General features: G+C 42.8%; 4 protein-coding genes and 2 non-coding genes across 12 annotated transcripts in view; 5 read left to right on the forward strand and 1 right to left on the reverse strand.

The window, feature by feature from the left end:
• Positions 1-600: 600 nt before the first annotated feature.
• Positions 601-29,648, forward strand: LOC146357785 (tumor necrosis factor receptor superfamily member 10B-like). Its single transcript, XM_084855511.1, has 10 exons — positions 601-881; positions 5,319-5,400; positions 10,243-10,374; positions 11,508-11,616; positions 14,218-14,291; positions 20,766-20,882; positions 22,484-22,506; positions 24,049-24,255; positions 26,535-26,586; positions 28,670-29,648. Exons 1-10 carry the CDS (start codon positions 843-845, stop codon positions 28,966-28,968), a joined length of 1,134 nt encoding a protein of 377 aa, XP_084711637.1. The 5' UTR covers positions 601-842; the 3' UTR covers positions 28,969-29,648.
• Positions 29,649-31,598: 1,950 nt separating this feature from the next.
• CARS1 (cysteinyl-tRNA synthetase 1) lies at positions 31,599-92,819 on the forward strand. 2 transcript variants are annotated; one of them, XM_084855526.1, is made up of 23 exons: positions 31,599-31,691; positions 45,171-45,416; positions 52,843-52,934; positions 53,184-53,272; positions 55,012-55,108; positions 55,529-55,627; positions 57,714-57,863; positions 58,632-58,772; positions 59,424-59,512; positions 60,129-60,250; positions 60,351-60,463; positions 62,216-62,344; positions 65,567-65,696; positions 65,925-66,028; positions 69,540-69,637; positions 75,552-75,741; positions 78,525-78,593; positions 80,011-80,092; positions 84,785-84,865; positions 87,019-87,086; positions 87,491-87,550; positions 88,510-88,593; positions 89,993-92,819. In XM_084855526.1, exons 1-23 carry the CDS (start codon positions 31,679-31,681, stop codon positions 90,125-90,127), a joined length of 2,481 nt encoding a protein of 826 aa, XP_084711652.1. In that variant the 5' UTR covers positions 31,599-31,678; the 3' UTR covers positions 90,128-92,819. The 2 variants fall into 2 exon arrangements, with proteins under 2 accessions (XP_084711652.1, XP_084711659.1); XM_084855533.1 differs by lacking the exon at positions 45,171-45,416.
• Positions 51,329-71,799, reverse strand: LOC146357787 (uncharacterized). Its single transcript, XM_084855545.1, has 4 exons — positions 71,725-71,799; positions 63,555-63,680; positions 62,373-62,431; positions 51,329-52,641 (listed from the first exon to the last, which is right to left on the reverse strand). Exons 1-4 carry the CDS (start codon positions 71,744-71,746, stop codon positions 52,471-52,473), a joined length of 378 nt encoding a protein of 125 aa, XP_084711671.1. The 5' UTR covers positions 71,747-71,799; the 3' UTR covers positions 51,329-52,470.
• An 11,135-nt stretch (positions 92,820-103,954) lies between the features above and the next one.
• Positions 103,955-143,543, forward strand: part of NAP1L4 (nucleosome assembly protein 1 like 4) — a 49,621-nt gene continuing 10,032 nt past the window's right edge. Inside the window, exons 1-15 of one of the 6 annotated variants that reach the window (XM_084855588.1) lie at positions 103,955-104,021; positions 110,963-110,996; positions 113,806-113,867; positions 115,127-115,226; positions 116,881-117,022; positions 118,444-118,530; positions 120,241-120,372; positions 123,913-123,984; positions 127,563-127,702; positions 128,787-128,932; positions 133,722-133,744; positions 134,483-134,602; positions 136,667-136,696; positions 139,267-139,320; positions 140,478-140,515. In XM_084855588.1, coding sequence (XP_084711714.1) covers positions 110,983-110,996; positions 113,806-113,867; positions 115,127-115,226; positions 116,881-117,022; positions 118,444-118,530; positions 120,241-120,372; positions 123,913-123,984; positions 127,563-127,702; positions 128,787-128,932; positions 133,722-133,744; positions 134,483-134,602; positions 136,667-136,696; positions 139,267-139,320; positions 140,478-140,483 — 1,128 coding nt within the window. In that variant the 5' untranslated portion in view covers positions 103,955-104,021; positions 110,963-110,982 and the 3' untranslated portion in view covers positions 140,484-140,515. Of the gene's footprint in view, positions 104,027-110,962; positions 110,997-113,805; positions 113,868-115,126; positions 115,227-116,880; positions 117,023-118,443; positions 118,531-120,240; positions 120,373-123,912; positions 123,985-127,562; positions 127,703-128,786; positions 128,933-133,721; positions 133,745-134,482; positions 134,603-136,666; positions 136,697-139,266; positions 139,321-140,477; positions 140,516-143,543 lie in introns of all 6 variants that reach the window. The other 5 variants (XM_084855597.1, XM_084855559.1, XM_084855569.1 and 2 more) reach the window with 5 other exon arrangements.
• Positions 117,295-117,421, forward strand: LOC146357789 (small nucleolar RNA SNORA54). Its single transcript, XR_014787072.1, has one exon. It is a non-coding gene; the product is annotated as a small nucleolar RNA SNORA54 (small nucleolar RNA).
• On the forward strand, positions 118,899-119,025 carry LOC146357790 (small nucleolar RNA SNORA54). Its single transcript, XR_014787073.1, has one exon. It is a non-coding gene; the product is annotated as a small nucleolar RNA SNORA54 (small nucleolar RNA).

Genomic DNA, 143,543 nt, shown 5'->3' on the forward strand with positions numbered 1-143,543 from the left:
GTGCATTCTTGATAGTGATTCTTTTTTATATTTTTTGGTAATTGGTGGCAAGACCGGTAACAATTGTTGAACGTGCTTCGTGAAAATTTTCGAATGTATATTAATTGCAGCATGGCTGCAAAAATGAGGGTTAAATAAAAACAGGTCACAATTTTGCCTTAAAAGGCCAGCTGACTACATAAACCGCCCCTCCTACTTTTTTGGCACCCCTCCCAAAACAACTTTCGGGCCAGTGAGCCCTGCCTGGCAAAGCACGTATGTCAACAGACACCATGAACAGCCACCTTCCGCCTGCAGCCAGACCGAAAAAGAGCGAAGGCGCGGGGCACACAGGGCGCAGGCGCGCCAGCCAGCTGCCCCAGGCTGTTTTAGAAAGATCCACAGCAGCGAAACCTGCCACAGTATCAGCAAGGAGGCGTTCGCCCAGGGCTACCAAGGCGCGCTGAAAGCCAACCATTGGATGTCGGTGGCTGGTGCTTGGGAGAGGCCTCTCAGTTTAGGAAGGTGGGGTTTGGGTGGGGTGACGTATGTAGGGCGGTGCCGCTGTCTAAGGGTTGGGCTTGAGAAACAGAGAGAGATGTGCAGGACACGTAGGACAGCCCCCTTTTCCCCGAAACACGTCCCAGCGGCAGCCGCGCGTGCAGCGAGGAGCTCCTGCCTCGGCTCAGTCAGGTGGGCGAAAGAACTTTGGTCTCCCGAATAACTCTCCTCGGCAGCGCCGACTGCGACTCTTCGGGGCTGGGTAACCCCCCCCCCCCCTGCCCAGTCACACGACTCGGATGTTTTCGCCGAGAGGCGCGCCGTGATTTCGAACTCAAGTCCCGGAGAAGTTCGCTGTGGCGATGAAGCTCTGGCTGGCGTTGCTGGCGTTGCTGGCGAAGGTGAGTGGGGGGGGGGGTGCGAGGAAACCTGCTGCTTTTCCCGCGGCAGCCCCGACAGGACAAGGAGGCAGGGAACGCGGGGAATTCCACGCGGATGGGGCGGCGTGCGCGCGCCTTCCGGGCGGCCCTCCCTTCGGCCCCCAGCCATTGATTCCTTTCCGCGGTGACGCCTCCTTTTGCTCTCCGGGACGAGCTCCAGCGGCGCAAAGCGGCGGCGGACTCCGGGACGCTCTCCCGCAGAGCGGCACTCGGGCTTCCTGCGCAGCGGCGGCTGGGGACTGGGGTGCGGGACAAGGACCGTCGTGGACACATTTCGATACATTTTGCTCTGTGCAGTGTGGATCACTGACCGCCTCCTCGAAGAGCGAGGGGGAAGGCCGCCCTTTCTCACACAGTGTGAACTTTCTGCCTGGAGTTGGCGGCGCCTGTTTTCTGCAGGCTGGGAAGGGAGGAAGTTGGCTGGTGGGCCGGCCGAGAATTTCACTAACTGCGCTTGCTGCGGTCAGTTGCTACTCTTGAATGATAACCTGACAGCGTTTGGTTTAATTTTGTCGCTTAACAGTTGAAAAAGTCAAAGATCGTTGCAATAAATAAATGAGAAATCTATCCCGCCCATGAGCCGAAGCTTTCTGGGCGCTTTTAAGTTGGCGCTTCGAGAGAGGCTTCGCCAGACCTGGGGCCCTCCAGATGTGTTGCACTACAACTCCCATTGTCTCTGATGGCATGGGACGATGGGAGTTGTAGTCCGACACATCTGGAGAGCACTAGGTTGGGGAAGGCTGCCAGACACGTCTGCCGTTCTCTCTAGCCCCACATTTGCTCAAACAGCTTTTGCAGGGTTTTGAAAGAGTACAGAAACGCATTTGCTTGGGGTGGCAGTAGGATGAGTGCACGCACCATAACCCAGGCCTTTTCTAAACTGCCTTCGACTCGGTAAACAAAACTGTTCTTCTGCCCAGTTAAAGTCATGGAGGGCACAATCCTATGCATGTTTAGACAGGAAAAAAGTCGTACAACTCACAGCATTCAGCCAGCTGCCTGCGGGGCTGCTGGGAGTTGTAGGACTTCTTTCTGTCTAAACATGCATAGGATTGCACTCTAAAAAAATCAAAATCATTTAGGGCTAAATTAAAAAGGCAATTTTGTATTAATGCCTTTTGACTTCAGTTAAAGGGCTTCCAGGATTCAAGCGGGTTTTGCCTTTCCCATTGCACACAAAATCAAGACTCCCCCCCACCCCAGTCTGCAAGGTCTGATTTCGATGTGATCCTGTCTATTTCCTGATAGTAATGGCAGTTCTGGGCCTATCGCTGAACTGATAGAGAAGTGCTGCAGTTCAAGCCTGCAGAGTTGTACCTTCTGGTTTAAACCTTAATGTTTGTTTCCTGTGTGTGTGCGCACACATGTGTGGGATGGAGAGGACATCTGTAGCTACTTAAGTGCTAAAGGAAAGGCACTCTACAAATTTTTAAATATATTATTTTGGGAGTATTTTTAATGAAGTGCATTTATTTATATTTAAATCCATGATTAGGCCATATCTATAGAAAGACCAACAAAAACTCACAAAATTCTGAGCAAGTTTTTAAGGTCTGTAGAACTCTTCATCCAGCTGGATGTTGAGCAAAGCTGGGGGGGGGGCAATAGAGGGGGGGAAACCTGGCATGCTGTTAAAGTAGCAATGTCTTGTTGGTTCAGTCAGGAAGGTGTAATAGACTTGATTGGATTAGACTCTACTTGGTGTTATGTAGGTTTCAGGTTACACCTAGGATTTCTGAGACAAGGAAATACACAATGGCTGTCCACATTTTTGAAAATATAAAATACAGTGGTTACCCAGATCTGTTCAAGCCTTGAGTGAAACGGGCAGGTTCCTTGCTAGGCAGAGAACAGAAGTAAAAAGGAATGGTTCTTATACCTGCAAAATGGAGACTAGCCTTAGGTAGTGTGCTAGGTAAAGAAAACTCAGTAGAAGCCAGTAGATGGGCAGCATTATCTAGTGGTTGGTGGAAATGGAACCCTCAAAGATTAAAGTCCCATCTCTTGATGGTAAAGAATTGTCTTCCCTCAGGATCCTGCTCTTGAATGGCTAAATTAGATATTTTCCAAGTTTCACAAAAAACAAATAAACAAAAAGAGGATGCCATTTTGGTCCATAACAAAAAATGCTAAAAACCATGATCAGTCAATGCCTTTATTAGGACCAAGCAAAATGTATACAATTACATGCAAGTTTTTGAGTTTTTCACTCTTCTGTATGTTAAACAAAGGGTGTGTGTGTCTAGAGTAAAAAGGTAATTTGTGTGAAATTATATTTAATGTTGTGTTTTTTTAATGGCAACCTTGGGAGCCAGTTTTAGGACTGAAAGGCAGGTTAAATTTTTAAATCAGTAGTTTCTTGGGATGAGTGCTGGCCCAAGTTAGCCCCTCTTAACCCCCCTGTATCCCTAATGAACTCATAGCTATGAGCTATGGTCTCTTCTTTCTGAGATTTTTTTAAAGCATAGAATCTGCATATCTTTCTCCCGTTTACAGTATTTTTACTTCACTGTTCAGCCAAAGCCTCTAGATAATCTCATAGCATTAGTGAAGATATTCCAGACATTGAAACTTTAGCCTTGGATGGTAACATAAAGCACAGTTTTGAAAGTGATTGGAAGTGGCGTGGCTGATAAACTGGTAGAGTAGGTTGGTGTGGCTAGTTGGCAAGCTGTGGTTCCTCCAAAGTGCTCCACTAAAATTGAAAGTGTTTAGTATCCCAGATTTTATTTTATAACATTGCTACTTAGTTCTTGTGTTGCAGAAGTGAGCTTAAACATGTGATGACACAAGCGTCCAGTGAGGTTGTAGAGCCAAATAAATTGCACTTTCTTGGATAAGAGGTGTATGACCGATGAAGGGCTTTGGTCTTGTTGCTTGTTACTGTCTTGTAACATGGTTTAAGTTCTTGTTCAGTTACACTCACCCTACATAATTAAGACGGTAAGAGCCCTGCTGGATCAGACCACATGTCCTCTAGTCCAGCATTCTGTTCACACAATGTCCAACCAGTTGCCCATGGGAAACCCACAAGCAGGACATGAGTGCAACAGCACCCTTACATCCATGTTTCCCAGCAATTGGTGTGTGTAGATGTACTGCCTCTGATCTGGTGGTAGCATAGAGCCATCAGGACTAGTAGGCATTTGATAGCCTTATCCTTCATAAATTTGTCTAATCCTCTTTTAAAGCCATCCAAATTGGTGGCCATCGCTACATCTTGTGATAGCAGATTCCACAGTCTAACAATGATGATTATGATTATTTGAATTTCTTAGCTGCCTTTCTCTTTAAAAAGACCCAAGGCAACTTACAACAAAATAATTAAAACATACATAATATAAAACCGCTAAAAACAAGTATGTGCTGTGTGAAGGACTTATTTTTACATGTAACTTCTGTTACATTTTGTTGGTCTGCCTTAAGAGTGTTGGAGCAGAAGGCTAAAAATAACGGGTGCCTGTTTTGTGCTGTGAGACAGCAGGACTAGCTGTAAGTTTGATGGACTGCACATGTAGCCAGTAAAACCTCTCTTGTGAATACTGTGGATAGGCCTTGCTCAGGGCCAGACTAATTGCCATACTTCAAAAGAGATTCTTCCCCCTCCTCACTCATATCAGACTTGGTACTGGCCTTGATGTCTTTTTGCTTTGGTGTCTTGGTTCATTTGCCCAAGTCGTCTCTTCCACAGACAACTTCCTGGAACACACTTCCTTTTCATAGCACACTGTGATCTGGATTGCATAGACTGCTTATAGGGAGCTGCTGGAGCTTGACCTGGGCTGTCTTGCTTCTCAGTGGAATGGGAGTGTCTGGTATTTAGCTTCTGCCCATGCTGTCTATCCCTCAGTAGCCATTGCTTGTGTAGGCAATGCCAGTTTGCATATCCTGCGTCAGCCATGTCAGTGCAGGTCCTCTGTGCTTCATCTCGCTGCCTTTTATAAGGAATGTTACTTGCCAATTCTCCTTTAGAGCTGAAAGCAGGCAGCCCCTGTGTGCATGCTGGTCTAGAATAAATGTTAGTCCTTTAAAATCCCCTTTAAAAAAGGTCCATCTTGTAGCCTTAATAATCTTGTTTACTCACGTCAGAGAGGAATTTCATATTGCATGCAATTCTGAGCCCATAATGTCAATATGAGTATTGTATGTTGCACGTATTGACTTGGGAAAGATTGTACGATGCCCATCTCTTTAAGAGAGTGGGTGGGAGAATCATATTTAATATTAAAAGAAACTTTGCACTGAGCTCTACTCGTAAGCTTAGCAAAAGAGTGTCCTTCCTATGAACATGCTAAGTATCAGGAAGTGAGTTTCAAAATAACTCATAAATCTCATATTAAGATAGGATGAGTCACCCAGAGAGCCCATTCATCTCAAAGCTGTCTCTGAATCTCCTAGGTGGAATCACCAGCACTGAAATTCTACTGCGATAATGGAGAATATCACTATTCTGGACAGTGTTGCAAAAAATGCCCTGCAGGTAAGCAGTCACACATTCATTTAATATTTAAGCAAAGGGTGTTGAGCCTGTCTTTGTTGGTTAATGCGAAAGCTCATTCCAAAGCAATTACAAATAGCGTTTAGTATTTATTTAGTTTTTGTGAAGCAACTGGAGAAGTACGTAGTATCTGTAATCCCTAGAACAACCCTGGAGCATAAGTCAGTATTAGGCTATTATTAGGCTTGCCCACGTCCTGGTTTGCCTATACCGTGTGTGTGTGTGTGGGGGGGGGGGCATTCACTTTAAAGATAAAATGGGGGATGGGAGCAAAACCTGCCCCCTCCCTGCCTTACTTCCCCACACTATGCTGTTCTGAAGCAGTCCTGCCACCCCCAGCCTGTCTCATTTGGGATATGAGAGACAAGCTGAGGAGAAATTGCGTCAAACAGCCGAGTGTGGAGAGGTAAAGCTGGGTAGGGGGCAGATTTTGCACACATCCCCTTGCCCTCCTTTTTGTTGTTAAATAACCCCCACTTTCTAAGAAAACCAGCGTACACGTGCTTAATATATGCACACCCAAGACAAGAGGAGGCTAGGGGATGTTGACCTGGTGTTGAATGGGGTACGGCTACCCTTGAAAGACCAGGTCCGCAGCCTGGGGGTCATTTTGGACTCCCAGCTGTCCATGGAGGCTCAGGTGTCAGCTGTGAGCCGGACAGTGCTGTATCAACTCCATCTGATACGGCGGCTGCGCCCCTTCCTTCCCGACCATCTGCTCCCATCGGTAGTACATGCCCTGGTCTCCTCTCGTTTAGACTACTGTAATGCGCTCTACGTGGGGTTACCCTTGAAGACGGTTCGGAAGCTGCAGCTGGTACAGAACGCGGCGGCTCGCCTGATTAAAGGCAGCCGCCGGCGAGATCACATCATTCCAGTGCTGAAGGAGTTGCACTGGTTACCAGTTGTTTTCCGGGCCAAATTCAAGGTGTTGGTTTTGACCTTTAAAACCCTATATGGTTCCGGCCCAGCCTATCTTAAGGAGCGCCTCCAGCAACACCAGACAGGCCGCTTAACAAGATCAGCCTCAGATGGCCTTCTCTCTGTCCCATCAGCCAGGACAGCTAGACTGGTGGGGACGAGGGAGAGGGCCTTCTCTGTGGTGGCCCCCACTCTGTGGAACTCCCTCCCTAGGGAACTCCGTCATGCCCCCTCTTTAATGAGCTTCCGTCGTGCATTAAAAACGTGGTTGTTCAGGCAGGCATTTGGGGTGGGTTAGGGTATTTAAAAAAAAAAATTATGGTAAAATTTTATTGTTTTAAATTGTTTTATGGTGGGTTGTACATCGCCCAGAGTGGCTGGGTGGCCAGTCAGATGGGCGATTAATAAATTTAATAAATAAATAAATTTAATAAATAAATAAAACACCCCTACCTGATGGCCCTTATATTTCCCATATTCTAGATGTTTGACTGAGAGGTAAGGGCAAGCCTGAGATTTGAAGCAGGGTCTTCCTGGCTCATGCTCTTAACAAAAATGATATACCAGGTCTTGAAATGTAACCCATCTTATCAAATTATTTGTAGCATCTTTCCCCGAATCCCCTGATGGTGATTTCTGTTCCATGTGGAACAGGATGTGCCTTCTCTGTAAAATAACAATGACTTGGCAACTTGTCTAAACAATGATTTCCTTTTATATAAGTAGATCTAAATGAATCTATTAAGCAAAGATAGTGTGTGTGTGCGTTTAAACCATTTAAACCTGAATAGGCTTTTTGGAACTTCTTATTTATTTATTTCATTTTTATCCCACCTTTCCTCCAAGGAGAAAGTTCTTCCTCTGCTTAAGCGTGCAGCTACCCCGTAAGATACATTAGGCTGTGAGACTGTGACTGTCCCAACCAGATCACCAAGTAAGCTTCATGGCTGAGTAGGGATTGGAATCAGGGTCACCCCAATCTTACTTAGGCTCTCTAACCACTATGCTACACTACACTGGTTCAAAAATCTAGTGTTAGTTTAAACCTAAATACCCCTATCATGATGATAAAGAAATACATTAAATTCGAAAGCCTAACATTAAGACCCTTTTGAAATTTTCTGACTGCTTTTTTTGGTTGTATCTTGGAAAACTGTGAAAGCGTTTACTTTTAGCTTGTCTATGCTCTGAGTCTGTTTGCAGCTATGTCAGTCTTGCAAACAATTTTACAAATGTTACTAGCCCCCACAAATATGACTAGTCTACAGCCCACAACTATCATTTGTTGGAATAGAAGCAATTCTGTTCTAATTTACAATTGGAGGGGATTCTTATTTTCTTGGAGACAATTCCTACTTGCCTCAGGTGATCATACAAGTGATTGTTTTACATGTCTGAACTATGTTAACCACGCAAGTGTCTTAGTGCTGTTGCATTTGGAACTAACATTGGTAAGAGAGTGTACTGGGAGGCGTTAGGCTATTGCCAGTGAACAGTGATGTGGTGCTGATAATTTTCTGGAACATTTTCCGGTGCTTTATTTTTCCATAGAAAATGTTCTGTTTCTTAATTTCATTAGTAAAAATGAATGTATGCCAATTGCAAAAACAATATTACGCAAGTTTGGCAGTTTCAAAGTTGTAATTAATGTTTTCAGGTGATTATCCTTAACAAGTATGTGAGAGAATGCATTTATGTCTCAGAGCAAAATCAAATCAATAAATCGTGACAGCGAAACTGAAGTAGATGAGTTGTCAACATATCATGCACATTTCTTTAGGTCGCTAAAATTTATTAGGGCTTATGAGCATCTAATGCAGGGCGGGAAGAGCAGCAGAGGTGATCTTCACCTCCTCATCCTGCCACCCTACATTTTTTGCTAGACAGGCTTTGGAGGGGGAGGGAAGGAGGCTGGAGAGTCCTCAGGGTAACTCATATCTTGGTCTCTCCAGTCTCCTTCCCTCCCCGTCTACCAGAATGCCCTCTTCTCCCCTTCTCTGAGGTCGAGTTCCCAACCCCAGAGAGCAGCTGGCGCCGTTCTTTCTGCACCGGCTCTGAGGGGGAGGGGCATCAGAGCTCTGGTTCCCCCCTCTGAGGCTGGAGTGCTGTCTCCAGCTTCGGATCAGGGAATCTGAAATGTCCTGTGGCCCCTCAGATGCTGTGTAAGGGGCCATAGAATTGCTCCCTTAGTGTCTCAACCGTTTTCAGCACTTTTGTTATTTTCTTAAATTTAAACAACGTAAGGGAAGTATATGCTACAGTTTTATTAGAACACTTGTAAAAATTTAAAGACAATTCTATAAATTAACTTTTTTCCTTAAAAATATTGTGGGCTAAATACTTGTGGTGTATTGAGACAACATTACCATGGGGTACCTTTTTTTAGCTTTGTTTTCTAAATACAAGTAAAACATACATGCTAAATTATATCCATCGAGGGCAAGGGTGGGCAGCTTGTGGCCCACCAGATGTTTTGTCCTATGACTCCCATCAGCTCTAAACCAGCATATGGAATGATGAGAAATGATGGGAGTTGTAGGCCAAAACATCTGGAGGGCCACAAGTTTCCCATTCTTGCTCTAGGGCATCAGGACATTTTCCGATGCAAACTGATTTTTTTCTTATACAAATGACCCCGTGCAAAACAACCCAATTTGCATCGGAAAACTTTCCGGAAAAATTTCCAATTCAGAATTTTCTGGAAAGGCTACATCACTACCAGTGAACTTCACAAGGTTGACCAGTTAGCAGCATCCAGCATGGGCTGCATACAAATACAATGCCCCATGCTGGGCTCTGCTAATGAGTAGTCGCACGTTTGCATGGTTCAGGCACAGCACCTCCAGTGACGCCTTGTGATGCCCTTTGGTAAGGGCATCCATCCTGCTTAGTCACCTCTCAGTGGTGGCCGCTCAGTACTTTCACCACTGGTAACAGTCTGCCACAGAAGCAGTATGTTACCATGTTTCATTCAGTCTGTTTTAGCACACATCGTTGATACTTGCTTTTTGAACAGCAGACATTCGGAGCATAAGAAGCTGCCTTACGCTGAGTCATACCCTTGGTCCATCTAGCCTAGTGTGTTGATACTGACTGGCAGCAATGCCTCTCCAGGGGTTCAGGCAGGAGTTTTTCCTGTGCTAACTGGAGATGCTGGGGATTGAACCTGGGACCCTTTGAATGCAAAGCAGGTGCTCTGCCACTGAGCTGCCACCACTCTTTGGCCACCGTTACTTATGAAGTATGGCTATAGATTTGGTGTCTCTCCCTGTGCCTCCTCAGCGATCAGTGCTGATGCAATTTGTTGTAAGCATTTTTGTTTATAACTTGATTCAGACAATGCATTTTTGGGGGGGAGAAGAATTTGTAGTGATCAGTTATGGCAATCACATCTTAAATCACTTGTATTGAGACAGTGTGGCATTTTTAGATTGTAGGTCTGTGGTCAGACTGCTGTCTTTTAATTACTCTTGTGCATAGTAACTGAGTACTTTCTAAACCAAATATGAGATAATCTAGTTGGCCAGCATGCACTCTGCCGCTTAGCTGTGCTCCCTCAACTGTGCAAGATTTAAACACCAGATGGTTTATCAGTTAGTATCTTGTTCCTACGCATGTCTGTTCAGAAGTCCCACTGAGTTCTGTGGAATTTACTTTCTAGTAAATGTGCAGAGGATTGCAGCCAGTCTGTGCATGCTACTTGGGGTGTGAATCCTATCAGATGCCATGGGACTTTCTTTCGTGTGTTGGACTGGGCTGCATAAGTTCTTCATGGGTTGACACCTCTTGCAAAATGTAGCCTTGAGGCAGGTCATGAGATTCACATGGCAGTTAAAAGCAGATGCTAATAACACTTGAATTAGAGCACTCTAACTTTAAATCATTGGGTTTCCTATCTAACAGGTACCCACATTGGTGAACACTGCATCCATCCACATACTTTGGGAATTTGTATGTCCTGCACAGAAGGAGAGGACTACACTGAATATGAAAATGGTCTTGAACAGTGCTTAAGTTGTGTCGAATGCAAATTTGGTACAGTATGGATTTGGGAGCAATCCTTAAAAGTGATTCTTTCTGGCTTTAGGTTTTTAAAAGCTTAATCATTTTTTCCTGATTAATTATGTGGGCTCTTGGCAGGGGCCCAACCATGCATACCCTTGACACCGGCCCTGCACACGCAAGCAGGCACCCCATGTATCCATTATGCATGTGTGTGTAATCATGTACATGTATGTATGACCCACACCCCAGCAGGGACCCGCTGGCAAGAGCCCCCTGGGCTTGTCTGTCATAATGCACGCGCGCACACGCCCACACACATGTATGTCCCTCCCTTCTCCTCACTGCAAGCACAAGAAAATCACATCCAGTCTCTTTCAGGATCCCTCCAAAATCCCTTCTTGCTGGATCACCTCAAACCCTTCTCTTTCTCTCTTCCTCACACACATACAGCCCCCCTACAAATGCACAACCCTCCCCAACCCCCCAGGCTGTTCCCAGTTGGCTCCCCCAGTCCTTGGCTGGCCTCCTGCTGCTCCCCCTCACCACTGGATCCCTGCTGGCTCCCTGACCCCCCATCTGCAGCTGCTGGCTTATTGCTGCCCTTTCTAGCCCCCCCCCACTACTCTCCCTAGCCCCCTGCTTCTTTCTGTGGCTCCTCCCCAGCTTGCCAGACAGCAGTGACGGGGGTCCCTTTTTCTTAGGAAAAGAAGATGGCCACCCACCATCTTCATTTCCTAAGAATGTTTCTCAGCCCCATGTGTGGCAAAGAGGCATTCATGAGAAATGAAGATTTGCTTTGCTTTTAACCAGTCTCAGCTGCCCGGAAGAACAGTTGTTTGTTTGTTTTTTAGGTAAAAAGTGAGAGGGAGAGGACACCTTGGCTGACACTAAGAGAAGTGTCTGGGGGTGTATTGGTGCCTGTGGCCACTGCGTTGCCAACGCCTGAATTATGTCATGTTGTGTTTCTCTAACATTCTAAAAAAGGGACTTACCTGTCTACTTAAACCAGGGATGGGGAATGTTTTCTCTGCCCAGGACCACGTTCTCTCAGGGGTAATCTGTTTCAGGGGGTGGGGGTGGGGGTGGGGGTGGGGCAGCGGCAGTGGAGAAAACTGGCAGTGATGATGAGGTTAGAAAACCCTTGGCAATATTTCTTTTTTTAGGGTTCAGGAAGGTGAGGACCTGCACTGTGAAGAGCAACACTGAATGTCAGTGCGAGGAAGGCTATTACTGTCCTCCAGGCTGTGAGGAATGTGTGAGGTGCAAGACAAAGTATGTACATCAGTGGGCTTGTGTTGTTGTTTTTAACAATAGGTTTGGGTTGTGCAAATATGTTAGAATATCTTCGGGTAGATTGATCCACTTAAGTCAAGGTGATATGTCATGACATAAATCGTCAAGAAAAAAGGCCAACTTAAAATAATTGATTTAAGTCTCATTCCCTTTTGGGAATGCATATGAATTGGTTAACCTAATGATTAAGGCTTACTAGACAGCATTCGTACTATGTAGGAGGATATACATTTTTCCATTGTTCGGTGCTTTCTGTTTCACTTTTGCTCATTCTTTAGCATTGCAACACTATCCTGCCTTGTCTAACCCCACCCCACCCCACATAGCTAACGGCCCAAAATGTTTGCTCTCAGCAGCTGCCGGTGTGACTTTGCATGTGTATCTTTTAGCGGCAGCTAAGAGTCCAGAACATTTCAGAAACAAGGGCTGGTAGGAAACTGGGCCGAGCAGTTTTCTTTTCATGAAATGAAAAGGAAATTACTTGTTTGCTTTTAGAGATGACATGTTCATAACCTGAGAACTGAGGAAGTTGCAGAGATGCAAGTATTGAAGATAAAAAAAAATAGTCCTTTCCAAGGACATCCAGGTGGACACAGCGGATGCTTGTCCCTGTGATGTATAGGATGGCATCTCGTGGAGCAAAGGGCTGGATCCTAATGACCTGCCAATATATGGCCTATTGCGCCAAATAATAATAATGATCTCAACAAGATTATTCCTGTACCTTTTTCGTTACATAGAAAAGCAGCCTTTACATCGGAACAGCCTGGTTCAGATGTAACAGGAAACATGATTTTCCATTATAAGAATGATGTGGGGTGGGGGAGCCAGGGGTAAACGCAGGACGCCGAGGTTCCCCAGGGCTCATTTTTGTAGCAGGAAACCATGGTTTCCTCTTACCTCTGAACTGGGCAAATATGTTTGATAGAGAACCATAGACTCGGTTATAAAAGGTTAGAAGTATATATTTAACATCCCCGTATTTGGATATAATTTGAACCAGGCTATATTTGAGAAGTGAAATTAAGAATATTAATTTAAGAAAAAAGACTTAAAGATAAAACAATCCAATTTTTATACTTTATATAGAAATAATGAATTTATCAAGTGCTTCACTTTCGTGTAGGTGAGGTTTGTTCCTGTCAATTTCAGATGGACAAAGCATGATTATCAGTCATCCGTAATGTGAGAACATCTCATTAGTTGCTCTGTGTGCATTGTATAGGCATTTTTTTCATACTTAACTCCTGCTTGTTTCCTGTGTTCTGTAAGAGCCCCAGTTCTTTGACCTGGTCTGCACAACACACTGGGCTCACTGTGGGTTATTGAAACCACAATAAGCTGTGGTACGTGCCAGATGCCATTTGGAATGTGCAACCGCCAGTGGGGTTGCATCATGTTGTGCAAATCCACCCATTGGGGGTTACATGAGGTTTAAACAAACCAAGGGTAGGGATGTCCATTGCAGGGAAATCCAGCCCTTTGGGGGCTTGACAGATTTCCCTGGAGCCCCCGGCTTGGCTTGCATTCATGAGCCAAGCTGCAAGTCTTTCCCCAGAATCCAGGAAATTTCCGTTTTCCTGTAAAACCAGCGAGTTATGCAAATTGCAGGCACAATTTACATACCTTGTAAATTTCTGCTGTAATTTGCATAATTTGTGAAAATTGCGGCCCGAAAGTGCTTATTAATGCACAAATTGCAGCTGGAATTTGCAGAAATTGTGGCCGCCATTTGCGCATAATAAAGCACTTTACGGCTGCAGTTTGTGCAAATTATATGGCCAAAATTTGTGCAAGATGCCCAAACTGCACCTGCAGTGTGCTCAACTTGCCAATTTTACAGAGAAAAGTATAACGGAAATCTGTGAGCTGGTCTGACTCATGCAGATCAGGTTGGGCAGCTCGTGAGTTGGCGAGTCAGAGTCTTGGGGGCCGAGCTGCGGAACGCTCAGTGGATTCCCCTCCCCGACGGATTCCTCTGACATCCCTAACCAAGGGTTATGCGAGGGTTGTTTAGCCTTCACATAACCCACAATGGCTGGGTTGGCATGACACAGTGCAACCCTAGTGGGGGTTGCATATTCAAAATGGTACCCAGCATGCGCTGTGGCTCATCCAGGGTTAAATAAGGGTGAGCCCAGTGTGTTGTGCGAACCGCGCCATTGTCACTAGAGTCAAAATGAAATTTCAGAAAAATTCAAAATGTCTCAATTTGATCCGATAACTTGATATTCAGGTTTTGGAACTGGAATCTGATATTTAAACTGTCAGCTTAAAAAAATACTATTACTACAGAATTTACAGAATGCCCCTTTGCATCAGCTCTCAAATGATTTCAAGTTGACTGCTGCTGTACAACTATTTGATGTCAAATATCCACCCATCTGGAAAATATTTGCCATAATAATTCATAAGAATGTTCAGTAGCAAATTCATGTGCACACAATTCCCATTCATTTCTAAGAGGCTTCCACCATCTGTCTGAAGTGACGGATGTTTTTTTTACTTCCTCGGAGGGCACACATGCCCGCTGATTAGACAACTTGTCATCCTTATCATTATCTTTTTTTTTAAATCTAGGTGTCCTGAAGGGCAGGCGACTGTACATGGCTGCAATGCCACCACAGATATGGAATGCGGGTCACCACCTACAAGTATAGTATAAATAGTCTGATTTCCAGTATCTTGCCTCTCTTGTTTTTGGTAGTAGTAGTTGTAGGCAACATGGGGCCAACTTCAAATCCTGACTTAGAATTGCCATGACAGTATAGAAGAGACCTACTGCTTAATTTTATATAGTCTAGCTCGTGAGTCCTGGCTGCCCATTCTTGTAGGTTAATTTTTTATCTAATTTTGTAGATTTTAACATTGATTACAACTCCCTTCATTTCCTATGTTCAGGCATGAATACTGGTGCTTATGAAACCAAAACAACACCCTTCACAGGCATGAGAGAGGTATCAGCAGATTTGGAGGAACTCCAAGGTTTGCAGAAGCACAAAAAATATTAAGGAAAAACCCAAAGGTGCAGAGTGGGGTGAGGGGAGACAAAACAGTCCAGTGAAGACTGAGCATGCTCGGTGGCCATGGAAAACTGGCTGACTGCCTCTTCTTTTTTTTGGTGGTGGGGATGGAAAACCAGGTGAGAGGGGGAATGGAATGGAATATCATGGAAGAAGGTGCCATTGGTTGACCAGAAGAGTGAACAGCAGCACTCCATGTTGCAATATTTTGTTCCAGGTCCCACTTGTTTGTTTATTTATACATCTCTATACCGCCCAATAGCCAATGTCTACAATTACTAGTTGTGGTGAAAACATCAGAATTACACAGGTGCTGCCTCCACAGGCTTACAATCTAAAGGTAAAGTTTACCTATTAGGGAGGAAAGAGAAGAAGAATCAATTGGGGAAAAGTCAGGGTGCATAGCAGTCACTCTTGTGAAATGATCACTTTGCTGACTACTTCTGATGGTGGTTCAGGAATCCTGTCCTCTGTGTCCTCCAAGTCTTTGCACCTACCTCTTTTATTGGAGGGTGGGGGGTTGTTGGGATCTTGGGCTGTGTCAATACTGTCATTGGTTCTATAGTGGCTTAAGTTACTCAGGATATAGTTGTCAAGGGTCACCATGAGGAGTTTACATGGACGCTGCAGGAGCCAATTCTAGGAGAGGAGGAGCCAATTGGCAGTTAATCCAAGCCAGGCTGATGGAGGGGGCCTCACTGTCTCAGCCAGGTGAATTTTTTAAAAGTGAAATTCACATGAGTGGAGAGAACTTAATACACAAGGGCAAATAGCTCTGACAGTCTGAAACATACCCCTGGCTACAGTCCTGTACAATTTGCTCCAATTGGTGATACCTGTATGTGCTTACCTGCAGGACTGAAAATGCTAGGCATAGGCTTCATTCAGATGTAATGCTTAAGTATAGTTTAGCGTTACATGAACAAACCTCGAGCTTGCATGCGCCTCCCTTCCTCTTTCTTCCTCTGGCACAACTGGGGATTTTGCTTCTAGTTTTGACTAAAGATTGAAAAAAACTAATGGCAGTTTACCATTATGTCCAAACCCAAGCAAACTGTGTTTTGGCTTAACTATGATTTACTGAAACAAGCCAGCTTCAAACTGTGGAGGTCTTCTGCTGCTGTTCCTCCACCATGTTATTGCCACACCACCCCCTGGCTGATTTAAACTGGAGTTTATTGTGGAAGGGATGGAAGCGTCTGTCTGCACCCATCCATCCGACTGCAGTAAAACCCATCCCAGCCAGCCATAGTCTTCACTGTTGTATTTGGCAGCTTTTAAGTCTGCTGATTGAGAAAATCGCAGGGTTGCCTGTGCCTCTTGACACCTAAGTCCTGCCATATTGCTACGTCTGGGGCAAGGCTAGCCTGAAAGTGAAGGCCCTATGAGATACTTGGGATGGGGGAGCAGTCAGTGAATAATGTTGAGTCTCTCTAAATCACTTGGGAGTCCCAGAGCTATTGAGAGCTCCTAGCAGAACTCGAGAGAGAAAAAACATGTAGGGAGTTCATATGTAGAACTCTAATTGGGAGCCCTTCCTCTCTTTCTCCTTTTAAGCATTCCACGACATGGGAGGAGCATGAAACTCTTATCTTTTTTTTTTGCCGGTACATCACCCAAAAGGTAGCTGTGGCATTTTTGCTTGTGCACATGCATGCATGTGTGGCCTTTTTGCTTGTGTGCATACATACCTGCTTTGTCTTGCTCTGGCCTGAAGCAAAAGCCCAAGTTAGGAAACGCACATAGGAGATGGCCTCCTGTGTGTTGTCTGTCATCCGCCTCCCCAGAAAGGACCTCTTTGTTCTCCAGGTTGGTGTGAGCCATGGGTTAACTACAATGGGTTAACTCCCTCTATTGCCCAGGAAAAGAAGGGATCATGTGACAGAGTTTTGTGTAATCCGCCAGCCCTAGGCTCCTCCCTTCAAGTTTGTCCCTGCTTTTCGCCCAGGAGATAGATAGATAGATAGATAGATAGATAGATAGATAGATAGATAGATAGATAGATGAGTTACTTTTGTATTTGAGGTCTCCTTTTTTAGCTTCTGTGCTGTTTGTTCTACTATACCTTGTCTTCCTTATGGCTCCTTGGGGAAAGAAAGCTGCAAAGAAAGCAAACAGTCTCCTCAGGCTTCCTAGAAGCCCAGTGAAAGCTAAGTGGGCTCACGATCTTGGCCCCACATCGGAGCTCGATTCCATGAGACACCTGCAGTGGGAGAGGCTTAGGAAGACTCAGCCTGCCGGCTCTGGCTGCCTGCTCCGTCAAGCAACAGCTTGACTTTGAGGGAAGCAGTCACGGCTAAGGGAGTTGGGGTGTCTGCATTTTCAGACCAAACCACCTTCTCCCAAACTGATCTGGAGCCCCTCAGGAGCCTAGATTTGGGGTCAGAAGACTAAAGGATGAGGAGGCCACAAGTGTGAGCAACTGGCACCTTGGCAAAGGGAAGAATGAGAGTCATCTCCAATTCGCCCCCTCCGCCCCCTGGTGGATTCCTGCCCAAAGCAGCGGGTGGCCATTTTGAATGCTAGTTTCACATTCAATAGTGAGGATAAATCCACTCCTCTTCCCCCTGTACTACCCAGACAAATGGGGGCACAGACAGTGAGTCTGCACCCCCAAGCCCGATCAGTAACGTCTCTCAAATTGATAAGTCAGTCTTCTCTCAGCTTACAAAAACTGTCTTGGACAAACTAACCATCTTCTGGACAAACAGGCTCCAAAGCCAGCTCAGCCTGTTAAATGTACTTGTGAACCGTGCCCTTCTGATTCCTCCTCCCCCTGCCACCCGAAGATCTGAGAATACAACTAAGCCTCCTGGCCCTCTCCAGCCAAACACCCAGCCAGCATTCATTTGCATGCTCTCAAGAGGGTTTATCCCATCCCTGCTCTACTGCCAAGAGTGCCACTCCCGGAGCTCCTAATCCCGATTCCCAGCCACCTTAGGATAGTGACTCCGCTCTGCCCACCACTTGTGGGATGGGTGCTTCAGACTGGGAGGACGGGGGATGGTTGGTTATGGAAATAACAGCAGAGGATGTCTGTGGAAACGGATTCCTTAATAAAGAGGATTTTCTGCCCTTAAGTCTCTAAGGCAATGGCTACTTCAGTCATGAACTCAGCAGAACCAGAAACAAAACAGCCACTCTCATGAGGACAGGCTGTGTTTCCTGAACCCAAGCCAGCCACCAGAGAGGTTTCTTTCCCTAATTTCAAAAAACGATTGAAGGAAGAATGGACTTTTCTCCTCCAAGGCAAAAAGGGGCAAATACTGCTCAGGGCTTCTATACACCACCACAGAAGCTTAATACACCCCACATAGATGCTCCAGTGGCAGTACTTCTCTCAGGGGACATTATACCAAAAGATGTCGATGCATCCCTTAAGGACCAGGGCGAATGAAAATCTGACACAGCTCTAAAGAAAACCTGCGATGTCCTTACCCTCTGTGCCTCAGCTGTCTCCTCTTATTTTGCTAGAGCCTTAATCCTGCAGGTTGAAGATATTCTAAATAATAAAGATCTGAACCAAATGTCACTCTACAGAGGACTAATACAACCTTTACAGCAGGTGCCATGGAACAACTCAGAGAGGTGGAGCAACTTGGCTGCTAAAGAACCACAGACCTGATGGAACTAGCTCACTATTTCAGTCTGACAATATCTTGCCTAGGCTTTGTTCCATGGGCCTCAAAAGATTTCACTGATCACGGATGCCAGCCTAGAGGGCTGGGTCACACATTACAACAGTCAGGTCATCCAAGGCCCCTAGCAGGACTCAGAGAAAGAACAGAGAATCAGTTGGCTCAAACTCGGAGCAGTTCACCTAGCCCTGAAACACTTCTCTCCCCCCCCCCCAGCTGCAAAAGGACAGCTGCAATGCTCTCACATCCTTATAAGGATGGACAGTATCCCCACAAAAGCCCATATTAATTGCCAGGGAGGAACTAAATCCAACTCCCTCCACAAGAAAGCCTAATCTATGCTTTTCGAGTCTGAACAAAACCTGATCTCCATTTGAGCCCAGGACATCCAGGGCAAGCTAAACCACACAGTGGACTACCTGAGCAGGCAGCAACTAGATCTGGGGGAATGGATCCTACACCCCTTTCTTTTCCAAGAGATCCAGACACACTTCAGACCATTCACAATGGACTTGTTCGCCTAACAACCACGAGCTTACCCAGTAACTTTCAAGATACCACTGCTACAGAGCAGAGAACATGGATGCTTTAAACACGTCATAGCCCAGGGAAAGCCTCTATGCCTTCCTGCCAACTCCACTATTGGTCTGGGTGCTCAGAAAGATACAAACAGAGCAAGCAACAGTCATTCTAGTAGTGCTCTTCTGACCCAGAAGACCGTGGTTTTTGGAAATCCTACATCATGCTCAGGAAGAACCCTGTTTCCTCCCCACGGTGACCCGATCACCTCTCCCAGGAACTGGTTTTCCACCGAGACCCAGGAGAGCTTTGTCTGGCCACGTGGAAATTGAGCAGCCTATCAACACAACGTTAGGATACCTGGGCACAGTAATCAGCACCCACCTAGCATCATGTAACAATTCTACTACACACACATACGAGACCACCTGGAAGGTGCAGATGAAAAAGCATTGTCATCCACTCTGCAGGTATAAAAGATCTCCTGCTATTTCTCCCAGCAGGCCTCAACATGGGTTTCAAACTGGCCATGCTACACTGATAGACTTCTCTCCTCTGTCTTACCAAAACTAGGCCATCCACCTCTTGGCTCCCATCCTTACCTCAAGCGCTTCCTCAGGGAAGCTTCTATGTTATCTCTGCCTACCATTCACAGATTCCCAACTTGGAGTCTCCAGATCATTCTGTCTGCACTCCCAAAATCACCATTTGAGCCTCTAAGACTATTCCTCTCAGGCTCCTATCTGAAAAGATATGGTTTTAGTGGCCATTACATCAGCACGAAGCATGTTGGAGCTCTCAGCCCTTTCAGTACAGGAAGGCCTATCTTTTCAGAAGGACATGGTCACCCTCAGACTTGATTCTGCTTTCACTCCCAAAGTTGTTTTACAAGTCACAAGAGCTCATCTTGTCTTCCTTTTGCCCTCGGCCTTTTCAGCCCTTGGTGAAGGGCTGGCATAACCTGGATATGCACAGAGCAATCAAAGTCTGCCTAAAACACACACAGTCCCTTCTGCCAATCTGACTCCCTTTTTCTTTCACCCCACAGCCATGGGTAAGTCAGTTTTGAGATCCATGCTAGCCAGGTGGCTCAAAGCGTGTATTTTTTCTGTCCATGAGGCTTCACACCTTCCTAACCCTTCAAAGGTCATAGCACACTCCACCAGGTCAGCAGCTACCTCAGTGGCCCTTCCCACCAATGCCTCAGGAGCAGAAATATCTAACACTGCAACTTGGCCTAATCCAAGTTATTATATGCTTCCTTCAGTAGGAGTGTTCTCCAGCAGTTAGTTCACAACGGACTCTGTATTTACAAGTTGTCCCACCCAAATTGGCAGTTAGCTTTAGCATATCCCATTGTAGGGATGCCTTCCTCACACCAACCTGGAGAATGGAACATTGTTACTTACTGAGAAGTTCCTTCTGGATTAGCGTGTGGAAGGCATCCTGGCCACACCCTAACTTTTTTTGTTCCTATTGTATTATCCACCATTATTGTCTACCTCTGCATCTTTTGGGTCAGGCTGTCACCTTGAGATCTAATTTCCTTTTACTTTATGTATCCATCCTCCCTGGGAAGTTTTCTCCTCTCCTCTATGAACCTTATGGTTTTCCATTTATATTGGAGAATTTCTTTCCTGATCCCTATTACTGAGCTGTAGCCATGGATGGAACTGGCAGGGAGGAGTCTAGGACTGGCAAACTACACCAAACTTTCCTGGGTGATAGGAGTTAACCCATTGTAGAGATGCCTTCTGCACACCAACCCAGAAGTAACCTTCTTGGTGAGTACCAGTATTCTCTTTTGCAACTCCCTACATTTTTGTAAAGTACTAATTATGTGACCAAAAGCAAACTGTGTTTGCTTTTTATGCATGTTTCAACACAAGCTGAAGATTCTTGTGGTCTGGACCTATTTACAATGCTTATTTCTTTCTGTCCTTTTTAGAATCTATGGATCCTATACTCAAATGGGTTTTGATCAGCCTTCCTGCATTTGCTGGTCTTTTGTTGTTGTGGATTTTCATATGGAGAAAGACAAAATGTTTCACTAAAAAGGATGAAGGTAATTTCCTAGTGTGCAGATGTACTTTCTTGAAGTAACCAGCTATCCAAAGTTACATAAACTAAAGTGAAGTCAGAAACATCTCAGAGTACATGCTTTTTATGACAAAGATCCATTGTAAGATCCCTTGCTGAAGGGATCAGGTAACAGGTGATGTGCAAGACCTCTGCTTGAGACCCACTGCCAGTTGGAGTAGACAATACTGGGCTAGATGGGCAAATTGTTTGACCACAGGCAGCACCAGAAGGGTGGAGGAAGAGCCCCCCTGACAAGTAGCTCTCCTCTCCATTGCTGGACCCCAGTGGCTACTTGAAGGAAAGCCATTTTGACGTGAATCATAAGCTGTAAATTAAAATAAGGCTGCAGTCCTAAGCATGCTTATTTGAAAGTTAATGCTGTCAAACTCAATGACCTGGTTCGCACAACACAACCCACCATGACTGATTACCCATGGTGGGTTGTAGTGTTGTGCGAAACTGGTGCGGTTTCTGCAGAGCAGCTTATTTTTCATGAACAAGCCACCCTGAGAACCCATGGCTTGTTTTAGGGTTGTTGATACCCATGCTGGCTTGTTGTGTTGTCCGAACCTGGTAGGGCAACTTGGTTGTGCGTTGTTGGGAACAGCTACAGAGCTGGATGGCCCGAGTGACAAAAACTGAGGTAGGGACCGAGGAAACAAGGAGTTCTGCTGCAAAGGCACCTGAGGTACATGCTGGAACCAACAAGAAGACTGAGGGGGAAGGAATGTGTGTGGGGGGGAAACCAGCCATGTCAAGACCATCTGTCGGGTTAACAAGCAAACAACTAACTCATAGTGGCTTATTCTCAGGGTGGCTTAGTGTGATGTGTGAATCCTCCCAATGACTTATTTGAGAGATATGTTTAGGATAGGAGTGTTAATGTGAAATATACCCTTTTTTCTATCAGAAACCAAAACACATTATTACTTATTAAAAGTGTTTATTGTTTTTCTGTGTACAATAACATCACAACATACAAACAAAAATGGAACATCCTTTAAAACCTTACTCCCTTCTCCAAGAATCCTGCACTTTGCCCCTTTAGTGCCTAGTCCAATATTTTTTTCTGGTACACCACTGAGACTAACCTGGTTTAAGGCAGTTTCCTTTGTTTCTATCCTGTGAAATACCCACTGCAGAAAATATTAATTCCTGAATATTCTATAAATGAAAGGGCTCCCAAAGTTTTTTTTTAAATGCAACACCCAATAGAAATAAGCAACAAAAACTAGACAAGCGTTTCTGTTGTTGGGGTTTTAGAAATGGGGTTTGGACTGTATCCAAAAAGATAACTCCATGACACTACGCAAGGTTGCAATCCTGACATGATATACATTGTTGTTTCAGAATGCAGACAGAGGACTTTCAAAGGGAGAATCCAATATCATATAAATAGTATATGAACAAAGAGCTATACTTCTAAAGGGAAGAACAGTATTAACCATAACACTGTAGGAATGAAAAGAACCTGAAGGTCACCTATTCCCTTTTAAATCAAATGATCCTTTTACTATGTTTTGAAGTTCTATAGTTCCTGTATTATCTAATACATTAATGTCTTTTTCTCCATCCCCTCCTCAGAAAAAGAAGTCAAACATTATTTGGTAAGTGTCCACATATTTCCTTCCTTTATCCTTCTTATGAGCAAATGTAACTGATATGCTTGGCTTTGCAAGCTCACAAGCAGGCCGGCCACCATCAGCTTCGTTCTCCATTGTTAGTCTCCTATACCTGATAGCCTGCATTAATCATCTGTTGCCACTGCCTTCATTTCTGTCTCGATAGTTTTGGTAGTCCATACCTTACCATGTGTATCTCTGATGAGCACGGTCACTTTTGTTCCCATTTTCCGATAGGAACTGAGGTTGGGAAATAAGCAGCTTGCCCAAGACCATTCCATGGCTACTGTGGGATTTGAGGACAAGTCTGCCTCCCTAGCCACTGCACTAATGAGCTGCATACCTCTTCACACAATGCACAATTACCTTCTGGAATTCTCTACCCCAGGATGTGAGGGTTTAGATGCTTTTAAAAAGATGTTTAGATTTGGTAATGTTTTTTTAAAAATTCATGGAGGATGCTTTTTAACACACCTACTAGAAATGATAGCTTATTTAAGTGTTTTATACAGCACTTCAGTTAGATTCCCAAGGTGGTTTACAAAAAAGAAGAATAAAAGGTAATACCCAAAAAAAGTGAGATAGAACCTCAGTACCTTTACAGGTGTGGGGCAAACAGGAGTAGATTGTCATCATGGTCCAGGTTAAACACGACACCACACCATTTGGTTTTTTGTTTTTGTAACTTACCTGTACAAGTTTCCATGCATGTAGTGTTGTGTATAAACTAGATAATTGATGTCTGAGTGTATATGCCTGGGATCTATGACTCGGGAGCCTACAGTGGTGGTGTGCTAATGTTGAATGTGCAAGTATCAGTGACTCAGGGAGCAATCCTTTGGCCGCTAGACAGTGTCTAGATGGCCATAGGATGTTTCACTTTCTGGGAACCGAGCTCGGAGCCAGGGCTCCAAGCTTAGTTCCCAGAAATCTCAATCCCCACCCCCTCCCCTGCTGCCTCATAGGCAGCACGGTTTGTTCCCATCTCCACATTTGTAACTACAGTGTGGAGTGGGCAAAAGGGGGGCATTCCCATCGGAGAGGAGGAGACGACAGAAGCATCGTTACAACGCTTCCTGTGCACTGTCCAGCCTGCCCACCTTGCTCCAACACACCCCAGCTAGGCAGCCAAAATCGGCTGTCTAGCCGCAAATGCATGGGGAGAGGATCCCCTCCGTGCTCCGCTGGCCCTGCATTGGATAGTTGGCCACCTCCGAGTTCGAAGGTGGCCGATTATCCCCACAGGATTGTGCCCTCAGTTTATATATTGACCCAGTGCATGTGACCCTGCGTTGGGATGGATTTTTAAAAAAGCATACTTAATGTTGCATTTAAACACGGCCACACAAATGTTCGTATGTTTAGGTTGCAATCCTATACCTTACATGGGAGTAAATCTCATTTAACTCAGTGGGGATGTACATCTGAGTAGACATGCATAGGGTTGCACTGTTAATGTACTTTTCTACTTGGACTGATCTGAAGAATCAACAACTAATGCCAAAGGGGTTATTCTTTTATTTACAGATAACTGATAGCAATGAGATCCTGAACTCTAAGCCTAAAGCACCCACTTCTGAGACTTGTGTATTGAGAAATGAGTTGCCTGAGAATGCAGAGAGAAGCGACTTCCAGTTGGGCAGCGCAAATAAAGAACCTGCCTCTAGGAATGTCCCGCCTGATCCACCGCAGCCACTGCTAGGCAGGCCTGCCATTAGTGGTGTGCTGTCAAATGTAAGAAAATGTTGTGGAAGCTGTGTGAAAGAGTGTAAATGTTGGCGGGAGAAGCCACTACTCCAAGAAAAGAAGCACAGCATGACTTAATTCTGGAGGGGGAGAGAGGATGAGAACTGTCACTCCCCCTATAAGAGACCCTACTGTGAAGTAGGGTGAGGAGTGTGTGTTCATTCATACCCTGCGTCTTACAAAAAATATACAAAGCAGCTTATGTACAATCGGAATAATAGGAAGCAAGATAGAATGCAACCTAAAACCAAAGTAGCAAGCCAAACCAACAGCAGTTTAAAATAGCAGTAGAATACACACTGCAGTCAAGATTCTACAAGGACCTGCTTAAATAAGACTGCCCTCATCACCTACCTAAAAGCAAGTGGTGGGAGGGGGCTGGGGGGAGGCTCTAGGGAGGTCATTTCACAACTGTGAAGGCCCTCACCTGGGTATCTTAGATACCAGTGAGACCTGAAGGAGAGTATCTGAAGTGATACAAAGGTCCTGGGCAGACTCTTATTGGGATGTGTGGTTCCTGAGATATTCTGATCCTAAAATTGTCACCAGAAGTTTGCCTCTAGTGCAATTCCAAGTGAACTCTTGGATTCCTCTTCAGGAGAATTTGTATAAAACTGGAGAAATTGCTCAAGGGGGTTCTGCATATCCCTACTCTGAGGTAGCGCTCTCTGCTGCTGCCACTCCCACCCCATCCTTTCTGTCTACTAGAATGCTGGCTGGGAATGATGGGAGTTGCAGTGTAGAGGGCACCAGGCTGGGAAAGGCTGAGTTACAGAGTGCAGAAAAAGGTTTCCTGTGCCCTCGTGGCCTGCCTTTGCTGTGTCCTCTCTTTGCCTATAGTCTCTCTCTCTCCCTCCGCCTTCTCTCTCTCACACACTCAAACCTTTGCTCTGGACCAAGCTGTGTAGGACAGTTCTAGTCTCTGGAGATTTTTTTCCCCCTCTGGACATGACTGGTGATTGCCAGAGTGTATGAGCTTTTCAAGATCCTCGTGATGGGCATTGTCCCTCTGTCTCTTTGCTGCCGTCACATGTCAGGGGCTAGAGTTTGTGGCATTCCAGTTTGGAGTTTTCCTCTGGTATGCTGTGATGCTTTTGTTTAAAAAAGAGCAGGCTGAGTGATGGGGAAAACTTTATGCTTCCACAGAAAAACGTCCTGCTATATAGTGTCCGTAGAAAACATTAAAAAACGGTTTTGTTGTTGAATTACCATTGCTCTGATATCTTTTGGAACTACCACATAAGAGAGCAGTCCTATGGCCCCTAGGCAGCATCTGGGGGCCATAAGATAGTTTGGATTCCTGGATCCGAAGTTGGAGACAGTGCTCAGACCAAAGAGTCCAAGCTCCCCACCCTGTCTCCCTCACAGCTGGCATGGAGAGAACCAGCCCAGTGACCTCAGAGAGGAGGGAAAGGGGGCAGTTCTGTGGACGGGGAGGGGAGGGGACTGGGGAGGCCAGTTTAAGAAGAATCCTCTGGCTTCCTTCCCTCCTGCTCTGCAGACCTCCAGTTAGATGGGTGAAAAAGCCCGTCTAGAGAGCTTCGGCTGTTGGGTGGTGTAGAAATGAAACAAATAAATGCAGAGAGGGAGGATGTGGAGGCAAAGATCGCCTCCCTCCTGCTCTGCATGGGATGCCAGTCAGCCTTCGAGTTCAGAGGCTGATGGGTATCCCAATAGAATTGCACCCTTTGGTTATCCAGCAGGGTGGGAAACTAAGGTCCACATGATGTGATCTTGCCTTGCAAGAGATCATGTGTGAATAATGTATTTGAGTGGGACATCTTGAAAGGTTTATTCTTTTCTGATCAAGACCTTTTTCTGGGTTGAGTGCTGGTTACTTGGGAGAGATCAATATGGATGCATTTTTTACATGTGCTCCTTTGCAACTTGGGATTGGGTATTTCTTGAACATCAGTGTTCTAAAGTTCGCAGCTGGAGCATGAGCAAAGAACATACTTTGGGTAGATTTAGCCAAAGAAGTACATCTTGGCAGATGAATCTGAGATGGTCTGTAGAGTTCCCCCTCCCAGGCCTGTCTTTCATCTCAGCACCATGGAATTCTACCATGGGATGGGCCATTGGCCCTAAAGGGTTCTTTTCTTTCTGAAATAAATTCATAACCATACAATTAACATGACTGATTTAGTATTGCACCTAAATAATCAATATAAAATGTATCTGTGCTGCTTTGGTGGGTCAGGTGATATGCATTCTTTAGCACTTTGAATTACTATAGGGAGTTACGGCAGACTTTTTTTAAATTGCAGGTACCGAAATCTAATAAACCTCGAGTGATAGTTAAAAAGTCTTCGTCTGAAGGTGCGTAGTTCAAATATTTTTTCTAGATCTATCAACCAGCAGACAGTATTGAACAAAAATTGTTTTCTTGATTTTAACTTGGATAGACAAATATGCATGTCCTAATTTTCTTTTTGCAAAGGCTATGGTTCTTAAAAACTTTAGGAAGTAGTTTAAAAAAAATATATTGGACACCAGTAAGGCCTAACTATGACTGAAACAGCCCATGGTGAGTTAGTGTGTCTTCTGAACCCAGATTGTTTTTATTAGGGTGGATTGTTTTTCCCAAACAACCCACCCTGATAATTCATGGTCTGCAGTAGGAGTTGTTCTACCCACGATGGGTTGGCATGTTGTCCGAACCTGGACATGCCAATCCATCGTGGGTAAAGGGCATTGGGTAGTGAGCCTCTCGGCAAGAGCGGCAAAAAACCCTGCTGCTCTTCTTGAGCATTCACAGCCGCAACCAAGCTGCTGCCAGTGCCCCTTTCCCCTTCCCAGAAGCAGCCTCTGGCCCCTGCCAAACCCCCCGTTCCCTGCAATCACGGCCAAAGCCCCTTAAAGAATTTTGTTCTTTTTTTGGTGCAAAACCCCCCACGCAGCTGGGAAAAGGTTTTTTGCATTCTCCCAGCCTTGTTTTGTGTGCGCATATGGCCCCTTTATCAGTGTAGGCTGGTGACTCTGATTTTGGTGAGATTGTGAATCATTCTGGGTTTCAGTCAGAACCAGCCAGAACTCTAAAGAAGCTATCCATGCTGCTGTACCTTATCCCCGGCCACCACTACCACCCCATTGCACCTCTGATAAAGAAAAAATAATGGGCAAAATAGTGGGTTGGAGGCTTAGAGCGAACAAATTTATCTTGAAAACAAGCTAAATCTGTCCATTCTAACGCCATAGTGGCAAACTACCACTTCTCCTCCTTTTTTTGCCACCAAATAGCAGCAGTGGCAGGAGTCTGGTCAGTGGCAGGTCTGAGGAGGAATTGGTCCTGGACCACCTGAAGTTGCCCACTCCTGCACTAAGGGATTGCGGAGCATTTGGCTGTGATTGGCTAAATTGCCAAGGGCCAGGGCTAGCAGAAGAGCCTGTTGCTGTGGTTAATGCTGCTCAGATTCTAGAGAGAGTCAGAGCAGGCAGAAGGGCCTAAGAAAGGAAGGATAAAGCAGCATGGGTTTATGAAATTGGGATCCAGCAGTCTGAGAGAAAATCAGGCTAAGTGACAAAGGGGATTAGGAGATGGGTGTTGGGACTTGAGAGGGGGACTGGTCCAGAAAAATGAGAGGTGGAGGAAAATCCTAGAGGCAGGGCTGAAAGGAGAAGGAAAACTAGTTGTGTGTATTTTCAGTGTATTGTACACAAGTCCATAGATTAATAATAATAGTAATAATTCTAATAGGAAAATATTTAGTTTTATTTTAAACAGAAATATTTCACACCTCCTGGTGGAAGCACTGTTAGCTTTGACAGGAGTTAGGGCTTTCTGTGGCAACACTCAGACTGCTGGAATACCTTGTCCAGATATCTGAACTCCTAAAGAAGGGTTCAGATGCCCCCCTCTTTAACTATATTCTGCTGATTAGTAAATATTCTTTTATTGCTGTAGGCTTTTGCCCTGCCAGGCAAATGCTGTTTTACCTGAAATTTGTTTTGATCTGTTCTGTCACCTTTCATTATTTTTTTGTTTGATATTGTGGTTTTATGCCGATGATTGGGATGTTAGTTGTTGTAAGCAAGCTTGAGTGGTGTGCATGCATTAGAAGGGTTGGGTATAAATTATCTTAAATAATTAAGAGCACAATCCCAATAAATAATTAAGGGCACAATGATTAGACAAAAAAAGTCCTATAATTCCTCAGCCAGCCATACTGGCAGGGGAATGCTGGGCACTGTAGGACTTTTTACTGTTTAAACGTGCATAGCATTGCGCCCTAGGTCCTTTAAAACTTGATGCTGAGCAATAAAAAAATCTAGATATATCACCTTGAAAGAAAAATGTAAAGCTTGTCATGAATAGCAGTTGGCCTTAATATGTAAACAAACATTCTAAGCATGTGTAAAATTCATTTTTTAAAACTTAAAATGTATCTTTCTTGTATTGTAGAGCTAAAGAACATCTATTTTGAATCAACGAACACTGTGCCAATACAGGAGTGGAATATGCTTATGAGGAGGAGTGGCTTATCAGACAATGATATTCAGCAAATAATCTGTGATAATGCTAATAATACCGGTGAACAGCATTATCAAATGTTAAAAACTTTACAAGATAGATTTGGAATTGGTGATGCTTTATGTAAATTATTAGATGGTCTATGGCACAGGAAGCTTACCCTTATTTATGAAAATATAACAAATGAATTAATAAGCAAAGATATAATAGCAGTGGAGACCAAAGACTAATGTCTTATGTGTTTTTTTAACGTACAAGAACACGGTCTGCAAACTACAGACTGTGGTGGTGGTCTGGCTTTTACACGTTTTAGTGCAGGTTACCTTTTGATGAGGAGGTATAAACTTGAAACAGCTGTTCAAACAAATATGGAGACTGTTTGCATATTTGTATATGTACGTTTTGTAACATCTAAACTGCGATGAATATACTTGAACTTCTATGACTTGCTTATTTGAACATTTTGCCAAAGTGAACTTGGGGAGTGTTCAAAAATCTTTCTTTTGTCATCCTTGTTGAGAGAAGTCAGAAAAATGAATGTACATAGTGCAAGATGATAAAAGATAAAATATTTTCCTTATATCAATTAAAGGTGTTAGTGTTAAATGCTCAGCAGGCTGAAACTGGGCGTAATAGTTTTTGCTTGGAGCTAGAACCCCAAGTACATCTTCCTGTGCAAGTAGATTCCCATATGCAGGGGTGTTCCTGGAGAAGACGTTGGAGACTGGGCAGTTCTACCTCTGCACTGGCTATTTATGTTAAATTCCTTGCTTTTCAAATGAAATCCTGGAATCATTCAGTTTTTTGTTTTTTTTTTTACAATTTGAACCACTTTTTATTTTTTGTAAGTATTTTCTAATAAAACACTTCAGTATTAACCTGCCTTGGTCACATCAATAAATGGGAATACATATGAGGAAAAAATGTCAAATTAAACGGCAAGAAATATAATGCTTCCAATCTACAGAGCACTTAACTGTCCAAAGAGCTTCACATAAATTGTCTCGGTAAGCCTTATGACAACAGTGGGCCACAATTTTCTCAATACTGAAGATGGGATGGGGGCTGAGGCTCCGAGAGCAGCTTCTCTAAGGCCATCTAGTGAGTTCATGGCTAATGGCACAATCCTATGCATGTTTAGGCAGAAAAAAGTCCTACAACTCCCAGTATTCCCCAGCCAGTATGAACCCCAAGGCACATTTTGAAGGGGGGACTTTTCAATTCATGCTCTTAGGTATCTGCTCCAATGATCAATCTAATCTGCATGTTAAGGCCTCCATTTGGTGGGCAGGTGGTGGTGGTGTCCAGTTCTGGATACTGCAGTTAAAGGGATGTCAACAGAACAAAGAAGATGTAGATGAGCCAATTGCATTGGAAAAAGCTCAAAATGTAAGATTTCAGTCCTAAACACCTACAAATAACATGCTTCCATTTACTGGTGCTTAGGATCACAACCAAAGCAACGGATATTTCTCATGTTCTATTTTCATACACAATTCCATATCCATATATGGAGGTATCATGGCACAGTTCACCTGAGCAGATTTACATAGAGAACTAAGTAAGCCATACTAGTCCATAAGAATTCCAAAATCTATGGTCAGGCAATATCTTTTATTAGGACCAACCAAATATGCACAACATTGTGGCCAAGCTTTCAAGGTCTTCAGATATCTTCATCAAAGTAGTTACAAAAGGCGGAGGAGGGGTGGGGGGGGAGAAAAAACTGACTTTGACGTTGAAATCATGAAGTCTGCATGGTCAGTCATAAGTGGAGGGAGAGTAGTAGCTGACATACAAACCGCTTCCAAGATGTGTGTGAAGAGGAGGACAGTGCTCTTGGCCAAGGTAGCTGAACCCCACCCATTCCTCAAGGATAGGAACATGGCAGACTGTTTAGGCATATGGGACGGGTTTGAACTTAAATCTAACACACTGGAGTAGAGCACATGAATTCAGGAAGGTATTTTTAATAGTTAACAGACTGGAAAACAACGAAGAGAATGGGCAACTGATATACCCCTTTAAATTTAGAGCTCTATCCTGCCCTGCATTACTAAGCTAGTTCTAAAACTTGGGATTCGGACATAATCATTGGCAGTTCTTCAAGAACTATTTTTTTTCATAAAGAAGGCGCCTCCTTTGAGAAGGATCTTAGGGTAGGGGGATTTTCGCTTTTGAGCTACTGTCCCCGCTCAGCTCCTACGGGTCTGAACGAATTTAAGATGCTAATTTAGGATGAGGCCAGTTGAAGAGTCAGCTGCAGGCAATTGGGCCACGTGGCATCGCGGGAGTCATACCTTCCAACATTTCTCCGATACGGTACTTTGAACACACTCGCACCAAGCGCTGCCGGAGTGACTCCCTCGCCCGCCTCGGTACTGCACATTGATGAAAGCTTTTCTGTGCAGACTGATTAATGCATGCACGTATGCTGCATCAATTTACTCTGCAATAGCCTGTCATCTCCTGCATTCTGAGGACGGTATGTCAGAAAACTTTTCCTTTTAAAAAATATTTAATCTTACAATGTCTGGAACAGCAAGAAGTCCATAACATTCAACAATAGTTACTATCTGAATGGGCAGTTCCAGCTGGGTGAGAAGGGGAAGCTAGCATACTCTTGTGCACACACTAGCAAAATATGGCAACCCTGAAATTGCCCCACAAGGAGAAAAAAATGTTCCAAACATGAGGCTGGCGATTTATCAGCCCTCGTCAACACGTACAGCCGAAGCCAATGTGGGCCAGCATGGCGGCAGCCACGTGACCCCATTTAGCCTGTAGAGACGCTTCCTCGCGTTGCCAGGCTACCCCGCGCCTGCCGGAAGTGACGATTCGAGGAGGCGCTGCGCTTCCGGACTCGCCGTTGGTTGCATCAGCCTGTGAGGCAGGTCGGCGGCTGACAAGCGACTGCGGAGGAGGAAGGGAAGAGCCGGGATGGCAGCTGCCGGTGAGCTTGGCCTTCTTGGCTTGCCCTTTAAAAGATAGATCGGCGCTGGGCGTGAGGAGGGGCGTCGTGGCATTCCATTGTCATGTCATATAGAGCGATACCGCGATTTCCTAATGATCAAAGAGGACTAGTAGCCCATATAGTACGATTCCCCCACCCGATGCCTTATTCCTGGATCCTATGTTCAGCCGCCGTCAACTCAAGGCGCCTTCCCCGACCTGGTGCCGTCCAGATGTTTCGGACTACAGCTCCCAGCATCCGTGATGATGGGGTATGCTGGCTGGGCTTGATGGGAGTTGCAGCTGATAACATCTGGCGGGCACCCGGTGGGGGAAGGCTTGTCTGATCGTGTCCTATTGGACGCCCGTGGTACTTCAGTACGTGTTGCGATCTTACGGGAGATCTGGTGCTACACCAGTTTATTATGGTGATGCAGAAATATTAAGGCGATCCTGTCGTGCTGCAGTTTTTGTTGTCTCGAAGTAGTCTCTGTTGTGACTCACGGGCGTAGAGATGTAGGGTTGGGAATGCTCACTGGGTTTCGATCCCAGGGAAGCCTTGAGCTTTACTTTGCAGGTGGCAAGAAACTTCTCAGCATCTTTTCTTCCCTTTGAAAAAGGGCTTAGCAGTACGTAGAACCTATGTTATGTGGGCATGGTAAGACTGTGAGAAACTCAAAGTCCATTTACTCCAGCATCATGTTTCCCACAGTTGTGAACCAGATTGCCCCTGGGAAGCCCGCAGGAAGTTGTCTCCTCAGTTGCTGGAATTTAGAGGTATACTGCACCTGAATCTGGATATTCCATTTAGTTACTGTTATGGCTAATAAATGTTGGTAGCTTTCATGGAGGATTTTTGTTGTTGTTCAGTCGTGTCCGACTCTTCGTGACCCCATGGACCATAGCACGCCAGGCCTTCCTGTCCTGCGCTCTCTCCCGGAGCGTGCTCAAGTTCATATTCATTGCATCCGTGATGCTATCTAGCCATCTCATCCTCTGCCGTCCCCTTCTCCTTTTGCCTTCAGTCTTTCCCAGCATCAGGGTCTTTTCCAGGGAGTTTTCTCTTCGCATTAGTTGGCCAAAATATTTGAGCTTCAGCTTCAGGATCTGTCCTTCCAATGAGCACTCAGGGTTGATTTCCTTTAGGATCATGGAGGATAGGTCTATCTAAACCAGTGAGTATTACCACTTTCTATAGAGTAAACTCCAAGCATTGCATGACTATCTGTTGTGTGAAATGCTACTTCCCTTTGCCTGTTTTGGATCTGCTGACAGGATCTAGGTGACCCTGAGTTATACCACCATTCATTTTCTCCATACCATTCATAATGTTATAAACTCTATCATGCCCCCTTCATCTTTTTCCTAAACTAAACCACCTCAGATGCTTTAGCCTTTTGTTATAGGTGCTTCTCCCCCTTGATAATTTAAGTCATTTTGTACCTTTTCTAGTGCTGTGATATCCTTCTTGAGATAGGATGACCAGAACTGTACACAGTATTACAAATGTGACTTTTTATGATGATTTATTTTTATGATGATTTATTGCAAAACACTATCAATTAGAAAACGATGGGAGAACTTAAGGAGACACTTCATTATATCTTGTTCTCTGCCAGAAAAGGCTCAAAGTAAATACTTTAAGGACATATTGAGAATTTATGTTAAGCGAATCGGAGCTTGCTCAGTTGATTGTGCGATTGCTTCATCACATGTTTAACTAGAGACTCAACTAGTACTTACTACACTAGTGTAACACTGCTGAAAATGGGTTGAGTGGCGGCAAGATGATACAGCCTTTCCTCCATCTTGGAATGATGGGAATTGTAGTCCAGCACATCTGGAGAGCAACAGGTTGGGGAACGCTGTGGTAATACGAATTAACCTAGCAACTGGGCTTATGTCGAAGCCATCACATTACTCCTTCATGCACACCAGCTGTTGCATGGCTACTGTTAACCCAAATTCAAACATGCCAAAACTTGTGAAGTAGCTCTAAGCAATAATCTGTGTAGGACAGTTATTAGCATTTGACTGTATTGAGATGATAGTTTGAATGGAACCCACAGTATTGTTATTATTGTGTTGTGACAATAGTGCACTATTAAAATTAACACATCACAATCACAAAGCATTGCTAGCGTTAAGATGTGGTCTTGCTCAGGTCACCGGATGCCCTGTTAAAACCTGGGCTGTTACTGAATTCAAATGTTTACTTCTATGCAGGATACCAGGAAAAGTCCCTAGTGTTGTTTGCATTTTGGGATTAGTGGGACTTAGTTTAGTTCATATGAAGGTAAGCCAAATACCTTGATGTCAGCTTTATGGGGCAGGGGGAGAAAACCCAAACAACTCCACAAATAGTGGCATGTGAAAGCTTATCAGCAACTGGGCTTTAGGATTAAAAATTGCCAGTTTGGGAAAGTAAGGCCATGGTCATTTCCTAACAGACTAGACATGTTTATGTAATGAAGTCTGCTTTGCTCCCTTGGTGGAATCGCTCCTTCATGTCCACCAGGGCTGGATGTTTGTTTTAAAACAACAGTTGGCCTTATTTTAAAAAACAGGAATAGTCATCAGGCTAACTTGTGAGATGATCTTGTGGCCAGTTACCATACCATGTCAATGCCCTACCAGGCTCAGCTTGTAGACAGTACATTATGAAGGTGCAAATGCCTCAGCCTTTTTTGTCATCACGTAGCCCTGCCGCTGTACAGTTACAATGTTGTTTTGGAAATTTTAGCTTCTCAGGTGCACTTATGCTAATAAACTAGCAAAGGGATTGGGGAAACATATGGCCCTCCAGATGTTGTTGGACTACAACTCCATCATCCCTTATTACCTGCCATTGACTATACTGCCTAAAGCTGATGGGAGTTGCAGTCCAACAACATCTGGAGGGCTACAGCTTGTCCACCCGTGAACTAGCAGGTCAAATTCTCTGCAAAATGTAGTTGGTATAGATCCACACAGTTGAGTACAGGCAACTGCCACTCTTCAGGAGTGACCGCCAAAGCATACTATACACAAAGCCCACAGGACAATAGCTTTGTTATCCATCTCATACATTATGTGTTTTGCCCTCTTCCCTGTGTTATTTTCTCCATGTACAGCAGTTGGAAACTATCTTGCTACTCATGGGAATGATAGTGTCTGATTGCTGGCTAAACAATTATCTTTATACAGAAAGATGAAGAGTTCTAACGAGGGCTGAACAAGATCTAGTCATTTGGGAGCCTGTAATCCTATGCAGACTTACTTGGAAGTAAGACTCCTTGACTCAGTGGGACTGAATTCTGAAAAATAATACACATATGAATGGGCTGTAAGTGTTCAGTGCTGGTGCCTAAGGATCTGAAATATATTTCAAGCCCTGTTTACAAGAAAACATTTTGTTAAAATATTCATTGCTGTTTTCCTCTTGCATTCTTTGTCTGATAAAGTAAGCAATATAGAGCAGGTTCTTAAACCTAAACATTAGCATTTCAATGTAAACATATAATTAAGTCTTGGAGGTAAATGTGTAGAACCATTAATTAAAAAAAAGGATTATTATTTTGCATTCCATTTTGCATTGTATCTAAATATGGCTGTGCTACTTGGTGAACTTGGGTCACTTATGTTTCAGATGCCATGAGGGAGTTACTCTTGTGAATAACGCATTAATTATCATGTTTGTACTCCCAGGAGCTCAAGGTGGTATACATGGAGTCATCTCATTTTTAGCCTTACAACAACTCTGTGAGGTAGGCTAGCTTGAGAATTTGTGACATGGCCAAGCTTATTTTAAACTTCTTCACAGCAAAGCTTACAGAGCGATTCTTAATAAGATATAATGTCAGAACAATGCAAGCTTTAAAATCTGTGGCTGCAATACTGATTTCACTTCCATGAATAGAACAGAACAGGCCTTTCCCACCTCCCCCTTCCTTTTGCAGCCCCCTGTGCACCCTGAAACCCCACTTTTGAGGATGGGGGGGTGTTTGTATGAGATGAGGGGGCTGCAGATGGAGAGAGGGGTTGGTAGAAATCGCACACACGCACACTGTGTGAGGAAAAGAGCAACTTAAGATCCAAGACAATAAAATCAACATACAGTAATCAAGAACACAAGATCTCCAGCAAAACTTAGTTGAATGTTCTCTGAAAATGTGTTTCACCTACCACCTAAGGACAGCAGGAAAGATTCACTTGCCACCCTGGGCAGGGAGTTCCCACAACCAGGATGCCACTAGTGAGAAGGCTCTCCAAGTTATGGCCGCTCACTATATGTTGTCTGCAAAAACTGCAGAGTTGTCTAAATATTTATTTTATGTATGCTTATTTTCTGCAAGATTGGTTCCAAAAGCTGTGTACAACAATTTAAATCCATCACAAATTCCAGAGGGGGGGAGAGAGAGAGAGCATGAATACCTATCAGGAGTAGTAATTAATTTGACTTTGACACAACATAGAGAAAAAAAGAATTGAGGGAGCAGGACATAATAAAATGGGCTAAACCAATTTTCCCCACCAGACACCCTCCAGAAGTGTTTGACTACAACTCCCAATATCCCCAGGCAGCAAGTCTAAGTGATGTTGCTGGCTGGGAATTGTGGGAGCTGTAGTCCAAACACATCTGAAGGATGCCAGGTTGGAGGAGTGGCCATGTTGGCTGGGGAAGATGGGAAGTGTAGTCCAACACTTCTGAAGGGTGCCAGTTGGGGAAGGTTGATATGAACTACATTCACATCCAGTGGTGTGCATTTCTCCATCCTGCATTTTTATTGCATCTGTCATCAAAATATTATTTTATATATAAAAAAGCACTGATAGTTCTTCCACTGATTCATAAAGGGATTCTTGCATCCTCCCCCCCACCTTTTATATGAAAGTTTTAAACAATCCCTCAGTAAAGGTCTCCATTGAGATTGCATCACTCTTTCAGTGGCAGAGAACCTTGCACCTGGAAAGCTGAAACCAAAAGCAAAACTTGAATATTGTCTAAGTGGATTCTCATTTCAAAGAATATGTAACCTAGTTAAATTGTCCTTTTTTTCCTTTTTTTGTTTACCAACAAAAGTTCCCTTGAGTGGAAAGGGGAAGTGGCTTGTTTCTCTGAAAGGAAGAAAAATCAGAGTCAAACTACTCAGCCTATTGTTTGCTGTCCTAGCGAAGGGGGAAATGCTTAAACAATTCCCACCCTGCTGCAATTGAATTCTTAGTTCCCAGGGGCTACATTTGAGTTAGAAGGAAAGAAAAAAAAAACCCAGCCATCAGCAGATCCTGCTGTGTGTTGGCCCCAATAACTATTAATGCAGCTACCTCTACAGTGTTTCACCAGAATCAGTGCTAGTGACAAGGGGCTCTTCTGCACTTTCAGATTGCCATTTACAGGAATGAAAATTTCTTTCTCATTTTTGTGTACTGTCTTTCATTCATTTATGTTGAAAAGATTTCTAGACTGCCCTTCATCCTAATGTACACTCACCTGGAATCCAATAATTTAAAAAAGCACAATACAATAAAAACACTGCTTCCCTCATAGTTGCACTTTTATTGCAGGGACACTGTATTCCAGGGTTCCCAGCGCAATGCCCGCAGGTGCCATGGAACCTGCGGATTCCTGCAATGGTGCCTGCACAGCTCTTCACTCCCTGTCCCCTTCCAAAAAAACGTTTTTGATAAAACAATGTATTTATTAAAAACATGCCTATGATTCATTATTTCTCTCCCTTCCCCAACTCTTGACTAGCCAGGCCCTGACAACTAGCCACAGCCTCCATGGGGCCCATTTTGTGGTGGTGGCCACAGCAGTTTCTCAAATTCCCAAATGTGCCCACGGGTCCAAAAAGGTTGGGAGACTCCAGCTGTACTCTGTATTTCCATCCCATGATACCCAGTACTCCAAGCTGCAGTATTTGAGTACTTCCTCCAGATAGTCATTGCTATAAGGATTAATAATAGAATCATAGAATAGTAGGGTTGGAAGGGGCCTGTAAGACCATCGAGTCCACCCCCCTGCTCAGTGCAGGAATCCAAGTCAAAGCATCCCTGACAGATGGCTGTCCAGCTTCATCTCGAATGCCTCCAGTGTGGGAGAGCCCACCATCTCCCTAGGTCATTGGTTCCATTATCGTGTTGTTCTAACAGTCAGCAATTTTCTTCTGATGTTCAGCCGGAATCTGGCTTCCTGTAATTTGAGCCCAGCATTCCGTGCCCTGCACTCTGGAAGGATCGGGAAGAGATCCTGGCCTTCCTCTCTGTGACAACCTTTCAAGTACTTGAAGAGCGCTATCATATCTCCCCTCAGTCTTCTCTTTTCAGCGTGGCTTGTGCTTGCAAGAATGTCATGCAGAGCCTCCACTGAGTTTTCAGGGAGAGCGCAAGATTCCAGTGTAGCAGGGAATCTATTCGAGGTTAAATTGCAAACAAGCGGCGTATTTTAAAGATCATTTGTTGTAGGTATTTTAAATATCCCATAACTATAGCAATGTTACCATGTAGAGTTTTACTTTTATTTATTATTACATTTTATTCCCCCTTTTTTCCTCACACAAGGAACCCAAGGCAACTTACATAGTTTCCTTCTCTTTATTTTATCCTCAGAACAGCCCTGTGAGGTAGGTTAGGCTGAGAGCCAGTGACTGGCCTAAAATCAACCAGTGAGCTTCATGGCTGATTGGGGACTAGAACCTAGATCTCCCGAGTCCCAGTCCAATGCTCTAACCACTAGTTATCACACTGGCCCTGTTTTATTAAAGGGAAGAGATCTGTGCCTCTGGCATGCATGTAGTACACATATTTTAACTGTTTAACTTAATTATAACTTAAAAGTAGTTTATAGCAGGGGAACCAGTGAGTTGGCCAGAAATAGGTGTGCTCCTGGGGAATAAATCTGTGATCTGAAACCTAGGGATGGTTTCCTCCTTCTCCCTTCCTAAATGAGCACTTCCGTGTCATGAGCTCGCATTGGACATTATTTGCAATGTGATTACTAACAAATTACACAACTACGTTTCCTCCCTCCTCCCCTACGCTCAGTGCCTACACTATCTTGTGATCATAGTTTGAGTTTACGTTAGAAGCTTGCACTCCCCCATTGTACAGTTCCAGCATCAAAACTCTCATTTAATCACACATTTTTAAAAAGAGCAAAAACAGCTACAAAACTGTCACCTTCCCTTCTGTGATAGCTGTGCCAAGCTGTTTCGTTGGGTAGGCAGCCTGGTGCCTTCCAGATGTTTTGGACTACAGTTCCCATAATCCCTGATGCTGGCTGGGACTTTTGGGAGTTGTGGTCCAAAATATTTGGAGAGCACGAGGTTCCCATTTTTTTGTGAGGTAAACCTGCAAAATGTTACTATATCCTCCCTTTCTCTTTCACTGAAATGCACATCTAGCCAGATCCTTCCCCACAAAGAAAAAGAGTGAATAGCAGCCCATGTTTCTGTTTTCACTACTATCACTCCATGTAGTTGGTGCAAATCAGGTTATTTTGCTATCAACAGTGAAAAGCCACTTGCGAGGTTATTGTTCAAATGATAAGATGTAGTTAAGGCATACTTTGACTGTCCAATTGTGTGGAAAGGCCCAAAGAGGAATGCTTATATATTGTTTAGAGAAGCACAAGTTGAGTTTTGGGCATGCACAAGTGAGACTTCAGCCAGCAGTTCAGGGGTCATACATGTGTAGTATTATGCCAATGTGTATACATTATGCACACTTTCACTGGCCACTTCCCCCCCCCCCAAGCACCTGGGTAGCCCCTGGTCCAGATCAGGACCATGGGAAGGGGAGGAGGGAGTTAACCCTTTCTTTCCTGCCCTGTTTGCTTCTAGAGAGAGTGTTGAAGAAATTAGAAAGTGAGGCAGAGTATTTAAAGAAGAGCTTAATTTTATGCCTCTCTGGGTGAGTGTTGTCCACATGGGTTAGGTTAGAGGAAAATTGTGTTGCACTACAGTCTGGTGCATTGCCATGAGCTAATGTTATGAACCTGAGTGTGTTTTACCTGACTTCTGTTAAGTATTTTCTTCTGCAAAGAGGGGTGGGTGGGTCAGCTGGTTAGTGTGTGCTCATGTGTTTATTGATTACATAAATTTATATACCACTTTATAAACTGTAGTAGCTCTCAGAGTAATTAATAAAAACATAACATATAAGAACAGAAGCACAATAAAATAATTGGTGGTCGATTATAACCATACTGGCTGGGTCACCCCTCAGGGAAAGCCTGTGTGAAGAGGTAGGACTTGACTCCTAAAGACCAATGCTGAAGACATCTGCTTAATATCAATGGGAAGCACGTTTCAGAAGATGGGTGCTGCGTCTATTATAAACATCAGAGTGCTGCAGTAAAGTTTTGTATGGTACTAACCCAACTGGAAAGATATTTCAGATTTTGAGGATGCACTGAATGTTTTTGGTGCTAGCCTTGCTCTGATTCCTGTGTGTCGGCATCAAATTTTTAGTGTCGTATGTCTGGGTTCTTCAAGACTTTTCAGGTGATACCCTCGCATAAGAACTAATATCAGATGTGTTACATATATAGAACATAATGCTTTACATGTTGTACCATTACACTTCCTTGACAAATTGTTACTTGTAACATGTAACCTAGTTTCTTGTAACTGGTAGGTACAGAATTGCCTGACTTTCCTCTTTGTTGAGATGTATCTTTTGCATGTCTTGATCTGTAATTAATGCCTGTAAAGGAGTGGAGGTGGGGGGATGACACCCACCCACCCCTTTTGTGTATGATAATGCCACTAAAGCTGAGTCAGTTACATAGAGGAATGGACACGTAAACAGACTTGGCAGTTAAAAAATTGATTTCTTCACTATCCTTATTGCCATTTATGTAGCACGTTGTTTGAAGGAAGGGTGGGTAGAAAGTAGATCTCCAGATATTTTGGACTTCAACTCCCAGCATTCCTGACCATTGGCCATGCTGGTAGGGGCTTCTGGGAGTTGAAGTCCAAAACATGCGGAGGTCTACCTTCTGCTCATCCTTGATTTAAAGCAGAGAGTGCTTTAATGGCTTAACATTGTTTGTTCCATGAGAACTGTATTGGTAGGTTCCTATCATTCCCACTTGGAACATAGGCTGAAAGATCGTGATCTGCCAAATGTAATCCAATGTACAGAGACTGGATCCCAAGCACCATACTCTGTCATTGAGTACATCCTATATACTAATAGTGACCTCATTCTCAGAGTGTGGCTCCTTATGTAGTTAAGACCCTAAAAGGGGGGCATACACCCCAAAACAGTCCAGTGAGCACTGAGCATGCTCATTGGCCATGGGATACTGACTGACAGGGGGAGAGGTGGGAAATGGAATGAAGTATCCTGGAAGTCACCATGACTGGTTGGCTAGAATCCTGAGCAGAAGCACTCTACAGTGCTAGTACACTGCATTTATACTAGTTGTGAACTAGTGAATCTTGAAATATGCGCATTGGTCTTCCTTTCTAGGATATGTAGCATAACCCCTGCACCATTGGGCTTAAGGGACTTAACAAAAAGCTTAGCCAGGAATACATTGTGGTAGCACTGGTGTGAAATGACATGGCATGACATTAGGATACCTAAAAGGCCATATTTTTTATATGAACCTGTCTGTTCATTAAGATCAAGTGGAGAGACTCCTCTTCACCTCCCACCATCATCCGAGGTGCAATTGGTGGGGACTCAGGAGAGGGTCTTCTTTGTGGCTGCACCTAGGCTTTGGAACTCCGTGCCCAGTGAGGCCTGCCTTGTTCCCTCTATAATCCTTTTCTGGCAGGTGTTTGGCCTGCTGATTGACTCCCTGCAGACTGAGTTTTTATGTACTTTTAAAAATCTGTCTCTCTGTCCTTTTTAAATTGTTTATTCTTTTGTTGATGTTTGACTGTTTTAAAATTTGTTGTAAGCTGCCTTGAGCATTTTTTAAACAGAAAGGTGGGCTATAAATATTTTAATGCTTTTTAAAAAAAGGTTTGCATCCTATATTCCACCTGAGTTCACCAAGTTCTGTTTTTATTGTGCCTGTCTCGAGGAGCTGGGAATGCAGTGTTGTTAAATCTGAATTGCTGTAGATAAGCACCTGTACTGATTTCTATAGCTTGTCCAATGAAATGATGGTCTTGCGGCTTCTATAGATCCTGTGGTAAACAGTAAGTCGCCTTAGAATCTGTAAATGCTTTACCAGATAATTTCTTTATTCTTAGTTACATATTAAGCGTTCTTCATGATGCTCACAATAGTTTTTTGACTGATGAGTCAAATTGTAATCTCATATGCTCTGCACAGTATAATGTGAAAGAGTGGCAACGCAAGATGCAGCTCTGCCTGTGTCTGGTAGCAAGCCCAAAACACTGTGATCTCCTTGTGTCTCACAGCATAGAGCCACAGCTTCTGATATATCCCTGGCCACCTTTGAGGCAGGTCTCACCCGTGTTGTGTGATAGGATATGGGTGCTGCTATGTTTTTGTGGTCTCTGTGTAGCTTTAGCCAAGCCTCTTACTAGGTCTCTAGTCTTCAAGCAATGGGTCACACAGGTAGTACCACTATTTAATGTTGTTCTGGGTTTTTTTTTAAGACTGTGTGAGGATGAGTGTCCAGGTGCATAGGTAGGACTGCTTTACTCTTAATACTTGTGTAGAAGTGAGAATTTTGGCAGCTGTCTTGCAAGAGCAAGAAATGTTGCACTTATTGAAGTTCTCTGTTTGGTGCGACTATTAGAGGTATAATCCTGTCCTCCTTTGTATTTGCTCACCCTATACAGAGAAGGAATATATATATATATATATAGAGAGAGAGAGAGAGATACACACACGCACACACACACACACCATATATATATATAAAATGAAGTAACCGTGGGTCTCATGTTACTGGTTGGGGCAGTTGAGTCCTGGGTCCGAAAGGGTTGAAGACTGTGATAAGCTCTCTTCTTTTTCACACAGACACCACCCTTGAGCTCTTCCCTCTCTTGAAGCACTTAATGTACACCTTGTGCCTATTTATCCATAGGTTATGTATTTGAGGAAGAATGCATGCAGTAAAGGCAAGTTATAGTTATCCAGAGGAAATAGCTTAGTTGTAGACCTCAAACAGGTATTTTTATGAGTAATGTTGACATGCTTTAAGCACTGCAAATTAAAGTTATTTGAACTGGCCATCAGGTATGTGATTAAAGGGTGAGTAGGTGTCCTCAGGAAGAGTTTTGGTTATTTAGGAGATGAACATTAGCTGACATGGTGCCTGTGGGTGACCTAGAAAGCCACCGAATCCATTTCTGTGGCCTGCCACTCCATCAGATAGCAGCCATACTATAATTTCACAAACCTTGGGTTTAAAAAATCCAACAGATTCCATGCTATTGGCTGATCTCAGGTCGAGTGTGTGTTGAAGAGAGATTACAATCTCTTGTAAGCTTCATTTGCCTGCACATTCAAGGGCTAATACTGTGTAGGGGGTTGGGGGTGCATTCCAGCCCTGCTCCAAACTTCCCTATGCGCGCAGGCTCCTTAGCATTGAGCGTTGGGGGTTGAATGTGGTTTGTGAACATGCTTATACACCTCCCCACGATCAGGAACCCTGCTGAACGTGCTTACAACCCCGCTTTCGACCTTAGTGCTAAACACGCAAAAGTCTATAAGGAGGAGCCTGCACACAGTGGGACATTGAGGTTGGGGCTTGTGCACCCCCCCCCCCGCCCTTCTAACTCTCACATGAGCAGACTGGCCGCCTGCATAGGGCTGTAGTGCTTGTTGGATGCATGCCCCTGCCCCACCCCAACCTCTTCAGCTTGGTGTGGCCTATGTGCTTTCATTGGAATGCCAATAGCTTTCCTTTTCTGTGGGATTACGTTTCTTGTTCCTGTGGTGCCAGAGATGAGCCTGGAACTCCAATACCAGTTTTATCTAGAGGCCCAACAAACAGCAAACAAAGGGAATGTCCAAATTATTATCCACCCCTACTGATGTTTTTGAGGAGCTCATGCATTATCTCATTAGAACTTGAATAGGAGACCGCCTGGGAATGAGGCTTCCTGCATAGAGTTGGACTCGATGGTCTTGTAGGCCCCTTCCAACCCTATGATTCTATCCTGAATATTTTGTGACTTCCAGAGCTTGCTGTTGGGTTTACTGCTTAGGCCTGCTGTTGGTTTGGAAACACTTGTGATGTGATTAATTTTACCTTTGCATTCTGAGTGCTTTTCTCTGACAGCAAATGTTTTTGTCGCTGAATCTTTAGCTTTATTCACAACTGTGGCTCAGTGTTGCAATAAACACGTTTTATTCCTCTTCTGCATTATCTCGTGCATAATCTCTCTTGCTGCTATGCCACTGGCATTGACTTTTTCTTGATCATTTCAACCATTTTTGTTCTTTTTTCAGTCCTTATCCCCTCACCACCAGCCAAGCTAATTTAGCACACATTATCATGAGAAATAAGTCATGATTCTCTTATATAGCCTGCATTGTATTGTCAACTATACCTCGGTTACTTTCATTAGCCAAGGGTTGGATCTAATTTTAGGCATGTCCAATCAGGTTGGCAGAAGCAGATTTCTCTGCCCCTCCTCCCCACAGCAGCACCTCAGCTTCCCAAAAATGCTACACAGAGGGTATGGGATCTGGATCCATCCCAATATCTTTTAAAGTATGCAGATCCTTTGTACGCAAAAAACACCGGGCTTCATGCTGTGCTTAAAAAAAAAAAAAGACCTTGGGGACCAGGGCTGACAGTAGAAATTATTGCAACAGAGGCCACCCTCTTCTTTTCCACCTAGACAAAAGAGTGGCTAAATTAATTCCCATAACTTGAGAATAGGGTTTGCAGAGGTATTTTGCTGTTATTGGGTGTGGATGGGGAAGAAACCCCATCTCTGATATATATTCACATTTTAATATGGGAGCTACTACTCTGTGTTCCACTGGTAAATTTCACCAAAACATGTAGTGGGTTTCACCACCCTGCTTTGTAGTAGTGCTGTGTGTATGTATATCTGAGGGCTAAGTCCATGATTTCCTATAATCTGGCCGTAAGGAGGACTTTATAATGTCTTTTGAAACAAACCTTTATGAACAGCCACAGCTTTTTACATATGTATTCCAGCCTTGCAAACAGTCTACAAAGTTATTAGTTCACCTGGCCATACATAGCTGTGTTTCCTAAAAGGGAAAAACAGTGACTTTTGTCAGGTGCCCCATCTTGGTTGCCTGGAGGGTAGTGGACATGTCACATGCGAGCAGATTAGCAACTGTTCCCAAGACTGAAATCGTCCAGCCTTCTTTTCATATTCTGTTCTAGCACAGAATGCTTTTTGGCTTGTATTATTTCCCCATATAGACTACGCTGGTGTTTGTTTGAGGCACAGCTGCTCCTGCCATACCATAAAGACCTTAATGTGCGTATGGCCCGCCCCGCCTAGACTGAGGGGGTGCTTTGTTTCTGGGTGCTTTTATACAAGGGGTTCTGACCACTTCTCGTCTGCCTCTGTCTTTGCAGCTTCTGACTACAATTCTGTTCTGAGCATTAGTGAAGAGGAAGCCAAGTTGAAGGCTCTGAACGAGTACCTCAGCACTCGTAGTTATATCCAGGGGTTCACATTTTCACATGCAGATGTGGAAGCTTTCAGACAGCTTTCGGGCCCGCCTCTGGACGAGCATTTCCATGTGGTGCGTTGGTACAGGCACATAGAAGCAATCTATGATGGCAGCAGTCAAAAACATGACTCGGGTAAACAGCAAACAAGTGAGTAATGGCAAGGGCCAGTGGGTAGAAAGGTAAAGGCATGCTCTTTGTTTATAGATTTGATTTTTTATTCAAAAGCATTATTCTGTGACTTTTTCTTTGAGCTCTTACATTTGCTAGTCATAGGCTTCTGGATCATCACAGTGAATAATCAGCCTCCATTCCTTTCCGTATTAAAATTATTTTTATTTATTAATTTTTTATCTTACAAGAAGCACAGAGTGATGTACAAGATTCTCTCCTCTATTTTTTCTTCACAACAACCCTGTGGGGTAGGTTAGACTAGGGGAATGTGACTGGCCCCAAAGTCACCCAATAGCTTCATGGCTGAGTAGGGATTTGAACTTTGGTCTCTCCAGTCCTAGCCTGGCATAAAAAGAAAAGTCAGTGACTGGTCTTGTTTTATTGTGGCTGTCTTTTTCTCCTATCTTTAAAGGCCCCAGGCTCCTTAATGCTGGGTGGGAGAGGGGAGATGAGACACAAACAGGCACACATTTTGTCATCTAATATTTTAGAGAGTCAATAGCCTTTTAATGTTAGAAGGAAGAAGGTGAGGGTCCTATGTAACATCCCTATGATCAATCATTTACATAACTAGACTAAAAGTTACAGTCGTGCTGATGAGTGCAATGTGCACCATAAGTAAATAACAGATTATGGTACCTCAGCAGAAGGATGGGAGAATGAAATTTGAAATAAGCGTTTTGAGCTTTAGCCAAAACGTTGCATGGTGCCACTGTCACTCTTACCCATCGTTGGCCTGTTAGCTAGAAAAATTCCAGCCACCTTATTTTTATTTTATTATTTATTCAAAATGCATATTTTATATCACCTTTCAATTGTATTCCCAGGGCAGCTTACAAAAAATGTAAATATAAAAAATAAAATGAGTGAAAAGCCACAGAACTATAAAAACAGCATGAAACAGTCAATGGTGTTAACATTGCATCTGAAAAGCTAAAGAAAACAAAAAAGTATTTGCCTGACACCAAAAGGACAATAAAGTAGGTGCCAAGTGAACTCTCTAGGGAGAGCATTCCAGAACTAGGGAGTCACCACCAAGTAGACACTCTCTGTAGTAGCTGCCGGCTTCATCTTGGGTGGTGGGAGCACCCAAGGAGCCCTTCCTTTAAAGTTCTTAGTATATGGGTAGTACCTATGGAGACATGCTGTCCTACTACCCTGGTTCTGAGATGTCAAGGATTTTTAAAGCTCAAAACCAGCACTTTGAATTCAGCCCGAGAATGGGCTGGGAGCCAGTGCAGTTGGCATGGCACAGGCATAATAAGATCGTAACACCTAGTCCCAATTAGTAATCTAGCAGCCACATTCTGCTCTAACTGCAGTTTCCAAACTGTCTTCAAATGCAGTCCCATATATAGCACATTGCAGTAGTCTAACCTGGAGCATAGATAACTGAGACCAGGGGCCATTTCAGGCAAGAAATCTATTTGTCTCAGAGATGAAGCAGTTTTTACCAAGAGTTTCAACGAACTAGGTGTTGCAAATAAAGTCCAGGGACTCTAAATTATATCAGAATGGCCTCAATTTAACTGACACAGACAAAGGCAAGGATAGAGTTCATAGAATCGTAGGGTTAGAAGGGGCCTACAAGACCATCAAGTCCAACCCCCTGTTCAATGCAGGAAGCCTGATTCCCAGGCGGTCTCCCATCCAAGTACTAACCAGGGCTGACCCTGCTTAGCTTCTGAGATCAGACTTTTTGCAAACCAGAAAGGTGATGAGCCCTTTGTTCCAAATATGATTCGTTGATGGTGATTGCTAGGGCAAGGCTTGATGAGTCGTTTTCCTTCCCAGTGAAAAGAGTATACATCCAAGGTCTTAGACCAGTGGAATTTTATATTCACATCACATTATATTCACATCATCCTCTGAAGATGCCATACGTCAAAAATACTCCAGAGTTCCTCCCTTCACTTTGGCCAGTGGAAGAGATTTCTGGAAGACTTACTAGTTGTATTGGTGCCTTTTGACAATTATATAATTGTATTAAATCAGCCTCATTCTTCTGTATGTATGTAACTGTATTTGGGTTTCTAATCACCCTACTTTAGCCCCCTTTTCTGACACCATCATTTTATAAAATTATTGCACTTGTTCTTCAGGGCCAAATGATCTCTTAGCGTAGCTCTTCTCCAAAAACATTGTGTTAGTTCAGTTTCCAGAGCAACACAATCATGGCAGATTTTCACTGAAGCCTACATCAGGTTCAGCAGGTGCATATGCTTTATTTGTGGGGCATGTAGAGGGAAAGGGGGTATTGGCTTAAGCTGTTCTGTGCCCACCTAGTGTCAGCATTGAACTTGAGATTTTTCTGGTCTCCTGCAAACCCATGCTACAAATGGCAGCTCTCATCTTGTTTGAAGTGCTGGTGTGCTATTTGCTAGCTGACAACAGCTTTCACTCCTGGTGCCTTAGCTGAGCGAATGTTTCGCTTGAGATGCTGCACATTATGTGCTACCTGGGTTGGATTGCGTCAGTGTCATTATGGAAAATAAGGGAGAGAGACTTCTTGGTGGTGACCCCCCAATTATGGAATGATCTCCCCAATGAGGCCTGCCTGGTGCCAGCATTGTTATCTTTTTGGTGACAGGTTAAGCAAGCATTTGGCAGCATAAGATAAGTTTTAATCGGGTCCTGGATTTGTCTTATGGTTGATTGCTTAGGGTTGTTTTTAGATACATGTTGTCGCCGTGTGTACTGTCTGTTTGTGTGTTTTTATGCATATGGTTTTTAAACTTTGTACACTGTATTTTTAATGGTTTATCATCTTTGTAAACTGCCCAGAGAGCTTTGACTATGGAGCAGTATAGAGATGATGATGATACAAAAGGGATTCTTACAGCTCAGCCCATTGCTTATATAGCCCAAGTGAAAAAGAAGGGGGAAAGAGGCTGTATTACCTTCTTGCTCAGGACTGCCAAGCAAGACCTGACCTAAGTACTTATAATGAACATTGCCATACCTCCAGGTGGACTCTCACACACCCTAGCATTTATATCATCCTCAGATTACCTCAGGTGTTCAGATGAAGCCTATACTATGGGCCATCCTTCCCCAAACGGGTGCCCTCCAGATGTGTTGCACTGCAGCTCCCATCATTCTCAGCCAGCATAGCCATTGGAAATGCTGGGAGTTGCAATCCAACACATTTGGTGGGCACTAGGTTGGGGAAGCCTTGTATAGGAAGGATACATCCCAAATACCATTTCAGAAATATTTATTTCCTCAGCAAGACAGAATGTTAACCATTTTCTCTGAGGACACCAGGGGGCGATCTGGAAGAACTGTAAAAAAATTAGTTTCAGATTTCTGCTGATCGCACTTTTCAGGAAATGCAGCTGTCGATTCCATCCTCACTGAACTAGATTCTTTACAGTGTTTGTTTCTTTGTTTGTTAGTGTTCTGAACGTTGATAAAGGCACCCTGAAACATTTCCAGCTCTAGGATTATTATTTTTTTCAGACTGGGTGTATGTAAGACAAAATACAAAGTCCGAAACACAGAGATCAGCATGTTTTTTATAAGTGCAGATGTTCGTTGCACTTGAAAGATGAGCAGTTTTAAAGGGAGCCTTGGGTTTGTGTTTCTCAGACAGCAGCCCTCCATGCCACATAGCAAGCTGGTTTTAGAAGAGTGGGGACCTTCAAAAGTGGTTTGAGATGGCATGGGGATCTGCTGGTTGAAGAAAAAACAAGAAGTAAAAAATCCCACTGGGCTTGCCCACATCCTTGGGTGCACCTACAGTGATTCTTTGGAACCCGGATAGCACGTTTACGAAACAAAACCAAAAAAGCCCCTTTTGGTTATATCAACTGTGTATCCATAAAACTAGAAAATGCACTAGCTGGACTTTTCTTGTTTTTAGGGAAGAGGCTGTAGCTTAGCGTTAGAGCACACACTTTGCATGCCGGCTGTCCCAGGGTCAGTCCAAGCGTCTCCAGGTAGGACTGTGAAAGACTCTTGTCTGGAACCCTGGAGAGCTGCTGCCAGTCACAGTAAACAAGACTGACTAGATGGACCAATGGTCTGATAAAACAGCTTCCTAAGATTACAAGTTTATTTTGGATAAATTCTAATTTGAATCTGGTATATAATTTCTGGTGGGTAGTGGGAGAAAATATAACAGAAAGAACTCTGCTGTTGGTTTTTATGTATTTATTAAATGTGTATGCTCTTTTCAGCTGATCAAACTCCCGGGGTGGCTTACAACCATCATAAAAACTGAACAATTATTGAAAACTCAAGAAATGTAAGATGGCAGAAACAGTGACAAAAACCAGCATTCAAACCAGAAGAGACAGTAAAAACTAACAGTTACAACCAGCTAGTTGCCATCTGGGAGGACCTGAGTAAATAAAAAGGTCTGGTTGAAGGACATAATAGTTTGAGTGATCTGACTTGCATTTGGGTTGTAAATAGAAATAGCATTACAGATATCTCTTCAAACTGTAACGCTCCATTTTCATCCAGCCAAATTGAATGTAACGTTGGCATCAGAAAATCCTGATTGTGAGTTAGAACCCCACATGGTCTCCAGTACACACATGGAGATTCTATACATACAAGCTTCCCTCTGCACTTCATTCATGGGGGAACCTCTGAGGATGCAACAGGATGTGGGTGTGAAACAGATTCCGCCATTGAAATTTATAGAAAACTTGTTTTTGGTGGGGCAGCACTAAGTGGGAGACTGGTTGGCCACTGTGTAAACAGAATGCTGGACTAGGTGGACCCTTGGTCTGATCCAGCATGGCTGTTCCAATGCCTTCATGTCTGCAGCAAATCAGTGGAGGGATGTTCCACTGTATTGTGAAATTCAGTTTCTAATGCAGTTTTTTTCCATGGGCTCTTCCAGATGGAGGGCTTCTAACACCACCAGTCACTGGACTTCTGGTGTAAAGCACAAGCGAAATTTCTGTGTACTGCCCACACTCTTGGGGGAAATTGCCACTACATGCCCCAACATTCTGTCCATACCAATAAGCAGGGATGTAGCCGAAGCTCTTCCCTCCCTTTTCTGCTCCCTCCCACCACATCCTTTGTGCCAAGATGGTTTGTTTTTGCTTGTTTCTTCTTCTCCAGAATTGCGCAGTTTTAAAAAATCAAGAAATCAATAAAAAATACCTTTAAACAATTAACTAGAATATAAAAGACGCTTATTTAATAAAAAATAACCTGGGACATACTAGTTATATCTAGCGTTAATTTTAAGATATGTTTGACCTATTGGATAATACAGTGAACAAGTCTACACTGATTTTGTTGTTGTTCTTTCTGGCAGTAGTATTTGAAACGATTGCCTCCAGTGCTTCTTGATAGGCCTGCATGGATGGGTGGGATAGGAGGGGGTGAAGGATCTCTCAACAAGAGGTTTATGAGTTCTTCTCCGAGCCTCTTATTTGGAGTCTTCTAGAGTTCTTGTTGGATCTCCTTTGACAACTCTGTCTGGGCGTTTTCTGGACTGCTAGCATTGCCTGCTATTCCTGGTTATTTTGTGAATAACCAGGAGTACCTCCAGTATCAGTGTGCACAGTTACTGGGGAACATGGGCGGGAGGGTGCTGTTATAGCCATGTCCTGCTTGTGGGTTCCCAGTCGACAACTGGTTGGCCACTGTGTGAACAGAATGCTGGACTAGATGGACCCTTGGTCTGATCCAGGATGACCCTTCTTATATTCTTATGGTGATATATTTTATTGTAGTATGGATTGGTTTTATTGTATTATGTTATGATTTTATTTTGTGAGCCAGTTTGGGATTTTAAAAAAAATGCAGTGCAGTATATATTTTTTCTAAAATAAATGAATAAAATAAACATGCTTCACCTATGGGTTATTCAAGTGTTCTATTCTGAATAATCATTGAACTGTTGATGTTTTGCTAAACAGAAGTGCTGCCTATGTGGGATTCAGAAGACAAAAGTGCTGTGGCATCTTCAAAGCATGAATTTCATGGGTAGTGCTCCATCTTGTGGGTTGTTAACAGTGCAATCCTATGCATGTCTACTCAGAAGTGAGCCTTACTGTGTTGCAATGGGACTTACTCCCAGTCCTATACAGATTTAAGCTGTAGCTAGACGTGAGGCAGCAGTCCTGACTATGTAGTGGGACAGGGAGGGTTCTTCACACCTCTTTTGTTCTTTAAATGGGACTCCCATATCTCTCACTTTCAGTGTGACTCAGGTTGGGGTGAGGGGGTTGCATACAATATGCAGCCACGTAGGGGAATCATTAGAGCATAATGTGTCAAATCTTTCATTGCTCTAAATATGGGGTGAAATCCATTGGTGCCCATCTGTGAACTGGACAGTCACCACTGGCAGAACGGATTCCCCTTCACCCCTATAGCCCCCACAAGTATCTCAAATCTGCTTTGGAGGGCTGGGAGACTCTCCAGAGCAGATTTGGGGACATGCAACGGTGGGGGTGCAGGGGGAGAAGAGGGAGGGAAGTACCATTGTGCGAGTAGAAGTCCACTTACGCAATGTTGGATGTTGGATGTTGCCCAAATATATTGATGTAATTAGTTTTCTTCCTGAAATTGTCCTTTTGAAGTATAGTACTTTCCAGAGATGGTTTCATCTGATGAAGTGCATTGTAGTCCACAAAAGATTAGGACAGAATAAATTTGTTCGTCTTTAAGGCGCCACAAGGCTCTTCCTTATTTTTGCCACAACAGATTAACATGACTACCCCTCTGGAAATTGTTTCCAGAGATGGAAGGTCAAGAGACTTTCAAATAGTCAAAGTTCTGATTTGGGCAAACCTTAGGAAAGTGTTTCATTAAGTCTGGAATCCTGTGGACACTTGCATGGGCATAAGCCCCAATGAATACACTGGAACTTATTTCTGAGTAAACATGCATAGGATTGCGGATATACACTGATGTGGAAGAGGTCGTGTGGAACTGGTTTGCATTGTTCATGCAGTGTTCTTTTTCTGGGCACCTGCAGTTTGTGTCAACCAACTTCATGGCTTGTGACAAGAATCGGAAAGCTTTTCCCTCTGCCCAAATGCAGAGGAAATTGCTTTCAGTGAAGGTGATGAGATCTTTTCAAAGCCCCCAGAAGTTCCATGGGTAAGCCATTTTTGGGAAGAAAGTGTTTAATGTCTAGAAAGCTCTGTCTACTATTAACTGAAACTAGAGTTCTGGTTGGAGTGTCTGCTGCGCTGATCAGTGACCTCAGAGTTGCTGCCAGTCTCTGAAAAAAAAAATGACATCAACATCACTACTATGTACTCTGCATTCTTTAACAAGTGCTGTTTTGAAATGGGCTATATTCCAACATTCATTTTGAAATAACTAATGATGTAACAGGGGCTTCCTTAGCTTATTTGCTGTAACAGTGGTGATTTACTTTTTCATGGAAAATTCATATATTCATTTTTAAAATCCTTTCTAGGTAAAAGCAAGCGTACTCAACCTCACTGGTCTCCACCCCAAGGAACAACCCGACCCAAACTCTGCTTGTACAACAGTCTAACTCGCAATAAGGTAAATCTTTGCATTTGTTAATAACAAGCTCTCCCAACTGTTCTGGCCCCTCCAATTCTCTAGGCTTGGAAATAATTTTGAGACAGTGGTACCTGGAAAAGTCCTCTTTGTTATCTTTCTTTTGTGTAGTGAGTAGCATCGCTCTGATTAAAAATAAAAGCACCACACAGTTGCCATGGTGCTGTTCTCATGAAACCTGGCCTGTACATACTTGGCTTCTTGTAACTGCTGTCTTCTTTTCCTCCCAAGGATGTGTTTCAGCCCCAGAATGGCAACAGGGTGAAGTGGTATTGCTGTGGTCCAACAGTGTATGATGCCTCCCACATGGGACATGCAAGGTATAGTGTGGTGTGTGGCATCTGAATAGTAAGTGGCTTTAGTAGTTGAAGAGCAAAGCCAAAAATGAATTTATGTCAGATTTATATTGATATCTCTGTTAAACCTCTCAAGAACCCAAAGTGTAAGAAGAAGTATTCTTTTCCAGTAGGGTGAGGGATATTGGAACCACTTAATGCTGTACTGTGAATTGGAGAGCGGCTATTTTGTGTGTCCAGTGTGCAATCAGCATTATTGAATGCATCTTACACAAGCAGGATATTGGGCTGTAGCTAGTGGACATGAAGCTCTTCAATGATGATGTTATTTTTCTAACTTTGAGTATGCTAAACTGAGTCAATGCTGTGTTGCATAGTGTCTTTAAATTGGTAGTATCTTAGGGCACAACTAGGCATTATAGAAGACATTTATGAGCAGGATCTATCCCATTATACACATGTAGCAGTTGTGTGAGTACTATATATGTATAAGGCACCCCCTGATCAGGACCATGGTCCTGGGTTTGGGGGATTTTAGCTCATTTCTCCTGTGCCATTTCCCCCATTAAAATGGCCTCTGAAGCTACTATTTGACGTATGGTGGAAAATGCTGAGGGACCCATAGGCTGTATCCAGTGTTAGTCTAACATAAGTCTCATTCATTTCAGTGGGTCTGCTCTAAGTATGACTAACACTGGTTGCATCCCAGTATGGTCTAAACCTCCCCTTCCCCAATGCAGCAGTCCTGATTTAATCCCCTGCAGCTCCCATAATAATTAACCCCCAGAGATCCTGATCCTGCATCTCTTTGATCACATCTAGTTTGGTCCTTTCCAGTTAGAGGTTCCTCATATAAACCTCATGTATTTTTACCATTTTATGATACACAGTATTTTATTTTAAAAAATGGATTACTTACAGGTTAAGAAATATGGTCAGACTCATTACACTAGCTGGGTTTTCAGTCTGATGTGGGTAGCCAGGAACCTTTGTGCCTCTTATCTTGGATGTTTAAAACCACTATGCAACCTTTTCAGATAATGACATGGCTTTGACATAATATAAAAAGAACCTCCTAATGATTTGTTTGAAGTTATCTTTGTGGGTAACAAGATAATTGAGGGTTAAAGGTTGCTCATAATGTGCCTGTCATACAGTTCACAGGCTTTGGGTTGCCTTCCCCTGACACATATTCATTTTGTGTGGAGTGAAAAACTGATTCAGGGTGTAATCCTATGGGTTGTGCCCTTGGTGCTTGTAAACCCCCAAACCTGGAGGCTTACAAGCATGATATGCAGGGCTTTTTTGCCCATCTAACGAATGTGTTTTGGAGGGGGAGGGAAGGAGGTGGGAGAGGCCTAAGAATAGCTCCTAGCGTGGCCTCTCCAGTCTCCTCCTCTCCCCATCTACCAGAACGCCCCCTTTTGCCCCTCTCCGAGTTTGTGTTCCAACCTTGGAGAGGCAGCCAAAGCAGTTCTTTCCATGCTGGCTGCGAGGGGGAGGGGGGTCGGAGCTCTGATTCTCAGCTCCAAGGTGGGAGTGCTGTCTCTGATGTTGGAGGTGGGAACCCAAAATATCCTGTGGCCCTTCAGACACTGTATAGGGGCCATAGGATTGCTCCCTCCTACCAGGAAAACCCTTCACCTATGAGTTTTCTAGAGTCAAAATATATTACACTGTATGCTTCATGAACATATGTAGTGCTTGTAAGTGCACTTGAAGTTTCTGCTATCCAAAACTAACTTGCCTTTGAATTATTTTAGATCATATATTTCATTCGATATCCTGAGGAGAGTTTTGAAAGACTATTTCAAATACGAAGTCTTCTACTGTATGAATATTACAAATATAGATGACAAGGTAAGTTTAAAATGCTGTAAATTGATTAACTTCTTGAATGAGTTGTATTTTAAAATGTTCCACCGATAAGAAAGGCTGTCTCATCAGGTTAATTAGTTCTTAATTTATATAGCACAGTCAATGTACATGGCTGCTTTACAGAGTAACATAAACAGAAAGACAGATCTCTGCCCCAAGAAGCTTACAATCTCATTTTCCAAAGAAGCCAACATGGGAGATAATGGTGGGAGGGGAGAAAAACAGGGGCAAGAGAACCAGAAGAATATGAACAGATGTGGTTACATGGACTTCAACTTACTTTCAGTTCTTGTATCTTTTTGAACTTAGAGATTTTTTTCAAGATTAACAGTACTGATTTTCATCTTCAAATTATAAATGTGTGTTTCTCAAAAAATAATAATGGTCTACTTTGTATTGTAGATCATAAAAAGAGCAAGGCAAAATTATCTCTTTGAACAATACACAGAGAAGAAGCCATCAGCAGCACAGCTACTGGAAGATGTCCATACTGCCTCTGAGGTAAACTCATTGCCTGCTCTCATTCCTACTTCTGGACTTATGCAGCGAGGAGGTCACTATCCTAGGTGTCTTCTTGCCTTGACTCCCTTTACAAATTGTAGGGTCAGAATAGGAATCCTCATTAGCTAGCTGCTTATCCCACCTCATTCCATTTTTCTTCTTCCTGCCCTCTCTTCAGTCTCTCTCCTGCCATAGGGCACACTCAAGCCCTTTGACAGGAGCTGCCACTGTCAGACCTTAACAGGGCTGAAATCATCAGAGAATTATGAGGCTGTTAAGACTTGCTTGTTCCCAGATGTGCCACTGCTGGAGGCAACAAAAATCTTGCATACTATAAGAAGATAAGAAAAACCTGCTGTATCATACTAAAGGCCTGTCTAGTCAACCATTCTGTTCCCACAGTGGCCAGCTAGACACCCACAGGAAGCCCATAAACAAGGCATGAGGGCAATAGCACCATCTGGCTCGTGTTCCTGGCAACTGGTATACATAAGCATACTGCCTCTGATACTGGCGGTAGCATATAACCATCAAGACTAGTAGTCATTGCTAGCCCTATCCTTTGTGACTTTGTCTAGTCCCCTTTGAAGCCATCCAAGTTGGTCTCCATCGTACGTCTTGTAGCAAATTCCACTTTATGCACTTTAGCTATGTACCGTGTGAAGAAGCACTTCCTTTTCTCTGTCCTGAATTTCCCACCATTCGCTTTCATTGGATGACCCCAGGTTCTAATATTATATGAGAAGGAGAAAAATGTCTCCCTATCCCCTTTCTCCAAACTAAGCATAACTTCATACACCTCTATCATGTCCCTCCCTTATTCCGCTTTCTTCTGACCTAAAAAGCCCCAAACCTTGTAACCTTTCCTCATAGGGGAGTTGCTTCAGCCCCTTGATCATTTTGGTTGCTCGTTTCTGCACCTTTTCCAGCTCTACAATATCCTATTTGAGGATGTGTATAATGATTACTGGCTCCACCATCTGGGCTTCCTCCCCTTGCCAGAGTTAACCTCAGTTCCTTGGCATTCCCTGAATTCACATCATAATCCTCCCACGGAGCTGGACATCTGTGTAGTGCCTGCCAATAGCTCATAAACCTGTTTGGAGAGAGCTTCCACTGTCCAAGATGTAGGGCTTTAGTGCCCTTTGCCTGTCACATTTCCTGAGTCCCCTGTTTGCTGCTAGCTTCCCCCTATTGGCAGTTGAACATAAATCTTCTGCTGCCTTCTGTTACCCTGATAATTGCCAACAAAACTCCGAATTCTCCTGAAAAATTCATTTTTGGAATTTAATTGGATAAATAAAGATGTACGAATTCTGGGAGAAGGACTGTGAATTTTTCCTGGTGTAGGATTTGTTGTGTTTGTTTAGAAAGGAAATGTGGGAGTGTTTGGAAGGGAAATATCCCTGTCTATAATATCCAGTGCATTGGATCCTAGAGTTTTCTTCCGCTGGTGGTAGCATCCCCTGAGTGGAGTTTATTATTGTTTCTTTCTTTATTTTAAAAATGTATAAGCTGCGCCTTCATCCAGAAATGGATTCTAGGGAGATATACATAAAAATGCTACCACTGCCAGGAAAGGGAGGTGATTTTTACAATTTCCCCCTCCTGCTGGAGCTACCAGTGCCACCTCCCAACCCACCAGAACAGATTTTCAGAAGGAATAAGGGCAACAGAGGAAGGAGGGAATCAACAAAAATGGGCTCCTCCTCCCCTCTTCCACTAGCAGAATTCCTTCACTGGATCAGAAGCCTTCTGCAGAGGAGAGGAGCCCTTCCATTTGCAAGAAGCAAATGGAACCTCACTGAGAATGCCCACTGAAAATTCAAAATGCTCTACCTAGAACATGAGTGCTTTTAATTTAATTTAATTTAATTTTTAATGTTAATTTAAAAACCTACCCCCTAGACCCTTGGTACTGGGAATTTTGCCATAAATGAAAAGTACGAGGCTTTTAAGGAATATTTGATTAGATGGCTGTCATTTTATGTGGCGATGCTGGCTTGTTACCTTGTCAAAACTTTCATGTGGTTATATATATATATATATATATATATATATATTAAATTCACGTTTCTTATATCAGCCCTTTTCGGTTAAACTACAAGAAGCCACTGACCCTGATAAGAAGCAGATGCTAGAAAGGATTCAGAATGCAGTGAAGGCTGCTGTGGAACCTCTAAAAAATGCACTGCAAAAGAAATTCTCAGAAGGGGAAATCAACAGACATGCCGAGGTTTGTGCTGCATGGATTTCAGTTTGTAGACTTGATGCTATTTTCTGAAATACATTATTTACTAAAAATAACATGGCTGAGAGAACTGAGATACCTCCACAAGTCAAAACCAATGTCTTTGAGATCCACTTTATCTTTTAGGGGGAGATTTCATCACACTATGTTCACCTTTAGGGTCACCCTTATTTTCTTGAAGCTACTTAAATCTATGAAATTGGGAGGGTTGTATCTAATGGTGTCCATCTGCCAGCAGAATGGACACTGCTGGTGGAACTGATTTCTCTTCTTCCCATATGCCTCCCAGATTTGCTCCAGAGGGTTGGGGGACCCTTCAGAGCAGATTTGGGGCACACATGGGGGAGTGCGGGGGGAGGAGAGGACGTCCCATTGTGTAGGTGAATGCTTGTATAATGTTGCATGAAGTCCATAATTACTTATATATATGTTAGTGCTCAGGGCCTAGACCCAAAGGGCCACTTGCAGTCTTCCACACACTCATGGGATCTTTTCAGCCACACCCTTCTTACTTCAGCCACTGGTTCCCCTTCAAATTATCCCCAAATTCAATGGACCCATGGAAGTGACTTTCCGTGAAGTGCAAGGGGCTGTTGCTAGAAGAAAAACTTAGCTTTGCGTGTGTGCCAAGTGTCTGTGAATCCTGGCCCAGATAAATTGATATCATGGATTTCTTCAAATGCAATCTAGACTTGATCATGAAGAATTATGCACTGTGACAGACAATTATGTGTTATGTTATTTATTCTCCAGGTATTGTTGCAAGAAGCAAAAGATATACTCTCCGAGTGGCTGGACACTAAGTTGGGCAGTCAGGTGACTGACAACTCTATATTTTCCAAGCTTCCCAAATTCTGGGAAGAGGAATATCATAAAGATATGGCAGCTCTCAATGTAAGTAGGCATGTTGGTTCAGCAAAATGTGAAAACACAGGGAAACTTAGTATAGTTTGTGCCTACCTGTTATAGATTTACTTGCCTTGGAAGGCCTTTAAAATGTCATATGAAGCTAGTTCAGGGCTTCAAGCCATGGTTTTACTAAAACATCTTGACACATAATGATTCAGCGTCTATTAAGACTGACACTTTCTGTTGGCAATCTGACTAGTTCTCTCCCTATCACTGTGTTTCAAGATGCTTAAATAGTGGGAAGTTGCTATTCTTACCTTGAAAATCGGAAGTACGGCAATACACACATCAAGTTCCCTTTCATCAAGAGCTCAAGCAATGATGGCTCCCATTCTAACGGACCCTGATGGGCTCAGTGGTGGCTCCCATTATAATTAAAGATTACATTCCACCTTTAGCTCCTGGAAACTGCTAATACACTCTTGATTTCATTAATTAGAGCCAATGTTGGGCTTCTGGGTTCAATTTTTGCCTGCCTCTTTATGTTCTCTTCAGCAAGTTCCAGTTAGTTTTTCTCCAAGCTTACTTGTTAATATGAAAACAGAGGATCGTAACTGTGGGGAAAAAAGATGTTGTGAGAGACCGTCACAACAGGTGTTATGGAGTAGAACATATCTATAGTTTGTTTATTTCTAGGTATTACCTCCAGATGTCTTAACTCGTGTTAGTGAATATGTACCAGAAATTGTGGACTTTGTTCTAAGGATTGTAGATAATGGATATGGGTGAGTATAAAATGGCCTTAATTTTCCTTTGATTTATGTAGTCGCTGATTCCTTACTTAGCAGGGAGTCCCAGTTCTCACTGGTGTGTGCGTGTGGGGTGGGGTGGGGGGGAGCTGGGTAGGTGGTCTATGCCAGCTGCCATTCTGAGGGCTGTATTGGGTGTCTGCCGAGGTGCCCAGCAGACACACTCATTCACACACTCAGGCATGCACACGTACACACACTCATTCATGTTGCCCTCCCCACACACAGACGCACACACCCAGACACTCTTCGCCCCTGTCTCAGATAGGGCTTTCTCTGAGGAGAGATCAGAGATAAGGGAAGGGTTTCCCTAGATAGTGCTAGTGCTGGCAAGGGAAACTGAAGGTTTTCCCTTGCTAGCAGTAACAAAGGAAACTCTGTGCAGGGTCCCTATGGCTCCGCGGGCTGCCCTGGGGGTGGCCAACAACAGCATGTGCCTGATTAGTTGTTCACCCCTGTACTAGACACTCAGCATGGGAAACAGTGACAGAACCTGGTCTTTATATGCCAGTAGTATATATGTAGTAACATTTTTGAGACTCTGTTTTAATGCTACTCAACCTCTTGGTAAAATTGTGTGTCTGTCTTCCAGTTATGTGTCCAATGGATCCGTCTATTTTGATACAATGAAATTTGATGCATCTGAGAAACACTCCTATGCTAAGTTAGTTCCTGAAGCTGTAGGAGATCAGAAAGCACTTCAGGAGGGTGAAGGTAATTTAACCATCCATCAGGGATTTTCCAGTGAACTTACAAAGACAATTTAGAAAAGCTTTCTGAGTGTTCCAAATGTTTTCCCTCTTGTTCTTCACAGGTGACCTCAGTATCTCAGCAGATCGTTTAAGTGAAAAGCATTCTCCAAATGACTTTGCTTTGTGGAAATCCTCCAAACCAGGAGAGCCTTCCTGGGATTCTCCTTGGGGGAAAGTAAGGACAATGGCTTTGATTGAACAATCCAGTGATGTGAAGACAATTTTGCTCCCCGGAGGGAGGGGGGAGTTGATTTTCTACTTCATTTGCAGTCATGTGCATCCCCTGAGAAGCCAATCTAGTGTCCCCAACCTTCTGGAAACAGTTTTTAGGAGGCAGGGTGGGCTGCAGACTCAGAATGGGGAAATCTATGCCAACCTACACACAAGCAAAAGTACTTTCTCCTTGTGCAGCAGGATCTTTCGATCAAAGCCTCTATTACGGTGCACTTTATTCGTGTATGTATGATTCATATAGACTTAGCAGTAAACACATTTCATAACAAATGGTCCAGTCTAAAGACGGTTCCTGCCATTACCTTTTAAAGTCGTGGGAACGCAAGTCATATCTTAAGATGCAGGCTAGCATCACACGCATGGCCTGCCAGAGCATCGTTGCTTGGGGCCTCCCTGATTCTCAGTTATGCAGTGCACCTAATCCAGTCATTGACACAGATTAGATTCTCAGATTTAAATAATCTTTGACAAAGATTGCTATTATTTCCTTGTAGAAATTGTCACTGGAATATGTTTTCTTGGTCTGTTTTTTGTTCTGTGACCCAGTAATTTTTATAGTCAGGGCTTTTTTGTTGTTGTTAAATAGCCACACTTTTTCTGCTTGGTTTCAGATAAGCCTTGCCTGAGTGGCTCTGTTAATTCTCGCTTCTAGCAGTGTTTCATAATTGTGCCCTCCTCATACTGACAAAGAGACTGTCTTAAAATGCGGCATCTATACCAAAACATATTACAGCTGAGGGTTTACCCAGTGCTAAGTAACGCCTCCATCTTGTATTTACTTTAATTGCTCAGATATATCTGAGTACATAGCATGGTTTCAGTTAAAATGTTTTAAAATATTTCACTCACTCACTCTCACATGCACACACATACGCATGCACATGGTTTTATCAAGAGCCTCTGGATAAATTTGGCCATTTTTAGGAGCCCATTTTCTTGGGGAGATAAACCCTGTGATATGGAAACCTAAGAGAGAATGTAATAGATTACTTTGAAAGTAATACAAAAAAAATTATTTTTACAAACTTAATTTCCTGTAGTGATGATTTTCTAAAAATCTGTACTATCCTGTTTGGCACTTTCAAAATTTTGTCATGAATGTTGTCATTTGTTGATATTCCTTCAGTCACTTGAGGGTGTTGCTTTTAATTAAATATGTTTTGAGCAGTCTTGATCCTGTCAAGCCAGGCTATGGAGAGTTAAGTCTTGCACCCAGTCTGAAATATTCCCAACAACAGAGGACAGTATCCTATGCTGCCCATGTGACAGCGGGACCTGCCACCAGAGCAACAGGAAGTGAGTGGTTCCTGAAACAATGGGAAATTAGTGGAAACACTTCTTTCTGGAACGGGGCAGATTAGCAAAGGTCTCAGAAAGGAGTTCTGCTGAACTGTCCTGTTCTGGAAATGAGTGTTTCTGCTCATTTCCAGGGTTGCTTTAGGAAGCACTAGTTCCTGTTGCACTAGTGGTGGGTCCTACTGGCGCAACAGAACTAGTGGAGGTGCAACAACAGTATAGGATACTGCCCAGAGCATGCAGATTTAAGTTCAGGCAATAAGATAGAAATTCTGCTTTCAAGAATGTACCTCTGCTATTAAAACCTATTCAAGTTCATAGCAAATGTTAACCTAGATTATTAAATAGTGGAGAACATTAATTAACATCATTGATAATCTATCTCATTTCTAAATAGGGCCGTCCGGGATGGCATATTGAATGTTCTGCAATGGCTGGATCCGTTTTCGGAGAGTCTATGGACATTCATGGAGGAGGCTTTGATCTTCGGTTCCCTCACCATGACAATGAGTTGGCACAGTCTGAGGTAGAGGATACCATGTTCTAATTCTTACCATGTAATTCCAACCAGAGAGTTGTCCAGTTCTCTTGGCTGTGAGTTGCAGAAATGTCTCTAACATTTAAAAGAGGAGAGAAGAATTAATTTAATTAAGTAGTTCAACACATTGGCTTTTAAAGGAGAAACTGTCACTAAATGTACAAATCCTCAGACTGAAAATAAAAGCAATTCTGTTGTTGCTGCCACTTAACTTTAAGCAATTTTACAGCAGATTTTATCTTAATCTATTTTTGATTACTAACACTAAGGCTTTTTAAGGCCATGTGTTTCTATTTTATTTTTCATTTAAAATTGTGAGAAAACAGAAGGAGGTGAGCATCCAAATTAGATCACAAAGAAGAGAAAAAATTCTCAGGATGCAAGATAGAATTTATAAGAAGCCATAAATTCTGTCTTGCATCCTGAGAACTGTTTCTCCTCTTTGTGATTTTCATTTAAAATTGTGACACAATTCACACCAAAACATGGTTTGCACTAACCATAGTTTAGACCCTTTACATGCAAGTAGGAACTCTAGTTTAGAACCATGATTTGAGCTTCCAAACGCACATGCAAACCATAGTTTAGAACTGCTTTCTGCTTTTGTTTCCGTTTGCTTAGCACTCCTATTTCTCTGGTACAGGGATCTCTGGAGGCAAAGCAATGGCCATAACTATGGTTTGTCAGTTCAGACATCACAACAAATGCAAACTGAAGTGCAAACTCACTTCAAACCCTTGTCTCTGATTCTGATTTGCTGGTTGATTGCAAGCTATGGTTTGTCAATTCAGGCATCATGTCAAACCTGAGTTAGGCTTCCTTAACTGTGCCTGTCGGAATGGTTTGGAAGTAATGGCCAAACATGTTTTGGCATTGGGCCTGAGCCTAGCACTCACACCCCTACACACTGATTCCCTCCCTAGTTTGTTTGACTGACAGGTCCAAGTCCTGGCCTTGCACTCTTCCTCCCTGTTTGTACATTCCTCATTCCCTTCCTAGTTCAGGGAAAGTACTGTTTGCAATTGCATACAAAGCAGCAAACTGTGGGTTGGGTCCAGGATCTGCCTTCAACAAGAGGCAGGAATCTTCTGTGAGAGGTAGGGTTCCGCTCACAGAAAGTCCCTTCTCCCAATTTTTGGGGATCCTCCAACCCACCCACACCGCAGCTTATTCAATTCATCAGGGTCTCCTGACTCACTGTGTAGCATTTTCAGGAGGCTGGATATTGGAAGTAGGGAGCAGAGAAGTTCACTTCCATCAGCGCAGTCAGTCCAGTGTAAATCTGGATCCAGTCCTACAGTTTGTTTGTGCTTTCTATCTAAAACTGAATTAGAAAACACGGATTGAAATGAGTGTCTGATTCTGGTTTCAAGCGTAAATCATAGTGTATCATTTGAATCAGCATTCATGTACTAAGACGACAGGCTTAAATGGGTATAGAAAGTTTGCCATTCCACTAATCTTTAGGAAATGTCTGAATCAGAAAATAGTCTGAGAGTTACTTATATTCCATATCAAGAAGCTTACAGCCTCCCAGGCATTCTCAGTAATATAGCTGTAATGTAGACAGTGGTTTCCCTCAAAGATTTGACTTGAAAATGCTTAGTTTTAGCGGTAAAAGGAATGCATTTAGAAATTTCTCAGGGCCCATTTGGTAATACTTTCCCACTTGAGTGGGCCTGATCTCTTCTTGTGTTCCTCTTACTACATCTCTGGACCAAGGGATCCCATGCTTATTGGGATGGGAAGTCTCAGCTGGCTTTGGATCCTGCTTTCAATTAAACACAAAATTTTTAAATTGGGCATTCACTTCTGTGTATGATGGGGTGGCGTGAGGGAAGGAAGCATGAAACGCCTGAGACTTGTTCCAGGTCTCACCTACATAGAGGTGAGAAAGTGAATCAGTATCCCTCAATTTAGGTTATCATATTGTCCGAAGTGCTTCTCACTTGCAAACAGCATCTCCTCCCTTCATGCATACAGTGTTGCCACCGCCTCCTATGAAGAGAATAAGGAAACCCTTTGTTTTGGGAAGGTGGGCAGGGAAAATGAGAGCTTGGTGTGTATTTTGGAGCTTCTATACCTGCCTATGATAATCTAATCAGGGTGGTTATGTTTAAGCTGGTTTTCTAACTTGAATGGTGTATTCTTGTGGCTCACTGAAAGTTGTGTCCACGTAATAAAGTTGAATTTACTTAGCATAAACTCTCATTCTTTTACCCAGTGGTGTTGAACCTCAGGCCCACATGCCAAATCCAGCCTGCCTAGGGTCCCAGTCCAGATTTCCTGGGTTCCCCAGATGACAACGCCCTCTTCCTGCTCCCTTTCCTTGGACTGCTGATCGGTTGGCAGCTTCCTGGATTTGCATAGTTTTTCCCCCCACTCTAAAAGGTTGAAATGCCTCTGCTAAGGCTTAGTTGCTGGCAGTAAAAGCTTTAAGCTAAAATATGCTGGTATTTTGGTCCTGCCCCTTTTGCCTTCAGCACCATCCACCACTGGAATGTGGGCCCCCAGAGCTTCTTGGGAGTGGAGTTTGGCCCTTGGGCTGAAAGAGGTTCAGCAGCCCTGCTTTTAACCGCCAAGGATAAGAAAAGCATTGCTGCCATTTAGAGTGCTGATTCCCAGATGGCATGTTGGGCTGCACTCATCTGCCATGAAGTGAGCAGCTGATGTGTGCCTTGAAAAATGAAGCCGGGGTGTTAGATTCATCCACCACTTCATGCTTCCCAGGTCTATGCAGCATGGATCTATACTCTACACACACCCTTACCCAAGCATGGTCCTATCCCTGAGTTTGCCTTGACAGAATGAGCAAGTGGAAGGGTCAGATGCAGAAGCCTGACTAACTGGGCTGTTCTGAAGTTGCAAGGAGGGTGTCAGGACATTGTTTCCCATGGGAGCTGCTTGAGAAAACATGTTTCTAGCGTCTTAATTGTTGAGGAAGCGAGTGAAGCGTGTCTCCAATTTTCATCCAGAAAAAAAGTTCACCTGGAATCCAGACTTTGGGAAATACTAATTTAGGGGCCCGTAATCCCAATTTGCGTAATGGTAGACATCTCTTCCTACTATGCTAGGGATCAGGTTTCTCTGTTCAAAAGTTAAGAGAGGTGGTGATGGGGGAATAGAAGTTGCTTCTCTCTCTTCATATTGCTGCAGTCTATTGAGTATTCATATTATAACTGACTTGGTTCGTTCCCATGTATCTTGTAGGCATACTTCGACAATGATCACTGGGTTCGCTATTTCCTGCATGCTGGGCACTTGACAATTGCTGGTTGTAAAATGTCAAAATCTTTGAAAAACTTTATTACGATAAAAGATGCACTTAAAAAACATACAGGTAAGACCTTTATTTTATTTGGAAAGAAGCAGTGTCAAATATTTTAAAAATATTTCATTTTTAAAAAATGGGCAGAAGAAGTTACAATTGATTTTCTTCACATCTAAAAAACTGAGGAGTTTGCAGTTAAGATTATTTATTTTATTTTGTAATTGGCATTGTGGGTTTTGCAGCACTCGTATATTGTGCTGCACATTTCCATTTTTTTTTTTTTTTAACTCTCAACAGCTCGGCAATTACGGTTGGCATTTCTTATGCACTCTTGGAAGGATACACTGGATTATTCAAACAACACCATGGAGTCTGCTATTCAGTATGAGAAATTCATGAATGTAAGTTAACTTCCCCTCCTCATGTTTTTTCGCTGAACAGATATTGGGACATAATGCTGGTAAACTACCAGGTATTCTTTTCTGCTGGCTATATATGTATTCTACATATGAAATTGGTTGCATACATAATATTTCAACATTAAACACTTTTTTGTTTTGTTTTTAAATTTGCGTCATGGTGGAAAATACATAATTTCAAAAACAAAAGGTTGGACTGCTATATCTACTGCTATCAGTCCACTGTATTCTAGTCTAGTGCACAATATTTTAGATCTTACCATAGAATACCTGGATTTGAAATCCAGCCTAACTAGACTCAGCACTGCAAATAAGATTTTAGGGAATGAGCCGTCTTCCCCCCGCCCCATTTCCTGGCTGGAAAGGAGACAGCCTAACATGTGGATGCCTCTTTTTTCTTTCCCCAGATCTTCTTTTCAGTCTCTGGTAGCCCTGAGAAGTCATGTGACAGACTGTTCTTTCCTTTACATGCAATGGTTGTGGCACAGAATGTTAAGTCAGGCCTACACAGCTTGTCCCACTAAGCCAAAGAGAGCCCACTAGCCATGTATGGTAGTCAACCAGGGGCCCAGTTGGCTTACTGCCTGCCTGGAACTGCAAACATGTGGAGTTGTCAAGCATTTGGCAGACCTAAATGCATGGCTGATAGGTCACAAACAGTGGAGGCCAGTTGTTCCTATTTCAGTGGGGTGATGAATCTGCTCTTGGTTTTAGTCAGAACTCTAAAGGAGTTATCCAAAGTACTGAACTCTGTCCCCCAAATGGGTTCAGCACCTTGAATAGCTCCTTTATAGTTCTGGCTGAAAATCAGGGCAGATTCACCTCCCCACTGAAATAGGAGCCACCAGCCTCCACTGGTCAGAAATTATGTAGGGCCATAGTAAAGGCAGAGGAACACCAGCACATTTGAATACACCATGTCAATGATATGTAATAGTAACATAATATTTTTGAAGCAACAAAGAATAACGCTATCAGCTGATTGAAATGAACAAAAGAAAGAACTCTGTTAACACACCCTTATCACCCTGCCTTTATCAGGCAAAGTTCCTAGTACAGATTGAAAACTTGTCGCTCTAAGATTAGTTCAGATTAGTATCTTCCTTGCCCTAATGTATCATCGTGAGAAGAGGCTTTCCTCAAAGTGCTAGCTTTAGAAGCCTAACCAGAATGCAATAGGTCCCCTAACTTGCTTTCTTAGTGCATCATTCATATTAGCAATTCCTTTCCTCAGGCTATGTAAAAAAAATTGCTTTTCAGAGACTTGGAGGTACAGCAGCAGAGTCAGCATTACCTGCAGTACACTTTTGGGCCTTGCTATTGCCTCTGGTCCAAACAATGTTGCATCCTTTTGTAGCTTTTCAAGCAATGGGGTGGGAAACAGACTTGGAAACAAATGTGACCAGTGCAACTGCAAGGGATGTGATATCAAAGGTTGCTTCCAATGTGGTTTGGACAATTTCGCCACTCCACTGATTTGCAGGGGATGAGAGAACATTAGAAAACCAGAGCTGGGCTTCCCCATTCCCCTCCTTCCAACAGTTTATATAGATCAAGGTACAAATGCCGGCCCATGACAAGTGCCACAGTACCAGTAAAAGGGAAGGCACTCCTGTTATTCAACATAAATAACCTTTACCCTGTCATGAACAGCTTTCCATTTATCACACTAATCCCTGAAGAAATGTGAAGAGATTAGTCATCGAGGTGCTATACCAATAGCAGAGATTGTTGAAAAAGACACCCTGTCTTTGGGGTGTGAAATACTAGTATCTAGTAACACCTTACAAATAATTTGTTTAAGGAGATTTTTTAAAAATTGGGTTGGCTCCAGAGTGCCCCATGCACAGAAGGGCCTAAGATCCAGTGGAGGCTCCTGCCGGCAGAATGGGTGAGGTGATTTTCGATGACTTCCCCCTTCCCCTGTGCCTCCTCTCCCACTGTTCTGGACAGCGCCCCAACCCTCCAGAGCAAGCTCTCAGGAGATACAGGGGAAAGGAGGAATTGGCGAAAATTGGCTCCCCCTTTCCTCCAGTAGGAGTGTCCTGTGAGCATAATTCCACTGAGAGGAACTCTGGATCCAACCCGTTGACATTTTCACAATTCCCAAAGGAGAAGGTAAAGAGAATAAGAACAATAATATAAGAGAGGGTTTACAGGTTTCCAAAATACAAACAAATATAGATACACTTTTAGGGACTTACATTAATAACATTTGTAATTAATAATTACATTTCATAATAATTTTATGAAAGTTCATAAACATTGCCATTGTATATAGCAGGGGTGGGAAACCTGCAGTCGAGCTCCCATCACCCCTAACTATTGGCCATGCTGGCTGGAGCTAATGGGAATTGGTGTCCAGCAATATCTGGAGGGCCACAGGTTCCCCACCTCTGCTACATAGGAAAGAAGGATGTATAACAGAAGTCTCCATTCACAAACACAGTCAATGAATACATTTTAACTTGAAACTTATCTGGCTTACCTGAGCCTTTTGACAACTTTATTTGATGTGTTAAGCTTTCCCAAAAACATTGATCCCAAATACATGAATCTAATATACGTAGGTGGACCTACAGCTTTCCATTACTATACAGTTTCTGTATGACCAGCAGTAATTAGTGATGATATGAAGTTCTTTGTGTAATAAATTGTTCATCTCATCAGGAAAAATAGCTCAAAAGATATTTCAGGGCCAGGGTTAACAGCTTGACCTGTTGTTTTACTAATCTCTTGTTAGAACTGGCTCCCAAGTCAAGGCCTTTCAGATAATGTTTAAATGGCCTTCCCAAACCTGACACCCTCCAGATGTGTTTGACTGCAACTCCCATCACCCCAGTGGCCATGATGGCTGTGGGTGATGGGAGTTGTAGCCCAACACATCTGGAGGGCACCAGTTTGGGGAAGTCTGTTTAAAAAGCTTCCTTGTTCAGCCACCAACTTGCTCATTCCCCCATTTGCTCAAAACAACTCAATCTGTATCAAGCTGGGTTGGTGCAATAAGTTCAATATATCCTGTATTTGCCCAGGGTTGTCATTTTTAATCTAGAAATAGTCCATAGCAAACCCATCAATAGGCAGATGTTAAATAAAAGGTTTGTGTCTTGGAAAGATGAACCTAAAGGTTATAGTTCAGACTGCAGTGCACAATTCAAATGGGCAAGGGTGGGGTGGGGAGGTAGAATATATAACAGTTGCAGATCATAATTTTCCTATTTTATTTTTGAAACTTGCAAGAAAGACTTGATTTGGTTAACTGCAAACATCAGTAGCATTTTTGTTAAGGTCTTGTATCGTGTTATGCTAAATCACTGCTTAGACAAAAAGCCACTTGAATGCTGGTAATAAACACACTTTTCTTAGCAGATAGTGGGTAGATCCTGTTCTTAGTTGAAAGCGAGTCTGATATGAGTACTGAATTAGCTAACTGGTCAGTATACTTTGCTACAGGAAGACTTCAGATTGTGGGCTCTCTCCCTCCCCCTTATAGGAGTTCTTTTTAAATGTGAAGGACATCCTTCGGGCTCCTGCTGATGTGACAGGCCAGTTTGAAAAATGGGAAAACCAGGAAATAGAGCTGAATAAAAGGTGAGTGAGAAAGCAGTTTTGTTTGTTTTCCCCCTTTCTTCATGAATAGACACTTGTATATTCATGGCAATGGATCCCATTTTTCAAACTGGCATTTCCCTTTGGTGCAAACATGTTCCTGATGGTGTTGTATTTCTACAACACTTTCCCCTTGAATCTCAATTACTTGCTAATTCATATAACAAACAGGCGGCTGATGCAAGGCATTTTCATGTGCTTTCTGACCATTTTCACTCTTCTGTGTAGGTGGGGCTTGACACTGGTTTATTCTCCAGTTTATTTTTACTTGCCCTACATCCTCAAATTTTCTGCTATATTATTTAGTCATTTTATTTCTTACAAAATTGATGTCCTGTTTTTCTTCCCCTGTTGATATCCAAAATGTCAAATAATAGTTCACAATGAACTAAAAAGACAGAAAAATATAAAGCAACCCCCATACATAAGATCCATAAATGGAACAAATATATCAGGTTTGATATCTTGTCAGAAGGCTTTAAAGAGAGTGATATAACCTGAGTAAGCAAGATTGTCTCTGGCCTTTCAATTTGAATGCCAACTTCAAACATCTTGTGTTCAATCCTCTGAAATGGTAAACTCTACGAGAATCAAAGGAAGGATACCCATAGAAGTGTTGAGGGACTAGGAGGGACTATGACAGGGGTGGGGAATCTGGGGCCTTACAACTTCCATCATCCCTGACTATTGGCCATGTTGACTTCATAGTTTATCAAGTTATCTTGTTTTCACTAACCATAGTTAAGATTAACCATGATTTACAGTTCAGACACCACACTAAACTGCTGTTAATTTAAAGGAGACACCTCCAATCTCCTTGTGGCTATGCTGTGGGAGGGGAGCATGTGGGCCCAAGGCTCACTGCAACTTGTTCTCCTAATGCTAAACCATGGGGTGAAATCCAACATACGTCCTATTTAGAGTAGACCCATTGCAATGAATGGGACTTAAGTTAGTCATGATTAACTTAAGCCCCATTCATTGCAATGGGTCTACTCTAAATAGGACGTATGTTGGATTTCACCCCATGGTTTAGCATTAAGTCTGAACTGTTTAAGTCTTCCAGAATGTTTTGTAATTCACTTGAGGAGTCAGAAGAGTGCTACATTCACAGGTTTGGTCAGGACTGCAAAACTGCTCTCACCTTTCCTTGTAGAATGTTATCTAAAATGTTTTTCAGTACCTTCAATGCCAATTATCTTGATTTTTTTTACAGACTTTCTTTTCTTGTGCTTTCCTATTCTGATAACATTTTCCTCCCTTTTTCTGTTTGATTCATGCTTTACTCCCTAATGCTTTTCATATCTCTTATCCTTCTGTTGTTTAACAAGTTGTTCCTGGATTGTTTTCTTCTCCCTCCAAAGCTGGTTTCAGGATTTGTAACTTTTCTCAGCATAGACCATGAAAAACCAGAGAAATTAAACCTGCAGCCCTTGTATGCTGAAGTCTAGTAAGAAATCATGCTCTTTGTACAAATAAGGGATTCAAATTGAAACAAACAAGCTGTTGCTGTTATTATAAAGCCTTTCTGTACCATTTGATAGAGAAGACCACCCACTCTGTTTCTCCGTTGGGCAAAAAACAGTAACACAAAAGCAATTATGTGGAGAACCAAGGTGGATGGAAGTTATTTGAATTACAAGGGAGAGCTCTACTAGGGTATTGACTTCTTGAATGCCTAGCTGTTGCGAAAAGATTCCTATTCTTTCACATAAATATAAGCAAATTTAAACAGCAAGATAAACTTCTGGTGTGGTAGTTTTTTGCATAGATGCTGAGTCTTTTGCTCTTTACCATAGATTCTTTCTTTGCCTCGCACCCTTCTAAAAGAGATGTCCTGAGCTGGCTAAACCAAAGGATGGCAACTTTTACTGGTATAGTATTACCAGTGTTGCTTTAATTCTAGCTGGGAACTGTATAAAACTATTAATACAATGAAACACCAGTGTCATGACCCCGGAGTCCAGTGGTGCCGCCAGAGAAGGCATGGGCCTGAGCACCACCATGGAACCAGAGATCCCTGAGCCCAGCCCAGATTGCAGGAGCCAGCAAGGGACCAGCATACTCACCGCCAAGGGCCTCACAATCCATGGAGCCAGTGTGCTAGTGCATGCAGTGCACCCGGCATGAGCTCTTTGAGAGACAAAGGAATGCTAGGCTCCATGCCAGAGGTCTACTGTTTAAGGCCCTCCACATTTCAAGGAGGGGGCAGAGTCTGGGGAGGAGTTCTGAATGTCAAGGGATAAAAAGCTTCAGCCTGGTTCCAGAGGTTTCTTTGGTGCTGTGAGGTCTGGACTGCCTGTCTGCTGTTGCCCCACCATGCCTCAGAGGCTCCTCGGAACCAGAACAGGACACCCTGACTTGAAGAACCTGAGAGGAGCAACTTGGAAGCAAAAAAGAACACTGGAAAGAAAAGGAGACAATTTATTCAGTGTTCCTGTTTCTCCTTTGCTTTCCCCCTGCCCTCAGAGCACAATGACTCCCTTTACAGTTAAATAAGATGCAGTTCAGCTTTCCATTCCCATAATTTTTATGCTCAGCTATGCATTGCTGAGATCCTTTTATTTGATGGTGCCAGGGATTAAATTTAGACCTTTTATGCACAAAGTAGGGGTGGTAACCTTTTTTCTCTCAAGGGCCACATTCTCTTGTGGGCAATCTGTCATTGGCTGTATGTTGGCAGTGAGTGGGACCGAAGCCAGCAGTGGACAGGGCAAGAGCCAAAAGTGGGTGGATCAGCCCTTTTCTCATTCTGTCATCTTCTTTTCTCTCTCTTACTTCTGATGCTGTGGGCTGCTTGGGAAGGGAGAGAATACTTAACTGAGGGCTTTTCAAATTAGGCTGAGGGCTACATGGAATTAAGCTGAGGGCCACAGGTTGCTCACCTCTGCTGTAAAGTCTGCCTTGAATCATTGAGCCATGGCACTTAAGTGCTTTTTTCATTTATTAAAAACAAAAGTAAGATTTCCAGTGTGAGGGCTAATAAACTGAAACTCAATCCAGACAAGACGGAGGTACTGTTAGTGGGTGGTTCGTTTGCCCGGCTAGGTGATATTCAACCTGTTCTGGAGGAGGTTGCACTCCCCCTAAAGGATCAGGTTCGTAGTTTGGGGGTGCTGTTGGATCCAGAACTGTCACTTGAGGCACAGGTGAACTCAGTGGCATGGAGCACTTTTTATCAGCTTAGGCTGGTATACCAACTACGCCCTTATCTGGACAGAGATAGCCTTGCTACAGTTATCCATGCTCTGATAACTTCTCATCTGGATTACTGCAATGCGTTATACGTGGGGCTGCCTTTGAAAACGGTCTGGAAACTTCAGCTGGTCCAAAATAGGGCAGCAAGATTGTTAACAGGGACTGCCCTGCGAGCTCATATTACGCCAGTACTTTTCCAGCTGCACTGGCTGCCAGTCCATTTCCGGGCCCGATTCAAAGTGCTGGTGTTAACATTCAAAGCCCTTAACGGCTTGGGGCCAGGTTACCTGAAGGATCACCTCCTCCCATATGTGCCTGCCCGGACCTTAAGATCATCATCAGCGGCCCTTCTCCGTGAGCCCCTGCCAAAGGAAGTGAGGCGGGTGGCTACTAGGAGGAGGGCTTTTTCTTCTGTGGCACCCCGGCTCTGGAATGAGCTCCCTAGTGAGGTTCGCCTGGCGCCTACATTGTATTCCTTTCGGCACCAGGTGAAGACCTTTTTATTTTCCCAGGCATTTTAGCATTTCAGCCTTCTAAATTTTTATCTTTGCTGTTTTAAATCTGTATTTTAAACTTCTGCACTGCTGCTAAATTTTATTGTGGTTGTATTGTTATATTGTGGTTTTAATGTTCTGTATATTTTAAATTGTTTTATCGTGTGTTGTTTGGATTTAATTTTTGTGAACTGCCCAGAGAGCTTCGGCTATTGGGCGGTATAGAAATGAAATGAAATAAATAAATAAAATAAAATGCTTTCACAGCTTTAGAATGCCTCTGCCAGTATACTTTTCTTTCTACTTCATGTTCAGCAGCAGGAATTGCTACGGCAGATCATTATGAGTATGAGCAACACTTTGGTGTGTGGGTGTGGTGACCACTAAAACTTTAGACCAAGTGCCTATGTTCTGCCCGGTCTGTTATATCTAATGTTCTGTTATTGGCAGACTGATCTTGTACATACATCATGAATGTTTTTGCTAGACAAATGGAATGTATTTATTATATACTGAAACACATAATTATATTTTTGCTTAATAAGAGTGTTCTTATATTAAAATAGAATATGAATTACAAGATGGGATCAATGCTTTCTCAAGTTCAGGAGCCCAGGATGAGTGTGTGGTTGGGTCTCTCTCTCTCAGTGCTGGTCCTTTCACTTTTGACCTTAGCAAACAAAATGTAAGAACCAAAAGAAAGAGCCTTAATGCCTCATAGCAAAGGCCTGTTTCCCACAGTGGTGAACCAGATGACTCTTAGCAAGACAGGAGGGGCAATACCCACTCCCACTGTTTTTCCCAGGTGACAGGTATTCAGAGGCTATGGACACCATGTGTAGTAGCCATTGATAACTCTTTCCTCCTTTCAATGCCCATCACATCATCTGTTAGTAGCGAATTCCATCATTTAATTATGCACCGTGTAAAAAAGTACTTCCTTTTGTCTGTCCTGAATCTCCCACCATTCAGCTTCACTGGATAGATCCCAGATATAGATAGATCTGGATAGATATAGATCTATCTATACTGGATAGATCCCAGTATCACGTAGTACTGGATAGTACTACGTGAGAGGGAGAAAAACTTATTTCTATCCATGTTCTCCACACCGTGCATAATTTTATACAGCACTGTCTTGCCCTCCTTTACTTGCCTTTTTTTTTTAAAAGAAAAACTAAATCACCCCAAATGTTGCAACCTTTCCTCATAGGGGAGTTGCTCCAGCACCCTGATCATTTTGGTTGCCCTTTTCTGCACCTTTTTCAGCTCTACCATATCCATTTTGAGGTGTAGCGATCTGAACTGTACGCAGTATTCCAAGCATGGTCGCATATCAAAACATTATGATATTAGCAGTTTTACGATTCCCAACATGGAATTTACCTTTCTTAAAGCAGCAGCACACTGTGTAGGCACTTTTATTGAACTATCCACTATAACGCAAAGATCCCTTTCTTGATTTGTCACTGCTAGCTCAGACCTCATCAATTATATGTGAAGTTAGGAATTTTTTTTGCCCCAATGTGCATCACCTTACACTTGCTTACCTTGACCTGGTTCACATGTAACAACAACCCAGAGTACAGGTTGAGTATGAGTTGAATCATGGGTTGTTGAATTTTGGGTTGTCATTATGTGCAAACCCTGCACTGTGGTTTAACTATGGGTTGTTAACCATAAACAATGCAGAGTTTATAATCTAACAACAAACCATGGGTTCTCTTCCTGGGTTGTTTATGGTTAATCATTCACACAACATGACAACCCAGAGTATGGGTTGTTACTGAATCGTGGGTTGTTGTTGAATCATGGATTGTTGTGTTGTGTGAACCCAGCCACGCTAACAAACCATGGTTTATTAATCATGAACAACCCATGAGGAGAACCAATGATCCGTTGTTGGGTTGTGAACTCTAGACTGTTCGTGGCTTGTTAGAGCAGCTGGGTTCACACAATACAACAACCCATAATTCAACAATAACCGATACTCAACCCTTACTCTGGGTTACTGTTACATGTAAACCAGGCCATTGAACAACGTTTTCCATTTTAATGCCCATTCACCTAGTTTAGTGAGATTCTTTTGGAAGATGCTTCTAGCTTCCTTTTCTTCATGGAAGACCCAAATAGGTGTTTGACTCAAATGGTTTAGGGATGGCATAAATAACAGTTTTTTCCTCTTTCCTTTTTTTCTTGGCTAGTTTTTATGACAAGATGGTAGCAGTCCATGAAGCGTTGTGTGACAACATCGATACGCGCACAGTGTTGGAAGAGGTGCGGTCGCTAGTCAGTCAATGTAATTCCTACATTGCTGCAAAGAAGACAGCCAGGCAGATGCCAAATAGAATGCTGCTAGAAAATATAAGCATTTATCTTACACAGATGTTCAAGGTATGGGATTTTGATCAAAGCTTTCGAAGAGTTGCATGTGTCATTTTCTGCTGTTTTCTGGAAACGGACATGGCCCTTCAGGATTCTCTAGTGCTGCTATGCAGATATAATGAAATTGTTGTAGTACCCTGTGCTTCTAGGAAACCATGCTCTACTTGCTCTCCCCAGTAATTTCTGACAATAACTCTGGCCCATCGCAGACACTAGCCTTACCTATGAAAGTTCAGTAGTAAAGATTCTTGTGGGTCTAAGTACTCACTGACGAGGGTCTGAGCTGTAGCACTTCAGCTTCTGCAGATGGGGCTCACATGATTAAATAACGGCTCTTGGGGATTTTCCTGTTGCCTCGGCAGGCGATTCTGTCACAGCCCTGGTTGATCTCTGGAATGGAGAAATGACCAGGGCTGTAGACACAAATCTTTTTCTGCCACTATTGCGTCTGCAAAGAGCCATCCAGCAGAGCTGTTTCCAGTGGTAAGGGGTCTTTTACACACCAGCCCACAAGAGGAGAATTTAAACCTCTCAACAGCCCGCTGTGAACAATTGCTCAGCAGTTTGCAGACAAAATCGCTCGGATCCACTCTGACTTGGATGCTATAGTTGATACAGATCCAGTGGATGTGACTTTGGCCCCTGCTTGTCCAGTGTTGTTGGATACTTTTCAGTTTATACAGCCTGAGGATGTGGGCAGGATCCTGGGAGAGGTGAGAGCCACCACATGTGTTCTAGATCCTTGCCCTTCCTGGCTCATAAAAGCAGCCAGAGGTGGACTGGCCGGGTGGGTAAGGGGAGTGGTTAATGCCTCCCTTGGTCAAGCCAGAGTTCCAGCCTGCCTGAAGGAGGCGGTGGTGAGACCTTTGTTGGAAAAGCCCTCCCTGAACCCCTCCATATTGGATAATTATCAGCCAGTCTCCAATATTCCATTTTTAGGCAAGATATTGGAGTGCGTGGTGGCCTCCCAACTCCAGAGATTCCTGGATGAGACAGATTATCTAGATCCATTTCAAACTGGTTTCAGACCCGGTTATGGACAGAAACAGCTTTGGTCGCCATGGTGGATGATCTACGCCGGGAACTAGACAGGGGGAGTGTCTCCCTGTTGGTTCTGCTGGACCTCTCAGAGGCTTTTGATACCTTCACCCATGGTATCCTTCTGGGCTGCCTCGCTGGGATGGGACTTGGAGGCACTGTTTTACAGTGGCTCCATTCCTTCTTGGAGGGGTGGACCCAGAAGGTGGTGCTAGGGGACTCCTGTTCGACTCCCTGGCCATTGGCCCTGAGCCTGGATGCCCAGGTTTCAGTGGTGGCCAGGAGTACATTTGCACAGTTAAAGCTAGTGTGCCAACTGCACCCATTCCTTGAGATGTCTGACTTGGCCACAGTGACACATGCCTTAGTTACATCCCGTTTGGATTACTGTAATGCACTGTACGTGGGGCTGCCTCCGAAGAGTGTTCGGAAACTTCAGCTGGTTCAAAGAGCTGCTGCCAGACTGTTGACTGGGGCTGGCTACAAGGAGTATACAACTCCTCTGCTAAAATGGTTTCACTGGCTTCCAGTCTGTTTCCGGGCACAATTCACAGTGCTGGTCATGACCTATAAAGCCCTATGCGGCTCGGGTCCAGGTTTTCTGAAAGACCGTATTCTCCCCGATGAGCCTGCTCGTGCCCTGAAATCTTCAGAGGAGGGCCTTCTCGCAGTCCTGCCACTATCACAGGCTCACATAGTGGGAACATGGGACAGGGCCTTCTCGGTGGCTGGCCCAAGGCTCTGGAACTCCCTTCCCAGGGAGGCAAGAGTGTCACCCTCCTTGGTATGTTTCCGCAGGCAGGCAAAAACTTTTTTGTTCCAGCAGGCCTTTGGGGATAGTCTGGACCTGTGAGAATATGATGGATTGGCACTATTGTTCATATTGCTATTGTTTTTAAAATTCTGATATTTTCTACAATTTCAGTATTATTGATGATTTAATTATATTTTAAACTTTTGTATATTTCTATTCATATATTTTAACTGTATCGGTTTTAATGTTGTAAAGCCGCCTTGTGTCCTAGTATTGGGAAAAAGGCAGGATGATGATAATAATAATGTTATTATTAAGCTGCAGTATTAAGTTGCTTAGGAAGAAAGCTCATCAGACACATGTCTAGAGTTATAGGTTTGCTTCTTACTTTCCCTCAGATATGTGGAGTTGTCTTCCCATGACTTATAAGTCTGAGGAATGTCATTCTGCTGATACTTCTCCACTAATGTTTTTAAGAGGAGGGTACCCACTCTGTACTAGTGCATTCAAGAAAAAGTGTGACATGAATCATAGTATCAGCACATTTCATCTGTGCTATATGGTGCATTTGTTCCTCCAGATTTTCTTAAGGCTGGACCCAGAGTGAAATAAGATCCAGGAGAGGCTCCTGGGGGAAGGGGAAAAAAGGGGGGAGCCAATTTTCATCAATTCCTCCTTTTCCCTGCAACGCTCAGTGCCACCTCCCACACTGTTCTGGAGAGCAGCTTTTCAGGAATTAGAGTGGGCTGCAGAGGGAGGGAGGAATTGGCACAAATCATGCCCCTCCCCCCTTTACTCCAGCAGGAACTCTGGATTCAGATTTTAGTATTAAATTGGAAATTACCTTCCTGGTGCAGGAAAAATGAGCAGGATGACTCAAGTTTTGTTCACATCCTTCTAGGTGGAATTTCTAGCTGGAATTTCTAGCAACGTTAAAATACCTGCTGGTACGTGTGAACATTTGTGTATATTTAAGTTTGTATATGTTTCTTTTGCATAGGTCTTTGGTGCTATAGAAAGTGATGATGCAATTGGCTTCCCAGTTGGAGGAAATGGCCCAAACCTAAATGTAAGCAGAAGGAAAAATGCACTGTGACAGTTTCAGTTCTGTTCATGGCTTTTAGAAAGATTAGATTACATGATGAAGCAAAGCCCAGTTATGTGCTATTGTGAACATGTAATTGCCAATTAAATGTAACTGAATCCACAGAACTACTCCAGTTGTCTTTAGATGTGAGAGCAGACTTTTGCTGTTGGGACTCTTTTTGGGTTTCTAGGAAATTACTCTGTAGTATGGTTATGGTAAGGCCATATTTTATTATCTTTTAAAAACCTTGCTAAAACAAACACTTCACTGGAAGTATAGACAGATGCAAATATTGAATCAGAGCAGCAGCAACAAATGCACTAATTTTGGGTACACTAGGGATATTATCAGAAGGGCACTGCAACATCAAAAATGAAATCCAGCTTTGTCCACTTTCTCTAAAATTCTACAGTGGGTGGTACCTCACATCCACTGGCAACTGACACATGTTGTTTTGGGGATCAAGAGGGGCTTCCATAGTGATATCCATTCTGATAATGAACCGGTTTGCACAACAAGCCAGGCTCATCTGGGGTTTGTAGTAGGGTTATCCAAGAGTTGTTTAACCCTCAAATAACCCATGTTGGCTGCGTTTGCATGACATGGCAACCCCCCCAATCAGGGGTTGCATATTCAATTATTTTATTATTTATTAGATTTATTAGCCACCCATCTGGCTGGCTACCTGGCCACTGTAGGTGGCGTACAATACAAATAACAGCACAAAATACAACGAATGTACATAATCAACTGATCAAATAACATTGCTCTAAAAAACCCTAACCCACCCCAAATGCCTGCCTGAACAGCCAGGTTTTCAAAGCCCAGCAGAAGCTCATCAAAGAGGGGGCATGGCGGAGGTCACTAGGGAGAGAATTCCACAAAGTGGGGGCTCTCTACCTAGGCCTCACCAGCCTAGCTGTCCTGGCTGATGGGAGAGACAGAAGGCCTTCCAAGGCTTATCTCATTGAGTGGCATCCCTGGTGTTGCTGGAGGCACTCCTTAAGATTGAATGTACGGTTCTGGCCCAGTCTAAGTGTCACCTGGTATGCGCTACAGCTCATCGTGGGTTAAACAACCCCCAATGAGCCTGGTGTGTTGCGCAAACTGGGTCAGTATCTGTCCTTTCCAGGGAGCAGGGGAGTAAGTGGAATGAAATATTAAAATGGTTCCCTGTCCTCCCTGCGTCAGAGTTCTTTGGCCTGATGGCCTTCCCTTACCCATCCCCATCTGCACTGTAAAGGTTGTTGAAGCATCACAGGGTTCCCTTCACTAATTTGTTCTTACCACTGTACGAGAAAGCCATGTAGATGTAGAGCGTTGGAAGAGAAGAGATGAAGAAATTGTGAAAGGAAATTATTTAAAACTCAATGAGTTGACAAAATATTTTGTTCTGCAGCTTGAATCTACAGTAATGCCATATCTACAGGTTTTGTCTGAGTTCAGAGAAGGTGTAAGGCAAATTGCCAGAGAAAAGAAAGGTACAGTTAAGTTTATATTTATTATAAATAGAAATCTACAGAAATGTGTGATCTTCTTAAATTAATGTTTTATTTGTACTGTAATGCTCCTGCACACACCTCACTGGTTCACTCACTCACTCAAAATGCACATACACATACTTGCACGCTCTCCAGAGATCTTGCAGCCAAAAGCTAGGGAGGTTTCAGAGAGTACAGTCTGCATTTACCTCAGGTTTTACTTTTTGGTTTTACCCTCCAATCCTGAAATCTTTAAGGACTTCAGTAAGATGTGTTTAGAATTACTTTTTGTGATTGTGTATATGTATGTGAATATCTATGTATATATGTTGAGTTGGATTTAGAGTTCCTTTGAGCAGAACTCTGCCTACAGGATGCTCTCGCTGGAGTTCGGGAGAGGTGATTTTCACCTATTCCTCCTTCGCCCCCTTTTCCCCTGAAAGCTGTTCCAGAGCATTGTGGGACCCTCCAGTACAGTATGTGAGCTGCAGGAGGAAGAGGGGGAGTTTGCAAAATCACCAGTGAAAGTCTCCAAAGACCCATCCTATCAGAGAAGGGAAAGAGGGTGGAAGAGTGGCCCCTGTGTGAGCCGCAGTATCAAGGAGCACTCCTCAAGGCTGTGGCTCAGTCAGATTTGCTCTCCTGTCACCTTTCCAACTCACGTTTCACCTTTCCCTCTCATGTTTCACCTCAAGCTGGTAGCTCAGTTGAGAGCCGGCTCCTCAGCTGACCAGACAGATCAGCTGAAGATCAGAGGTTACCCAATTTCATGAAGGCTTCTTGTCCCTCAACTGTCACACCAGCAGCCATTCCAGCAGGCTGTCCTGAGGAAGATCACAGGGAGAGCAGGGCCATTCCACCAGCCGTGCTGAAGACCTCTCTCATGAAAGCTTTTTGTTGTTGTTCAGTCGTTAAGTCGTGTCCGGACTCTTCATGACCCCATGGACCATAGCATGCCAGGCCTTCCTGTTCTCTGCTCTCTCCCGGAGTATGCTGAAATTCATATTCATTGCATCAGTGATGCTATCTAGCCATCTCATCCTCTGCCATCCCCTTCTCCTTTTGCCTTCAATCTTTCCCAGCATCAGGGTCTTTTCCAGGGAGTTTTCTCTTCGCATTAGGTGGCCAAAATATTTGAGCTTCAGCTTCAGTATCTGTCCTTCCAATGATCAGTCAGGGTTGAGTTCCTTTAGGATTGACTGATTTGACTTCCTTGCAGTCCAGGGGACTCGTAAGAGTCTTCTCCAGCACCACAGTTCGAAAGCATCAATTCTTCGGCACTCGGCCTTCCTTATAGTCCAGCTCTCACAGCCATACGTTGCTACTGGGAAAACCATAGCTTTGATTATACAACTCTTTGTCGGCAAGGTGATGTCCCTGCTTCTTACTATGCTGTCTAGGTTTGCCGTAGCTTTCCTCCCAAGGAGCAAGCGTCTTTTAATTTCATGGCTACAGTCACCGTCTGCGGTGATCTTGGAGCCCAAGAAAATAAAATCTGTCACTGCTTCCATTTCTTCCCCTTCTATATGCCAGGAAGTCATGGGGCCAGATGCCATGATCTTAGTTTTTTAATGTTGAGTTTCAAACCAGCTTTTGCACTCTCCACTTTCACCCTCAACAAGAGGCTGTTTAGATCCTTGTCGCTTGCTGCCATTACGGTGGTACATGAAGGCTTCTCCTCTCTCAAATATTACCACCAGTAGCCATTCCAGCAGGCTGTCCTGAGGGTAGAGCCATTCCACCAGCCCTGCTAAAAGAATTATTTTTTCTTCTTCCCTCCCTGTTCCTTTTTCCTTGTGTGTCATGTCTTTTAGATTGCAAGCCTGCGGACAAGGACTGTCTTGTTTAATTGATTATATGTAAGTTGCTCTTGTAGACTTTTGGCTGAGGAGCACTATAAAAGTACTTGAAATAAATAAATCTCCATCATGGTGCACTAGGAAGGAAACCTCCTCGCCCAGCACACTATCATAGGAATGAAAATGCCCCTCAGCTGATCTGCATGGATCAGCAGAGGAGGGGGCAGTCTGGGAAGGGTGTGTGTGTGTGTGAAAATAGTTGGGGTGGTGCATGTCATAAGTGATATCCACTCACTGCTGGCATGCAGCCTTCAGTGTCCATGCCCAGGGCCAATTCGGCCCTTGGCTGAAAAATGCCCCCCCCCCCCCCGCTTTAAAGAGATGTAGGTGGACATTGGCCTTTATTTTATGCTTCCGGGTGTGAATAATTTTAAGCCCTATTCCATGGTGATCCCAGTTAAGAATCTTCTGTATTTTGACAGACAAATACCCATGATATTTGTTCTTTCGAAAAAATATGGAAAATTTCTTCTTATTGCATAGTAAGAACTTTAAGCCTGGGTGTCTGGAGTTATCTTCCCCCAGTTTTACTCAGCTAGAGGCATGTTTCTGAAGAAAGAAAGGAACCAGTGTGTTCCCTTACCACTGGTTGTATTTGTGAGGGGTTTTGAGGGGTTTTGAACATATACTTAGCATATGTGATTCTGTTGCTGTGAAGCATATTTATATGGCTGAGGTGTCATATCAAGACAAAGGGCTCTAAGCCGCATGCATTACTACTTCCCATAAAACTCTGAGCAAAGAGGGTGCAACTTCTTTCTCTTTTTGCTTGTAGGCATTGTGTATAGCCTTATTATTTATATGCAGGAAACTTTTTTCCCCAAGAGAATTAGTTACAACAAAGTGCTCATTTAAACTTTGTTGACCAAGTTCTCTTGCTTTTTGACCAGAAGGGCCTTAATTGTGGGATATTAAAATGCTGTACAAATAAAAGTTCTTTTATCCATTGTACAAGAAAAACAGATACTGGAAACCCTGAGAGCAACATCGGCCATTCTTAGCAGGGAGTTGGTTTACTATTTGAATGTTCTAGTGATAACACACAGTGGAAGAAAAGTACCCAAAGAAAGTTGGATAGTTGTACATTGAAAATAAATTATTACTAATGAAACCTTGCCAGGAAATTTCAGTGGGTTTTTAGCATCTAGCTTAGAGACAAGGAACTGCAAATTATGAGTTTGGTCCTTGAACCCTTTGGTTGCATTAGCTCACTTGAGCAAAAGCAGCTTCCAATAAATGTGCGTTTAGAAATCTCACTTTAGTCACCTCATAAATAGGTTGGCTGCAATTCATCCAACCCATTTATGCACATGCGAAGATAGCATGCAATCTGGGTGTTGTTTTTCAAATTTGTTTTGGTATCTTACCTCTCTCTGCTTTGCAGCACTAATGGCTTTTGAAATTTGCAAAACCCTTGTATCTGGCAGTGCATTTGGAGGGGGGTACTGTGCTGAAACAGATACACCTCCAGTTCCGGCTTTTTCTGTGGATTTGGCACATGCTGTTCTCTGGATTGTTTGCTATTATCACTTGAAAGCTTTGCTAGTGTCCCTCTGAAAATGCACTGTTGTCACACACAAGTCCTGAAGTACTTCAGGAGGACATGACATTAACTCTTCCGAAAATATAATACTGTGGATAATAGTCTCTCCCCCCCCCCAATAATGTTTTTGTATACACATCTCTCATTCTGCTCTGTCTAGAAGGATTTCCCCTCCTGGCTGCTAAAGTTTAATTATTCATAGTTTTAGACGAGTGAATATTTATAACTCAGGAAGGAATCAGTGCAGAGCAACTGCAGAGAATACCAACCTCGCAGAGCATGCCCAGCTTTTCTTCACCTGTTCCTGTCAATACTTTTCAGATTTTTTTTTTAAGGAATTCTGATCTTTTGATTGAATTCATTAGGTTTTATTAAACTACTAAGGATGAAGATACCTAAGTTGGAGGCAAACAAACAGATATTAAATGACTGTATTTTACGTTAGTAGGTCCACTAAATGAATTCCTTCCCATATGGGAGGAAAAAGTGCTGGGTAAGGGCCCAGTTTGTATGAATATCTTATTATGGGTTAATGGACTGCAATCCATCAATGGTGCAATCTTAAACATATCTAATAGCATAGGTTTACTCAGAAGTAAGTCCAATTATACGTATTTACTCAGAGGTATGTCCCACTATGTTCCAAGCGACATTCTTCGTAGTCATTGTGATTAGGATGGCAGCTTTACTGTCTCATTAGAAACAGGAAGGTCTGCTTCCACTTAGGATTAGGCTGCACATGGTATAACTGCACGTGTAGGTTCCTAGGTTTGGTTGCTCACACCTCCGGTTCAGGATCTTGGGTAGCTGGGTTGTGCAAGACCTTTGTGCTGAGAGCTGAGAAAACTGCTGCCAGTCAGAGAAGGTCGCAACACTGGATTACAAGGACTGATCCAGTACAAGGCAGCTCCAGATAGCCTTACCTTCATTTCTTTTCTCAGCTTCTGGCACACTGCAAGTTGTTCACTCATAAGCTCATTCTTTACTTCATACATAGTACAGGTAACAATGAAGTAATTTTTTTAAGCTGGGTATCTTTTTCACATCTCCAGTTGGCTGTGCCTTCTGAGAAGCAAGATAGCAGTCATGATATTCTCTTTTTTAAATAACAGTAAAATTTGGGGAGGCCATTAGGGGCCTTTATTCAAAAGGGAGGCAGCAACCCCTTTGCCCCATGGTATATTAAAAGATGGTCTCCACTGTTCATAAAATGCCTAGCTGACTAATGGAAGGGAGAAATTTCATTGAAATTGATGTTAGCCATTTCAGTTTTTTTCAATGTAATTGCAGTGTTTGAAGTTCTGCAGCTTTGCGATTGTCTTCGAGATGACGTCCTTCCTGAGCATGGAGTTCGATTTGAAGACCATGAAGGTAATTAAGTAGTAAATACAATATGTGTCCTAGGTTTGGTTTAGCTAAGTCAGGATCTCCTGGCTGCGGTCTCGCATTGATAAAATGGAACACTAATGATGTGCCTTAAGGTGTGGTTGTGAAATGAATCAGGCTTGTCAAGTATCTTGGCCACTTAAGGTTGCAGTGGTAAGCACATTTATGTAGAAGTTAGAAAGTTTCAATTGGATCAGTCACATTTTCTTCCAAGTAAATATAGTTTGGATTGGGATGTGAAATAGAAATAACAGCAAATAATGGGTTGGAGCCAATGCTTCCGTCCACCAGTAGAACAGACCCTGTGCTGCAGATTTCGAGAAGCAGAAGGTGGAACAGACCCTGTGCTGCAGATTTTGGGAAGTCCGCTCACAAGACGCTGAATTTAACCCACTAATAGTAGAAACTGTAACACTGATTGTTCCTCAGATTATTCACCTAGTAAAGTTTAACTGGATTCTGTCTTTATTCAGCAGTGTGCTGTTAATTTTGATGGGCAAAAAGCAGACATTTTCAAATTCCACCAAATTGAAATCGATAAGATTTAAGGATGTTTCAACTTAGCTTCCAGCCAGACTTGATGCAAGAGTTACATACACATGCAAACACACCAGTTTATTATTTAAAAATATTCAATGTAAGCTGTTGCCCTAATCAAGGCTCTATTCCCACATAGAGTTATGCATTACCTTTGGGACTCACATGTCCAGGACTGCGTGCAGTGTTGTGGCCCAAGAGATTAATATAGGTTCTTTACATTGCTGCTGCCAGCTCTGAGTCCCATTTCAGAAGAGAGGATTTTGATTAAAATAGCAACTACAAAACTAGGGCACAATCCTTCACATGCAGGCATTGCACCTGTGCAGGGAAGAGAACACAATAAGGCATAACAGAGTTGTGTTTCCCCTCCCCATGTGGTGTGTGTGCAGTTGGAGTGCACAGGCATCATAGATTATGGGAAGCACATGTGTGCCTCCTGTATAGGGTGGCCCGATTAGAGAATTTTAGCAGGTGTAGCTTGCACAACTATAGGTACAGCTATTGAAATTCCCTCTTCTGCACAACTATTAAAGGCGCGAGAGCCCTGTCCTCTTTTGCATCTGGCCACCCTACTCCTATATCCCATCCAGCCATCCTCAGAGTAGGTATTCTCGGAGCCCTCCATGCATGAGTTCCAGTGCAGGAAATAATCACGCCCCTGCAAATGTGATACTATTTTTTATCACCAATTTAATGGAATGCTTTTATTTGATTCATTCATTTATACTGCCTTTTGCCCTGAACAGCTTCAAATTGGCTTATAACAGTAACTACAATTATGTAAACCAGCTTGGATTCCTTGGAGGAAAAAAAAGTGGGCTATAAATATAATACAAATATTTAAATAAAAAATAAAAATGCTAAACAAAAATACAAGATTACAATCTGTCAACTATATATGTAGCAGAGATAATTTCATCACACACACACACACACACACGTAATTTCAAGAAAATGTTTAAAATTGTATATATTAAAAGGAATAAAGTAACCTGCTACTTTACAAAGTATTGCTACTTCGTTGATCATTAAATTATTTTCTTTTAAAACCATTTTGCGGTGTTTTGGACCACTGCTCCTCCATGTCTGTCATGTGATTGAAGCATCAGTAGCTCACAGAAACTAGGTCTTGGAACCCTGGCCTTGTACGGTTTCTTTGGGATAACTATGCTTCCACCAAATGGGTGACTTAGGCTGACAAATCTGTCCTACCATGGCTATACTGCTTTGAATATTATTCGCAACATTGGCACTAAAAATGTACTAGAATGATGATGGTTGGAAGGGCAAGCTGTTCTACCCTTTCTGGCTCAATTTGAGATAATATTCTTACAAGAAACTTGGCTCTGTTCTGGTTATCTTTATTAGCCTTCTCAGGTATGAAAGCTGGATAGCTGCAGCAGAACACCTTCCTTTAAGGAAAAGCAATAGGTCTGAAGCCCAGCCTGCACTACCCAGATTTCCAGTAATAGGATTGTATGAAGTGTTTGGACTGCCCATTTACTACTTTTCTTTATATATAGTATTGGGCTACATGTACAAAAGTAGTGACACATTTCAACATTTAGTCCTTTTTATGCTGTGTTTTCCTCCCCCAGGACTCCCAACTGTGGTCAAGCTAGTGGACAGAGACACCTTGCTAAAAGAAAGAGAAGAAAAGAAAAAGGTTCTACATTTCTCTTCTTTAGCTATATATGTAGTTGCATTTTATTTATTTAGATTAAAATCATTGTCCACTCTCTTAATGTAGCAGTGTCTTCTCACATATATCTTGAGTTTACTACTGTTTCATTAATACACATAAACATTTATACGGCATTATGATTAGCATTGGGACATACATAGACATGAGGAATGTGTTGAGCTGGTGGCTATAATTCCCTCAAAAGTTCCATTCACATAAAATTCCAAAGCCCAGTTGCTCTGGAGATAATTGTGTAGAGCTAATAGCTTAATTTTAGAATCTTGAAGTATAAAACATAGGTGTAGGTGACTTACTAATATAATGCATAGTGATTTAATTTTATATTTTTAAGTAGTAATCATGTTTTTCAAATTTATTTTCATTAGATTGAAGAAGAGAAAAAAAGGAAGAAAGAAGAAGCAGCTAGAAAGAAACAAGAACAGGAGGTAAATAACCAAATAGTTTAAAAGCATACACTTTCAGTGGCTGGTGTAAACAGTTGTGATGTCAGCCAAGGAAGGACATACTATCTTCAGCCCATAATGTCACTTTATTCTTTGTTATATGAGTTGCAAGGAAAGGCCAAATTGACAGAGGGAACTGCGCAGCTCTGCCTTTCTAGGACATTCTCCTAAGTAACAGAGTGCCAACCTTTGTGTTCTTGTCCAATGATGTAATGGTCAAAACAATCCTAAGTAACATCTTTCTAACTAACATAAATGGAACATGAACTGTGCTTGTGATGCTGATGAAAGTGCAGCAGTCTAATCTTAACAGCATCAAAGTCTTAAGACAGCATCATAACTATTATTGTTTGCCATTTTTCTTCTACCCAATCTATGTTATTTCATTCTACCTTAATAAATGACTGAATCCAAACTACTAAAAAAAAATAACCTGAATCTCTGAGGTTAGTGGTGGTGCAAAGTTAGCAAAAGAGTAGAGGCAATAGCCATTATATACCCCTCTATAGTCTTGCCTCTACGTGTGTTAAGCTCATGGCAAAACTACACTGGGAGAACATCCTTGAGAAGTAGAGGGCTTGCATGTACGTCTCCCAAGGAATGTGAATGGGCAGAAAGAAACAGGAAGAATATTGTTTCCAAAGGAGATGTCAGTAAAACAAAGACCCTGGAAATTTTGAAGATGATGTTGTCTTCGGAACCCGCCAGTTTAAAATCCAAAGGCTGCTGTGCTTTTCTGACGCACTTGGATCTTTTAGTCTTAAATATCTGTGGCTGTCTGAACTTTCTGAAGTGTCAGCCTAAATGTACTTTCAGGAAAAGTTTTGGTTTTATCCATAACTAATCAGATTAAGCACTATACGCTCTAGTTGAGCAACTGGAAAATGTTATGGAAATTTTGACTGTATTAATTCCAGAGATATGTTTATTTTATGTTACAGGCAGCAAAACTGGTGAAAATGAAAATCCCACCAGGAGAAATGTTTAAATCAGAACATGACAAGTATTCCAAATTTGATGAGAATGTAAGAATCACTGGGATTTTTCTTACCTATTGTATTTTAAGGATCATGGGGAAACTGCTAGCACAATCTAATAATTATATAATAACAAATAATAATATAAATGGTATAATAATAATAATATTTCAAGCTTACATGCATTACCTAATTGTAATCCTTACAACAACCATTAAGGTAAGTCAGTATATTATTATTCCCCATATTTCAGATGCGAGGACGAAGGCTAAGAAAGAGTGACTTGGTGACAGCCACCTTGTCACTAGGTTCAGACAACATAACCCACAATCAAGGGGTGGGTACAGGTTGTTATTGAAATGTGGGTTATTGTGTTATCTGAATCCAGCCACGCTAATAAACTATTGTTTGTTAACCACAAATCAACCCCGAAAAGAACCCATGATTTGGTGTTGGGTTGTGAACCGCGGGTTGTTCGTGGTTAACAAACCATGGTTAGCATGGTTGGGTTCAGACAACATGATAACTCACGGTTCAGTGACAATCCACACTCAAAGCATACTCAACCCCTGAGTGTGGGTTATTGTGTTGTCAGAACCCAGCCAGTAAGTTCACAACAGAGGCAAGATTTGAACCAGGAAGTTCCTGAGCCATTGCTCAGCCTCATAGCTGCTATGCTATACTAACTCTACATCCCACTATGCATATTTATGCAGCAGTAAACCCCACTGAATACAATGGGATTTACTCCCAAACAACTCTCCAAAGCACTGAAGCCTGTAAATCTTTTGTTCTAGGTCCTTTTCATAATATGTAATATTTGGCACATTGTCCATTTCTCTGAGGATTCTTTGCTATAGTGCGCTATGCACGCAAAGGAAATGATGGGGTAGATGAGCCTGTCATTCCTACTACTCCCACCTGGGAGGGTGGGAATGTTAATTCCCAAAGGGCAGAGTGCTTGTAAATAAAGAGCAGAATCCAGTGTCTATTCGTGTGACAGGACTTTCTCCCCTGCTTCTGTAGCCCCCTGATAATCTGCTCCAGAAGGCCCTCCAACCCCCTGAGGAGACTTTGGGGCATCCTGGGGGTCTGTATGGGGGAAGGGGAATCACCCCCGTCTTGGTTCCACTCTCAGAAGTAGTTCTGTCATTGGAACAACTCACGTAGCTTTCACCTAAAGTGAGAAGTCCAGTCTCAAAGTCTTATCAGTTATTTCCCAGATTGGTGTAGAAATTGCTTTTTCTTTTGTTTTCAGAATCTTTTCAGAGTTGCAAATGTGGTTGATTGGTCTAGAATAGATAAGCAACAGGACTCAGTTTTCTGCTTTTCCAATTGATAATGCCTAATACTGGTGAAAAGAGATAATACAGTTGCATCACTGCAGTACAAGCAAACAAAAACACTGGGATGACATGGTTTTAAAATACTGAATTAATGTTTTCAGGGACTTCCAACCCATGATACAGAAGGCAAAGAACTCAGCAAAGGTCAGATGAAGAAACTAAAGAAACTCTATGAAGCACAAGAAAAACTGTACAAAGAATTTCTGCAAATGGTTCAGAATGGAGTTGCAAACTGAGAACAAAACTTGGACAATACGCTTTTTAAATAAACACATCACCTGGATAACCTTTGTGGGGGTAATGAGTTTTTACCAGCCTTTGACTTTCCACAGTGTGTGAAACTAAAAATAAATGAGCTAAATATATCATCTAGTTTGAAAAATCAATAAAAGTTTTCTTGCTTCAGCAAGATCCATGTAATACTTTTATGTGAGACAAGTCAGAATAACAGAGAATTGCTACCTCTCTAAGGACGTACTGACCTGGTTCGGATAAGCCATTAATGTGGCTTAAATAAACCAGGATGGATTATGGGGTGTGCTGGACAGCTTTTGCATATTCAATCCATGACTGCGGCCTATCATGTCTTCCAAACCCAGCAGGGGGGATTGTGTGAGGGCTAAACAACCCTCACATAACCCAAGCGTTGTTTAACCCTCGCACAACCCATTCCTGCCAGATTTGGATGACACAAGAAGTCACAGTTGTGGCTTGAATATTTAAAATGGGTGCCTATACACACACCGCAGTCTGCCATGGCTTAAATAAGCCATGGTGGGCTGCTCGATTGTGCAAACTGGCCCTCTGTATTGTCAGTCATTCAGGTGGTTTTCTTGTCTATTGTGCAGCCCAATCTTAGGCATGTTTACTCAGAAGTCAGTCCCACTGAGTTCAGTTGGACTTACTGTTTAGTAAGTGTGCTTCAGATTGCTGCCACAGCTTTTGGAAAACCTAGAGGAATTTGTAATGATCAGCATAGCATTCCTTTCCAGGTGTTATAGATTAGTAAAATATGACACCAGATAGAAACTAGGAGATCTAAAGAAGGGCAAGTAACTCATTTTCCTACAGGAAGAACCATAAGTATTACTCCAGAAATTGTATTTTTATTAAATGCATAGGGGCTAGCATATGCATGCATTGATGTTTGTCTATAACTCTTGAATCTGTGTAATGTTCAGTTCTCATTTTGTTATGACCTATGGTCCGTACAGAATAAATTACTACTATATATGCAGTGCACAGAAAGTTTGGTCACACTGAAATCCTAATTATGTAAAATTTAATGGAACAAACTCAACTCTTACGAATTCCCAGATTTTCCAGAGATCTTCTGGCTGGCATCTCTATATAGCATTCATTTGTGTCATGGAAGTTTTATGTTTATCATGGCCATTATTTCTGTTGTCCCTCCATTAAGAGGTGTCTAGCTTCATCTTAAGTTGGCATATGTATATTGTAATACAGCCTCCCCCAATCTGGTGCCCTCCAGATGTTGTTTGACTACAATTCCCAGCAGTTTTGGCCATTGGCCATGCTAGCTGGGGCTGATGGGAGTTGAAGTCCAAAATGTCTGGAGGGCACCAGTTTGGGGAAAACTGTTCTAATGCTTTGTAATAATAACTAAATAAGCAGGAAGTAATATCTTCACTAGCTCTAGGTCAGATTGTTCACATCGTGTCCTTGGAACCTGTGTCAGTCCTGCTCATGTTTCTCTGTCACCCATGAAGCATTCTTATTCTTCACTGTAATTTGCTACAGGCTCTGAAGAAACAGCACGAAGAAGGTTATTCAGCTATACGTTGGTCAAAACAAATATAGGAATTACATGTTCTCTTCCCACCCCTCCCCCCAAATCATGTAATTCACCTAGTCTAGGGGACTGAAAAGGGGGTGATTATTACCATCTAGAATGAATAAACAAAAGGTAGCCTTTTTTTTGGACAGCCTATGATGCTGGTTAAATTATTAGCCACAATAGCCATCTGTAATGAGTAGCTTTCACTGAAAAACACCTTAGGGCACAATCCTATTGACTGTGCCCTCACTGCTCAGAAGCCCCTGATCTCAAGGGCTTCTGAGATTCCTATGCCCTGCCGCCCTCTGATGCCTGTATTTTTGCTAGACAGGCTTTTCAGTCCGTCTAGTGAGGGCGCTTCAGAGAGGGAGGAAAGGATGCTGGAGGAGGCTCAGGTCAATTTGTACTCTGGCCTCCTCCCCTCCCCACCCACCAGAACACCCCCTTTCTTCCTCCAAGGTCACTTTTCTGTCCTTGGAGAAGCAGCCAGCCTACTTCTTTCTACACCACCTACAAATGAGAGAGGTCTGGGGGTTGGATTTCCGTCTCGCCCTTCCAAGGTCAGAGTGCTGTCTCAGACCTTGGAGGGGACAGACCTGGGGATGCTCACCCAGGAACCATAGGATTGCTCTCTTAATTTTATAAAAAAGCCAAATAGCCAAAAATACATAATACTTGTCTGGAGCTATAAGTTTGACACCTTTTGCCCAATTAAAGCTGCAAAGGGCTCAAAGTGACTGGAAACAATCCATAACGTATTTAAAAAATCGGGAGCATAACTGAAAAGGTGCAGCATGCACAGCGCAAAACCTGTAAGTCAGGCATGGGAAAATCTTGTTTTTTAGATTTCAGTTAAGGATAAAATTGTTCATAGAGGCTAAGATGTGGTCTGTCTTTGGCATATTATACACCCAATTTCCCCCCTCTTAGGCTGTTCTCTGAGCAATGGTTGGCCATAACTATTGAGGTAACATTCCCGGAGTACAACAATACACCCGCACACACATTTATCAGCACAGTTCCTTCCAGATACCTGGGTCTTTAACTGGAGTGGTTGGTCCCATCTTGAGGGATTAAACTAGATACTGTTTTTGAAAAAATATTCTATGACCCTAATAAAATGATTAGCCATGATGCCCACTGGTAATGCTCAATAGGAGGAGTCCTTACCATTCTTAAATATTAGATAACCCAATGCTTCTATTAACATTTACTTACTGAACTATAAGCCTAGGAACACACCTGCCTCAATTCACCTTTCCTCTAGAGGCATGCCACAAATGTCATGTCCTTTCTTTACTTGGGCTTTGTTTTTCTTTTTAGGAGCTTATAAGGACCAGCATCTTTCCTGAGAGCTGATCACTAAAAAAGCATGCCTGGGAGGAGGTGGGGAAGGGCACGTACGTGTGTGTGTGTGTGTTGTTTTAAAGCAAGAAAGCTCTGTTCATTTTTCTCTAACAAGGACATTCTGCTGGGCTTGAGCCTCTTGGCAGCATCTAATATAACGTAGTGTGAATGGAGTATCAAATTACTGTTGACAGCAACTGACAATTGCTGCCTCTGCATTCAAAACATGGAGTTTCGTGGAATCCCCTAATGTTAAGTTCTAAAATTCTAATACATGATCATTCTTGCCAGCAGAAATCTGTTCAATGTATTTTACCATCACCTTCCTTTTGTTGTTGCAATCAAGAGATGGAATTGGCAGGAGCGGGCAGGGATCTTTTGAGCAGCCTTCTCTCAACCTGGTGACCTCCAAAATGTATTGGGCTGCAAGTCCTATCATTCCCAGCCAGCATGGCCATTAATTGGAGTTGCAGCCCAACAAATCTGGAGAACACTAGAACAGGGAAGGCTGCTCTAGAATCTGGAAATTTATCTGTATTGATTCAGCATATGAGTTGGCATTTAAAGCTGTATATGCATTCTTATTTTTACAACCCAATGCTTTGAGCAAGATTAATCTCACCTCTAGCAAGGCATGGTTGATGCACCTGATTGGATGGGTCTGCGGAAGCTGTAATCCAGCAAAAATATAAAAAGCCATATTCTGATCTATCACCATCCTGGGGTGACAGGAAGTCTTTGGCAGTAATGCTAAGCTGTGAATGAGCCACTTGAGACTTGTCTACCTTTTTGCATTTTTTGGCTCCTAGAACAGAGAAAGTGCGAAGCGGCACATTTCTCTACTATTTGGCCCTTGTCGAATCGTAGACTGAGGGTCAGTTTATACAGTCAGCATTTAGGGTTAAAACTGGCTGAACTACATCCTTTCAGGATGCAAGGGTGCGTATGTGCATGTATGAATACTCCCTGCATATAGAAAAACTGCCATGTCAGGAAAAAGGTTCAGCCAAGCCTTCTCCCTGATGAGCTATACTGCTTGATCCTAGATACTGTACAAATTGGCCTTGCCCCAAGCAGCTATACAAGTTGCATGAGGTCACTGAGCAACCTCCAGTTCAGTGAAAACCCAATTGCTTATACGGTGTGTTCTGCATGCACCCAAGTTCATAGTTCACGTGTGCATATGCAAGCTGCACGGGAAGCGCTTGCCAGCATAAACTGTGCATCAGAATGCATTCTAAATAGGGCTGACCTTATTAGCAGTTGGTACAGAATGATGCTACTCACATTTTGGGGGTAGACTGCTGGAACCATATTAACACCTGTGCTTGTGCTGTCTGCCTGTTTGCTATTGTGCAAAAGCCCCCTACATGAATGTATCTTCTGCAATAACATTCCCCATATCTGTGAATTTGTCTGTTTTCTCCTCCTGACCTGCTTTGACAGTGTGGGTAAGAGGTTTGTTGTCAAAGTTGAGAGGGAAAGGAACATAACAGGCTGTTGGAGGAACCTGAACTCTTTCATGTAAAGGGAACATGGGGCGGGGGGGCGGTCAGAGGAAGCTAGAGCCCTCCCTAACATTGTCCAGGGGGCTAAACCTCCCTCCTCAAGAAGACTGCTGTTGTTTACAGGCCTAAATAATGACAAGAGCAAGGTGCAACCCCCCCCCTTCTTTTTTTGCTGTGGAGGGAGGAGCAGTTGTTGTTCAGTCGTTAAGTCGTGTCTGACTCTTCGTGACCCCATGGACCATAGCACGCCAGGCCTTCCTGTCCTGCGCTCTCTCCCGGAGTGTGCTCAAGTTCATATTCATTGCATTGGTGATGCTATCTAGCCATCTCATCCTCTGCCGCCCCCTTCTCCTTTTGCCTTCAGTCTTTCCCAGCATCAGGGTCTTTTCCAGGGAGTTTTCTCTTCGCGTTAGGTGGCCAAAATATTGGAGCTTCAGCTTCAGTATCTGTCCTTCCAATGAGCACTCAGGGTTGATTTCCTCTAGGATTGACTGATTTGACCTCCTTGCAATCCAGGGGACTCGTAAGAGTCTTCTCCAGCACCACAGTTCGAAAGCATCAATTCTTCGGCGCTCAGCCTTCCTTATAGTCCAGCTCTCACAGCTATAAGTTGCTACTGGGAAAACCATAGCTTTGATTATACGGACCTTGGTTGGCATGGTGATGTCTCTGCTTCTTATTATGCTGTCTAGGTTTGCCATAGCTTTCCTCCCAAGGAGCAAGCGTCTTTTAATTCCATGGCTACAGTCACCGTCTGGGGTGATCTTGGAGCCCAAGCCAAGAACTAATAACTGCCCACAGAGAGAGAGAAAGACAGGGAGACAGAGTTGAACTTAGAAGAATTAGAAGCTTGCTGTTCAAGGCTCAGGCTCTTCAGTTTCAAGAGCCTGAACCTTGAACAGCAAGCTTCTAATTCTTCTACGATTCTATAACATTCATAAACCCATAACTTGTTTTACGGTTATTTGAGGGTTGTGTAATCCTCAAACCCCTGCTGCCTGGGTTTGCATAACACAACAAGCCATAGCAAGCCAGGTGCATCTGGGTGCCCGGCAGGATACTACAGCCCCATGGTGGGTAAATTAACTCATGTCGGGCTGCTGTGTCATGCGAATCAGGTCATTAGCACTGTTTCCCCAAGGTCTAGATAGTTATCAGTGGCTTTGTGACATCAGCAGCCATAACATCCATCCCTACCCATGTTACAGAACTGTTTGCATGTGTAGGAGTCAAACACCCCCCACCACCACACACACACTCTAAGGGAAGGGCCAAGGACTCCCATGTTTAACTACCAAGGGCCAAGAATGAACACGGGCCACACTGGTGAGCAACAACTTACAAAGCTATTATTCAGACACATTCAGACATGTCAGTGGGCTGCTCACTAGGAAGTAAATAAACTTGTAAATGTCAAGCTCTGCTTACACATTCCATGTGTAGGGAATGCGGTTTAGATCATTTGCGGATGTTTTTGAAATTTACTTTGTGAAATTCATTCATCCCATTACTTTAGGCTAGGGCTGGGCAACATCCAGGGATCAAGGGGGCCACACTGCCCCCCTGGAAGACATCAGGGGCCACACCCCACCCTATTGCCAAATTTGCTGCTGCTGTGGTAACGGCAAAATGCCCCAGCGACTTTGCAAAGAAACAAGACTTGCCTTGTTTGCAAGCAAAATTGCACTCCTGGGAGGCTTCTTTGCAAATTCACTGCTTTTTTTTTTTTTTGGCTGCTGCTGCACCCTTTCTTCAAGAAACTCTTAAATTTAGCCTCACAATTAACCATGCAAAAGTTTGGCTGAGTGATAATATGCCCAGCTGGACTAGGGACTAGACTTGAGACCCCCTATTAAAGGGGAAAGTTCATCCATGGTCTTACTTGTTTGCTTGCTACATTATATGTTCCTCTGCAGCTGGCTCAAAAAGTAAAACTGTCTGGCAACAGGATAGATATAAAATTTCACACCCTTGGGAACTGCACTTTATTTTATTTAAAGCATTTTTACTTTATTCTTCAGCTGAAAAGGCTCCAAGAATGGCTTATAGATCTATCTATATATCTATATCTACTGCTCTCATGCTTACAATCCAAAAGACATGACACAAAATGAAAAGGGATTTTCAGGGAAGAGGAGAAAAACAAACTCAAGCACCAGTTCTTAAAGTCACACTTCATGTAATGACCAGCTAGGATGGAAACAGTTCATGTAGGCTGATGGAATGGCAGTTAAAAGAGAGTCAAAAGTAGCTAGTCTTTCTGCAGAACCAGTGGGCCCTGCTTCCCTTCTCTCCCTCAGTTCTGCAACTTTATTTTGGCAGCTGCAATCTATGCTGACCTATTTGTGAGGAAGCTCTGTTCAGTCAGTGTTACTTCTAAGTATGCATAAATAGGACTGGGTGGCACATAGTATTAGGTATTTATTATTCTGGTAGTATAAAAGTATAATTAGGACTTACAAAGCTATTACATTTATTTATACATTTATGCATAAAGACCTACAGCAAAAGCCTAAACCAAAGTTCCACTCTTAAAAATCAGGTCCTTTCTGGAAAAATCAGGAAATTCAATTGACTGATTCTGATACAACTTTTTCCTTCCAAAGGCTTCCATGGGAATAATTTTGAAAGCACTTCTATAAAGGCAACAGGGAGCAGGTCTAAAAACAGCAGTGGGCAAAGCATAGTGAGAGTGTAACACATGGCTGCTTACACACTAAAAATATCCCCAATTTTACCACTGCCTCTTTCTCTAAAAGCAGAAGTGCCCTCGTTAGTCTGTTAAATCCATCATCCTTCATATGCGTCCCCTCCTTCCATAGACAGAGATTCAGAATAGAGAAAAGAGTTATTTACATAAAACATAATTAACTGAAGGAATTCACTCACTGCTATAAGACACAGCAGCCTTCCCCATCCTGCCACCCTCTGGATGTGCTGTACAACAACCCCCAGTGTCACCAGCCAGCGAGGGGGTTGTATTACAACTTATCTGGAGGGTGCCAGTTTGGGGAAGACTGAGATATAGTGATGGGCACTAGCCTAGATGTCTTTAAAGGAGGATTGGATAAACGCATGGAATTCTATCTACAGCTATTAGTTGTCATTATAGCCCTATGGAAACTCTAGCTTCCCCAAATAACATTTGCTGAGGAGTGATAGCAAGGGAGCAACTCCTGTGCTCTGTGACAAACCTAAAGGCATGCATTCCCACCACTCCTACAAGGTAGGATTGGCTAAGAGGTGCCTTTACTCTTGGGTAGCCACCACCACTTTCCCTTTAAAACCACCTAGGTCTGAATGAGAAAGAGATCCAGCTTCTGGTGTTTATAGTGAGGGAGGGGGGGAGCACACTCTTTGTAACTTCCACCTTGCTGCCAGCAGTTAATCTGTCATTCCCAGGACCTCTCCTTCAAAGCTTGGGCAAAACCACTAAGGCAATATTGGTGAGACAAAATCCTATGGCTAGGCACAAAGATGATGGATTGCATTCCCAACAGACAGAGGGCTCCAAGATTGGAGCCCTCCATCTATCCCAAGCTCCGCCATCAAGAGCCAGGCAGGGTGGGGGGAATATTAGAGGTTTTGCCTCCTGTTCCGCCTAAAAAAAATAAAAATAAAATTCAGGTAGACAGGTTTCTGAGCCCATGTAGTTGACTTACTGGTAGCAAGTGGGGACGGCAATGGAGAGGGTCTAGGATCCTGTAGATTCACACTTTTTTCCCCCACCTTTTCTCTCTCCTCTGTCTCTTCTGAGGTGTTGTAACCTTGGAAAAGCAGACACCATGGCACTCTCCACAGCTGCTGAGAGGGGCGGGGGGGGGGGAAGGAGAGGGGAAACAGCCCAATGTCGGCTTCTCCCAAGATGGTAGCAGTGTCTATAGCTTCAGGAGTGGGAATCTGCCATATCCTATGGTTCCTGTCTTGTCTTTGGGAGGATGGGGGATGAGGATCTGTAGCTGGCACTGCATAATCAGCAGAAACACAGCACCCCTGTAGCTGCTGGCCTCACAGGCAAAGTCTATGTGGATGCTATTGGAGCTTACGTCTAAGTCAGTGTGCATAGGATAGCAGCCTTAGACATTTTTAAACCAGAAGCAAAGAGTAAAAATGTAATCCTACCTTCTTCCTTTGACATACATAACTGGAGATTTAGATACAAGACAATGGCATCCTCTTTGAAAACTGCTGCCCCGAATGACTGCTTCGTCTTCATTGATGGTAAAGTTGGCTGGCCTTGGGCACATCTGCAGGGACACTCCTAAGACTCCTCACCGACCCACACAGCAACAAACCCGATTTTGGAAGTGTCAATTAACTTTATTGGGGGGGCACTTCACCTTTTACAAAATTGCTACACCAAAAGCACCTGTGTTGGAATTACATCACAGACGTTAAATGTCTGTGATGAATCTATATGCTTGTAAATTGCTGCATGATCAGACAGGTGGGAAACTGCCATTGTTGCTTCTCCCCAGACATGTGTACATATGATTATATTACATTTACACATCTGTATATCAACAACAAAGAGTCTTGTGGTACCTTAAAGATGAACACATTTTTTCTGGCATAAGCTTTTGTTTTCACTGTCCACTTCATCACATGCATAGAGCGTTAACCCCCAATTGGAAAGTTTGCAGCTAATGCTTTGTGGATATGATGAAATGGACAGTGGCCACAGAAGCTTATGCTAGAAAAAACGTGTTTGTCTTAAAGGTTCCACAAGTCTTTTAGTCGGTTGCAGCAAAAACAAAAACGGCTACCCCTCTGGAGAACGCAATATCCTTCAAGAAGCTTCTCTGCGATGTCGCTCACAACGAATGCACCAGCACCCTGAGTGTTATTGTCTCCTAAGACAGTATTAAAAAAAGGTAAAGGTGTCCCCAACCAATCGTGTCTGACTCTAGGATGTGGTGTTCATCTCCGTTTCGAAGAGCCAGCGCTGTCCGAAGACGCTTCCGTGGTCATGTGGCCGGCATGACTGAACATTGAGGTGCACGGAACGCGGTTAGCTTTCCCGCCAAAGCAGTACCTATTTATCTACTTGCAATTTCTTGCTTTCGAAGGTTGGCAGGAACTGGGACTGAAGACGGGAGCTCACTGTCACGCGGCACTCGGGTCTCGAACTGCTGTCCTGCTGACCTTCCGGTCTGCAATTCAGCGTCTTAACCACTAAGCCACCGCAGCCCCATTATTACACTATATTATTATAATATTATATTACAGTATTACTCGCCAGTAAATTTACCTGCGAACCTCCCTTTCCCTCTTCTACTGAAAAACTCATTGCATCTGGCCCCATCACTTCCTGGCATATAGAAGGGGAAGAAATGGAAGCAGTGACAGATTTTATTTTCTTGGGCTCCAAGATCACCGCAGACGGTGACTGTAGCCATGAAATTAAAAGACGCTTGCTCCTTGGGAGGAAAGCTATGGCAAACCTAGACAGCATAGTAAGAGGCAGAGACATCACCTTGCCGACAAAGGTCCGTATAATCAAAGCTATGGTTTTCCCAGTAGCAATGTATGGCTGTGAGAGCTGGCCGAGCGCCGAAGAATCGATGCTTTCGAACTGTGGTGCTGGAGAAGACTCTTACGAGTCCCCTGGACTACAAGGAGGTCAAATCAGTCCATCCTAAAGGAACTCAACCCTGACTGCTCATTGGAAGGCCAGATACTGAAGCTGAAGCTCAAATATTTTGGCCACCTAATGCGAAGAGCCCCTTCACGGATCACTGCCTTGTTGTGGCGAAGGGGCTTGCGTAACTCAGTGAAGCCATAAGCTATGCCGTGCAGGGCCACCCAAGACGGACAGGTCATGGCAGAGAGTTCTGACAAAATGTGGTCCACTGGAGAAGGAAATGGCAACCCACTCCAGTATTCTTGCCAAGAAAACCCCATGGAAGGTATCACAGGGCTAAAAGAGATGATGCCGGAAGATGAGCCCCTCAGGTCGGAAGGTGTCCAATATACTACTGGGGAAGAGCAGAGGGTATTTCCAAGTAGCGCCAGAAAGAGTGAAGCGGCTGGGCCAAAGCCAAAAGGACACTCAGCTGTGGATGTATCTGGTGGTGAAAAGAAAATCCGATGCTGTAAAGAACAATATTGTTTAGGAACCCTGAATGTAAGAGCAATGAATCAAGGTAAGCTGGAGGTGGTCAAACATGAGATGGCAAGATTGAACATCGACATCTTGGGAATCAGCGAACTAAAATGGACAGGCATGGGTGAATTTAATTCAGGTGACCATCATATCTACTACTGTGGGCAAGAATCCCTTAGAAGAAATGGAGTAGCACTCATAGTCAACAAAAGGGTGGGAAAAGCAGTCCTGGGGTACAATCTTAAAAACGATAGAATGATCTCAGTACGAATCCAAGGCAAACCATTCAACATCACAGTAATTCAAGTCTATGCCCCAACCACTGAGGCCGAAGAAGCTGAGGTTGATCGGTTCTATGAAGACCTACAACACCTTCTAGAACTAACACCAAAAAAAAGATGTCCTCTTCATCATAGGGGATTGGAATGCTAAAGTAGGAATTCAAGAAATCACCGGGATAACAGGCAGGCATGGCCTTGGTGTACAAAATGAAGCAGGACAAAAGCTAATAGAGTTTTGCCAAGAGAACATGCTGATCATAGCAAACACTCTTTTCCAACAGCACAAGAGATGACTCTACACATGGACATCACCAGATGGTCAATATCGAAATCAGATTGGTTATGTCCTTTGCAGTCAAAGATGGAGAAGCTCTATGCAGTCAGTAAAAACAAGACCTGGAGCTGACTGTGGCTCAGATCATGAGCTTCTTGTTGCAAAATTTCAGCTTAAATTGAAGAACGTAGGGAAAACCACTAAACCATTCAGTTATGACCTAAATCATATCCCTTATGAATATACAGTGGAGGTGAGGAATAGATTTAAGGGATTAGATCTGATAGAGTGCCTGAGGAACTATGGACGGAGGTCCGTAACATTGTTCAGGAGGCAGCAACGAAATCCATCCCAAAGAAAAAGAAATGCAAGAAAGCCAAGTGGCTGTCTGATGAGGCTTTACAAGTAGCTGAGGAAAGAAGGGAAGCGAAAAGCAAGGGAGAAAGGGGAAGATATATCCAACTGAATGCAGAGTTCCAGAGAATAGCAAGGAGAGACAAGAAGGCCTTCTTAAATGAACAATGCAAAGAAATCGAGGAAAACAACAGAATGGGAAAGACTAGAGATCTCTTCAAGAAAACTGGAGATCTCAAGGGAACGTTTGGTGCAAAGACGGGCATGATAAAGGACAAAGAAGGCAGGGACCTCACAGAAGCAGATGAGATTCAGAAGAGGTGGCAGGAATACACAGAAGAACTATACAGGAAAGATCTGAATGTCCCTGATAGCCATGATAGTGCGGTCACTGAACTTGAGCCGGACATCCTAGAGAGTGAAGTCAAGTGGGCCTTAGGAAGCATTAGTAACAACAAAGCTAGCGGAGATGACAGTATTCCAGCTGAGCTATTTAAAATCATAAAAGATGATGCTGTTAAAGTGCTGCATTCGATATGCCAACAAATTTGGAACACTCAACAATGGCCGCAAGATTGGAAAAGGTCAGTTTACATTCCAATTCCAAAGAAGGGCAACGCCAAAGAGTGTTCAAACTACCGCACAATTGCGCTCATTTCACATGCCAGCAAGGTGATGCTCAAAATCCTACAAGCTAGGCTTCAGCAGTATGCGAACCGAGAACTACCGGAAGTACAAGCTGGGTTTCGAAGAGGCAGAGGAACTAGAGATCAAATCGCCAACGTTCGCTGGATCATGGAGAAAGCAAGAGAATTCCAGAAAAACGTCTATTTCTGCTTCATTGACTACGCTAAAGCCTTTGATTGTGTGGATCACAACAAACTGTGGCAAATTCTGAAAGTGATGGGAGTACCAGACCACCTTACCTGTCTCCTGAGAAACCTGTACGAGGGTCAAGAAGCAACAGTAAGAACCAGACATGGAACAGCCGAGTGGTTCAAAATTGGGAAAGGAGTACAACAAGGCTGTATATTGTCACCCTGCTTATTTAACTTATATGCAGAGTAAATCATGAGAAACGCCAGGTTGGATGAATCACAGGTCGGAATTAAGATTGCCGGGAGAATTATCAACAACCTCCGATATGCAGACGATACCACCCTAATGGCAAAGAAGCGAAGAGGATCTAAAGAGCCTCTTGTTGAGGGTGAAAGAGGAGAGTGCAAAAGCTGGTTTGAAACTCAACGTTAAAAAAACTAAGATCATGGCATCTGGCCCCATCACTTCCTGGCATATAGAAGGGGAAGAAATGGAAGCAGTGACAGATTTTACTTTCTTGGGCTCCAAGATCACCGCAGACGGTGACTGTAGCCATGAAATTAAAAGACGCTTGCTCCTTGGGAGGAAAGCTATGGCCAACCTAGACAGCATAGTAAGAAGCAGAGACATCACCTTGCCGACAAAGGTCCGTCTAATCAAAGCTATGGTTTTTCCAGTAGCAATGTATGGCTGTGAGAGCTGGACTATAAGGAAGGCTGAGCGCCGAAGAATTGATGCTTTCAAACTGTGGTGCTGGAGAAGACTCTTACGAGTCCCCTGGACTGCAAGGAGGTCAAATCAGTCCATCCTAAAGGAAATCAACCCTTAGTGCTCCTTGGAAGGACAGATACTGAAGCTGAAGCTCCAATATTTTGGCCACCTAATGCGAAAACTCCCTGGAAAAGACCCTGATGCTGGGAAAGGCTGAAGGCAAAAGGAGAAGGGGACGGCAGAGGATGAGATGGCTAGATAGCATCACCGGTGCAATGAATATGGACTTGAGCACGCTCCGGGAGAGAGCGCAGGACAGGAAGGCCTGGCGCGCTGTGGTCCATGGGGTCACGAAGAGTCGGACACGACTTAACAACAACAAGTTGAGATTACACTTGAGTATCTCCTCCTTGGCTTCAGGTGCCGCTAGCTGCTTCCTCACAAACACTGCCATACAGCGAAAACATGGGCTGAGGAAGCAGCGCGAGGGTCTCTCCTTCTACTTTCCCACCTACTTCGGTATCTACGGCTCCTTTAACCACCGCGGGGAGCGGTAGCACCTCCCTCGTCCCACCGCCCAAGCTCCGCCCACCCGCGTCTCCTCTTCCCCCTGCATCACCGAACTCTGTCGCGCTTGGAGCGGCTCCGCACATGCGCAGCGAGCCTTCGCTCCCCTTTCCTTTCCCTCCCTCCCTCCCGACGCAGTGATTGGCTCATTCTCTTTCTGCCGGAAAGTCAACATGTCCCGCGTGTGGAGCAGCGGCCGCAGCTAACCTTGGACCAATCGTGGCGGCTGTTACTGCGCGGGGTGCGGCAGCGTTGCCCAATGGGAGGCAGCCTTGTTGAGGGCGGCGCAGCCCCGACTGAGTCTGAGAGAGGATCAGCCTGGGTGCTGCTGTTGCGGGCGTGAGGTGACGCAAAGGCCGCGCCAGGTGAGGTAGGGATAGCGGGGCTGGGTCAGGGCAGGGCACGTAGCAGGCCTCTTCTGCTCCGGCTGCGGTCAGGCTGAAGGGAGGAGGAGAAGGCAGGGGAGCATGCAGGCCCCGTTGCTCTGCCGAGGCCCGACTGGTGGGGGAAACAAGTGGGGGAGCGGGTGGGGCAATCCGGTCCCAGCACGGGCACCATTTTAAGAAGCTGCCGCGGGGGGAGGTGGGCCATTCCGGGATGCGGCGCTTCAGGGAAGAGGAGGAGGAGATGATGGGTGAGGCGTCTCTTTGCTCCACTCCGCAGGGCCCTGCTCCCTCGCCCGGGCCGCCACATGCGGCCGCGAGGGGAGACGTTTCCTCTCCACTTCTCAGGGCGGCTCCCGTCGCTTGGCCCTCGCTGGATTCCGCCCCACGCACGCGCCGCCGAGCTTCCTTCTCCCGCCCGTTTTCTCAGCCGTGCGTTTGGGGCTTTCTGTCCCCGTCCAGTTAGGCAGGCCCCGCTGTTAGAAAGGTTTCTGGGAGAGTTGTGCCGTGAGAAGTAAAGGCGGAAATTAAAGCAGGGTGTCCGCAACTTATTGGTGCCCTGTATGTGTTGTGGAAGTCTACTCTTCAAAATGCACCGTAAACAGCCCTCTTCCTCCCGATGTAGGTTGCGTGCGACTTGGCCCCGGGAAGTTTGTCTCCCGATGTTTTCTATTCACCGCTCCCCTTCCTCCTCCTCTTCCCTCCCACAAACCGTCGCTGTTGCAAAGTACGTCGCAGTGTTGTCCGCGTGTTTGTGACTGCGTTCTGTAACAGAAGCCATAATTTTTTCCTGTGGTTTGGCAGCGCTACGTGTAGCTCCGGCAGGAGTCTCACGTCTTCGGGCTCGGAGAAATAACTTGGCTCAAGTTTGAAAGAGCCTGATAAACGAAAGACGTAAGAACATCTTAAGTTTAATCATGTTGGGTCAGCTAGACCAGAAAAACGTCCTAAACAATGAACTTGGCTGATCAATTCAAATGATGTGAAAAAACTCCTGGTTTTCAAGCACTGTTGTGAGGCTTTTCCAGCAAAGCTTAAGATTCTTGCTTAAAACAGTAGTCATCGTGAACAATACCTCGCAGCTCATGGATCACTTGCAGTAATCCCATATGGGCTGAAATCCTCCTGTACAAGGATAGTCAAAGAGCTACATTTGAGAAAGTTACCTTAGGGTGCAATCCTATGCATGTGTGGACAGAGAAAGCCCTACAACTCCCAGCATTCCTCAGCTAGGGGAATGGTAGGAGTTGAAGGACATTTTTCTGTCAAAATAAGCATATGATTGTGCTCTTACAGAGTTACTATGTTCCTAAAAATAGACATCATTTTTCCTGCTTACTTGTGTTCCTATTTACCATAGCATTTCTTTGCTGCATGTCTCTCTCTCCCCTCCCCCACCCTTTGCAGACTGGCAATGTAGATTGAATGTGCATCCTGTTTCTGTGCATGTGTACTCAGAATTAAATCCCACTGTGTTCAGCGAGGGTTGTATTCCAGCAAGTGTGCGTAAGTCCCATTGAATATAGTGGGAGTGTTTTTGAATAAACTTGCATATGATCAGATTTTGAGTTGTGCGGTTTAGGTGTGGTTGTAGCAGTCATAATGAATAGTCCAGTCTGTTGCAAAGCTCCCAAAATATAGGTACTTGTTAATTGAAAGTTATCAAAATGGCTGGTATTAATGCATATGGTTACTTACAATAGCCATGTTTACTACACTTCTTAGCAGTCCTATGTGTACTTACCTGGGAATAAGGCCCAGCCCACTGAACTTAACAGGATTTTCTTCTGAGTAAGCATGACAGGATTGATTGCACTGTTGTAACGGAGGTGGGGCTGGGTAACTATCACTCCTCCCTCCAAGGCTTCGGTAAAGGCTAAATATATTCTCCTTGTACTTGCTGTTGTTGCTCTTTGAGATGAAATGGCTAATTTCATTGCATAGCAGTGAGAACAGCAGTCTCCAGCAATGTTTACATCTATACTTCCTAAAAATTAGCACAGGACTCTTGAAAACCCTACTTAAAACAAGTATTTGTGGGCTATAAATCTCAATGGGAGGCATTCCAGAAATGTTTTCTCAGTGCTGCAGGTTTGGCACCACATTTACAAAAGCAATTGTGAAATGAGTCAGGATCTTCCAGTGGATTGGAATCTTATCACCATGGTGCTGGCTGATGTTCAGGCAATGTACTATGAAGGTTAATGCACCTAAGTAACACAAAATGTAACTTAGTTCCCTACAAAGGCTATATTTTGTTGGTGGGTCTGCTCTGTATAAAGTGTTTTTTGGACTGATACCTATTATATATTTAATATGTGGTAATAATATGACCTTACAGATATTTCTTGTTGAAATACTGACTACATTTCTGCCATTGGCTTTGGAATGTTGGTATATGTTGGTGTGCATGAGAACATTTTTATTTAGTATTACGTTTATATCCCACCTTTTTTCCTCTTGAAAAGAACCCAAGGCGTCTTACATGGCCTTCCATTTTTATCCTCACAACAACACTGTGAGGTAGGTTAGGCTGAGAGTCAGTGACTGGCCCAAAGTCATCCAATGCGCTTCATGGCCAAGTGGGGACTAAAGCCTAGATCTCCTGAGTCCCAGCCCAGCACTGTACTATGCTGGGCCTCATATTTGATGAAACTTGGTATCCTACCTTACAAGTTGTTGAGTCATTGGTGTATGGTCACATTTTTTATTTGCAAAATACTTTGTATTGCTGGCTGAATTTGTCAGAAATCTTGCCTTACTACTTGATCATAACTTTGGGTAAAGTGTCTTTATTTTTTATTTTAGACCATAAGATAATTTGGAGGTACAGCCTACTTTCATGCGACTCCCATTGCAGCCTACACAGTCATGGAGGTTGCTGCTGTTATAATGGTCAAAGTATTCTGATATTGCTCATGCTTGGCATCTTGGCTTTTGCCAGCAAATAATTGTTTGTCTCCTCTGGTCTCCTAAGCAGTATAGTTCTAATATTTTTATTCCAAAGTAAGTGTCCAGAATTGCACCGCTATTTACTCCGATAGAGAGATCAGAACTGCATGTTGCAGTTGACACAGGACTGCTGCCAAAAATGACAGCCCCATATCAATTTCTTCTCCCCACAATCCAAAACGTATCCCATATTATACTATCATTACATTCTGTCTTTCTCTTTCCCACCCCACCAGCCAATGCCATGAAATAGGAAACTTGGAATGTGATACTGTCACAACATTGAATGCATTATCTCAAATGTTAGAATACAGGGTTGAGGCAGAGCTTGCCATAGAGATGCCAGTTTTGGCACCAGCCCCATGTTGGGTGCTAAGGACAGCCTGATTTCTTATACTCCTCTTGCACTATTATAGGTTTAGTTGTTAATCTTTCTTATAATGTGGAAGCACTTCGCCTCAAATTTATGAAGCTCAGTGGACTTACACTCACTGCTGAGCATGTTTTTCAAACTACAGTTCCGCCAGGTTGTTTGCTCTTGCCTGCTGTTCAAGGTGTTAAGCTATTATGATGTTGGGCCAGTTCGCAAGTAATGGCAGCAGATCATGATTTGCTGTGATGTGTGCCGCTGCCACTTTGGCCTGATCAGAGGTTCATTTGTGATGTGTGAACCCAGATAATATGGGTTAATTGTGAGTTTAAAAACCCACAGTTAACCGAAGAATTAATAAACCCACAATTTGTCCCATTACATGCGAACCAGGTCATTGTCTAAAACAGCAACCCTTCAGGACAGGGATAGGAAACATGTGGCCCTCTAGATGTGGTTGAACTGCAGTTCCTAGCATCCCTCACCATTGGCTGTGCTGGCTAGGGCTGATGGGAGTTGCAGTCTAACAAAGTCTGGAGGGCCATATGTTTCCCACCACTACTTTAGGAGTCTGAGTAAAGAGCAATCTTAGTTTTCCTAGAGGGCCAAATCACATACGAATCTGCAGTACTTTTTATTTTTAGACAGGCTGTTAGATGTGAGTTGGCTACAAGTGTAGCCATGACAAAAGACGACAAGTCTGTGATTTGTAACCTTGCTAAAATGTAGCCCAAGCTAATAGATACTGGAGAGTTTGGTTTTATATTGAATTTAAAAAATTAAGCACAAGTTATGAGGTCTTAACTTTAAATAGGCAATCTACTCTCGATTTTTAAGAGTTCAGGCAAAAGTAGCAATTGTATGTAGACATGGAAAAATTAAATTACTGAAAAATTTCAAATAGGGATGGACAGACCCATCTCCGTCCAGGGCGTGGGGGAGCTTGAGGAGCTGCCACCCCACTCGCGTGGCCTGGACCCACCTGCCAAGCCGCCCCTTCTCTCTGAGCCAAGGACTCCGGCACTCAAGCCCTTGTGCTTTATGCACACAAGGGCTTGACTGCCAGAAACCTTGGTGCAGCACACTGCCCAAGTGCTCTAGCCCTGGCCTCCTTGGAAGGAGGCCAGGGCTAGAGTACTGGGGTGCCGCTGAGGCTCTTACTTCCTGCGCTGGTTGTCAAGGGCTTCCTTGGCAACCACTGGAGGCAGGAAGGGACCTGGCATGGCCGCCACCCCCCCAGCGCTCTAGCCCTGGCCTCCTCCCAAGGAGGCCAAGGCTAGAGTGCTGGGGTGCTGCCAAGGCCCTTCCTGCCCACCTTAGTTGTCAAGGGCTTCCTTGGCAGCAGGCAGAGGCAGGACAAGTCCTCGGCAGCATTCGCAGTTGCTCGCCAAGCTCCAGGGCACTTGGCAGCCACATCCGTCATCACCTCATTGCTTGGTGAGTGGGGGTCTGGGAGGCTGGACTGGGCAGGGGGGAATCTATAGGACTCCACCCTGTCCTCGGACTCCCATGCTATCCCTAATTTCAAATGCCCTGAGATCAGATAAATGTGTTCAATAATTCAAGGACAGGTCTTGTTTTGTATTAAAGGGATAGCCAAAGGTTCTACTGAAACATGCTCTTGCAGGTTTAATTCAACTAGATCCACAATATTAATATTAATGTTATATTTTACTAATGTTAAGTTGACTAGATCCAGATTTTCCATATTTCAATTGTTGACACCGTTTCAGAGGTTTTCCACGAGGCAGAGATTTCCAGTGTTGCTATTAAGATATTGCTAATAAATTAAATACCTGTCATGACAGTGTGATATAGAATTACCTTATTCTTCATAACAAGTGTGTGTTGTCAACTCAGCTATTAATTTTTTAGTTCAAGTTCTTAAAAATTTGTGTGACCACAGACAATGCAAAAACTCATAATAGTGTCTAGGTGTGATATATAGATAGTTTTCCTTTATATTTGAGGCAATAGAATGAATTGGACCATTCCGTTCTATATATGATTGTTTTAATAGTTATTTTTTCTCCTGTATCTACTTGCATTTTTCTCTTTATCTTATGGAGGTCTAGTTCTTAGTTGTCCCCTCCACCCCCCATCCCAAATCAAGCGTATCACTTTTAATAAGCTTGATTTGTAGGCCTGCACAAAGCACAGTTTGGATGAAACAGAAAGCTATGTATGGTTTGTCTCAAACTCAGATAGGAAGTTACTAATCCCCACTGAGGGAGTGTATAAGCCACCTTCATATCACTTAGACTGCTGTCATGCACAGCTACCTGAGAGTAAGTCCCAGGAGCTGACTTCTGGGTAAACACAAATTGTTCTGTAAGTCTAGAAAAGCCATGACTTGCCCATTGATCAAAACTAAAATATATACTTCTGGGTTTAGTCAGTTTTGGTACCTGCCCCAAATTTGTAGAGGTGTCTTAAAGGCAGTCTTATTGTTTAATTTGAGTGGTCTTTTGGTATCATCAGGCAACCTTTATTCTTTCTCTGTGAAACAATAAAATCACTAGACTTACAAAACTGTATAAATGTTTTTGTGGTTATTCTGTGGATAAACATTGAAATCAGATACTTGGGCATTAGAATTTCCGCAGAACTGAATAATTATGGTGCCAGCTATATGCATTTTAATTGAATGAATAAAGGCAGACTTAATGAAATGGCGGAAGTTGCAATTAATTGAATGAATGTTGGCAATCAAGACAAACATAGTATCAAACTTTTTATTTCTCTTTCAAACCATTCAAATCCTTATACAACAAACTTATTCTGAATATGTGGCAGAGGCTAGCTAATATATATCTAGGGATTGAAAACCAGTGTGTCACTTTTGCTTTCAGCCTCAATTAGCTTCTATTACATATTCAAAATAGTTCATTTTATAATGACTGGAATTGTTTGAAAAAGAAATAAAAACTGGTAGCATTCAATTTGCTGAAATTTGAACCAAGTTAATTGTAGCTGTTACTATCTCATTAAATCCTTCTTTACAGATTTAATTAAAAGGTAGGTAATTATCCTTGTAATCAGTCAGTTCTTCAGAAATCCTAACACCAAAATATTTGATTAGAGTGTTTCTCCATGAAATATCACAGGAATACGTTATATTGTTCTGTAAGTCTAGTGAAGCATTTAATGGTAGTAATTAGCATGTTTACTTTAGTAAAGTCTCTGGATATAAAGATGAATATAACACCCCTAAGTGTTCTGTATTGAATTAATAGGAACTTGAATAAAGATACTGGGTTGAATCTAGACATACCATTCTGTGAATGGAAGGGATTCCAGTCTGGCAGAGGTTCTCACTGAAGGAAGAGATGGGGATGATTTTTGCCAGGTCCCGTTGCACTTCCTGGAAAGCTGCTCTGTGGGGCCCTCTGGAATATTATGGGAAGTGGTGATGGGAATTTCTCAAGAATAAGAGGAATTGCTGAAAATTGCCTTCCCTGTGGAGTATTACATGAACAGAATTCTGCTTATGGGTAGTCTGGATTATGCCCATAATATGGAAGAATGGCCTTTCCTGTAAGTGTTACTATGGCATCTTATATTGGCATACTTAAAATTCTCTGTATGTATTGTCTTGCAGGTGGATAAAAGATCTTACAGATGGCAGATAACAGGTAAGTTCTGAACAGTCCATCTCCTAAAAACTGCTGTGTGTATGTAAGAAGTAACTACTTTGTTTCAAAAGAATTACTTTAGCCTTGTAGGCCCCTTCCAACCCTACTGTTCTATGAGTTGTGAAAATGTATTCAGGGATCATAAAATATATGGGTTGTCAGCTCTCAAAGGTTCAGTATTTTATTTAGTATTGGTTTTACGGCAGTTCTGCTTCTGAATCTATTTGACTACAGTTCTTCACTCAGGTGGTTCTGGTTTTGCTTTGGATAAAACTTTCCTCTCTTCTACAGTACTGAGCATATGTTGGAACACATGTTCAACTGTAGTGTGCATTACAGTGGCACTTCCTCATACTTTAGATTTAACTTGTGGTACACTTGTCAAAAAGATGGGCCACTACTATTTTCAGGGCATTTACTCCTGTTCCGTTACCTTTCTATCACTACCTGGTGTGGGATTTCCTTAAATGGGAGAACTGCAAGAAACCTGCTGTGATAAGTTCGTTAGACATTTTGAGGGTAAAATCACTCTTACCTACTCCAATCTGGACACTGTAGTTGAGTCAGTCTCTCTAGTTCTCTGGATGCATCCAATCTGGTCTGAGTTCCAATTGTTGCAGTTTGATGTTGATAAAATGTTTGGGAGAGGGGGCCAATCTCCTGTTTATTTAACGATGGCTGGTTACATTTAGCAGAGAGGGATTGACTGGGTGGGTCCAGGGAGTAATTAATGCTGCCAGGTGGGGCGGGGGTCCTGGACACTGTGAGGAAGGTGGTAGTGTGACCACTCCTGAAAAAGGCCGTTTGGGGCCTAGGTGACTCTTAACAACTATCAGCCAGTTGCAGATGTCCTCTTCTTGGGCAAGGTGCTTGGGGGGAGTGGTGGCAATCCAATTCCAGGTTCTCTTGTAGGCAGCAGATTGTCTTCTAGACCCTTTTAAATCTGGTTTCAGGTCTGATCTTTGGCACAAAACCCACCTTGGTCACAGTGATGGAGGCACTGAAACAGCCTTGGTCTCCTAGATGGGTAACCTCTGTTGGGAGGGATGGGGGGAATGCAACGTTCTTGATTCTTCTTGATCACTTGGTTGCTTTTTAGACTATTAACCATGGTATCGGTTCTGGGAGTTGGTGGTATGGTATTGTAGAGTAGTCTCTAGAGGTTTGTGCTGGGATACTTCTGCTCAACCATTGATGCTTGTGTTATAGGGTCTGGTAAGTTTCCATCTTGTCCCCCATGCTTTTTAATATCTATATGAAGCTGCTGGGAGATGTCATTTGGGAACTTGAAATGTCACTGGTATGTTAATGCCTAGCTCTGCTTTTCATTGTCATCTGAGTCAGGTGAGTTTGTGGAGTGCTGAACCAGTGCTTGGGTTGGGTAATGGGCTGGATAAGAGCCATTAACTTGAAGCTTATTTCTGACTAGACGGAGATCCTGTAGGTAGATGGTTCTCTAGTTCAGGGAGATAGTTTTCAATAGTTTTCAACCAGCTCTGGATGTAATTGCACTCTCCCTGAAGGAACAGGTTTGCAGCTTAGGTGTGCTTCTGGGTCCAGCTTTTTCTTTAGGGTCCAGGTGACCTTGTAGCATAGAGTGTCCTTCATCAGGTTTGGCTGGTATGCCAGCTGCAACCTCTTCTGGACAGTCTAGCCAAGGTTATCAATGCTCTGGTAATATGCCATCTGTATTACTGCAATCTGAAAACTGTTTCGAAGCTTCAGTTAATGCAAAATGCAGTGGCTGTCATTTTGACTGGCACTTCTTGCTCAAGTTGTATCTTGCCAGTTTTAAAAGAACTTCACTGAATGCCTATTCACTTCTGGGTGCAATTCAAACTATTGGTTCTATGTTTTAAAGGCCTAAATGGCTTGGGACTAAAGTACTTGAAGGAGTGCCTCCTCCCTTCCCAACCTGCCCTCGCTGTAAGGTCATCAGCCTTTCTCCAAATACCACCTTCATCAGAGGTGAAGTTTGTTAGGAATAAGCGAGAGGGTGTTTTTGGTAGTGGCACCCCAGCTATGACGTGTCCTCTCCATGGAGGTATGCATGGCACCGAATTTGCTGTCTTTTAGGTGCCAGGCAAAACCTTTAAAAAAATTTTCCCAAGCATTTGAAAACATTTTTACTACCTTAAATATTTTAAACTATCTTACTTTGAATTGTGCTTTTATCTGCTGGTTGTTTTGTATATGCCAGAAATTCCTGCTTTGCCTTTTACTTGTGGCACCCATGCTGCAATTCGGCTACCTGTGCTGTGAATCATTGCGTACAAGCCAGACATAATGTGCTGGGGATCCGCCAATGGAAGTAGTTATAAGGATTTCAGTGTTTTTACATTTTGCTTAGATCTCTTGATCTCTACTTGAAAATTGCACCAGATATCAGTTGACTTGTGCAGTGCTCTTGTGCCAGCTATTATTTGCTTATCTGGTACTTTTCTCCTGCTACCTTTGAAAGCTGGAAATTAGAAACCGTGATATGACTGACCAGTGAAACTCTCTTAGCAAGCAGTTTGAAAATCAGTGTGTCATGGGAATGTTTTTGTTCCGGGAACTCGATGTAATGGGACTAATAGCACTTTTAGCATTTCTCCTATGCGCATTGTTGGCACATGTAACGAGATGAAAAATCTGATTAATTTTTAAATCCCCATTGTAGAATTCATTTGAATGTCAGACTAGCAACAGTGTCTCAGAGTAGTAGCAGAGTGTAAACTCAGTCACTTTATTTTTTTTAAAAAATGTGTATTTACAGAAGCTTGAGTGCTGTACTTGTTCAAGTGTGTGTCTCAAATATGTTTTGCAGTAAAGCAGAAGATGCTGCCTCGGATTCTGTGGAAGCTGCTAAGGGTACAGGTGACAAAAAAGGTAACTGATTAGAATGTTTCAAAGTATGCAAAGACAGGAAATAAGTCAGATATGGTTGGCAGAGATCATATCTATTAAAAGCTCTGAAGCAGTGAGGAATGATGACACTGTTGTGTTTCAAATCCTGGTTTTTGTGTTTAACTCATTACTGCATCCATCTCCAGCGGGGTACAAGTCCTGTTTGCAGAGCGGCAGGTGAGTAGACTTAGTGAAGAGGGCTGACAAAGGAATAGGGTAACTGCATATTCTGTTGCTATTTGGAGAAAACCACTGTCTTCCATTGAGTACTTTAATTTTAAAGCTTTGCTAAGAACTACTTTGTGACTTCCATTCATTGGGTAGACATCAAGGACATATAGCAAAGAGTTCTTGGTGACTACTGCCTTGCTATATAAAATTTCTCCAGAGTTCTGGCAAAGTAGGGGTGCACAACCTACAGCCTGCAGAGCCATGGGGACTCCACCCACTAGCAAGGGCAATCCTGCCCTTATCTCCAGTCAGTGACTGGAGACAAGGGTAGGATTTCCCTTGCTCATGCATGCAATAGTGAGGGAAACCCTGCTACTCCCCCACCCCCCATGCAGTCTTGCTGCAGGTTTGCTAGGATGGGGCAACGTTAAAGCTTCCACCCCAGGGATCTTGCTGCAGGATCGCTGGGATGTGGTGTATATGTGTGCATGGTCCCCATCCCTTCACCAACACCAGACATGGCCCATGGGGCCAAAAAGGTTGTATACCCCTGTAGTAGAGCATGACTCTTCAGAAACTGAGATAAGAGTTCCTTCATATTTTTGAAGAATATGAAGTTGCCTTCATATTTGGGCAAGTATTTAGTGCTGGATGTGAACGGGGAAGGTTCTTTAGCACTGGCCTCAGAGTAGGAAATCTGTTTCTGTTGTGTGCTCTGGGCACTCAGAGATAGGACAGATTAAAATTCCAAAAATGTGGTTTTAAGTTGCCAGGGACAATAAGGGAAACTTAGATAAGCTGACCAGCTTTTGACCATGGACTTTATACCTCCAATGGTTTAAGACTATATTTCATGTCATCCAATTTTCTTCATTAACAATTTGCATCATTTGGATGTTTGTCTTGCCAGTTAGCTCCAATATTTGTGTATTGTGTAGAAGCACAGTACTGCAGGAATTACAGCTAAACATCCTTGGTTTGAATACATGGAACTAGTGCCAGAATAAATGTGTAATAATAATATACACTTCAGTTATTGTCTGATTTGTTAAATTCTACTCCTTTTATAGAAAAGATAGTAGACCAGGTAATGCAGAATCCACAAGTCTTGGCAGCCTTACAGGAACGACTTGACAATGCACCTCACACTCCTTCCAGTTACATTGAAACGTAAGTGTGAGAATCATGACTTGTCTCAAGCTGAAGATGCAAGGGTTCAAAAATGCACTTGCTGCTGGTAAAGGAAAGCTATATGTTCTTAGATAATTAAGTTCTGCAGTGCTATCCTATTGTCTTTCTATTCGTGGTGGAAGACTGTCTCATTTCATATTGGGATATTAAAAAATGTAAGGTGTGGATGAGTATTTCTAGTAATTTTATTTATTACATTTATATCCTACAATTTGCTCAAGGTGGCATACATGGTTCTCCCACCATTTTATCCTCACAACAGGCTTTTGAGATAGGTTTGGATGAGAGACAGTGGTCTGGTGCAAGGTCACCCAGTAAGCTTTGTGGCTCACTAGGTTACATGGTGTTCCTCTTTGAACTAGACCACTTTGCCTCATGAAGGTTTTATTCTTATCTCCATTCATGTCTATTGGATCTAATAGCCACTTTAGACCTAGCTCCCATAGATTTGTAATACTTCAAAAAAATTAATGGACCCAACCATAAGTACAATATCTTGTCGCAGTGAACTCTGGTTGACTGTTGCATGAAGGAGCAGTTAGTTCCATCTGTTGAATAACCAATAAATTAATTGAGCAACCTACTGGTGTGGTGGCAGGGTAATATTTCTCTTCCATTCTTTCTATAAGCTGTGTAAGGTAAAAGATCCTTGCTGTAGTAAGCAACAGTCATAAGTAAATTATCCACTTACCTGACTACTTCAGTTACCACTTTCTGTACCTTCTCCAGCTCTGATACCATTTTTGAGGTGGTGTGACCAAAAATATATGCAGTAGTCTTAATGTGGGGTTACAGCAAATGTGTTACTGTATTGTGATCAATTAGTTATGTTTCCTAATACTCATTTTCCATTTTTACTGTCATTGACTTGGGGTTAACCCTCCCTCCCCCAGTTACTCATGATTATTGAGTTGCTTTTGAGCCCTTAGAATAGGAACTTCAAATTCTGAAATGCAACCCTTCACTCCTGCTGTGTTACCTCAGCTGCCTGACATTACCCCTTTAACATTGGAAGGGCCAGGTCATATAGACCCAGCTATGCTACTCTTCCAGGGGTGAGTTGACAGATAAAAGCCACTCTCAGCCCTGCAAAATGAACTCATATGCATATGTCCCTTACTCCTGTAATAATTTGCACCACTTCATGAATGGAATCAGACAGAACTTTCAAACCCTGCAGGACTAGCATTTTCAGTACGCATATACTGTAAGTCTAAATCTACTTTGAGTAGTTGAAGCCAGTTTAGGCTGCCATGTACGTGTGTGTGTGTGTGAGAGAGAGAGAGAGAGAGAGAGATGGGGTGAGGAGGGAAAGTCAGATTTTTATTTTTACTTGTGTCCCACTGTACTCTCCTCTGTTGAACTACAAAGTTTAAATGGGAAAAAATCCAAGATCAAGATCCTTTATTAGAAGACCAATCAAAGTGTCATAACAGATTGTGCAAGGTTTCAAGTTCTCTAGAACTCTTTGTCAGGCTAGATGGTATAAAAAATGGATGGAGTTGCCTTTAGGGGCTCTTTCTCGCAGCTGTCAGTGAGGTCTTAAAAAAAGCTGAAAAGGGGAAGCATTCAAAATTGGGTGGAAGACACTAGATACTACTGCTACATAAATTTTTAATACCTTTGTTTCTAGCTTACCAAAAGCAGTGAAAAGAAGAATTGATGCCTTGAAACAGCTTCAAGTGAAATGTGCCCATATAGAAGCTAAATTTTATGAAGAAGTTCATGATTTAGAGAGAAAATACGCAGCCCTCTACCAGCCTCTCTTTGATAAGGTAAGGAGAGGGTGGTGGTGGGTGGTATTAGGCATGTAAATTCACTTGTAAATCTTCTAAATAAAACTCATAAAAAGGTGCCTTATGTTTTGTCATTGAAACAACTCTTACCACTACTAAGGAGGTTCTAATTAGGCGGAACAAGGCAAAGTGTTGTTCTTCCATACTGTGTAATTCTTAAGATTAGCTCTCAAGTATGCAGCTGTGGCTTATAAGAATTTGTATGAATCCTTTTTAAGGGTTCTCAAGGCCTGGCTACTGGTATTAATCATTTGCACTGTTCGTAACCTGTTGACAGGCTCTTCTGCTAATGGGTTCCATTCCAGTGCTATAGTAATACCTAAGATGAGAAAAAGCTGGCTATTTCTGCCTGTGTCGTCTCTATTTTGGGTGACATTGTGTGTGTGAGTTAAAAAGGGTGGGGAGAGGAGGAAGATGAATTGTATTGCAGTTTGGATTCTGCTTCTGTTGATCAGTAAATACTGTCTCCAGGTCTGCTTTCACACTCCTGCTCTGGGATGAATATATCACATTCCATTTAATGTCACATTATATTATTTAGTATTTGCTATCAGCACAGGTGAAAGATTGATTCACATTGCACCTGCCAAATTCTTCTCACAACATGGTGGTTTTGCCCCTCTCCAAACAGTCACCACTATCAGTCACTTCAAACAGTCACCACTATCAGTCACTGCAAACAGCCTTGCAAGTGGTCTTAGAGTGGCTGCTATCCTCCTGTGTTCCAAAACTATTGTTCTTCCATACTGTGTAATTATGCTTAGCTTTCTAGTATGCAGCTGTTACTTATAAGAACTTGTATGAAGCCATTTTAAGGGTTCTCGAGGCCTGGGTACTAATGTGCTGGTTTTGTGTGTATTGACAAAAGGGGGATGAGAACAACAGGGAGAATGGTCCTCTTGTCAGAGGAACTAATAGATTTTTAACATCAAATTTTTGTGTTATATGTTTGAACTGGTCATTTTTATGTTTCAGCAGATACACAGCTATAGTATGTACTTCCTTCACTTTACCTTCTCTTCAGGAATAAAAGGAAAACCATTAAAACATATTTAGGTTTTGTTAAGTTAGAATAAGTAAATGAAAGCACAGCTAAAAACAATGCTTAAAGGGTGTTCACTACATTTTACCTTGGTTGGAGTATTTACTTTGCCAGAAGTCCAATTCTCTTTCAAATATTGCTTATTTGATTTAAGATAAATTAGTTTGGGAGTGTTAGAGGTGTAAAAGTAAAGTATATTCTTGGTACTTCTGAATATGTAGTTCATATGATCACTAACTCATTTGAGCAAACTCTGGGAACCACTGTATTCAGTTTTCTGTAGCACTCATGTTCCTGTTGGGTAGGTAACCTTAGTATGTTATAATGTGACTTCAATTTTTATACAACTCTTGCACAGAGAAAGGATTTTATCACTGGTGGTGCTGAACCTACAGAGACAGAGGCAGAGTGGCACAGTGAAAATGAGGAAGAAGAAAAACTAGCCGTAAGTAGAAAAAACCCAGTTATTTGAAAGACAGAATTAGTAAAATAACTTAAGATGTGGTCTTTAACGTTTCCTATAAATTCTATTAAGTGATCACAATAAAATAATACATGTCTCCTGGCAGAGCACATTGGGAGGTTTTGTCAGCTTGAGTGAGTAGGATATTTTGAGATGTTTTCCTTTTCTGGAGCTTCAGAAAATAACATGTTCAGTTTCATTAGGTGAACTTTTGGAACATTTCCATATAACTTAGTTCTAGTACTGTAATTTAGTCTTAGGCTTAGCTCTTTAGTACGCAGCTGTCACTTATAAGAAATTGTATGAAGTCTTTTCAAGGGTTCTCAAGGCTGGCTATTGATACTGGTCATTTGCACTGTTCATAACCTGTTGACAGCATCTTCTGATAACGGGTTCCATTCCAGTGCTATAGTAAGAGCCAAGATGAGAAAAAGCTGGCTATTTCTGCCTGTGTCTTCTCTATTTTGGGTGACATTGTGTGTGTGTGTTAGGAGGAGGAAGATGAATTTTATTGCAGTTTGGATTCTGCTTTTGCTGATCAGTAAATACTATCTCCAGGTCTGTTTTCACACATCTGCTCTGGGATGAACATATCACATTCCATTTAATGTCACATTATATTATTTGCTATTTGCTATCTAAACATCACAGCTGAAAGATTGATTCAGAACGCATCTCCCAGATTCTTTCCTTCAGATCACTGTGGTTTTGCCCCTCTCCAAGTCACTTCAAGCAGTCACTACTATCAGTCACTTCAAACAGCCTTGCAAGTGGTCTTAGCATAGCTGCTATTCTCTTGTGTTCCATCCAACCATACACTTTCCTTTCTCCTCTTTCATCTTTATTTGTATAGGCTCCTCTGCTGCTGTGGGACCACAGAAATCAGCAGTACAGAATTATTCATGCTGTGGGATAGCACAGTTGAGGAGGTGGCAGAAAGCCATGGTGAAACAGAACTGTAGGCCTCTTCTGGTTGCCTGTCTCAAGGTTAAAGGGACAGGTGGGCAGTGGTGGAAAACGATCACGTAGCTAGGCAAAGGGGCACATGCAATTTGGCTCCTCTTTGGGGAGGTTGTTTCTGCTTTCCTCAGATCAGCAGGAGGAATAGCAACTTGAATGCAGCACCTTTTAACATTAACATCTAAAAGCCTTTACCCTAATTTATCCTCCAAGCCACCTATTCCCTCCTTTTACTCTCTGCTTCACACAAATGGTAGCTGGCACCATATAGGGATATGAGGAGTAAGTGAAATGGCTCAACTGTTTTAGTGATCAGTTGTTGCATTTTATTCAGCATATGCAGTGTATACTCAATCCCAGCTCCAGCCAGCTTGAAACAGAAGCCTTTTGCTGTTTAGGGCTTGCAGGGGAAGGTTTTAGGAGCTTGGGAAAGGAAAGGGGACACATTTTCTGTGTACCTGGGAGTCTCCTGAGTATGCAGAAACTGCTACCTTATTTTGGGGTGATTCTGTTCCACTTCCAAATTAATAAGTACAGGACCTCCTCTAAGTGTAGTAGTAAGCGAGTGATTACTTTTGGTAACGGAGTGACAACTGGTTAGCTTTAAGAAAATTGAGAAGACACCTAGCAAACAAAGTATTTACAATTCTCAAGAAACTTGGAATATATTTGAAGAGTTCCTGGTCTGAATTTTTAAAAATTAATATAAGTTCATCTCTCTTCTGTTTCTAGGGAGACCTGAAAAATAAAGTAGTAATAGAAGAAAAAGAAGCAGGAGCAGCTGAGGAGACAAACCCCAAAGGAATCCCAGATTTTTGGTTCACAATATTTAGAAATGTAGATATGCTGAGTGAATTAGTACAGGTAATGCATTATAAGGATATTTTGATTAGCATGTAAAAGGTATGCCATCTCAATTTAAATATTAAATAGACCCTGCCTGGAAATGGGGATTATGATTAATAATATTTAGTCATATTTATAATAAGAATTTTATTGGGTTTTTCTAATTACATTACAATTTACAGGTTTAGTCTACTTTGTTCTGTATTATATCATTGTATTGGCATTCCTTTTTCCTTGCTTGTTACTTCCCAGTGGTCCAAATGTCTGGTATTCTCTTCATCTGCTAAAGGGCAGGTACTTTGAAGAATGACTTAGCTGAGACAGAATTAGGAGGCACTTCCCTCTTAAAAGCCAATCATTCTCCTGCTTCCATTGGAAAAGGTTGCTCATCGTGTTTGCTGCTCAGCTTTTACCTTTATTTGCATGAAGAACCGCACCCATTCTTAGATGTCTGATCTGGCCATGGTTACATATTGCCGCAGTTACTTACCGATTGGACTACAGTTATGTGCTGTACGTGGGGCTGCCTTTGAAAAGTGTTTGGAAACTTTAGTTGGTCCAGAATGCTGCTGCCAGACTGTTGACCAGGGCCAGTTACAGAGAAAACATGACGCTCTTATTTCAACAGCTTCACTGGCCCCCTGTCTATTTCCAGGCACAATTCAAAGTCCTGGTTATGACCTATAAAGCCCTATATGGTTTGGGACCAGGTTACCTGAAAGACCACATTCTCCCATATGAGTCTGCCTGGGTTTTAAGATCCTTGTGGGGGAGGCCTTTCTCTCAGTCCTCCTGCCATTGGAATTGCGTCAGGTGGGGACGTAAGATAGGACCTTTTTATGGCAGCTTCTAGGCTCTAGAACTCCCTGCCAGGAGAGGCTAGGTTGGCCCCCTCTCTGTTTTCCTTCTGCCAGCAGGCAAAGACGTTTCTATTCAGGTAGGCCTCGGACATATAAGCTGGTCTGTTCCTGAAGTAGGTTTTAATTAGTTGGGTGCTGTCTATTTCTTCTATGGCTTTCTTAATTGTGTTTTTATGGATCTGTTTTTATGTTGTATTTTAATGAAGATTTTGTTTTCAACCTGTATTTTATTATTAGCTGCTTTGAGCACCAATTCTGGCAAAAAGGCAGGATATAAATTAAAGAAAGAAACAAAAGTCTTAAATCTGCACTTACTGGGCTGAACCTTTCCTCGCCCACAGTTTTAGAGTGCCAACAGTGGTCAGAGCCAGCCTTATAACTGCCTCTTGTGTCTCTTTCTGCTGTGCAGAAGAAAACATGAAGTTGGTAGGAGTAAGTGGTGTCTTGGGCACAGGCTTTGCAGCCAAATCCTAGGCATCTGCTTTCCTGTGGGTTTGGACCCTGGCCTAGCTCTCCCCTTGAAGAGTAGACTAAGATGAGTCTGCCTCTACACAATCTATTCAGTAATTAAATCTATGGAATTTGCTGCAAGAAGATGTACTAAGTACTAAGACTTAGATGGCTTTGAAAGGGGTTAGGCAAATTAATGGAGGACATCTGTTAGCCATGATAGTTAAATGGAACCTCTAGGCGCAGAAACAATTTACTTCTGGATACCAGATGCTGGGGCAGACAAGGGGGGGCAGAGCTGTTTACTTTCATGGCCCTTGGGCATCTCCAAAACACCTGGCTGGCCATAGTTGGAAACAAGGTGTTCTCATCCAGCAGGGCTCCTATGCCTAATGTGATGGTGGTCAGGACTCCTGCTGCCTTGTTGGTAACATTTTGAACAGTCCTCTCACCTGGCTGAACAAATAGCAACAGGAACTGTGTTTGGAGAAGCATACTACACTCCTTTATTAGCGTGCACATTTCATGTGGCTTGCTCTGTAGCATTCTTTGTGACATCAGCCTGGATGTAGCGTCGCTTTGCCATTACTTGGTCAAACAGTTTGAACAAATTGGTTCTTGCTACTGGCAATCCGTGTTGACTTGTGTGAGACCTAGCCATATTGCCACAAGTATCTTAGATTCCATTTTGACTCCATCTTGGATGACACATGCAGATGTTTCCTGAACACTTTAACTATGACTCATCCATTCCAGTTTGGCTTTAATGACTCAGAGGTGCACTGTGCTCTCATAGTTGGCTCTTCCCGGAAGAGAACTATTAAAGCCCACTTAACTCATGGAGTTTCAGGCACTTGTCAAGGGATGCTTATCTTTTTCCTTTAAGACTCCCCTCCCCCCCTTTTTAGGCTTCAGCCTTTAGCCTGGGTACCATCATCTCTACCTGATCAGTTGGGAAGCAGTGTTTTTTCCCCACTTTGTGTGATTATGCTGGAGTAGGTGGCACATCTGAGGTTCCTGTCCACTAACAGAGTATATCAGGGCCCTTGGGCGTGTTTTTCACTATTAGGTTAAGCCAGACTTCTTGAATCATCCCCCAATAGTTTCGAAGTTCCTTCGGAATGGATTAGACTTGTGTGTTAAACCCCAAATACTATTTATTTATTTATTTACTTTATGTGTACCCAGCCTTTCTACCAAAAATGCTATTCAAGGTGGCTTACAGAAACAATTACATTTAAGACAATACATTAAAATACAATAAAAACATAATTATAGAAAATATATATTAAAAATTGGCAAGTATGGAGCTCCCAAAGGCACCATCTTTACTGCAGGCAGAAGTCTCCCTTGTTTCCCACTTAAGGGGAATGCTTTAAGGTTGCCACACTACTTTCTCCAAGTGAGGTTACACTTCAGTGTTTGAACTACTGGGAAGGGAAAAGTAGGGAGAACTGAGAATTTGACTAACCTTTGAATTTGCTCTTGTTTGCTGAGCAGGGATTCGTGACCTGCCTTGTGTTTTTTCTGTTGTCTTCTGGTCCTTACTTCTTGGAGGGTTCTTTTCAATTTTAGCACTAGTCATTTAGCAGGGGTCAGATATTGTTATATCAGTAGTTACTGGCTTTAGAGAGGAAGTGGGAGGTGCCTCCTTATCCAGTCCCTGGCAGAGTCTTTTTTCAAAGACCCTGCCTACTGGTGGATAGAGAGGAGAGCACTCATTCTTTGGGCCTCTGCTTAGAGAACAAGTAGGAGAAATCACAGATAAGCCAAATTACGTTCTTTTTCTTCTTTTCCTGCTGCTCCCCCAGTATTAACATTGCCTTTAGAAACCACTCAAAACTTGGATTTTTGCTTTCCACAGCAAATGCCTTTTTCTGTTGGGATTGGTGCCTTGCCTATATTTTTTCCCGTTTCCATCCCTCACTGTCTTTGTGTCTTCTCTGGCGTAGCCTATGGGCAAGGACTGTCTATGACATTTAAGGGGTTTTTTGTGTATACAGAGTTCTGATGTACGTTTCACTAACCATTCTTAAAATAATAATCCACTGAATATGCCAGTGGTTATAAAAGTAAAAGTGTCCAATCTTCTTTAACATATACCTTTTAATCACAATAAAGTTGACTCAAGAATTGAGGCAAAAACAGTTAACAAAGATGGCATACTTCAAGTTAAGAACTTACACTGGAAGAGTACATGCGATGCAAGTCATGTATTTCATCATTAATGTTTCCCATTTATATTTAGGAATATGATGAACCAATTTTGAAGCATCTGCAGGATATCAAAGTGAAATTTTCTGAGCCAGGACAGCCTATGGTTCGTACTGTTTTAAGTTTTAATATAATCTGGAGTGGCATGGTGGGCATTAACGAACTGTTCAATTTTTATCTTATCGTATAGAACTGTTCAATTTTTTTCTTATTGTATCAAGTTAGTAAATAGGAACTTCATAGCCCTGCTTCTCAAGGGACACTTCTGTATTGGAGCAGTCTTTAAAAAAGTATAGTTACAACAATAGCACCACCTACTGCTACTGACATTTAATTAAAGTAAAGATGATTAAAAATCTGGTCCTTGCATTTGAATTTCTTTTAAACAGCTTTGAAATATGTTCTGATCCATGGAGCTAGAGAAGCTGTAGGTCTTTCCTAGTCTCTCAATTGGGGTGTTAATGGCCTTTATTAACACTACAAATTTTAAATTGTCATTAAGTTCTCTCTTAGAGCTATTTCTATAGGTCTGTATGCAAGTGAAATCTAAAGAAGCTAAAATTACATAGTGGAGCATTTATTTCAGAATAAGAGAAGCTATTCAGTAGTCAACTGCTCTTTATACAGAGCAGAGCAGACTTTATACAAAGTCAACAGCCTTCATACAGAGTTCTGTACTATGTTGACCTAATTTATGGGTGTTGCAAACCCTCAAAGTTATGTGGCCCTTTGCTGATTGCTCAGTAGCACTACATGGCTTTACTTTCATAGGGTATATCCCATATCATTATCTTTCTTCATATATGTTTGGACTGATCTGTTGGATTTAATTTTCCTTGGAGATGATTTAAACCTCCTAAGCCAGTGGGGTTACTGTGGACCCCAGCAGTTGCTGGAAATACTTGTAGCTTGTTTGCCAGGGTGGCGTAGCGTGTTGTGCAAACCTGCCCATTGACTAGGTTCACCCAACATACCAACCCACACTCAAGGTTGAGTATGTTGAGTTGTCGTATGAACCCAAGCATGCTAACAATCCATGGTTTGTTAACCATGAACAATCTGCAGTTCACACAACCCAACAACAAACTATGGGTTCTCTTTGTCGGTTGTTCGTAGTTAACAAACCATGGTTTGTTAGCGTGGCTGGGTTCACACACCCAGAGCCACTGTGTCCGTGGGTGTCATGTCACATATGCAAACCCCACTCAAGAGTTGTTGTGTCGTGCGAACCCAGTGTGCATAACTTATGTGAGGGTTAAACAACCCTCGCATAACCTTAAAACAGACCATGGGTTATGCACATGCTGTAGACTCACCACAGTGAACAGTCCCACAGTAGGGATCCAGTGTACCCTGGTAGTTTTTCTGTTACACTTAAATTTTGGGAATGTGATACTAATAAAATATATTTTTATGTTAAACTGGAATAATTTTAAAATAAAATCATATTTATTTCAAAGTAGGACTTTAAGGGGTTCCATTCAACCCCAATTCAAAAAATGATACAGTCAAATTGGGCACAATGCTCAATCTTCTACTAGTACCTAATATGCTGGGTTTATATTTTACTTGTTGTATGTTAAAGGATAAGAACTACATTTTTAAGAGGAAGAAGAGAAATTTATGCCTCTTCTCTTTTGTGGGAACTGACGAGTATTATAAACAGAACTCTCTGGCTAGAACAGCTGTTCTTGTAGCATCCTGTTGCTCCTGGGAGTATTCCAAGCTGATTACCATGGCACATCAGGCCAGTTAGGGAGCTAAACAATATGTGAGAACTCTTATCAGCACATCTTGCTTGGGTTATAAGGTCTTTGTGGTTTGCCTCTTCTGTTTTTGGTACAGCAGAGCCTTGGATCATATTGTGGATATTCAAGTCATACGGTAAAGTTGCAACTTGTGTGGTTAGAGCAGAAACTAGAGATTTGATTTTTTGTTCTTTTGCATTGCAAGCTTCACAATACATCAGCCTTGTAATTTGCTACTTTTCCTGAACACGAAAACAGTTCCTGCGCTGTGAATGACTACCTGAGTAGCAAACTGCACTTGGCTCATGTGGAGAGCTTTTGCTCTCAACTCTCTCTTCTAGCTTCAAAGGGTTAGCTAAGCATCACGGCAGTGGCAAGAAGGTGGAAGAAGTGGCACTGTTCAAGTGAATGGAGAACATGCTGGGTGACCAGCTCTGTTCAGTTGCAATGTATAGTTAATAAACAATTGTGTTGGTTATTTCAATCTGTCAGTTGGTTATACATACCATTTTACTTTTGGGAGAATCTGATACTCTTGATCCTATTTGTCTGCCTTTCTTACATGTTCTTCAGTTGTTTCTGATCCAGGTGCTTCTATGGATGGTCATGATTACTCATCAGAATAATTTTGACAGGCTATGAAGATGGAGAAAAATATCCATATTTAATATTTGTGATTTTTAAAAGTTTAATGACTTCTTCTTGATCCCTTTTTGTGTGAGGTGCTCATAGCTCTTGTGAAATAGTGAACCAGGCGATGTACTCAAAATTAAAACTAATTGAGGGATAAAAAATAAACAATTCAAATGTAGGAGGCAAGTGGCATAAGAATTCTGTAAGGTTGGAGTAAAAGTGAGCCGCACAGGCAGTTGAACTTGGGAGAGAGGGCAAGGTCCAAGCAGTATGTTCTTAAAATATGTAACTGACAATTGGCAACCCACAGGCAGAATCTGGCCTGTGGAAGGCTGCCAGCTGAGTCCACGCAGGATTGGGAAGCAGTAATAGATGACAAAGATACTCACTAATAAGCTACTATGTCACCCAGTTCACATGTCATAGCGGCAAATTGTGGGTTATTTAACACACGATTTTGGAGAGAGGGGGCACCTGGAGCATGCCAGCCACTTCTGCTTTCTGTAAACAATGTATGATGTCTTCGATCATAGGTTATGAGTGCATCGTCCAAACCTGGACACTTTGAGCCAGTTCGCATGATCGAACACGCACTGTGGATTATTTAAGCCATGGTGGGCTGTGCCACGGGTGGCCAGTTTGTCTATTCAATGCCCTGCTGAAACTTGTCGTATCATACGAATCTGGGGACTGTAGGTTATTCAAGGGTTAAATAACCCTTACATAACATATGGTCCCTGGGTTCACGTGACACGACAAGCCACGGCTGGGCATTGAATATACAAATCCTTCCTGGCATGTGCTGCAGCCCACTGTGGCTTAAACAACCTCCAGTGGGATGTTTTAATCATGTAAACCAGGTCTCTAGGTTGTTCATGGGTTAAACAACCTAGAGTTAACCCATCGTTTGTTTTGGGGTTAACTTTGGTTTGTTTAACCCATAAACAACTCAAGAGTGTCCAGGTTCAGAGGACGCATTCACAACCTATGATCGGGGAGATGGTACATTGTTTACAGAAAGTGGAAACAGCTCATGCATTCTGCGCATCCCCACAAACAATCGATTAAATAACCCAAAATTTGCCGTTGTGATGTGTGAACTGGCCCTGTATGTGTTGATCATGTACTCTTTACAGTTTAGTAAAACAATACAAAACTCAAAGCTAAGATGCTACCCCTCAACAGACATTTTACAAAGGGGGCATTGTGAATCCAAATATTTTCTAGTACTAACAGTTGATCGCTTTCGTTCTACCTGCTTGAAAATTGTGATAACTCTAGAACAATAATGGACATCTTTTAGTCTTTCACATTAGAGTTCCACTTCGAGCCCAACGACTACTTTACTAATTCAGTTTTGACAAAAACGTACAAGATGAAGTCAGAACCAGATAAGACGGATCCTTTTTCATTTGAAGGCCCTGAAATTGTTGACTGTGAGGGGTAAGGAAACATATTTCTAAAAAAATTTTTTAGCTTCTGCTCTGAATGTCAAGTTACGCTATAAATACATGCAGCCAGAATATGGAATACATAAGTCATGGCAAGTATATATATGCTATAAAGCTTTCAGCCACTGGCTTGGTGGTGGGGAGGAAATGACATTGGTAATACAATAGTTATGTAAGCTTGGTGAATAAGGCTTTGGGAGCCAGTTACAGCATCTCTCAAACTACTGCTGGCTTCTCAGCCCAGAAGATGTAGCGGTACTGTATGTACAATCACAGAGGGCTACTAAAGTATTTATTACTAGCTTTAATTCTTGGAATTGGAACAAATTCCAGACTTTAAAATTCTCTGCATTGTATTGTACTGCACTTGTAACCAAACAAATGTGGGTGCTAATATTGTGGCATACTTTATTTTGTTTTAAGTCAGGACTTTAGAGAAAGTGTTTCCTTTTATTCCCTAAGATGGGTAGCATAATAGGTAGCATATAATGTGCAGAGAAGTTGCTTTGCCAAAAGCCTTATATGCTACACATCATGGCTTCTCCTTTTATTTCCTTTCTTTAAAGTCTTTTTGCCAGGTGTTGCGATTTTCCTGAGATGAATTCTAAATTCTAATCTGTAACTATATTGACTAGACAGCACCATCTAAATAGTAGGATAGTTGATAGCACTTAAGCAACAATTTAGTGACTCTTTCGCTAGAGAACATAAACTTGTTTGTGTCACAGGCAGCTATTGGTTGGTGCCTGTGAAGTATATTGCCAACCCCCCCCAGTGCTATTTTCACAATTACCAATGAAATGTCTTTTTCCTATTGCTCCCCCTCCCCTCTTTTTGCCTAGATGCATTGTGCATCACTCTCTTTAGCGCTTGGACGTAGAGCTCTACCATTTTCTTAATGGTTATTTCTGTACAGCAAGGCTGTATCTCCTTGGGTTGGAGATAGCTAGCACTGTTGTGGTACTAAAGAAAACTACCACTATCCTCATGGGAGGTAACCTTTCATCTGAAAAGCACTGAACATTTGGTAGCGTCTCCTTATTTTTAATGTCACTGACATATACATTTAATTCCAGATGTACTATTGATTGGAAGAAAGGCAAAAATGTTACAGTTAAAACAATAAAAAAGAAACAGAAACACAAGGGCCGAGGCACAGTCAGAACAATTACTAAACAAGTACCCAATGACTCATTTTTTAACTTCTTCAGTCCAATAAAAGGTAAGCTTGGCTCAATGTAATCTGTCTTTATTAGAGGTACTTGTGCATATTTTAGCAAACTTTTCCATTTATCAAACATGAAGAAAATAGTTGAAAGTGATACGTTGTTCAGAATACTATCTGTCTAGGCTGTAATAGCTTTCATAAAAGTTTTAGTGTTGGGAGGCTGAGTAAGTTCTAAATTTATGAGTAAGCAGTTTATATGTGAATAACTAACAAGTGAGCTCATTCAAGAAAATGTTGCAGTGTGTCTACTCCCCAGCCAAAAGAAGTGTTCTGTTCAGGGCTCTAGCCAGCCCAGAACATTAACATTGTAGTGCTTTTTTGGGCTCAGGACACATTTTTTCTTTCTCTCCCTCCTGAAACCTTCCCCTATTGTGCCAGAAAGGCTCAGGATTTGGCGGACTGTAAGCCGTGAACCTGAGCACTTGATTGCTATATGACAGAGGGGTGGGGGTGGGGGGAGATGTGTGGGAAGGAAAGGCTGTTAACCTCGTGGCATACGTCTCTTCTTTTTCTCTCTCCTGCCCTTGATGCTCACCTCTAGGATATGATTTGAGATATGATATGAGGGACTGTGTTAAGCTATTAGGGACTCAAGCAGACCAATCTCTCCTCTCCCTCCATTTTATTACATTTATTTCATAGCCCCCTTTTTGGCATAGATTTGGTTTTCAAAGTAGCTTACAATTAAAATGCATGCACAGGTACAATACGGTTATGTTGGTGTATGTATGACAGTCTTCTGGTCCCTGGCAGTTGATCACTCAGTCTAGGTACCAGGCTCTGGGATGGCCGATGGTAAATTTGCCAGCACACAGAAGCAGCCCCTACACTGGTGTGCTCAGTGTTCCTGGAAGTTGAGGGCAAAGGCCAGATTGCAGGCTTTTTCTCCCAGCTGACACCCTAACGTAGACTGGCTGGGTTCACATGACACGATAACCCATCGTGAGTGTCATCCAAACCTGGACCACTTCCTGCAGGGTGGCTTGTTTTTTGACAACAAGCCACCCTTACAACCCATGGCTTGTTCTAGGGGTTATTCTATCCACATTGGGTTGGCTTGTCATCTGAACTCGGCAAAGCCAACCCATCGTGGGTTGCTGTGATTGGGTACAGAGCCATAAAATCCCCTGTTGCTCTTCCCATTCGCACCCACCTGAGTTGCCTCAAGCCTTCCTTGCCAGCGACAGCGTCTCCGGTGGTGTCCAAATGGCATGTTGAAGGGGCTGTCACTCGTTCGCCAACCCCTTAAAAAACAACAACCCCAGCCCTGAAATTTGCGCAAATGGGGCCACGTACGTGTATGTTTTTTTGAGCCCTGGGAATTTGCAGAAATAGGTTCATGGGGAGGGGTGTTGATTTTTTGCAGTTGCACAAGTGTGCACTTGTGGCTGTCAGATATATCTCCAGTGAGTCCTTTTAAGAGAGATCTAGGGTCTACCCCCTTTTCGTGGCTCCCATTCACAGTAACCACGGCAGTAACTGCTCTGAATGGGAGCTCTGAAAAGGGGTGAACCTCAGATCTCTCTTAAAAGGACTTGCTGGAAGTGTGGAATGGAAGTAGGACGCTCAAAAGTGTCAGCCCAACACTGAAAACCTTGGGAATCGCCTTGCTAAGTGTCCCCTTTTACCAACCTGTCATTGTCAAGGGCTGTTAAAATAGCCTATACGCAGTCTTGTCTTGTCAATGTCCTTGTATATGTTATACTGCACTTCCTTCCCTTTGACAGCTGAAACATACAAGGGCATTGACAAGGCAAGGTGATACATACACACACACACACACACACACTTTTCAGCCCCAAGTGTGCACTTGCGCAACTGCAAAAGACTGGCAAAAAAATAAACTATTATGAACATATTTGTGCAAATTCCTGGGGTAGGGGAAAAATATTACGGCCCCATTTGTGGAAATTTGGGGGGGCAAAAGTTTTTTTTTAAAGCCAAGGAATGAAAATGGGGGCATGATTGGAGTGGGGAAGGGGCCAGGATGGGCAGACAAGATGGGTTCTTCCACGCAGGCCCCTGGGATACTGGGTGGAGGATCGAGGGGGAAGGAGGGACAGAACAACCCATGGTGAGCCCGATTGTCTGTCAGGTGCGCTGTGGGTTCTGAAAATAACCCGTACTGTACTGCTTATTCGCAGGGTGGGTTGTGTCATGTGAACACACCCTATGTCAACTATTTTCAGCCATAGATTCCTTGATAGGTTTACACAGTCTGTCCTTTGGTTTCTTTTAGTCCCTTCTTTATTTCCTCTTCTGGGGGAAAAGTGAGAGTTGCCTATAGAAAACAATGGAGAAATCCAGGGTTCAGGTATAGCTTTGATTGGGGTGCAACATGTTTTTCTTCCCACCCGCCATGGAAGGAGGTGTTCTTGTCTTTGTTGTTCAGTGTGAACCCAAATGTTTCCCCTCCAGACAATGAGATGATCACTGTCGTCTGTATGCCCTCAACATTCTCTTAATACTGAAAGCTCACAGGCTAGTGTATCTGTTCCTTTACTCTACAAACTTATTTGCCTACCTAGGGAGTTTTCTGTGTATGTAGAAGCCACTACCTTATTTTTAGAACGTCCGATTTTGCTTCCAAATTGATAGTCACTCAGCCACCAAGTTCATTACTGGAGTGGGTGATAATGATATAGCAGAGAATGCAGCAATAACTCTGTTCTGCACTTGGTCAACTTAAGAGGGCACAGAATATGAAAGAAAGGGCTAGGCAACCTGATGCCCCCTAGATGTTTTGAACTGCAACTCCCATAACTCTTGACCATTGGCCATGCTGGCTGAACCTTATGGGAGTTATCCAAAATATCTGGAGGACACCAGGTTGCCTACCCCTTCTTAATAGGGAGCTAAAGATCTGTAAAGACTTGTGTCTGTAAATGAAAGCTAAATTAAAATGGGTGTTGCCATTAGTATCCACATCTGGCTTCTTGGGAGATAACTATGCTAGTCTTTTTGGACCCTCTTTTTGTTAAGTGGGGAGGAGTAGTTAAAAGCCCTCTTCCTCTTACCATAGAGTTGGCAAACCAGTCTTTGTTTTTGTTTTTCAATCGACAATTCTCTGTGGGGTTGGATTTTTTAACGAGGAAATAATGCTCTTGGAACTACGCTCTTGGAACCTTTCAACTGTGAGGTTTTGCACTAGGCTTTGAAGAAAATGAGGGTTATTGGGCTCTTTTCCCTACTCCCTGCCTTTCTTAAAGCGGCTGTGTAACAGATTAGCAGGGAAGGAATTAGCCAGGCACTACGTACCGAACTTATTTTCCTAAAAAACAGGGATGTTTGGGAGATGTGGGGGAACCTTTCAACTGTGAGGGTTTTTTGTAGGTAATTGATAGTAGAGGTTGTATATGTTTATGTTAATAGGGATCTGAAACCTCCTCCTGCTGCCACGCATAGATCTGCAGCATTGCATTTAAACAGCTCAAACTTCCAGTATCTTGTACGCATGTCACACACTACAATTTGACCTGCAGAACAACCTGACTGTGAATTGTTTTTTTTTTTTAGTTGCTGAGAAAGGTGGGCTGTAAATCTGTTACATAGTCATTGAGTTTTAGTTTCTACCACATGAGGGCTGTAGAGTCCTACATTTTAATAATCTGCATGAAAAACCAGAATAGTTTTTTTCACACTGCAGATTCGAGAAAAGGGCATTCCTAATCAAAAAATTAAAGTGGTCTGTCCCTTTTGGTGTCCCAGATATCTGATTAGAATGCTTGTGCATCAGTTATGTGGGTGGGCATAGAGAGAAGGGCAGTTTGTAAATGAACAAGTGAGCTTCTGGGTAGTTGATTGTCCAGCTGGGCTGATCTTTTCAAATTGTTCTATTGAAAGGTGGAACACTTATGTGTTGGCAGGAGATGAGAGCTGGGCTCCATGGTTCCCTCTGTTTTGCAGCACTTATTTTGCTGTTGGTGTCCCTTGAGCCCCCCAAACTGCTCTTTGAACTTCCAAATTCAAAAGCAATTTGATTATGTGTGAGTTTTTTTAAGAGAAGGGGGGAGACGCTAGCACTCAATAGTTGTGGCTTTTTCTCTTCTGAAAAGGGAAATGAACTGCAGCTGTGTAGAGGAAGCAACATATGAGCCAGCAGGGCTCCACAGCTTCTAATGACCATTCTCACAAGTATAGGAGGCTAAAAAGAAAGGAGGGAGACTTATGTGAGTTACTGCCAGGAAGCAGTGTGGTCATGTTGCCTCATAGGTTAATTCTTCCACACGATTGCAAACACAAAGTGTTTCAATGCTTATCATATGAACCAGCTCTAAGTTTGGCCTGGAGTTCTTAATCTTGTGGGTCAGCATATTATTTAGTAGCAATGTGTAGCTATATCAGAATGGTAGTGCTTGCATTTTGATTTTATGATGGCACTTTAAATGTTAGTAAATGTCTTTTGAATTCCTTTTATGTGAGGTAAATATGAGCTTAGTGAACAACCTTTCTTTCTGATGTAAACTTAGTTCCCTTATGGACTTTTGTTCCAAAGCTGCATAAGCACTTGATCTTCCATGTTGGAACATGTAGCAGGGGTGTGTTCATATACAAACTTTATTTGTGCCTGACAGTTTTTTTCACTAAGCTCTTGTTCAAGAGGCAAATCAAGAGAAGTAGTTGAAAGACTTTGAAAATGGAGACTAATTCTCCCTTGGCAATGACACACAGAAGACTGAGGATATTTCTTGCTCTGACAGTTCATATGAATAGTTCTCATAAGAGAATGTGCAGCAAGGTAGAGTTTTTAAATGTTTTGGACTGATTTGTTGTCTTTTTATAGTTTCAGGAGATGGAGAATCACTGGTAAGTTTTATTTTAATTTTTATGCCCAGGATACCCTTACCATTAGACTGATGTGGTATGCCTCAGGCAATAGACTTCAAAGTATAGCAGATGGTCCATTGTACTTTCTTACTACTATGTGGGTAAGGATGCAATTTAAAAAAAAAACTTTCTTTGCATCAGGCATCAAAATGTCTTGGGCTGCCTGTTTATAGCAGCTGTAGTTTAATTAAACAAACTATTAGTTTATTTCTGAACTCCTGCTTCATGCCTGGAGATGCAGTTCTGCATGTTGGACTATGGATGCACAATTTTTCATTAGCAGCATGAAAAGTTGCGCATATAAATCTCATCTATTCAGGAGGAGCTTCTAATTTCCTTATTCCTCCTCTGCTCTTTGTCTCCTAAGCACTGCTTAATCTCTTTACCGGTCTTCCAGAGCTGTCTGCAAATTGTTCAAGTGTGGTGAATTAGTATTTTCTCCTTTATCTGAAATTGATGTTCACAGCTTAGAGTAGTGACTAGAGATGATTGATTGCGTCTAAAAAAATTATTATGCTGACAGTGTTTTATGCACTGTTGAAAAAATTCAGGTTTGGGGAGCAGGAAAAAGCTTCACAGTTTATTGTTTCTCTTCTAGCAAAGTTAAATATGTGGTAAAGATACAAACTTGAAGATGTATTGATCTCAAATCTTTCACACATTTTAAGTTTCCTTTGTGGTAGTATATATTCCCATACTTTTTTCTTAATTTTCCAGGATGAAGATTCAGAGTGTACTTTAGCTATAGATTTTGAAGTAGGGCACTTCTTCCGTGAAAGAATAGTGCCCCGTGCTGTACTCTATTTCACTGGGGAAGCTATAGAGGATGATGATAATGTATGTATACTTTACCTTACTTACCTTAATGTGTGTGTACCTAAAAATTTTCTTTCCCATGCATAGAGGCATTTTGTTACATTTTGAGCTTTCGTTGACTATAAAGGAGAACTGAGGTTTCTTTTTTTAAGGGCAAGTTAACTTTACTCAGATGGTTAGGTTCTACTCAGTTAACGGGTTGAGCCCCATTACATTTGAGTTTTGCTTTCTCCTTTGCACTCCCTCTAATAGCGAACTCAGGTGGTGAATTCCGACAGAAATTGAGTTAAACAAGGCCATTGGGAGGTTTTGGCATGCTCAGGCAACCCCCAAGGTTGGCGGCTGTACCGGTTTGAAAGAAACTACTAAAGGGGCAAGTCCCACCCACAAAGGCTTAATGAGGATTGAGCATATTCAGCAGTTGTGCAATGTTGCATGTCAGTTGGAAAAGAGAGAGAGAAAACAGGGGCAGGGGGAGAATACCTGCATAGTACCTGGAAGAGGGAGGGCTGGTTGGCTGGAACCCTGAGGAGCCCGGTGAGGACACACTGTAACATTTTGTTTCAAGACTTAAGAGCATAATTCTTCATCCAGAAAATCGTGTTAATAACCATAATAGCATTCAAATAACATTCAAAGCAGTGGTGCCCAGTATAATAGTAATCCTTATAATAGCCCTGTGAAGTTGGTTGGTATTATCCTCGTAGGTGCTGATGGAGGCTGAAAGAATAGCGGCTTGCCTAGTGCTACTTACCAAACTTGACTGGGGTGACAAATATTACTGGGGTGACATTTTACTGGGGACTTCCCAGCTCAGTCTCCTAGTCACTACACTATCCCATGTTTAAGGCAACAGTATCCTACAGACCCTTTCCCTTGCTAGTATAATTGCCCTCTACATTTTCTTACCTAATCTTAAAGGGTCTCCATCCTTTTTGGGCCCATTTTGATTTTTGATGAAGTGTCTTGGGCATAGTCATAGAATGGCTGCCATGGGTTGTGGGCAATCACAAAATTTACTGATGCAACAAAACACCCATTTCATAGAAAGGCAAACTGGTAAGGTTAAAAGACAAACACACCCTTTTGAACCCAATTTTCTACTCTAGCAAAGCACGAAAATTTCCTTCAAATTTCTGTCCCTCAAAATAGGAAGAATCTCCAAATAATTTCCCCCCAAAACATATGCTGCATTTGTGTTCTCAGGATAAACTTACAGACACACAACCATGCACGCCATTCATCCATCACACAGATACATACACACACATCCCCCCCCCCACACACACACACACCAGTCATTCCCCAACTGTTTCTCACTGGCTTCCCCTCTCACTGGCTTCCCTAACCTTCTTGCTGGCTTCCCTAGACTTCTGCCTTCCCAGTCCCCACATTAACCTGCCCCCTTTATTTCAGTTTGGGCCGGCTGGCTAGAAAGCAGCAGATCTCTGGCCTGCAGCTGCCTTTGCTCTGAAGAATAGCAGGGGCATTCTTCAGAGCAAGCGGGAGAGAGAGGGTTGGGAGGATGGAGATCTGCTGCTTTCCAGCTGCCCAAGGTAAAAATTATTTTAAAATTCAAAATAAATGTAAATCTTTTTTTAAAGCCCTTTTTAACTGGGAGGATCTGGAGGCTTCCGCAGGCACCAAGGGGTGGTGGTGCCTAGGGCACTGTTGTGCCTGTGGGTACAGTGTTGCTGACCCTAGAAATAGTAGAGATGAAGCCAGTGACACGATCATTGTTTGGCAAGAATGATTAATACTGTGATCTAAGATGTCCATGCAATTTTGCATTTAACCAAAATGAAACAGTGTGCACTTCTTCTGAAAGAACTCTAGAGGAATAACCCAGTCTGACTACAGCACTCACCTTTTTCTTCTCTGAAATGACATTGATGGTAGTATAGGAAGACTATATTCAGTCCTTCATTAGTGTACATATGAAAGTGTTGGTGTGTGCAGTTGAGGTAATATTGAGTAGTTATGTATTGGAAGGGTAGAGGTACAATCTAGAATGCATGTCTTCATTTAAATGTTTAATCTGTTAATGTTCAAAGTAGGACCTAATCAAGTTTTCCCCATCATTAGTTTGAAGAAGGAGAGGAAGGAGAAGAAGAGGTGAGTTAAATCCTGTTTATCTAGTAATCACAATTTCCTTTGTGGAAAGAGAATATTTAGTTTCCCAATGACTCAAGGAGGCACATGTTTCAGAGCCATAAAAGTGTCGTTGTTGGTGGCATACCTTGGTATGAGCTGATTGTAAGGACGGCTTGTCTTCTTTAACAGCCTTTGCACTGGTGTTGGGAGCTAGCCTACCTCCATGCTTGGGCAGCTGTTATATGAAATGCCTCCCAAGTCATACTCTGTAAAGTAAGACTCATGAAAGATAATGGTTTCCTGGTAGCGTAGGCTGATAAACAATCTTTATTCTATTGTTTAAGAAACTGCCCCATCAGGAATGGTGTGAGAGACTGGGCGCCATACAAAATATTTGCTCTGAGGTGTGGCTGTGTGTGGATGGATGGAAGTGAGTGCTGTCCAGTTTTTTTCTTCAGTATTGCTTCTACATGAAAATATTCTAAATAAGCAGTGCTTCTTTATAGTATGAGGTCTCTTCCTCATTTTCAAAGAGATTTGGCTTTTTTAAAACACTGGAAATATTTGTACAAATGGCTGTTTCAGTGAATCTAGTTGGCCTGGTTAATACAGCTCCATGATGTGGGGTGGGGCAGGAAACAGTGAAGATTTGAAAACCTCTCAAATGTTCTAGTGCTCCGAGACAGTTATTAGCAAGGAGGGAATTGAGTAGTACTAACTCATGCTAGCTAATGTGGAAAGGCAAAGTAATTCAAAGGGAGGGTAGATGGGGAGCAAAACTAGAATTTTTGGTCAAAATACAGAATGTTAAAAGGATGATTGCTCAAGGGTCAATAGAATATTTGCTAGTGAAAATAAAGGGTTGTATCTACTGGTGTCCTTCCACCAGCAGAACAGACTCTGTTGGCATATCGAATTTCCACTATACCTGCACACCCACACCCTACGCACATGTCCCAAATCTGCTCTGGAGGGCAGGGTTGGGGGACCCTCTGGAACAGATTTGATGGATGTGCAGGAGGCTGCAGTGGGGAGGAAGGAAAACTGTTGAGCAAGTGGAAGTCCACATGCATAACATTGGATTTAACTCAAATAATCCTGGGTTACTAACTTCTGATTGCAAATAATTTAAATCTTGGCATTAAAAATATAAGTCAATTCAGTGCTAGACATACTCCAGTTGGCGTGAGAGGCATCCAGCTGTGGGTTATTTCCTACTGCTCAGAAGAAGGAACCATGTGACCCCCCTCCCCAAATGAACCTCTCTCTCTGTGGGGCCTTCCTCAGTTCTTTTTTGGAACTTCCTTTGCTTGGAGCAGAAGCTACTCTTTCCTCTACTTTCTGCTGAGTTCAGGCCCTTCTAATTATACCCAAAGTTTCTTTCTTGCATTTTTCTTTTGCTTCATTTCTGCCCTCTGCCCTCTGTTTTCGTCTTTCATTAGTGCAACAAACAACAACCAAGCACCCACAGTTTTTTCTCTTAGCGCTATTCCTTTTTTTTTTATCACTTATTCCCTTCTCTGTGCCTCTTTCTGATGGCTCCAATTGGAAAGTGAGCCAACAAGCCTGATGATAAAAAAGGAAGCATTTTAGGATCATTAGGAAGCAACTGGCAGTAGCTTCATCAACCACAAGCGAAACTCCAGACAGTTGAGCCATCCCTCCGCAAGCTCTGCTAAGGTGGAGAAATGCCTAACCCTCCCAGTAGTGGACCACAATCACCCCAGCTGTCAACATGATGGGGAATCTGCAATTCACCCTCTTAGACTGTCAAAGCCCTCCACTGACCTTGCTGTTTGGAGGGCCTACCGGAATTCCCAGGGTGCTGCAAAACTGGTGCCATTTTCTACCAGTGATTCTGAGAGCAGTAATGTTTATGACCATGAGAGGATGCAAAAGGGCAACTCCTTTCAGCTTTAGCAGAAGTCTTAGCCGAAAAGGCTTATTCATCCTCAACTTGTCAAGTTTCCCAGGATCAAGTAGGTTATTGCCTGAACAACATGGATTCCTAGTGAACTAGCTTAGAAACTACAGCAGTCACACTATCTTAAACACCTAGGCCACCATCATTGGCACATCCCAGGGACACATCTCCCTCTCTTCAGAGAGGGCCAAGAGGATCCAGCGCATTGTTCTTCCTTCCTAGGGTAGCCCCTAACTCTCCCAGGATATTACACAACTATTGCATATCCTACAGTTGGATGCCTCCTAAGCCAACAAGTTTCTTCTTGTTGGCATACAGAGGCATGCAACACCACATCCTCAGGACAGGTGCCACCTACAGCACATATCGACCAAGTTAGAGTGCGGCGTTTCACTTCACACTGCTCACAGTCCCCCCCCCGCCCTTTTCTGTATGTCTTTAAATTCCACATGAGTCTCCCTTTGCTACAAGCAGGGAAAGAAATGGAATGTAGGGGCGGGGGTGGGTGGGAATCAAGTCACATAGTGCCTGCCTTGCTAACAGTAGGAGGAGATAATGCCCATGCCTCTGCACACCGAGAAGGAACCTTCAATGTGAGTACCAAAGTTCAGTTTTATTGCACTTCTAAAAAGCATTCTTATCCTATTTCTTTGCTTTTACACATAAGGAATTGGAAGGTGAGGAAGAAGGAGAAGAGGATGAAGAGGAAAGTGAACCCAAGGTTAGCTTTATTAAAGCATGTGTGTTAAGTCACATTACAGAGTATGCCATGTAACCATGAATTGTAGTTTACTAATGTTGTCATAAGACCCAGTTTTATTTTTGTTCAATGTAACTTGAATTTGGGTTGAAGAATTTCTTCACTGTTTATTTCTAGAGACCAAGGTAACAAATGTCTGTTTCTCTTTAACAGTACAGATTAATGTTCCTTTATTAAGGCACAAATATAACTAACACACTCTGGCTGACTTCATGAAAATGTATATAAACTACATATAAATTTAACAAAGCATGTATGCACATTTTACAAGAGTTGGAGGCTTGTTGCAGAATAAGTGTTCCTTTGGCTTTCTCTATTTTATGTACACTGGTTTTTCTACTAAAGGCCGCTTTACACATTCCACTTTTCCTACATGTGTAAAAAAAAAATCCTGTTTGCAAATTGCATTCTGACTTCCACACATGTAATTGCCGCAACGTTTACACTAGTGTGATTGTCACATTACACTTGTACATTGTTTGATACATAGTTTTCCCCCTAAGTGAATATTTTGGCCATGTAGGGGGAAAAAATGTGTGAAATGGCTCTGAGATGGATTAGGTAACTTGCCTGTCTGTCTCTCCCACACCCAAATAGGCTTGTTTTAAAACTTCTGCATGTCCAGGACACCCTCTTGTGATCAGTTCTAAGCAATCTTCATTTACACTGATGGCTAGACATACATAGTATGTGTTGATGGGGGACCTATTTAAAAGCAGAAAAAGCAAATAATATACAAAAAATATTGACATGCAAAAATTGAACTTGCGTCTTGATGAAGACATGTGCACCTAGACTTGCATGACATAACCAGCACACTCTGCACAATAATCGATGTGGCTTCCTGATGGAGATAGTGTGTTTTATGACCATCACATAATTATTGTAGTGATAGGGTAGTAACCGAGTTGACAACTGAAGCTTATCAGTGGCTGTGACAAAGATCCTGTGGGTGGGAAGAGTATTTTGCTTGATTACTTGAAAATATGACATTGGAGAATGGTTGTAAGTGACAAACCATTTCTTGTATTTTTTGGAACACTAGTTATTGCTGTCTTTTTTTATCCATTTCACTTTTCTTTCATGCTGACAGTTCCTTTCAATTTTTCTCCATTTAGGTGTAATTTAAGTCTGTTTATCATTCATTCATTTATAGGTAAGGTTGAATTCCATTAATACATAACTTGCAGGCTTCCCGTTTTTGTAGCTTGTGGTTCATTAAAATACCTGTTTTTGTTTTGTTTTGTTTGATATACAGAAAAATTGGGTACCTAACTTGGATATCCTCAGGGACTTAGTTGCTATTTAGAAAAATGTGTAGAAGACTTCTAACAGTGGAATTATGAGTGATATCAATATTTATAGGAACTTCCCTTTCTTCCTGATGCACTTTATGCTCCTCTTGCCTTAGCTATGTGCTTCTAAGATGGGCGTATTTCTGCTGTGATTGCGTTGGCTGTGAGTGTTACTTTGCAGAGGCGTCAGAACTTGGTAGTTGCAGTTCTGTTTATCTTCAGAGCGTTGTGCCTTGTTACAAACTGTTTTCCAAACTCTTGAGTTTCAGCTAGAATTGACAACTGGGAGACAGGTTATATGTGCCAAATCAATCACCCATGTCAGCCACTTAATTCTGTTGACTTGAACTGAAATTCTTCTGAATTTCCCTGATCTTCTTTTTTCCTACATACTGTCATAGTGTAATTAAGTATCTTAATTGTCTCTTACATGCTAATCTCTCCTGCTTTATCAAAGCTTCTACTTCGTTTTGAAGTCCTGAGCATATTAGTGTTCAGTAGTGACAGTTGCATTCTTCTTAAGTCACACTAAACAATGAGTGTGAGACTTGCAACTTTTACATCTAGGCTGTTTGCAAACATTGTCAATTCTTCTGATAAACCCTGGAATATCTGGCTCTCGACCCGAGGACAAAAACACATTCTCTTTCTCTTCCTGAGCTACTGTAACCAGCCCTAAATGCTTCCCAAATTCATTCATTTTCTTGTAGTTCCTTGGGAATTGTGACTGAAGTTAAGCCATAAAATATTCAGCAGCTACAGTTGTACTTGTTGACATTTCCCATCACTTTTGCTGCTCGCTCATGTGTGTATTTTCAGTCTAAGCCATGAACTCGGTTAAATTTTTCTCTTGCAATCTAATTTTCCATCTTAGCTGTTCATGTTACCTCTACATGGTTTTCCTGTGCCTTGAAATGCACCACTCCTTCCCCCTTTTACACAGCATTTAAAAGTGCAGCATCTTGTTAACCTCCGTAAGTGTTAGTTAATAACAGTTTGAGAAAATTCTGGTGAGATTTAATTAGCCTAAAGGGCTATTATCCCTTGAAGATCAATATACAAGATAATGAGGAGGATACTTATGAAAAGAAATAGTCCAAAGATTTTTAAATCACTGTTCCCTTAGCTGCTTTATCATAGTGGTTATTTTAACCTATGTCACATATAGTACTTAATTCCACATATATGAAATAAAATTCATGGCTCATTAGAGTCTTAGAATTGCAATCCAACTAATTTCTATGCATCTCTGAGATAGTGAGGTAAATACTCTGGTACTGAACGTGTTAAATCGTATAGATTGAAATGACCCATCATTTGGTAGGATTCCTAAAAGACTCAGTATAGTGCCAGATATACTATGCTTTTATGATGGGAGCATAACATAACCAAATATTGGCTCCTTTTCAGCTACCAGAATACACTATTTGCTAATGTTTCTCCCCATATATGTCTTTTTTAAATAATGCTGACAAAAAATAGACACCTTTCTGTTCAGCTTAAAGCCTGTCTTTCCCCTTTCTACTTTGTTTCCTCTCTAAACAAGTTGGTCTTGTGCTGCCTATATTTCTCTAAAAATATTAGAATTAACCTAGAAGTTTTAGTAAGCACTTAACTCTCTCACCTTTTTCTTTGTATGTTCAAATTTTGTCTACTCTCAGCGGGCAGAATCAGATTATCAGTATGCAGTACGCATGGACTGTTTAACTTGAATCTGTGTAATAAATAGTTTTTATAGCGAGAGACATATTGCAGAAGTGGCCAATTTCAGACCATCCGAGTCACATAAAACAACTATTAAGTGTTTGATAGCAACAAGACATCCATGACCTTTACACAGGCATTAAATATTTGCGTAATTTTTGTCAGCTCCATTAAATGTGAAAAGTAGTATATGAGCACACAGGCATGATTTTAATGTGGCTAGCTTGCTTTTTTCTCAGTTCTGATCCAGGAGGATATTCAGATGACGTTTTTGTGATTTGTTTCATAGTGTCATTTCAAGTTGCTTGCTTTGAAGTGAGTGATGTACTTCAGATAAGGCAGAAGGATTTATTTTCTTTAACAGTGAATGCAAGGTCTTCCATTGGGCTTAAAACTTTGATTTTCTTCATATATTTCTTACAGTCTGATGATGTCATGCTTTTGCAGGATACTTCCATGAATCAAAGATAGAATTAGATGTGGGCTTCAACGCCATAGCAAGCTTCAACATCAAATTAGAAATGGTGCCCTGCAGGTTGATGAGATGTCCAACTCATTGCCTGCACAAATTTATCACATAAGATCATTTTTGAATCCTACAAGCAAACACTGCCAAACAATTTGTCTTGGAAGGTGCAAATTAATCCCCTCTCTCTTCCTAGGTGATGCTTGCAGAGCATGGATAGAGGAGAAAGGGGGCAAGGCCCCACAGTTTGACCCTTCTCCAGGATTTGATAGCTGCTGCCTCTTTTCTTTCTGCTCCGGGCTTGCGTTTGTGCCATTGCGGCTGAGTCTCTTGTCCCTCTCCTCTCTGTACTGTTCACACTTCAGTCTTTGGCAGCTGTCTGATTCTTTCCTTTCCATGCCTCTTAGGCAGATTCTACTGTTCTCTCTCCATGCTGCTTCAGCAGTCTCCTCCTTCTTGGCTCTCCTGAATGGTGTCCATGCCTCTTCAGTTACTACTTTGTTGCATGTCAGATACTTCCCCTTTGCCCTCAGCAGTGCATCTAGCCCAAGGAGCTGAAGAGGGCAGGGATTGCCCAGTCTGGTGTCTTAGGAGGATGCCAGGAGCCACAGAGGCACTTTTGTTGGCTCAAGAGCCATGTATAACTGTCAAAGAGCCACATGAGGCTCCCAAGTCACAGTTTGGTCACTCCTAGCATATTGTTTGCTTTGGAAAGTTTT

The sequence above is a fragment of the Heloderma suspectum genome, chromosome 1 (assembly GCF_057233095.1).
Source record: "Heloderma suspectum isolate Gila_16-S chromosome 1, 16-S_ref, whole genome shotgun sequence".
Lineage (NCBI taxonomy): Eukaryota > Metazoa > Chordata > Lepidosauria > Squamata > Helodermatidae > Heloderma > Heloderma suspectum.

Excerpts from the sequence above, each read along its gene's own strand:
- LOC146357787 (XM_084855545.1), bottom strand. The coding sequence starts at position 71,746 with ATGGATTGTGAGGCCCTTGGCG. Across the intron at positions 63,681-71,724 it reads GGATTGTGAGGCCCTTGGCG|TTTTAGATAGAAAGCACAAA; the intron begins GTGAGTATGCTG and ends TTTCTAATTCAG. Across the intron at positions 52,642-62,372 it reads TCTCTGGTTGGAATTACATG|AGACTGGCAGCAACTCTGAG; the intron begins GTAAGAATTAGA and ends TTTTTTTTTCAG.
- LOC146357785 (XM_084855511.1), top strand. The coding sequence starts at position 843 with ATGAAGCTCTGGCTGGCGTTGCTGGCGTTGCTGGCGAAG. Across the intron at positions 11,617-14,217 it reads TGTGTGAGGTGCAAGACAAA|GTGTCCTGAAGGGCAGGCGA; the intron begins GTATGTACATCA and ends TTTTAAATCTAG. Across the intron at positions 22,507-24,048 it reads AAGAAGTCAAACATTATTTG|ATAACTGATAGCAATGAGAT; the intron begins GTAAGTGTCCAC and ends TTTTATTTACAG.
- CARS1 (XM_084855526.1), top strand. Across the intron at positions 75,742-78,524 it reads ATCTTACACAGATGTTCAAG|GTCTTTGGTGCTATAGAAAG; the intron begins GTATGGGATTTT and ends TCTTTTGCATAG. Across the intron at positions 87,551-88,509 it reads GAAAGAAACAAGAACAGGAG|GCAGCAAAACTGGTGAAAAT; the intron begins GTAAATAACCAA and ends TTTATGTTACAG.